The sequence below is a fragment of the Phalacrocorax aristotelis genome, chromosome 5, assembly GCF_949628215.1.
Source record: "Phalacrocorax aristotelis chromosome 5, bGulAri2.1, whole genome shotgun sequence".
NCBI classification, from domain to species: Eukaryota; Metazoa; Chordata; class Aves; order Suliformes; family Phalacrocoracidae; genus Phalacrocorax; species Phalacrocorax aristotelis.
Window position 1 is genome coordinate 67,574,886 of NC_134280.1, and position 144,179 is coordinate 67,719,064.

The 144,179-nt window shown below is 42.5% G+C and overlaps 3 protein-coding genes and 1 long non-coding RNA gene across 10 annotated transcripts; 1 reads left to right on the forward strand and 3 right to left on the reverse strand.

Moving 5' to 3' along the window:
* Window positions 1-21,724: 21,724 nt before the first annotated feature.
* LOC142057983 (uncharacterized) lies at window positions 21,725-46,162 on the reverse strand. 4 transcript variants are annotated; one of them, XR_012660827.1, is made up of 7 exons: window positions 45,995-46,162; window positions 43,084-43,355; window positions 41,437-41,577; window positions 34,992-40,255; window positions 30,852-31,008; window positions 24,398-24,576; window positions 21,725-22,861 (listed from the first exon to the last, which is right to left on the reverse strand). It is a non-coding gene; the product is annotated as an uncharacterized LOC142057983 (long non-coding RNA). The 4 variants fall into 4 exon arrangements; XR_012660825.1 differs by lacking the exon at window positions 21,725-22,861 and having other exon boundaries at window positions 22,881-24,576; window positions 34,992-35,141; window positions 39,622-40,255; XR_012660826.1 differs by lacking the exon at window positions 21,725-22,861 and having other exon boundaries at window positions 22,881-24,576; window positions 34,992-35,141.
* A 29,348-nt stretch (window positions 46,163-75,510) lies between these two features.
* CCND1 (cyclin D1) lies at window positions 75,511-92,090 on the forward strand. Of its 4 annotated transcripts, none has more exons than XM_075094986.1 (5): window positions 75,511-76,124; window positions 77,890-78,105; window positions 78,721-78,880; window positions 84,344-84,492; window positions 90,031-92,090. In XM_075094986.1, exons 1-5 carry the CDS (start codon window positions 75,927-75,929, stop codon window positions 90,184-90,186), a joined length of 879 nt encoding a protein of 292 aa, XP_074951087.1. In that variant the 5' UTR covers window positions 75,511-75,926; the 3' UTR covers window positions 90,187-92,090. The 4 variants fall into 4 exon arrangements, with proteins under 4 accessions (XP_074951087.1, XP_074951088.1, XP_074951090.1 ...); XM_075094987.1 differs by lacking the exon at window positions 90,031-92,090 and adding an exon at window positions 85,099-85,726 and having other exon boundaries at window positions 75,804-76,124; XM_075094989.1 differs by lacking the exon at window positions 75,511-76,124 and adding an exon at window positions 76,763-76,785.
* An 11,641-nt stretch (window positions 92,091-103,731) lies between these two features.
* LTO1 (LTO1 maturation factor of ABCE1) lies at window positions 103,732-111,411 on the reverse strand. Its single transcript, XM_075094990.1, has 5 exons — window positions 111,277-111,411; window positions 110,588-110,693; window positions 107,937-108,007; window positions 106,853-106,970; window positions 103,732-106,498 (listed from the first exon to the last, which is right to left on the reverse strand). The coding sequence occupies exons 1-5, from the start codon at window positions 111,339-111,341 to the stop codon at window positions 106,430-106,432; spliced, it is 429 nt and encodes a 142-aa protein (XP_074951091.1). The 5' UTR covers window positions 111,342-111,411; the 3' UTR covers window positions 103,732-106,429.
* Window positions 111,412-115,287: 3,876 nt separating this feature from the next.
* FGF19 (fibroblast growth factor 19) lies at window positions 115,288-121,032 on the reverse strand. Its single transcript, XM_075094991.1, has 3 exons — window positions 120,693-121,032; window positions 120,499-120,602; window positions 115,288-117,170 (listed from the first exon to the last, which is right to left on the reverse strand). Exons 1-3 carry the CDS (start codon window positions 120,919-120,921, stop codon window positions 116,838-116,840), a joined length of 666 nt encoding a protein of 221 aa, XP_074951092.1. The 5' UTR covers window positions 120,922-121,032; the 3' UTR covers window positions 115,288-116,837.
* Window positions 121,033-144,179: the final 23,147 nt, after the last annotated feature.

A 144,179-nucleotide genomic window follows, 5' to 3' on the forward strand; every position in this document is an offset into this window, starting at 1 on the left:
AGCCAAGATGGAAAAGTTAATAGGAAGAGGGAAAAGTGTGAGAGTGGTACAGTGCCTGGGAACACGAAGAGAAGGGAAATGACTGATGAGGGAGAATGTGAGTCTTCTCTGGTTCACAGTGTTACGATATCACTGTCTGCATTTGTCACATCATTTAACGGTCACCTGCAAATGATTATTTTTATTGCATTTATGCTTTTCATCGCTTCTTGATGATTTACAATGAAAGCTTGAAAGAGTTCACAGCTTGATTTTTTTTAATATACTCGTTGTTGTTCTTCTGTATCTCAAGCTTTTTGTATACACAAAATTCTTGCCAGCACAAGTAAATTAGTTTGGATTGATTTTGATACATCAATGTACAATCCTTCTCCTACAGACACCCCGAACGCTCATCAGCATCTGGGGCACACACTTTGGTTGGTGCAGTCATTTTCAGTAGCTCTAGTTTCTGTCCATAAGGAATGCTCAAACTGGCACAGCTTTTGCTGGCAGACAGGCTTTCAAAATGTCAGGAAGACAGAGATGAGGGAAGGAGGAGAGAGTGGAATTTTACAGGCGGTACTTGCATGTGCTAAATAAAAAATGGGGAGAGGCTTTATTTCCCTGCCTCAATTCCCTTTGCAGTTCACCTTTAAAGGAAAATATTTTTTTAATGCACATGCATTAAATGTGCTCATGTTCAGTTATGATTGTTATTTAATGAATAGGATATTCGTTACACTGAAGCATATTGAACTTACAGAAACAGCTGGAAAAACATTGTACGCATTCATTACACACAAGTGAAGAAACAAGCATGTATGTGTACGTGTTTATGTGTATGTATGTGCACACGTATATTAAACACCACAGAGCACGTTATCTGAGAGAGGGCCCTTACAAGGACATGGATGACATAAAATAACAGAGCAAGAGGTGAAAATAAATCCAAAGATCAAACAAAAACAGAATAGAAGAGAAAAACAGAGAACGAACTGAGAGGCAGCTATGCTAAAACCTGGCTGTGTCCCACATTAGTTAATTCAGATTTCCAGATTAAGACAAACCAATTTTTTTATTGCTTTCTTTCTGCTCTTTCATTGAAAACAGATACACCCCAACTCAAGGAGATATTTAAACATGTGCTTAACTTTAAGCATATAAGTAATCCCAGTGAAGTTGTTTTACTCAGTATTCAGAAAAGCCGGGATTAATAGAGACATTCACTGTAGCTAAAAACGTCAACAAGTTCCAGGTTAGTGAAGAGGGGGAAAACCTGTTACATTTGTATATATTTAATTGTATATGTGAAGAAGAGGAAGCTTGTAGCAATACATATGAGTGAGAAGCCTAAAACTGCGGAAGAATAAGGAGAGAAACATGAGGAGAGCAGGCAGATCTGTATCCACCAGGCTCATTTTTTTGATATATTAAGAAGAAAACCTGAACAATGCTAATCTTTTTCACTAGCTTAAGACAGTAGAACAATAAGGTAAAAGGGATAGAACTGGCTTTATTGTGGGAAAAAATCCATACCGTGTAACGAGTATAGGGATCATTAAATGTTTTCCTTTCCAACAGTAACTTTAATAATTTACAGCAGGAGCTTATTAAACACAAACTACTGAAATCAGAGTTAAGATCAAAATGTCCATATATCTGTACCCAGGCATTTTAAAGGAGCTCCGTGGGTTTCTGGAGTGCCAGTGCGTGCGATCCATACCGGCTGGGTACAAGCTTCCAGAATCACTAAGCAGAAAATACCATCTATGAAAGGAAGCTGTCAAATAGGGATGTGAAAGGCGTATTGCGTCTGCATTTCTCTAGAATAACATAGCGAAGATTAAGGTGGGTTCTATATTGCTGCAAATTTTGAAATCAGAGTATAGATGTCCTGAAATATGTGCTCTAGTATGAGTAAGAGTCCATTTAGGAAACCCTACAGAATACATTATATTGGGAGTAGAATTATGGGACAAATGCACACGCACTTACATCTAACTTTCTATTCACCAAACCTGACTATGTGAAGTGGCTTCATACTCAATACACTGAACTTCGTATTTTTAAACACATATATTAGACGTATCTTTCTTTATGCCTTGCATTGCAAAGCCGAGGTCCTAACCCAGGGCTTTCGCTGCACCTCCAGCAGCACACCTCAGAGTGACCGGCTGTAACTTGAGCTGAAGTCTCCTTTGCAAATTTTGTCTTGGATCAGCCAAATGCAGGCTCCTGTATGAATCTATAAAAATAAACATATCGCCTCTGATCTAAACCAATACAAGCTCAGGAAAGAGCAACAGCGTGACAAGCTGTGTCACGGTGGAATAGATGCTGGATGCTCATTTCTTTTGTTCCCTGTTTTGATGCAACACTAATGCATCTATTATTTTATTAAAAAATCATGTGCCACAAAAGCTGGTTGTCTGTGAAGCACTTGCTGATGTCCCCTGGAGAACCGATTAGCAAAAAATATTTTTTACATGTATACACCGTATTACTTTATTACCTCAATGCCTTCTAATTTTTAAGTAACTGCCCTTATTCTGGCAACAGCATGGTGAGAGGAGGTTTTGTTACAGTTCTCTTAGATCCTGATAGCAGGATTCTTACTGGAGATAATTACCAAAACCTCCTTCAGCCCCAGAGGTCACCATTTGTAATGAATAATCAAAAGGATGTTGCATCCAGAGGACACCATGCTTGAGCTTATGTGGAGTATCAAAGCTGAGACTGATACCGGACTGGTCCTTACATACCAGTGCAGGCAGCTACCAAGAGACATGCATTTAATTGCTCTTTTGTTTTCTCTCAGCTGCACCATCACTTGTTCAAGCTAACAATCATGATATGTAGAACAACACTGATACTCCTTCACTTGCAAGCTTCAGTGAGGCTGAAGGCATTAACACTTGGTCAGACCTTCAGGAGCTAAAATATTTTTCTCCTTCATGCTAAAAAGGAGATGAATGAGCCAAAAGCTAATGGTATCTTTATTCGTTGGTCCTTCCCAAAGTCTGATAATCTGAACAGGGAATAATTAATGTTTCTCAACTCCTTGCTCCTGTCCTTGAATGAAACAGTATTGATTTATAAGCTGCTGAAATATAAATGTATTATATGGAGACATCAGAGAAATGGGGATCAGACTGGGTAGGTAGAGAGCTATGTAACATGGATGTTATTGGTTTAATTGCATGAATGAAGGTTTCTAAGGAGGTTTCTGTTATCTTCTGGAGAAAGGGGAAAGAAAAGCAAAAGTACTGCTACAAGGACATAAATTTAAAAGAGCAACAGCAAAGAAAATAAATATTGTCATTTTTAGTGGCCTCTTCATTGATTATATGAATTTGGGTTCAACAGAGAATGTTTATAAAATTAGAGCTTTTCCTTTTTAGCTGCGCAGTCAGAGATTGGCTCTAGGTTGCCAGATAAACTAAATGGCTGTTGAAAAAGCTTTCTGTGGATGTAGACAGCTCACATCAGGTCCATCCTTAATTTTTTTCAGAACCTACTGTCTGTCAAAAACTGAGGAATTACAAAAACCCACAACAAACCCAAAGGTTCAGTGTAAGAATTACAGTTGGCTGTTTGGGCCTCTAATTGCCTGGTGTCCTTGGCAAGAACAAACAGAGTGCCGTATCATTTGATGTCTTGAACCATAGCCTGCAATAATCCATACTCTTTAATCCTTCATATAGCTGTTGCTATGTCATCACAATTTATTTTAAAATGGTATTCTTTAGTACTAATCTCATTCCTAATCATTCATATTAATGTTAGCATTAGAGTGAATTAGGGCATTATTTGCCTAATATGTGCCATATGTGACACTTAAGTACTTGTAAGTAATTGCATATCAGAGAAGACAGCATTAAAGTGAATGGCACAGACAGTATGAAAAATGAAAAAGACTAATATTAAACTTTTAATAGAAATAACTTCAGCAAAACTTTCCCACAGGCAACAGTACTCTGATATTTTTAGCTGGTTGGGGCCAATGTATGTTAAGAATAGCATTCACTGCAGTGGGAAAATACACAATTTCTATTACGGGGCAGTCAGAATAACAACATACTGATGAAACACTGGTATAAAATATGTAATTATCTAGCATGCAAAAGAATAAATCACATAAACTGTTTACAGTAGGAATTGTGAAAGGACAATGACACATTGTTGTCTTCTTTGTGTAGCAAGGATAAAGTTTGGCTTCTAAAATTGCAAGATCTAATTCATGGTGTTTATGTGATGCTTCCTGCAAGAAGAGTCTGATAAGATTTTTTTTAATTTCTAATAAATTAGGTTAGATATTAGCTTGGTTAAAATGGAAGATAGAACTGGATAAAATTAGAAAGATGTTAGCTCGGATAACATCTTGCGTTTCTTCACATTGTACCATTAGACTAAAATTACACAGAATGGTCCTCCTTTCCCATGCCGCTGCAGCTAACTGCAATTTTGCTTCTAGAACCATTACAGTGTTGTAATTCATAGGGTGCAAAATTCATAATCATACCACAAGTGAAGTCACACTCTTTGAGCACTCTGCGTGGATTGATTATTCTTATTACAGAACGGCTAGTCCATCATATTAATAGTTATTAGTAATGCAGAGAACAAAGCCATTGTGTGTCCTCACCTATCATCATATACAAAAATAGCCCCGTCTGTTCTGTGTGCCATTGTTGTATCACTGTAAGTTGTAAAAATAGGGTGAAATCAATATTTTTTGTCTGTCCTCCTTGGTAGCAAAGAAAGACCTAAGCTTCAGGATTAGTGGGCAGATATGAGGAGGATTTCTTTCTTTGTGATACAAATCTGTATTAATTGATTTTTCTTGATGTGGATTAATTGCAGCTCTTTATTAGGAATAATATCACAAATAAACTATAGACAAGTATAGATTGCTAAGCCTAGATTTCAACCGAATGAGGCTAATCAATATCTAAGTCTGTAACTTAAAGCAATTTATTAAGGCCTCAGGAAAAGCTAAATAATATACGTGAGAAATGTCTCATCTGGAGCCTTCAAGGAGTTTCTCCCTAAACAGAATAAATACATTTGTAATATATAATTATTGCAGATTAAGCTTGCTCAAATGCTTTTCATTTGCCAGCTATTAGGCTGAGGGTGCGGAGGAACACCTCAGCAGCTCAGCTGTGGTAGCAACACCCTGATGGGCCAGACCCCCCTCTCTGCGTTTATCATCAGGATTTCAGTTCAGGAGAGGAGGACAGCTGTCACGCTTTGCAATACCTCAAGTTTCTTTTTACCTTTTTGGTAATGAAAGTGTTCGTATTCTCATTTTAAGGAAGTGTAATGTGTTGTATACTCGCTATTGTTTCTGATGGCCTACACTAGACAAGAGACATATACTTCAGTTGTGGCCAAGGCATTTAAGCGCAAATGATAGCCACCAAGCACAGCCCACAAACTGCTGCTGTGCCAACACGTAGGGAGGAGCGTTTCCCATGGGGATGCCAGTCTCTGGTCCCACCCTGAAGGATGGCTCAGCCAGGGCCAGCTGGCCATGCCTTCTGCCGGGGGCTTGCTCACTGCCTTCAGGTACCGGTTCTTTGCCATCACCCCGTACCTGTGTGCTGTGCGTTGGAGGTGCCCAGAACGCAGCTGGGACTCTCAGAATCACTGGTACCTAAAAAGTAGACCCACACAGGGTTAATTTTCATCAGTATTGTATGGTAGATACATTTTGTGTCTTACAGGTCATCAAGAACTTTCCTTGGCTATCTTATATGTTGCGTGATTTCAGATAGATGGTAATTAGACAATAGATTGTGTACGATTTGAGGTTGAAGTTAGCCAACAGTTACAAAAAAACCCAGGAGAGCTTAGTGCTTCTGTTAATTTTCATTCTTCATGTACAGCCACAAAACACATATAGCAACGCTTGTATTACGATTGTTTTAGACAACATTTTGGGTGTCTGTAGCAACTTTGGCGCCATTCAGTCTCTGATTGGATTGGTGCATCATTCTTGCTCTTGGTTCAGTCAAATGTACTGTTCAGGTTCTGATCTCAAGCATCCATTTAAAGTTAAATACACGAGCAAACGTAATTAAAATTGCTACTAATATGTAGCCTTCAGGAAATTATTTTAGCGACTTGCAGTGAGTGTATAATGCAAAGTGAATTTCAGGGTTCTGTGACTTAACAGCTTTCAGAATATAAACTTATCATAAAAGAAGGGGAGTGGCTGTAGCCATGATTAATGATATAGCCACGATTAATACGATTGCTATAATACTTGAGGCAGATCCTAGGTTTAGAAGCACTAAATGTAAAACCTAGCATAAAACGCCTAAGTCAGCGCAACAGCAATGAACAAAAAAGATATATTTCAAAATAATGTTGTAATAAGTATATTTTGAAAATGCTTCGACATATTGGCATATGATCTTCCTGGACATGTGGGTGGATAAGACAGAAACAGACTTAAAGCATAAACTAGTCGTTTGACCAGTTCAAATTTTAGCACTTACCAAATTCACAAACTTCTCTGAGGTTGCAAAGGAGATGCCTTTGCCTTAGTAGTTCCACGAGTGCTGCACTTAACTAAAAGTTTCATTTGTGTTGCTTAAGAAACATGGGCTTAGAGCTGGAAATCTCAGATTTGTAGTGCAAGTCCCAGGTGTCAGAGGGGCTACAGCAGGCGTAAGTGCAAACAATTTCTGTCTGGAAGACCATGAACAGTGGGATAAGCCAGGCAAAACATTCTGTCAACTCTCCGATGGGCGCATACTGTTAACCAATGCTGTTACTGCTCCAAGCTTTGACCTCTTTTTTCTTGACCTAGGCTAGTACTGGCCATCTGGTTACCACCTTAACTTCCAGTGCTGGAGCCTGTATTTTCCTCCAGTGGATATGATAGAGCTTGACTCTCCCTATGAAGTTACCATACAGTATTAATTCACGCAGAGTGAAGATAAGCTAACCAGGTATTTAACTTGGTTAAATGACTTGACTTTGACTTCTGGCTCCCATATACACTAGTTTGTCCTTGTCCTTTTATTAAGTATTGTTTTGGCAGCTGAATTATCTAATTCAAAGTAGCTAGTACCTGACCTAGCTAGCCACTTCTTGCAGGAAAGGCTTAGCATGATGTGGGGCTCATTTTTCTGCATGCTATGGTTCCTTTACACTACCATATGGGAAATATTTATACTAAGTATATTTAAGTGCTATAGAAATAATGCCCTACATAATTACATCATGAAAGATGGCAGAGGACAGAAATTTCTTGCTTTTTCTCATTCGTTTATATTTCTTAGACCCTTTCTCAATTCCCTATTGCTTCTAGGGCAGCACCACAGACCAAAGCCTAAATCTGAAGATGTGTGGAAATGGTAGGGCATAAGTGCATCCAGGATAGACTGCTCCTGCGTTTGATAGCTAACAAAGCCAAGAGAATAAACATCATAGTAAGTCGGTGTGCCCTCTATCTGGCTTAGATTATCTGGAGGCCATCTGAATAAACTCTCAGCTGAAACAGGAAGCCCTGGGACTAGATCTTTCACCTTCCTTTGATTGTCATTTTCCAATTGTTTTCATTTTTCAGTGACGCCAGCACACTTGTTCATTGATGTTCCATTTTGGCCTTGACTGTGCCAGATCCACCCAGAGAAGTCAGAAGCCAAGAACAAATTGGGCCTAAATTAAGGGTGGGCTTTTCTTGAGGCATCTTTACATGTAAGCTCCTGAAGTAAGATGCAGACAATGCTGAAGTTTTGTATAAGTGGTGTTAAGGCAGGGTACTTCCAGATCATCAGGCTTCTTAAATAAGGGGAAATATCAAAATCACGGATACCAATGGCAGAAATATTACTGTGAAAATACAATAAAATGTGTCCATGGTTTTTTTCCAAACTAGAAAACTATCACAACTAGATAGGGAGAGATTTTGCTCATTTTCTCATCTCTGATGTTAGCCTGGTAATGCAAAGGAAACAGTACCACAAAAAGGTGGCACAGCAAGTTCAGGTATCCTCTCCTCCTCCTCTCCCTCTTCCTCTCCTCCTTCTCTCCTCCTTCTCCCCCCCTCCTCTCCTCCTCTCCTCTCCTCTTATGGTTTATAAGCACTTATGGTTTATGGGATATATTGCCCAGGTATGGAAGTCTACCACCGATTAAAGACAGACACAACATGCTAGCAAGTTCAGCACAGTGATTTCCCATCTCTTCTGTTTTGTTTTGGATCACTGCCAGCCCCAAGACGAAGCGCTACGCTGTCTTGGTGAGAGTGGTTTGCTCGTGTGTGACAACGGAGAGAGAGATCTGGGTCTTTTATGCACATCACTCGTATTTATGAAGTCCTTGTCATCTGACCAAAACTCATAATTCTTTGGGAACAAGAGAGGGAGTGGGGATGAGTGTTGAGAAGGCTGGGTTTTCTTAATCTTATGTGTGGCCTGTCCATTTTAAGCCTGGGACTGGTTGGCAAGGAAAGCAAACCAATGTCCACGCACGCATCTGTTTTTCTTGCGCAAAACATTTCAGTTGTACAGGGGTTGTCAGTTTGGCACTCATTCTTAACACTAAAGTTTAGAGGGGAAAGGCTGCTCTGGAATGGTCAAACAGAGAAAGTCATCCATGTATTTGCATTTTAGTGCTATTAGCGGTGCCTCATTCAGAGCAGCTCTCTGGTCTGAGGACAGATTTGCGGGGTAACTGCATTTTTGTAGGTTTCCTTTGAAACAGAAACAAAACAGAAAAAGAAGCACCGAAACACAATTTTAAAAATAGGATGCTTTAAGATGCCTCCTGAAAGTCACAGGCTGTCCTTATATCGTTCAATTTTTTGAATTCTTCAGGAGTGAGAACAGACTCGGTTGTCAACAGAGTGCTGTTCACAGAAACTAGGCAGGAAAATGAAAGAAGGCTCGCTATTGTTCAGCGATGTGGTGTAGGCTGCAAGAATGCGTTGGGAATGCAGCGCCTGCATGTCAGGCAGAGAGAGAGGTCTTTGTGTGAAAACACTGAAGCAGGATGTCAATCATATAAATAGCTACTATCTCATTTTTTTATCTTGATCATTGCTATCGTGCTTCTTCAATTGGAGGCCATAAGGATAGTTATCAATTTCCTGGAACATACTGGTGTCTAATCGAAGCAGTCCAGATGCCGCATGCAGGGGAGCTGACCTACCATGAAGTGGGGAACAGTGTTGGAAGCGTCAAACCTCTCATGTGCCCTCTGCTTTATACCACTTTCTGACATAGTCTTGATCATAATTTACGGATAGGTAACCTAAAACCACCCTGCCCTGGTGTCACTTAGAAGCAACATAGTTTTTCCTAAAATACAGGTATCTTTATCATTCCCCAGAAGAATGAACGTGATTTGAAATATTCATAATTGAAAAGGAAAGTGTTGGCTTATAGAAAGGAAAGCTGCATACTTATGCAAATGTAAAAAAACCATGTTTTATCTCACAACGGTTGACATTGTGTCCGGGTGCAATGATGTAAGAGCACTGTACAAAATTCCTCAAAATTCTGAACAAAATAGAGACAGCGTGCCTGAAAAGGGTGCATTTGTGATCAAAATAATTCTACTCTTCAAGGGAATTAATGCTTGAAACAGAAGCTTGCAGAGCTGGGAATAACATACCTGTTATGACCTGAATTAAACTGACCTCCTCTGAAGTCCCGCCTCTCCTGGGTTGGTGTTACTTTGTGATGCTTAAGGCAGATCCACCTTCGAGGTAACATCACTGTTTTGCTTGCCAGTAATGGGAAGAGATCACATGCTGAAAAGATCCACCCCACTGGGAGAAGCTGAGTCAGTATTTTATTAGCCTACACTGTGTGCTCTGTAGCAATCATAAGGGATCTGCTTCGGCGGAGTCATTTAGGGCCAGGAGGAGAAAATCCTGCAAGCTGCATTGAACACGCGTGCAGATTTGATGTGGTCCTCAGAGGTAAGAGCTGCCGGGTGTATAAGTGGGAGGTAAGCAGTCCTGAGCGGTGCAGGGGACCCACTTCTGCACCATCAAAACCAGGGAGAACATTGCCAAGAAGTTACCTTTAATCACTGTGTCGCTGGGCACTGGCCACATTATTATTCCCGTGTACCAAGGCCCACATGGGATGGCCTTATCTCAGAAACACTTTTTCCTGACGTGGTAGGTGACTAATCTAGGGAGCAAGGAGTAGAGCAGGAAAGCTAATAATAAATACCTCTTAAGTCATGCTTCCTTAGGCTCCTAGCATACTCCTTTCCATTTTATCCTGAGTATTGACAAGCAAGAGAACATGGGATTTCGTCTTCCTCAGGTATAACTCTTGGAAACCCTTGAAGTCAGTAGTACTGGTGTTCCCACCACGGGAACCTGTCCTAGGTGCCACCACACCACCCCTAACCATTTGCCGGCAGAGGTGAGAACTGAATCAGGAAGCTGACCCGTGTTAAAACCACCTGTTCTCCCACCAAGTTAGTTTTAACCCTACACAGGTTTTTTGGGGCTGGGTGACCATCTAGCTGCACAAACAGATATATTAACAAGAGAGGAGGCAGCATGGACAGGAGGAGGCAATGAGCAGCCAGGAGCTAGGGGAGGGCAGGACAGCTTGTGCTTCAGCTCCCTCCCAAGCTAGCACTCGGTACCTGCTCCAGCACACGGTGGCTTACACTTCTAGTGATTCACATCTGCCTCCTCTGATGCACCCTTTAGCCACCATACCTTCTACGCCGTACCTCATGCTCGAGAAGGCCTTCTTGAAGAGAGCCTTAAGAGCGTGGATCTCAGGGCAAACCATGTTACTCCACCACCCAGTACTATTATTCAGTATAGTGAATATTATTATTCAGTATAGTGAATAAACTATAGGCTATATCAAAATCTCAGTTCATTTCAATCAATGTAGCCCTCTTCAGTAGGGCTGTGCTGATTTGTACCAGCTGAAGATCCATTTCACTGCCACCTTCTTCGTTTTTACAGCAACTGTAGCTGTACAGCACTTAATAACAGCACATTATTATGTTAGAGTTTTCCATGATTCATTTCAGGAATTCAAAGTACACATAACCATTTGTACTTGCTGCTTAAATGCTTTGCAGAAAATAATCTTGATTGTAGAAGCAAATCTTATTTGTGTGCAAAAATACTGTTTATTTGGCCAAAAACTGGCAATTGCCAAAGTGACCAGAACACAGAAATGTACAGGAGGGATGTACCGTTGTGAATGGCCAATAACTGAAGAAAGCCATGTATTGTTTCACTAAAATTTTAAAATGTTTTTCAGACTAACCCATGAAAAATATTCAGTTTCATTCTAGAGGGTAAAAACCTCCTGAGAAAGATTTTACATCTGTTCTATTTTGGTTGCAAAAATCTAATTTATTTTTTTCCCCATTAAAACACAATTCGGAATATATTTTAATATCAAATCCTGCAAAGTGTTACTGAAAAAATGTTACAGTTCCTTAGGGAAGAGGGAAGGGTTATTTCTTTTGCATTTGTCTTGTGTTGTGAGGGCGTAAAAAGGAAAATTTCTTCTAATAGCGATAGTTTAGTCAAAAGCTGTTTAAAAAGAAATATGATTTGACCGAGATAGTGGCCAATTCTTGATTTAGATTCTTTTTTTTTCAGCTTTTATTAGCACTGTACAAAGCAAACACTCCAGTTGGGGTTCCAAACTACAACTACCAAAAATCTCTGATGACTAATACTTCCTGGCTGTACTTCATGCTGGCTTGAAAAGAACAAGACTACTTTTTGTCTAAGCCTGTACTAATGTTATATAAAAGGATGTGAAAAAGGTTGTGTAGGTCCATCCACAAACATCCGTCTTTTGCATATGCTTGTGGTGTTTTTGCTAGTGCTTTTGGGGAGAGTTAATCTAATGTTTAATTAAATCATTTAGCTTTATTCAAAGCATACTTTTTTCCCTAGCTGACAGTATTTTTCGTGCAGGGATTTGCTGCAGTCCCCAAAGAAGAATGAATAATGTTTCCTATTTTGACCACAGAGTGATCTGATCATGCATGCTGTCAGTGGACATTGCTACTGACTGGCTTCCAGGGAGAAATAACATCCGTCGTCCGCTCTGTCCCAGCCACAAGGTCATGTGGCAGCGGGGTGCCCTGCTGGTGGGGAGAGCATGTGATGGCGAGTTGGGATTCTGGATTCTTTCCTTGCCCTGATACTGAGTCAGGCTGTGACTCTGGACGAGTTAGGCAGGCGGTAATTAAAAAGGAGATAATACCCACATCTCCCAACCATTATGAAGGTCATTTCTGTGTATTTAGGAGGCTCTTTGACCCTCGAATGAAACTGTGGGATGACCATAAATCAAAAATAACAGCTCAAAGTAGGTGCAGGACTGAGCACATGTCTGATTTTCTGTAGGAATCTGGGACCACCAACCCATAGATTCAGAAGCATCGTATAAACTCCTCAAGAAATAAAGGCTGAGGAAGATCTGCATGAGAATCCTCTTTTTGCTCAGAAGATACCCTGCCTTCCCATTCCTGATCCCTCCCTTCCATCAAGTAAGGACCTTTCATCTAGCTGCTTAATCCCTGCTAGCACCCACCCTCATGCCTTGTTCCTCCCTCACTCTTCATTAAGCCCGACAAAACGTATTTCCAGTTGAGACTGACTGGAAATTTAATAATCCCAAGTGCGCTGCCAGCAATACTCCCAGTCCTTTCCTCTGCTGGCCTCAGCTGCTGTTGCAGTCCAGCTCCCCCAGTTACCCTTCCATGCTGGGGAAAGGCTAGAACTGGTGGGAGGCTCCAGCAAGACCGGGAACACCCAGAGCTCAGGAGAAGGCTGGAAGCGGAGGCTGGAGGGGGTGGGCTGGGTCAGAGTTTCTCCCACCTCTAAAGTGGTCTCAACGTCCTGTGACTAAACTCTCCCCCTCCCCCTTCCACAGCACCCTCCCGTGGATGCTCTCAGATACAAAATTATTACCCGCTGTCCTACGGGGAATTGCAGTTTGTAGGAAACGCACTGGCCAGAAGAGCTGAACTTCTGCTTGGGCACCTTATAATCGCCAGATTTTTAGTCATGTTCAGCACTTTACATTTGTTTGCCAGATACACTCTTGAGAAGTTCACTTATAGTAGCCAGAAAGACAAAGCTTTATGAAAGGAATAAATAACTGTAGAAAGAACTTGTTCAAAAAATCAACATCGTATCCAAAGGTCCAGTTCCTACGCGCACTTCAAGATCCTGTGAAAAAGTCACTGATGCTTAGTGAAACACTTTTTTTAACATTCATATCATTTTTGTGTAGTTATATTTCTGTATTGTAGTCTGTCCTTTGGTTGCTGTTTGTACATTAAAACATGGGATCTGCATTTGAAGAGGCTCTTTGATCCTTGCACTGTTTTCAGCTAGCAGTTTTGTGGTTATCTTCATTCTTATGCTTCAGATAACTGACAGTTTCTGCAGGCTCCCTTCTTGTTTCTCCCTCAATTTTCATTCTCTCTCAGGTCGGACTTTTGTTTAGACAGGTTATTCTCAAAGCAGAAACTTAACGGAGTCGTATTAGCCTAACGCACGTTAAATTTTCACTTCCCCAGCCTGTACGGCTTGGGCAGGGCTGTACTGAGGCTCACCAGGAGGAACACTCCTACGGAGAGCTGTGGCTGCTGGGAACCGAGACAGCGATTCAGCCTCACAGGACCTGACAGCACTGCCTCTAAACCACAGATCCCCTAGGTCAGGGAAACCTTTGGACGTACATCCTGGGACTAGCTTAACCCTTTGGCACCCCAGAACACACTCAGGATGCTCAAGTGGGGGGTTATGCTACATCTTAGTTACAGCTGTGTAGTGCGTACACATTTCTTGACACAAAGAGGTTGCTATAAAATGACTGCTCTGTTCTAAACTGTTGCTAGCAAATTGTTGCGAACATGGGAAAGAAATGAGTGTTGAGAGCTGGGCATCATTGAAATATTTCAATATTATGTACGGTGACGCCTGTAATTCAACATTTGCTGTGGTAAACACAGCAGAAATGACTGTAGCATAATGTTATTCCATATTCTAAGCCAGATTCTTGAGGTTTGTTTTATTTATATCACATGTGGCTGGGAGAAATAATTCTAGGAAGGCTCATACCATATATTTTCTTTTCAAGTTGCCAAAATATCTCAGAGAAATCAATGGCTGGGGTCTCTGCTGTGTGGCTAAAGATTTATTTTCAACCTCTCCGTGCGCCAAAATCAGGAACAATTATTCATCTGTCCTGAAACTGCCGATACAACCTGCTAGCAACAGATGGTGTGAATGAAAAGCCAGAAGTGACCATTTTTAATATTCAATAGATTAAAAAAACTTAGTTCTTTAATCTTATCTCACCTCTTGTGACCGAGGGTCTAAGGTATTGACTTAAAGACAATATCAATAGCCTTGATTTGAACCTGAATCAACCAGGGAACTGGATCTTCTGAGATACTTTGTACCTCTACATGATGCTGCGTGTTCCTAGTCTCTGTTGACCTTGGTGTGAGATGAGCACTACGGGCTGCTCTTCGGCAGCTTAAAAGCTCAGGCCCCGTCGGAGCAGCGAGTGCTGCAGGTACGGTGTGGCTGCTCTCCGGGGGTTCTCGTTTAGGTCTGAACTTGTACGGTAGTTAAGAACCAACTCCTGTCAATGCCTAGGGATGGAAAAATATTACATTACTAGATATTATCTCAGTCTTGCTGTATTTATACATCTCAATTACAAAATCGGGAAGTGTTGCCAGCCATCGTTTGGATACATCTGGCATAAACACACGCGCACACACACAGAGAACAAAACAAAAAGATCCCAAACTGCAAGCCTGCTTTATTTTTCAATTAGCTAAGGAGTATGGAAATCCGAGTCTTGCAGCCTTGCGGGGTGCCTGGTGCCTAGTTCAGGTACCGTGCAATGGCTGGGTGCAAGTTTAACTGGCTAGCCTTTCCAAAAAAACCTAATCCCAGGTACCGAGCGGGGTGGTGCTATGCTTCCAGTGAGACTGGGTTTTGCCCGTGTGCCACTGCTGGGGGTCCAGACCATCAGCAGCACGGACACATAATTCCACAGCTTCCCATGAGAGGTGGATCCCAACCATAGATTCACACTCACCTCACCTATGGGAAAGGCTGTATCTGAATTTCAGGGTTGGGATTGCTCGTTATTTTCCCTAATACCTCTGCAGCCCAGATTTATTTGTGAGAAACGGGCAGGGGGGACACGAAACCACAACAGCAGCTCGTATATAAAGGCAGTGCTATTAACACGGTGCAGGTGAGAAATAGCCTAAAGTTTTTACACTAATACTTTGCCAGGTCCTGTATCCTGTCACTATGTACTTGCCAAGTAACTGCAGCAGATGTGGACAGATGACAAACTTTGCATGCGTGACTCTGGGACAGACACAACCTCTTTCTGCAAACCAAGGGCTGCAATTTGAGAAGCTGTTACTTTCTCTATTTTTAATGCCTTTATTGATACTTGTCTGCGTAGACCCCGTAGCCTGGCAGGCCGGCAGCTCCTCACCCGCAAATCCCAGTTCTGGTCCAGGCCTCCCTCCTGCAGTTGTTCTGCTCTACTCGAGTGTGGACCCTCTGCCCCTTTCCGCCTACGTGTCCGCACACAGAAACCACTGACCACGGTCAGGCGGTCCCCTGACAATACAGCATGTGGGAAAGCTCTTCCAGGGTGAACAGCAGCCTTTCAAGAGCTCAGGCCAGAGAGTAAAGGCCGATGCACCATGGGAGAGTACTGGAAGGACGTGAAGTTTTCTGATGAAGGGAAAAGGAGCTCTCCCCTGTGGGTTTTTCTCTGGAGGCTACAAGAGGGAGATTTCTGAGTTGGAGGAGTGCAAGAAAAAGGAAGAAAAACATTAAAAAATAGCCAGCTAGAAAGATGTAACTTTAATTTAGCACATTATCATAGTGATGCTAGGTGCTGCTATGAAACAGAAGATGCTGGGAGGGAAAGATACACTTAAATATGAAATTATCTTGGACAGCAAAATTTAGTGTGCCCAACAGTGAGACAAAGACCTAATGAACGAGGGCACGGCTAATCTCACATAAAATCACCTCAGTGTTATGTCAGCCTAAGCTGTTGCTGACAGCGGCAACCCCAGCACACCCTGCCCCAGGGAGTCCATTCCTGCCGCTCGATCGGGCAGTCCCGTGGGGTGATGGGGCGCTGACCCAGCGATGGGCATGAATCGCTCCGCTGTCGGTGTCACGGCAGGGAGAGCAGGCGACGTGGTAATTAACTCACGAACAAGCAACTAGACGTGTAGCGGGAGTTTGTGGGGAAGCAGGGGGCAGTGACAGGCCTATGCGTTTTGTTGGCATTGTGGATTTCTGCTGGAGTGAAACGTCTGTGTAACTGTGGCCTGGGAGGTCTCACCTAATGGTCTGAGTAGAAATCAGCAAAGCATTCTTCATGTCTACTTATAGATGAGAGATGGATTCTCTTCTCAACTTTGGATAGGTCTTGCACCTAGAATGTATTCACTCACCTGAAAATGGGGTTGTAAAGTGATTATTTGGGTTTGTAACATTTTTTTATCTTTCTGGTAACTCCATTTATGACAGAAAAATATTAAAATGTCTGCCTGTGAAAACTACTTTCTGCCAGGCTCTGAGATGCGGTCCTAAATGTTCTGCACTGCAGTAATTCCAGATGCCCAGTGATATCTTGCCATGCAGGACATAGGGAGTTGAAGGACGTTGAACACTGAGAATTCTTCCACTGCACGATGATAACAGAAGCATTTGTTCTCAGTAACCCTCGGCTGATCACCTGTAAAAATGAAATGATTAATAGTCCCCAATATTTCCCATTTTTAGCAGGCATGAATCTGAACAGTCTGAACTTCAGATGAGCCTCCCTTACAAACCGCTTTCCTTACATAGGCCTGAAATGCTCGTACAGCCCCTGCCTTTGTATCAGCGCATTACAAACGCTCATGGTGTTTTGCAGCGTTCGACTCTGCACGGTCAGACTCCTTATCCGAACTTGGAGTGTTTCATCTTTCATGCTCTGGATTTTATGATTTGAGTTTATCTCCAATTTCTAACCTGTAGTGAGAAGACCAGACTGCTGCCTGAAAGTGGTGCTGAATGCAAAGAGCATCATTGCACTGTCAAAGTCTCTTTCATGAAGCTGTTTCATTTTGAAGTTGCATAACAAAGTCAGGAGAAACCACTCCTCATGAGCACGTGCAATGACATCTTCAGCATTTCTTACTATCAAGACATACTTTTTGTCATGATTGTGTTGCAAGTCTCTTTGTCTCCCTGGCTTCCAGCAGAACTTCTGCACTATCACCGATGAATGAAGTCTGGCTATCAGAGTACGTATCTCTGCATGTGCCCACAAAACATAGGGTTCCTTAATACAAAAATGGTCTGTGTCCATGCAGAAAATAGCTTCAGCGCTTCTGCGAATGATACAGTCTCCAAAGTACAACCAGCTCTTGTAATCGCGACAAGGCGATGCAGAAAAATAAGTGAGGGGTCAGAGACTTGCTATGAGATCGCTCAGATCTTTGTAGAAGTGGAACTAGGATTGCTTTGTTTGTTTTGTTCTCAGAGAAGAGAGCTTTCCAGCCGATATTAGCATTCTAAAAGAGAAAAGTCTCCAACCAAATACGCCCTTAGAGCTCAAGGGGGACATCTCCAGTACTATCTGCAGAAGAAACAGGAATCTCACAGGGTTCCACGTGCTGCCCCACCTTTCCCATGCCTAGTTCTGCTGCAAACACGAGAAGCCAGTGCCAGTAAATATCTCTCGCTGCAACGCAGTATGGGACCCAACACTGGGAATGAGCTTGCGCCAGCCGTGGCACAAGTAACTCTGATATGAGTTTAGCAGAGATGAAAGGCCCTTGAACCAATGGGTGACGACTTATGAGCACCAAGGGAGGAAGTCAGCCCGCCATGAGCAAATTTTTCTGCTGTCTAAATGTACTAAAGAAACACTGCAAAAACAAAGAAAAAGCCAGAGAATTGGAAATTATTTTTTGGGGCTTTTTTTTTTTAAGATCATGTTTCAGTCCACTCTTTTTTGGTTTTATTATTTAAAGAAAAAAACCCAAAACAGTTTCCTTTTTCTTTTAGTCTATATATTGAACAATGCCAGGTATGCATTATACAGAATAGCCCAGCCCCAGTTTGGAGTAAAAGGAGAGAAAGGTCAGCACTTTACAAGACTGAATCCCAAGTACTGCCAGAGTGCCTGACATCACGTAAACTGAAGAAAAGTCTGCAATAACTTAACTTCTTTTTTTGAACGAGTGCCTGGTGCTGGAAGGTATCTAGAGCCATTGACAAGAAAGGCATCTGAGGACACTTAGCATTATCCAGGCAATATTCAACGTCTTCCAAGATTCAGTGCCTCGGCAGGCAGGAGCAGAGATGCGGATTTTTTAGCATCCAAAAAAAGAAAGGTGAAGGGTTCATCCTAGTTCTAGGTGGTATTTTAAAGCTAGCATGGTTAAGGCATGCCCAGTGCTGTTGCCAGCAGCTTGCAAACCATTTACTTTTGACTTTTCATGTGTGAAGGACCAGATCAGAGTTGGAGTTGGCATCTAGCACGAGTGCAGAGCAAGCGTTGAGTCTACGCCTCATTTGTTTCCTCATGAGACCATTCGTATTTTCTACGTATCTTGAAAACAAAGTCTTCCATACCTCAGTTCATGCAGACGGCTCTGTAGTGCTCTCGATACAGGTGACGACTGACATCAGCTGACGATCTGTTCTTCCATTTGTAATTCGAGATTTAACCTTTTTGCAACAAAATCACAGAGAATTAAGCCATTTGTGGCAATGACTGTAGTCAAAGACTAGGAAATAAAACTAGGAGCATATATAAAATAAAAGTATCCACGATATGATCATGTATACATGTATATATTTATAAAAATTTCAGCAGCCCACTTGCCAGAATTCTAAAACTGGTGATGAGGTGACAGACAGGTGAGCTATATGAAACTTTCCAGTCAGAGATATTTTTCTGGTTATCGTTCATGTGATTTTATTTGAAAAGCGATTTCTATGGAAATGGGGAAAGTTGAGTCACTCTTGATTCATCCCCCCCAAAAAAGAGGCATATGTATATATGCATAAATATAAATAGGAGTGGGGGACGTGTGCATATATATATATAAAAATATAGATATTAATATCTATAAATAGGAGTGGGGGGTGTGTGTGTATATATATAAAAATATATATATATAAGACAGCAAGACAGACCATTATGGAAGAAAAACAATATGTATGACTGATGATCCTAATGACCATTAGCACTAAATCCCTTAATGCCTCAGAGAATTCAGACAGAGCTAGTCCTAAATAACAATAAATCTGCTTTTTGTTGGAACTTCAACTTTGTTATTTTCTCTACTATGTTGCTTTGAAAATCACAGTGTTTTCACTGCTCTGCCTTAAACAAAGTTTAGTTGCAATTTAAGTGATGTGATTTACACTCCATTAGTTTGAACTTTCCTGGTAGAATAACAGAAAAATAGAGTGTGATATCCTGGCATTATTTGATTCTGTCTGTACTGAAGCAACGGAGTCATTTCAATTCCAAGCACTGAGCTGGTAGAAATCATTTTAGTAGGAGATGAAACTAAAGATAGCGTTAAGCCTGCATTTATAAAACAGAAGTTTTCAGCACACACAAACCCACATTTGCATGCATAATATAAGTTGATTCTTGCTCAGGTAACATTTTGCCAGTGTAAGCATGCAAGAGTACTGGGTCGGGTGTTAAAATGGTGCCTACGCATAACTTGCAAATTTTATTTGATCTGTTGTGTGCACGTGTGTGAATCTGAACAGCGGCAAACGGCTGCAGGTCACGAGAGGGAGGTAGAGAAGCAAACTACAATAATAAAATATCTCCATCATTCTTAAATTCTGAAAGGTCTGAGGCAGTTTTGGACCTCTTGCACACCTTTCTATAGTAACCATGCATTTTAACGGGACTTCTTGTATATGGAATGACATTCCTATTTCCCCTTATTTGGAAGATGTTTGCCCATTCTTTTTTATACGTTGTTAATACACTAAAATTGTAGAGACTTACAGAATAGTTATTGAGAATCTAGACTAAGCATGCCCTCACAGCAGAATACAAACCGGCTTATTTCTATTTTGCAGTTTATGAGAAAACATTCATGTGCAATGCCTGCCCCATTGGCAGGCGCAATACTGCGATGAATGCTACTGATGCCATGGTCAGTAAATGTACTCTGTTGCCAAGAAAACAGACGATTGTTTCTCGGTGCTGTATAATACTCAGGAAATGCACTCGGCAACTGAGAGAATTCAGTTGGTTCTGCCATAGTAAAAGACTGGTGTAGACTCGTCCTTTCCATTAGACAGAAAAGCATCGTACTGAAGTTGAAACGCTTCATTTGTAATGACTAGTGAAAGAGTACAGTGGCTGCGCAGTAAGCCTTATCACACAGGCACTCGTCTGGAAGAATTCACTGTAATCCTACTAGGAGACCCTCTGCTATTGAGCTGCTGGGGGTACCTGAGTTTCCCCTGTATGTAGAGTGAGAATAGTGATATTTACTGTCCTTTGCGGGGTGCTTGCTTATGTATTACAGCAATAGGTATTACTGGATGTATTAATAAGCCTATTTCCAACTGACTAAAAAATTACTTCTTTATTTTTTATCAGTGAATACGGTCAGTCATCCAACAATTTGCTTCTTTGGCACACCCTCTGCTCGCTCTAATGAGGAATAGCCAAGAGTATATCTCAAGAAATATATGGTTAGAAACAATGCTTTTATGTTTTCCATATTTTGTTATTTTTGCCTCAAATCACAGTTCAGTTCAGTGTGATCTGACATGGCTGAAATACTGAAACCCCCACTCCTCCAAAGCAGTGTTTATTATAGAAACCCACAAACTTAACCTAACCTAGAGCAGCTTTTCCAGCAGTGATATAATTACAGTAGTTATTGTTGCAATAAACCAGATGTTCCTGGGCTGGAATGAAAGCTCTTGCCCCCGCATTACATTTGTTACGTTGCCTCTTTTCAAGTTTCACATCAGCTGTTCAGAAAGCTCTGTCTTGGTTGAGTGTCACTTACAGATTCTTGCTGCATGAGTCTTTTAGCATAAAAGAATGAAATACTGGCAGGCTTCGAATTTTCATTGCTTTCCTTAAAACCTCAAACATGACAGTTCTCAATGTCACTAATTCTTGCCCTGGTTTAAAGACATTTTTGTCCTTTAAGACACTTTTACTTGGCTAAAAAAGCCACTTTGAAAAAACCTACTTATCTTTCAGATTGAATGAGTACATTGTTCTGTAGGAAAAGAAATGTTCTGCTCCTAGAAAATCGATGAAGTTTGCCACAGACTTCAGCAAAGCCGTCGTCCTACCCCGCCATTTTGAGCAACTTAGTTGTTGGGCAATATCCGTAGCTTTGGACAACAGCATCTTTTTTTAAGCGCTGCGTCAGCTGTGGTTGCAACTGTGACCCATGAACAACCATTCAACCTGCGCCATGAATATCTATCATTATTTAAACATAACACATCTTATATTTTTAACAGTGTGTTAGTCAACATATTTCTAATATTTCCCAGCGCAATCGAGTTCTAACTGTAAGAATATGTTGCCAATAAAGAAATGGAGTCTGTTTGAACTACTAGGACCTTAGACATGAAAGCTGTCGTATATATTTTACGTGTGCAAGAAAACCCGTCTAGGAACAATGAATATGAAAAGCCAAGGAGAATTCAACAGATTGCTTCATTGCACTTACTGTGCCATATAATAATACAATAAAGAAGCATAAACTAGACTTTGGGTTTTGTTTACTGGTAGGTAAGTTCTCATGAAAATACGGGAACAGTAAGAATTATTATCTTATCAACTATCTGAACACGTCATGGCAATCCCCGAAGAAACCTTTGTAATGTTCAGTTACACGTGCTGCTCGTTTTTCTGTTCGCTAATGGTAAACTATTAGTCAACCCATCCCCGTGGTAACTGCAGCGTAATGAGGGAGGCGAACCAGGGACGCATTTACCCCGTGAAGTGGTCTGCTAAATTTACACTTTGTAAAGTGTAAATATTTCTTATAGAAGGCATTTACATGGCTCTGAAATGGGGTCCAATTTTTCACTGATGTGGTAGGGGATGCAGACATTGTTGGCCTGATTTTACAGAAATCTTTGAAAATGGGCCATAAAATAGCTGAGGAAACCCAAGAGGCACCCACACGTTTGGAAGCAGATTACAAGACAGCTCTGTTGCTCAGCCACAATCAGCTCCCTGCTTTCAAAAGGAATGGTATCGATTTCAATTTTTTTTCCCTGCTTTCCTAATGAGAATGTGTCGGAGCTGAAATAAATAAACAAATAGGACCCATGTCCAGGGACCCTTGACGTCTTTCCATCACGGAGGCTGGGAGGCCCCTGCGCTTCCTCCCCTGGCCGTGACATGCCCAGTGAATATTTCCACCACCCACACTTCATTCATTCTTAACTCTCCTCACCCACTCATCATTACAGCTGTGCAAAGCATCCATTACAAACCCTGAAGCCATCTGAAACCTACCTTTATAACTTTGTTAGGTGCTTCACACACAGCTGGGATTGGTTGGACTTTTGGTAAATTAGCTTTTGAGACCATCGACCCCCAGCTCCGTGCAAATTTGGGCTCAGGTTAAGGTGAATGATTTATGGGTTGCATATTTTGAAAATCTCTGAGAGAGTTTCATATCACTGCATCATGCCTCACTGCGTAGATCTCTGTCATGTTCATGGAAATCAAAAAAGGTATATATAGAGTACACTGCAAAAGGGAATAACAATAGCAGGCAGATCCCAAATGTGCGCCGTGCATTGCAAACAGTTCCTGGCCTGAAGGACCTGGGGGGAAAAAAAAGAGTTCTTTTTAACTCTTTAACACTTTATTGCTTCAAAGTGTAACTAACTCATAAATTTTTATTACATTCCTTCATTTAGCACATATGCATGCCACTAGCGTTTCAATTAGATAGGAACTCGTGCAAGTAGTTGCTATAACGATGCTCTCAGACAGGAAGCAGAGGGAAAGCCAGACTACAAAATTCAGATTCAAAGCTAGATTTTCCATAGTCACAATGAGAGATTTAGTTCATTGGTGATAAAAGTTTCAATTTGCAAAATTTGGATTTGGATCCTCACTGAGCTGAGGTTTGGGTCAGCCCGGTTAGCAAAATTAAGTGGCGTCTTGCTAAACAGAGACCCGATAATGCCAGCCCCACTGAGCGCCGTCTTGCTCAGCCAGTTTTCAGAACCGTGAGGCAATTTGCTCTAAAAACACTGACTGAAATGGCAGATAAATGAGTTTTTTTAAAAAAAGCAATTCAAAGGACAGGATTCAATATAAGAGGCTCTGTGGCTTCTTAGTCAGACAGTATTGAAGAAAATACTTTCACATTTTAATTTTTAAAGGAAGCCCAGACTACTTAAGGCAGGAGGACCAACTATGTCACTGAACCTCTTAACTCGTAACAAAACAACTTGGTTCCAGCTCGTAGCGTGACGACATTTTATCTCCAAAACAGTCTCTTTTGTCATGAACGAGTCCATGCAGAAGATTGTAAACGCCTCACCAGATCCCGACTGTGGACAACCGCTTCCTCCTGACACCGAAATATTACTGTAAGTGAAAGCTAGAGTGACAGTTTAGTGTGTGCCGAACGTTGCTTTGTCAGGTGACTTCAGTTATTTTTTTGAAATCCTGTAATGTGCCCATTTATCAAAGCGCCTTCAAGACAAGCGGGAAAAGGCTTGAAAAGTTTGTATAAGTCCCAAAAACGCCTTGAAGTGGAGTTACCTTGGACTGAAGGTCATATTAAGAAGAGTGTCAAGGCACGGGCTTCAGCTGAGCAAAGGTAGATACGCACAGGGTGAACAACAGTATCTGAACTAGTCGCTGTGGCGTGAGGCACCGTTGGGTCTCAATTCACATTTCGCTAAATGTCCGAGATGGGTAAGATGAACCACAGCCTACAGGTGTCTGTTTCGTCCCATCAGCTACGAGGAGAACGTGAGTGACCAGCTGATGCGTAGCTAAATGTCTGTCTCCGTCCACGTCAGGTGAGGTGAGCACCGTTGCGGGTGTCTGCTGAGTGCCCGCCGCAAGGCAAAATTTGGTGGGGGAGGAAGGGAGGCGGGGCAACCACTCACCGCTGCACCGGTCAGTGCTTAATCCTCTGCCACTAAAAGCAGAATTCTTCCCTTGGCCAAGGATTGTTAAATAAAAATAATACATAAAGGATCGGCATGGAAACATTAACAATAAACGACGGGACTATCAGAGGTACTTTGTGAAGAAATGAGTCACAAAAATAACAGAGAAGCAGCCTAGGATTGCAACATCAGAACCCCAAAGCGTATTTGTAACAGTTTAATCACCACCTTCACCGTGTGCAGTTGTAACTCGTGCCTGTTGGAACATTACATTCGCCTTTTGCTGAGGGCCTGGTTTCGTGAACTGCCGAGCATCCTCATCCCACAACTGCCACACGTTGCAGACTTACACCCAGGGAGGGATAAAAGATGGCACGTAAGGTTTCGTATCGCGTATGTGTGGATGGCTGTGAATCAAGGAAACAATTGCTTTTAAATGAATGACATGAAATTAGAAAAGTGGTAACGAAACGCATGATTTGAGAGCAAAAACCCAGCCCCTTGTAACTCATTTCAATAACAGGGAAGAGTGGTGCCACTAACAGTGCTGTTCTGAGCAGTCAGCTGGCATTTCCACTGTATAATCTTGATGCGGGGGGTTGGTATCTCTGTCATGTCGGGCCATGCTGAGCTGTAACTTAGTGTGGAAAAAAAAATTAAATTGCTAAATGATGGGATTTCTCTCTCCCCCTCTCTCTGCATCACAAAAAATTAAAACAGAATTTACATTTTATGAACTATTTGCCAAACCTCACATCATAAACACTTTCTTTTTAAATGCATAGATAATAAAAAGGAAGACAGAGGCAATAAACAAGTTCAGTATTTAAAAGATTTGCTCAACAGAGACAGTCCTTCCTTGCCACGAGTTTTTTTGTTAAAAAGTGAGAAATACGAGTCTTATTTAACAATAACATGAACAAAAAAAAATGCAAGCAATTAGTAATGACTGCTCAAGTAAATGTATCTGTTCCAAAAAGAGGTGTCATAAAAAATGTTAGAACTGATATTTACTACCACTGAAGTCAGCAATCGCATTTCCATTGCCTCCAGCTGGAGGAGGGCTTGGTTCCCAGGAAGTTCACTTCAAAGATGATTATCTTTATATCAGCCAGTCTAGGAGCGAGGGCTCCATGGCCTTCTACATGAATGCTAAAGGGCAGAAAGTGCTATAAATCCCTGTTTCTGCAACGATAAGGCCTCTGGCCCCAGTTGAAATATATAGAAATAAAGTACAGTTATATGGGTTTAAAAATCTTACCAAAACCGCTGCGTAACCACACCTGCAGTCCTACCACAGGTAAATCTTCCAAGGCTCTTGTTACAACTGCGGCTTAAATAAGCAGTCCGGGGCCTGTTTCAGTGTTTGTTGTGATTGTTCAAATATTTCAGTCATGTTTAGTAACTAAAGAAGGTCTCGGACTCTTTGTTTCGGCTGTATACAGAATTTACCAAACTCACTGTTCATAATCAACAAGTAGAGACTGAATTATCTGGGAATTTTCAAAGAATTTTGTTCAGTCTGTGACTGTCAGTTAATATAAAACTAGACCTGTAAGGCCTCCCGTAGGTTGACTCCGGTTTGGTATAATAAATAACCAGTCTTTCAAAATTCTCTAATGGTTAAAGGTAGTGGCGAGGTATTTTGATTGTGCATTTCAAGAACATAGGTAAGACAATTTCTTCATTCTTCTTCCTCTCTTGTGTGTTTTATTCACAATTTTTTGTTACTTGGGATGACTACAGTTGTGTGCAGCTCTGAATGGGACTGAATATATGGTTGCCCGCTTTTGAACCTCTACTAAATCATATATCCTGACTCATATAATGGGAGAAGGATTCCTTGTTCGTGTTCCCAAGCTCTTTCCAGCAAACCTCAGGACTGAAATCCCTCTCTCCAGGCTCCTCCCAAACCTGTGCCCCATAGCTCCTGCAGACAGCCCCCCTCTCCTCTCAGTCTGCTTCTGCCCTACATCTCTGCTGCTCAATCTGCTCTCTTTTCCACACACATCCCTGCCCAAAACAAACTCAACACGGCTCCCCACCCAGATCTTTTAAATTCCTGGGCAACCTTACATTTGCCTTTGTTTTGGGCAGAAACGTGTGCAGAACTGTCTCCTATGGCTCAGAAGAGAAGGGCGGTGGTTAAACCTACCATTTTCAACAAGGCTTAACCCAACCTATAACAAAACCCTCGGTAAAGATGTAACCACTTCACAACCCTGTGTGTTGTGCAGTATGCGGAAAGGAATTTGCAGATGAAATGGCCATCTTTCCCCAAATTTCCAGCTGGACAGGAGCCACAATCAGGACCAGGACTCAGGCAGTTCAGTTCATCTGAGAGCTGCCTGTAGGGAAAAATGTTTAATTCCGAGCATTTTGCTCCTGCTGGGACCAGAGATGCTGGCGCCCTTATGGTTTCTGCTTCAGACATGAGAGGACGAGACAGATGTACAGGCAACCCCACCTTTTTTATTCTGAGCTGCCTTGATCTGATCACCAGTTTGGGAGCCAGGGGGGGCCACACTCGGCATGAAGTTTGGGCACTCACAGGCCTTCTGGGCTGGGACCAGCCTCTGCCAGACCAGCTCGGAGGATGCAGAAGAGCCTCACATGGTCTGCCCTTGTCCAAGCTCACAAGCCAACCTGTGTTAGTGAGCCCCTGCCTTCCTGAGACCACGGGATTCAGAACGGCTGAACCACCCGCGAGGGGTGGGTCTCTACCGCTGCTTTGCCACAAAAACTCAGTAGTGCTTACTGAACTTGTGTGTTCCCTGAATTTCCAGCTGTCAAGCCCAAATAACACTGATGATGACGGTCTTAATACGACAGCGCTTTATAGCCTGGGAAGGCTCGTCCGTAGGATGTTCAGGCGTCACTTGGCGGCAGGAGGAGTTCTCTGAAGCAGCGCAGTGGCCATTGGTGATGAAAGGGAACGGGAAGGAGGCGTTCCATAACTTGGCATCTTCTTACAGAGTTTATGTTAAGGTGGGTTATCACACATAACCAACCCTAATCCCTTTTAAATTAAGGTTCTGTTTATAGCATATCAAGGTCAGGATTACAAATCACCAGGTATAATTAAAAGAAATAACGCCAATTATGTTTTCCAGTCATTTTCAGTACTTGAAACGTGGTCTCTGTACTCCTTGGACTTCTCACAGGTAAGTACAGATGGTACCTTTGCGAGCTCATAGTAACCTGTTTGTTATAGTTCCTTTGTTTTTACCGCTAGCTTGAAATACATACCAGTATTAAACATTGTATATGGCACAACAAACCAGTTAATGCTTTCAGTTTCTCAGCGGTATGTTCAGCAGGGCTTTAGAAGTATTTCCAAAGAAACTTCCAACCTTTATGTACCCTTTGTAGATAAATTCACTTTGCCCTTTTTGTGGTCAATTTCTAGCAGTCATCCCCAGTTCACCAATGAGGATTTCACAGGAATAGAGGGTTTTCTCTACATGTCACAGAATATTTCAAAAACCAGAACGTCTTTAATCTTTTATCACATAACTTTGCAACACAAAGGCAATTCCGAGAGATGAAGTACTTCCATCAAGTAAAGACAACAAAACAAAACGTGATACAAAAGTAGCACATGACCTAATCTACCTCTTAAAGAGGTAATGTCTTCATATTAAATTGAATACTTGAATTAAATGTATTTTTTTTTAAAAAATATCTGAGTTAAATAAAAAATCCAAAAGTTTAATTACAAGAAAAAGAGAAAAAAAAGTTGGGGTTTTAGTATTGTTACCTAGAATGTATGCATTCTATTCGTACAGGTAATTATTGTAGTTAGTGCAGCCAGCGGTAGGTAACCAGCAAAAATTCTGCACAGCTAAAGCCTTGGCTTTGTGACAGAACATGCATAAAGCACAGTAGATAGTAGTACTATGTACAGAAATCTTTCATTCTTTCAATTACAGAGGTTTATCAAGCCCAGTATATAACCTTGGGTCGGGAAAATTATAAAGATGCTCTGCAGGTAGAGAGCAGCTTCTGGCCAGGATCCCAAGTCATACTAATATAACTGGGGTACTTTTTTTCCCCTATTTTCCACTGAAGGTGTAGGGGAAAAAATAACAGAGTTGGTTTTTTCCTCATTGTTTGGTGGTCCTTCCTTGAAACTTTCCAAACCAAAGCCATTTCTCACATCTGGTTGGAACACAGATCTTTAAGACATTCAAGTAATTCAAATCAGATGTAAGCTACGCTATATGAAATTCAATCACAGTATAGTTACAGGGCTAGAAAAGTCTGCAATATGGCACCTCTTTTAATCAATAACAGCCTCAGTTTCAGTTTGTCTGTAAATACAAGACTATAATTAAGCATGATCTACTGCATTAATTATTCCAATAGCCAGTATAGCAAGTTGCCAGATTAGTGGCACTTTACATCTATAATATTATTAACAACTTCTTGTCCCTGTACACTCAATGAAGGCCACAGCAATATGGTCTCTATTAGATTATGGTTCCAATGGAAAATATTGAAGATCACTAATATCAATACGTACTTCCTTATCTCAACCATTTGTAACTGCTTGTATTGACTTTCGTTACATTCCAGCAGTTCTGCTTATACCCAAATGGTAGTCGTTAATTTCCATTAACTAAATCACAACTATACATAATTTAAATTATTTCCAATACATGTTCAGTTAATGCCTGTTATCCGCATTTAATTCCCATTGATTCCAAAAAGCTACCGTTGAGCTTAATTGCCGCCGTAATAGAAACGGTTTACCACGGGCATCAGTGGGTCTCCATTAACACCAACGGACAGCTACAGGGAGGGATTTTTCTCTTACCATCAAGCAGTAGGGAGCAGTGCTACACAGAGACTGCGATGCAAATCAATGGCTCAAAATGCAAACAGCTGCAGCTGGACTTGACCAGAGAACGGTATTTATCTCATCAACAAATGTGTGCTCGTCTAGGATACCATTTCAGTTGGCCAGAAAATATTTTAGAGGTTTCCTTAGACTTAGCATGTGAAAATAAAAGTGAACTACAACAGACTGTTGATAGTAACACAGTGTTCTGGCTTGTTCTGTTTGCATTAAGAAACGACATCTGATAAAGAGAAGTTCTAGACCAAGACAAAAATCAGTGTAACTTGTCTGATTCTTTTGTTTTCCTTATAATAATTTTGTCCATACATATACTCTGGCTGCCCAAGGAAAAAATCCCAAACCCTTATCGGTGGGCTGTTTCATATCTATTTGGATATAGGTTGTTAACAATGCTTTAAACTCACCGAGATTCGAGCACCATTTTAACGTATTGTTAGGTCCTTTACATAGAAGTCAGTTACATTTAGATGCTTAGAAACTGCCAATTCATGAAAACAAAACACCTGCATCAGAGTGATGATCTTGACTAATGTTGAAGAGAAAAGCAAGAGAATCAGCTCGCAGAAAATTAAATGTTACTGTATTTTCAAAATAACTTTTTCAATTTTGCATTGCAATTTTTTTTCCTATTTTCCATACTATTTTGAGTTGAGATCTAAACGAAATATTTTGCATTTAATCAAACAAATCACTTGATTGACCAACAATTGGCCGACTGGTGACAAAGTCTTGGGAAATAGTTACAAGCTTTGCACTTGAAAGAAAAGTGACACCTCTAAGAACCAAACCCAGATGTTGAGGGTTATGGGCTACAGGGTAAGAGGCAGCTGAGCCTCTCAGGCAACCCGGATGTGCAAACCTGCATAACAAGGAGCTGATGCACACGCCCTGTAGAGGACTGATGCTCTCCAAGAGCTCATGTAAATAACTGAACAAAGGAATCCATTTGCAGTGCACAAAAAAGAAGGAATTTTATTGGTCTTAGAGAACTTACCTCCTGGAACCTTATCTATTAACTATTTACACAGCCACAGACATCAGCGGTGATAGATATTATCTGCACTTCCTTTTGGTTGCTTCCCTTTCATGCCAACACTGTCTCTGCCTGGCCAGGTCTGAGCCTCTCCAGCCAGCCCTCACTCAAGAGCCGGTCTCAGCAAGGCTCCTGTAAAGCACCCTCCGGCAATTTAGCACAGAAGACTGGGGCAGGGTGGTTCCTGGGACATCAGCGTTTACACCTACTCTCTAATCATCCAGGTATTCCTGAGCACATTTAGTAGGAGGTCTCACAGCTGACAGTACTTAGAGATGCTCACCATTTCACCCTAGGATCTCTCACAAAGGAACAGAGGCACCTCTTAGCAGTGGCATTTATCCCAAGTACAGGTTGAAAATGTGCCACCCATATTTCACGGAAATCCGATTTAATAATCAGAGAAGATATAAAGCAAGTAAGGCTTAATTTATTTCTAGTTCTTCTAGGGCCTTTGTTTTGTGTTGTGGTTTTTGGGGTTTTTTTTTTGGTGGAACAGAGGTTTATCTCACCCTGCAGCCATTTTTCAACCCAAGCTTCTCAATGGAAACCTCTCTTCATATTCTTGAATCCCAACCATCTTCTTTTAGGAATAAGATTCACAGAGTCCCTCATCCTCCACATGTAACAAAGATGAGATTTCTGTCTCTTTTTAACCTGACAGTACAGCTGAGTCTAACCTTATCCACAAAAGCATGGGGAAGAGCATATTACCGACAAGCAGCACAAAATTAAAGCAAAATATGACAGATATTAAAGGAAAGTCAGCTTGATGTCACACTTACCACTTGCTCCAGTTGGTGAAACCCATCCTGTGCTCTGACACAGCGCAAAAGCACTTCTTGTAAGAGCCACTTCTTTATTCAAGGACCCACAGTCAGAAAAATGCACACCATTCAGTACGCCGCTTACCAACTGTGGTAGCCACATGGAGAGCTGTCGCTGTGAAGAGACAGAATTGTATTCACGTTCAGGTATTTTTTTGCCTACTTCAAACAAAAGCAAAGTTCTACCGGGCTGGAGGTAGGTCATATAAGGAATGAACTGGTAGTCTCCAAAGAGAGCTGCACAGCAGCTCATCCATCCTCAGCATAACGCTGGTGAATAGCGACGTGTAGACACACACAGTGAGTGTGAATAGCTGTTCCTGACTCCCAGTTTATGACGATATAACATACATAGCATCTCCTACTAGTACTTGCACGTCTCAAGCCCATTTTCCCAAATAATTGAACTCTGAAATCACAGACTATGACCAATGTTTTGTTACACAGCACTAGATAAGGACATAAATCTTTTTTCTCTTAATTCCCTTTTCCGAGTTTCTCAGCTCCTCTGGATAGTCAGATTGCCCCTATAAAAGAAAAATAATTTTGCTCTGTGACCTCCAGAGGTTTTAACCTCAACAACCTGGCCCTCAGCTATAAAGTCTGCAGGTTTTCCAGGCTCTGCAACCTGGAAGCAAAGCATGAGGATTAGTTAAGTACTGTGACTGACTCATGAATAGTTGCTGGTTCTTGCAATGCCACAGCTTATGCTGTTTCCCTTTCACACTCAAATTACCCTGGAAGCCCTGCCCAGTGGGGCAGGTGCTCTCAGGAGATAAGCAGCAGCGTAAAAAATTTGGGAACTTAGCCCATTGTACAATAAACCTGACATATAATCTACTACTTAGGTTTGTGACACACCCAGTAGAGTTAAACTAATCAGCCACTGTGGTCCCTGCATCCCTCCCAACACCTTCCCGTGGTATTGTAGACAGCCCCAATTTGCTGTAACTAAGGATGCTTCATCTACATGCTTTTCAGTTTCGCACTTGCAGACATTCCCTCAGCCCTGGACAATAAACTCAGATGACAGCAGTGTGGAGAATTCCTTTCGCAGCTGGATTCCCCAGCACGGGAACTCCTGGCGTACAGCTCTTGCAGGGTTTTGGTCATACATGTCCTGTCTCGCCACTGAGCTTTATCAAGCCTCAGGTGCTTTTGAGCATATGCAGGACTCCAAAATTTGGACACTTTAAAGCTGGGAAAAAAGGTCATATGATGTTTAAGTACCTTTGGAGCTAGGCATTAGTTAAGCAAGGGTTTTCCAGATTTAGTTTTAGTTTGAAGAAATAGTACTTGAATTTGACTTCTGTACCAATTTAGATTCATAAATCTATTTTCTAACCTAGCCCTTACTGACTAAGGCATCTGAATGAGTAGAAGAGATTAAAATAACCACCTTTGATAATTCTCTAAATTTCTAAATTAAAAGCGCTCCTCTGAGATAAATAAAGGGTTTGCCTGTTTCACATAGACCAGAAAATCAGGACCAAAGTCCACGAAGAAATTACATATCAAAACATCAGCTGAAACAGAAGGTTCCAGCTGTTTCAAATGCCACTAAACCACAATGATTATTGCTAACATAAATAAAGCAAAATCTTAATCCAGCTTTATCAAGGAGTTACTAACCATATTTCTCTCTTCTTTCAGTAGTTTTATGAGAGACCGCATTTTCATAAGCAAAGAGAAGGATGGGATATTAGCGACCACTTTCTCTTGCACTGTAAAAACCCCCAATGCCTAACAAAAGCATCTAACGAACAACTGAACTTGGTCAATTCATACGGAGTAGAAAAAACCTTCAACCCAATGTCTAAATTATGCCCTTGCTAAGCGGCTTGACTTGTGGGGGGTTTTTTAATTGGACAGTGTCACTTCCTTGTGACCACTACAAATGATAACAGTTGCAAGAGCTTTATGGTTGCTAAACCAAAGGAATGGCTGGAATTTCTTGAAAATCTTTACAGCTTCAATACTGAGTTCAGGCTGACATGTTGTACTTTAAAAGCTATCTTTAAGCAACTAAATAGGTGACAAAGCACTCCAGACTCTGGCAAGACAAAAGAAAAAAAAATCAAAGCCTGGAAAAGCCAACCCGTTGCACTTTTGGTACACTCCATGATTGTGGTGAAGGGTTTGGGTTGTTTCATTTGCAGACTCGTGGCTCCCTTCATTCCAGTAACAAAAATGCCAACAGCATTTCTAAATTAAACCCAGCATCTTGTCCCTTCTATTTAGGGCAGCTTTTTCTCTGCCCCACCACATCTCCAAGCACAATGCCAGTTCTCTCATACCATCTGTGTAAACTTCCCTCCACTATTTCCAAAAGTGCCTTTTTCCACTGCTGGGATCCGCCACTCAAGAACAACGTTTTCAAGATGTGTTCAGTGAGCAATTTTTTTTGCTAGTCAAGTTAAACTGATCACACAAAGTTCCCCTTCCCTTTTTCCTTGTTTCCCCACCATTATGTTAATGTCCAAAATGTTCTCTGAGAACCCTAATTCCAGCTCTTTAGAATACGGGCTGGGGGAGGGGGGCAGGGAGAGGACTGAAGTTTGATGCTGATTGAAGTGTTAACTGCAATTCCTTAGCATTCCAAAAGACTCATTGCTAATAAAGGAAAATATTTTTAGGAACACCAAAGCAATGTCTGCAGCAGAACATGGCACATGGCTCAGGGAAACCTGAGCTTTCTGGAAATGAGTTCACTCTTATCGGAGCAGCGGAGCCACAGACCAGGACTGCTCAGGTCCAGTAGCGTGCTGCCTGGGTAAAGGTGTTCTGCCTTTGGGGTCCAGCGTAGTGTCCCTCCATGGCAGTTAATGAACGGTGTTTTGAATCACAATCATTTTCACAAGGACTTGTGCTTCTGCACCTTTTAGGAGATGCTCATCTCTTGCCTCTAGTTGTTTATCCCGTCATTCCTCTGAAGAGTCTGTGTTGCTCCAGTAGCTACCAGGGACTCCTTGGAACTTGCACAGGGATAAGTTAACAGGGTGCAAAGATTTGAAAAAAACAAAAATATTTTTTTTTCCAGACCTGCAGAGGGATTTAGGATTACATGTTTCTACTTGAGAAGTGAGGATGACAGAGCACCAGCACAGCTCACCCAGAGATGCTGTGGAGTCTCCATCCTTGGATGACAGCCTGGGCAAGCTGCTCTGCGTGACCCTGCCTGAGCAGGGAGGTTGGACAAAATGACCTCCAGGGGTCCCTTCTAGCCTCATCCCTTCTGTGAGTCTGTAAGAAATACCAAAGTTGGACTGTTTATTTTAAAAGGCCAGCTAGATTTGTGGGATAGGATAAGAGACGTTGACTAGGTTCTCTGGAATGAAAGGACATGCCACTGATCTAAAAATCAAGTCCCATTGTGCTCAGGTAGTGACAGACGAGGTACTCGGGTACCAGAGTGAAGAGCATGACCGGACTGAATGGAAGTGAAGCAAAAAGGAAAGGTTCCAGTAGCTCCGTCACCACTTGTCCAATATAGACTCGCTCCTTTGGGCTCCCATGCTAATTCACCTTTCCCCTAGTATAAGCTACCTGGAGGAGTCACTGTTAAAGTGCATGGAAGGTGGGGCAAACAGTTGGAACACACTATCTCTATTTCCACTCAGTAAAATACAATCTCTTGCCCTTAACTAATAAGTGTATTTCACTGTTTTCCTACTGCAACCAGCCTACATGTTTACGTTTGAATGATAAGGTAGCTTACAGAGAAAAATATCTCCTCTAATTCTTCTGCAAATGATAATGCTCTTTAATACGAGCACAACAATGAAGTTGTGTTCATAAACTTACTGTTACCAATATAAATAATTACAAAACCATAAAAAAAATAAATGCATGCAATAACCAAAAGTATAAACCCACCACTACGAAATAGCACTTCATAACTGTGGCTCTAAATTATTACCAACGGAGCCACAATATCCGACTTCATAAAATTCTCCACTCTACAAATTAAATGAATTGGATAATTAAGAAAGCCGATGTTAGTCCGCAAAGTGAAACCACCATCGCTGCAGCATGTGAATGAACCCACATTTTTTAAAATGTTGAGAACTGCCATTCCCTGGCATGCATGATCCATACCTACTCGCTCCCTGTCCATTTGAAGCTGGGTGCGTTGAGAATGAAGCCGGGCGGCTGGTTTGCTCTCCGTAATGGCCTCAGATGCTCTGCCAACAACTTCAGGTCTCAATTAGAAAATCTTCAGGGCTGGGACTTTGGCTTCCTACCTATCTGCAAGACACTTCGTTGTTAACAATAAATAGAAAATTACAGATTAACTGTAGAAGTCTTGGTGAAAAAAATCCCCAAGACATGGCCCATAGGCGTGCAGGTCTTGCACTAGGACCTGTCTGCCAGGGCTTGTTACAGAGGGGGACTAAGATGGCAGCGGCTGTTCACAACAGTGCTGTACTACAGCATCTCCTGCCGCCGCAGGGAGAGGAGCTGGCCTCGATGGAGTGGCAGCTATGCTTGTCCCTGCAGGCCTGGCAGAGGGGGAGATAACCAGAATTACAGGCGTGACCCCACAGAGAACGCCCGTACCCCACATCCCTCTCGGTTAGCCTAGAGAAGGGCGGCAAAGAGCAGGAATACAATTAAAATACTGGGGGGGTGTGATATATTTCATGGCGCATGCTGTGCCTGCTCCCCGTTTGTGCAGGGCATTGCATGTGAGCGTTCATACGTCTGCGCGCTTTAAGCTGCGCTCACGCATCCCTGCCGCTGGGCAGACACAGCCCACGTGTGCGCCTGAAATACTCTCCTGAAAGAAAGCGGGGACGAGGCAGGGGGAGAGCGGACATGCCTTGTCCTTTTCACCCTTCCAGGCCTTCCCTCACCTTTCTGTTGTCAGCCTCCCCTCCTTTTCTGCCCAGAGTGTCACAGGTTTTAGCTCATGATCACACCCTGCCAGCCAGCAGTGGGCTGCGTGGCTGAGGACTGCCATTAACTGCCCTTTCCTCTGAGCGGCATCATCGCTCCCACTGCTGCAGCTGAAGACAGAGCCTTGCCTCTGTGTTTCCTTACCTTGTGCCAAGAGATATCTATTATAACTCCTAAAATATGTTGGCTGTACAGCATTGCCTGATTACCTTCACATTGCGCTAGCTCTACAAATAGGACAAAAATACACCTACATAGATGATGTAAGAGAATTACACATGGATATTTTATTCTGAACAGCATCCCCAGAACAGCTGCTGATACTTTGCCAGTTGCATTTTACTTGTAACATTTCAGCAGTTGCCAACAAGATTTTTTTGCACGGTATGCAGATGGCCAGGTGTTATTATCACTCCACCCACATGCCTGAATCTAGTAACAGTCCTGCTCCTGGCAAAATTCAATCTTTTCTCATCTCTCGACCCATGTTAATCTTTGTATTGTTTTTTAATTAATCTACGGTTAGCTGAAGCTCCTGCTATAAATCAATGATTCCCTTTCAATTCTTGTTAAAGATTTTTCATTTTCCTAAATTTGCAGCGCATTGCTCAGAAGCTGCCAACAGCACACTTTTCTCTCATTATCAAATCAGCGAGGAATGGACTCAATGAAGCAAAAACCATAAAGCCAGCACCAAGGACCTTCAGGCTTACGGGTCTTTCTATCTGCTCTAGACACGCTGCAAATGAAAACCTAGCCTTTCGCCACCCTGAAGGCTACAGGCCAGGTCCTCTCTTGGTGTAAAGTGCCATAGCTGTTTCAGGACACAAGCAAAATGTCCTCACTTACACCAGATAAATATTGGACACTGTCTGCTGCCTACTTTCTAGCTGAGGGAACAGCTGTCTGTCTGTGAAACTGCCCCTCAAAGAGGAATTGCTGGAGTTTTCTGTGACTATGTATTTCTAAATGCAAGTTTTCCATCTCTTTTCATTTTCCCAAGCGGTATATTGAGGTCTGTACTGAGGTTTTGGGGGGACGCTCACACTGAGGATGTCTCTTTGTGCCTCCCTTTGCAAACGTGCCCAGTGTGTCTTAGCACTGTTACTTAATAAAGTTTTGTCATGGGGTTCAATTTCCAAGAAAACAGTCTCAAAAATCCCAAGACTTTCTAATCATGTTTGTTTTAAAAAAAGAAGATGAACAAAATACGTGAAAGAGAGTGATGAACATACCTACTTATTCTCTTAAGTGGCATGAGAGGAAGATCACTGTTTAGTCAATGACGGCAAATGCAAGCTATAACACAGCTTAAGGTAGTTTATCAGGGTGACGGCGTGCGCAGCAAGATCTGCGCACTGCAAACACCAGAACTAGGCCCAGTTACAGCATCCTTTGTGGCTTAAGCCTATGCTCACTATGCACGTGCATTACATTAAACTTCCTCCTTCTCCTTCTCTCCAGTTACCCTTCTGCGCGTTTTGGTCTAAATTTTCAGAAAACGGCACGCACAGTTCCTACGATTATGCATGTAATCAATTAGTTATTTGTGTAGACAACTACTGTGACCAGGTATGCAAATCTCCAAGCAGCTTTTGCCATTTTTCAGTAATTTAGCCCTTTGTCATTTATATGTCCACTTTTGTTTGAAACAGCAAGTTCATGGAAATTTAACTCATTTGAACCATATGCGTAGATCCATATGAACTGCCCAAAAGCATCACAAAGAGAAAGGATAACCTTGTTGTTACGGCAGGAGAGCGCGAAATCTGGTTTCCATTCTGAGTTCTGCCACACATTTCCTGCGTAACCTTGGGCAAGTCATGAACTGTAACCTATTGCCGTGCAGCTGACCTACATGTAAAGCGGAGAGAGCCATCCTTACTTCAGGAGGTTATTGAAACATTTCGTTTGTTAGTGCACATAAAAAACATCAAAATGAGTAAATGGAAGGTGCTAGAGAATATAAGCTTTCAGTAAGGGCATTGTATACAATCACAGTAACAAACATGGTAGATGATCCGTTACTCAATCGTGAAACAGTAGGTAAAGGGGCAAACATGGCCATTGAGAACTGAGCAAAGAAAATGGCATATAAATTTGATCAGGGAGCTGAATGAGAACCAAACAGTAACGGTGAGCAGGAGCAGGCATGTGACTAATTAACCTTTACACTGCAATTTTTACTGTCCTACTTGGTCTTGTCCTCTTATAAAGGGCCAGTGTGAGAAGACATTTGAGAACTGTGCTGATTAATACGGCACCGACCACCTCGCGGTCTGTCTGATCAGCATGCATCATTCTTCATTAATCGGGATAATTCTGACAGTGATATTCAAGCCATTTGGCCAAAAGCTGGTGGACAACATTGTGATATTGAACCAATTAATATAGCTGTGTTCAGTTATAGGAAAACATGCCCTCTTTGTTCCCTTATACACCAGAACAGAACTGGAGAGTCAGTTCTGTTGCTGTGGTTGCTTCCTTCTTCTCGGGTAAAATGCAGTTAGACTTGCGTGGTGCTTCACCGAATGTTTGCGGTATGGCCTTGTGGGAGCGCTGTAAATCATGACATATTCTGAGAGAATACACCTCCTTTTAAAAATTACTTAATTTTGTAGCTGACCTGTATATGGCACTCACACTGACATCATTAAGAGTCTAGAGTACACTGATTGCGGTATCTGGCCCAAATTTATGACTTAATACAGCAAAATGTTCAGTAACCTCAGATCCAACTGGGATAAAATGTTATATCTTGGGCCCCATGTAGGAAATTTCTATTTTGATTAAGAAAATCTTTCCTCGTGAGAAATGAAGCAAAGCTTTTGAAAATATATTAAAGATTGTACCTCTTTACCTTCACAAAATAATTTGATGAGTCTTTATTTCACGTGTGATATTTCTTGGGAGGATTTGGAAATCAGAATTAAAAACTAAATAGAACAAAGAAAAACCTGGTACATTTACATTTAAGGTTTTCTGAGCTACAGGCACATGTTTGAAAATATGCCTTGATACATAGCTCTAGAGGTGGTTGTCTTCCTGCAAGTCTCTATTCAAACTGCAGCTGAGGAAGCAAGCCTACCCACAGTACATTTGATTTTGCTACAGAGAGCTTTGTACTTCCAAAGCAAAATGTTCAGGTGTCCACAGACTGAAAAGCCGTGAGCTGCTGCAGCATGTCGGCCTCCAGAGTTCCCTGGAATTCATCCCCGTTTGAACTGGAGCATATCTTTTGGAAAAAGATATCATCTTGATTTAAAATGTTCCAGTGAGGGAAAATACACTGTAAACTTTGGGAAATTATTTCAATGGCTCATTAAACTCAATTAAAAATCTATGATGATCAGAAGGGAGCTTCACAGGGGTCCTTATCAGCTACAGAGAAGGAGCCCAGATTTACTATCTTTATATGTGACTTGCACCTATGTGGTCTTTTTTTTTTTTTTTTAATCACCAACTGCAAAACAAAAATACACTAACTGTAAAAATCTGGCCAGCAAATGATTAGAAGAGTAACTACATTCCCTTCCAGGTCTTGTGAAGTGTTTATTAAACCTATTAGACATAACCTGAAAAAATGTAGATAATAGGCATGTGCCGTGGGAGTCATTCCACCACACTTTAACTGGTCGTCATTACAGCTGGGCTACAGTCAATGGAAAAACACAGGCACTTCTACAACATGATTCATTTGATCTTAGGCATACACCTATCTCAGTTTTGATGGATGAATCACATTTGTAGTATGTGTGGCAGTTAAGAAAATTTGGGCCATGGCCCTAATTCTGTGCAACCGAGAAAAAGCCTGATGAAACAGTTCTACCTGATGGAAAATGATCTGCAAGGCAACAGGGTGGAGGGAGTCAGTCTTCAGCTCAGCTCCATGGTGCTCCCCTGCAATCGCTGGTCTGGTCTGGTCGCTGCAGTGCTGTGGAGAAATGCCCTAGAGCCGTGCCGCCACTAGTAAGTGCTGACTCCTGAAAGGAGCAGATTTGTCCAGCAAAACTGTTGGAGCCGAGGTTCCAAGGTCCGTGCCTCCAGTGCTTTAGGGATTTTACTCTGGGCCAGATGTATTCGAGTCCCACTGGCTGCATGTAAGTTAGGTTCACTCCTGGAGCTGGAACAGACCTCACTGTTTGCATGAATCTAAAAGGAATGGAGTCCATGTGCTCCACGATGTGAACCAGAGCACAGGAAGGGGAACCACAGGGAGACTCACTTCAGAAACAAACTCCAAGTCTGTGCTAGTGTTAGTGTAGAGACATCCCAAGTGTTTGCTCTCTGTGACAATAAAGTATGTGGCTCTGTGCTCAACACCTGAGGCTAGGTCTCTGTTAGTGGTCATGATCTTCTCCATCCTAGTCCATAGGCTGCTAGAGGCATTCAGTTATGTGATCCCAGCGCCAAAGCCAGTGGTCTGCTGCTTCTTCTGTCCTGGGATGCGTGGTTGCTGACTCCTGTCAAATACAGCTAGTAAGTTCAGAGCTACAAAGCTCACTGACTTTGGCTAAAAGTGCCGAGGGAGCTAGTCTAACACCCGGTGCCTGCTAGTGAGGCATCTGCCTGGGTTTCAAACTATGTTTTAGATGCTGCATTCTGAGCAAGTGTTTAGTTGGCTATGTTTCACTCCAACCTGAATCCCTGATGAAGCTTACAGATCAGATTGGCTTGGTCAAAACCAGATGTTCAGCAAATCTAGGCACTGCAGTCTTTTCTTCATACAAATCCTCCACTTCAGCACAGCAGAAATACCTACTTCCCTCTCTGCTTGGGCTTTTGTAATGCTATGGGCTTAGAAAGCAGTTGTCACTTTACAGTTTGATCTCAAGTAGAATTTCTTCCAGCACTAATGGAGATAACTCTGGGAATAAAGTTCCTTAAACTGCAAGTTCCATCAAGGAGAGGTCCACCTTTCATTTTTTTCTCTGTGTTGTGCTCATCTACAGGCTCTAGAGAGTTAATACTAACAATGCAGAGTTACACAGGTGGAAACTTAAAACAAGAGGTCAGATGAGAAACACCGCATTCATCAATGTCTGGGGTCATCACTGGAATGCAGAGAGATCATTTCATTTGTAGAAGACCTGGTAATTGTAGGAGGAATATTGTCTACCCCCTTCTCCATTCTCCAAAGAAATTACCTAATAGTTTCCAATTGAGGCGGCTTTCAAAAGAATTTGGTTTTAATTCCATCATCATCTCAGAAGAAGGAAAAGTATTTTACTCTTAAATTGTAATTTTCATAGCTGTGTAATGCCAGCCGAAATTCACACTGTTCCTCAACTAACATATGCTTCTTAAATTTTCTCTCCCTTTGATATACATCTACTGAAGTAAATAGGTGAAAATAATAATCTGCCGTACTTCTAACTCAAAATCCAAAAAGGTCCTTGAGAAGCTGGGTTTAATTTCCAGACAGGGAAGCTGAGGCAGAGGGAGCTCTAGGGCTTTGCCTGGGATCACGCAGCAAGCCAGCAATTGACCTGGTAACAAAATCCAGGTGTGCTGTTTAATTTCTACATGCAGTCCTCTAACCACTGCTACCATCCCAATTCCTTCTCTCTGCAGCTAGTTCTGATTTCTAACAGGGTTGGGAAAGTGTTATTTTCGTGCAAGGTTCCAAAGCAAGTTGTCTTACCTGAACATACTGAATTTTAAAATGCTGTATTATTTTGCTTTTATGGATGAGATGTTTATTCCACCTGTCAGTTCCTATCACAGAAATGATACTCTGACAAATCTCAGTGCTCACGAGGCCTGCTGTCAGAAGATCGGGTCACTGAAAAGAAGAAAAATGTCATTTAAAATGGCAAAAACCTTCAGCTATTTATATGAGAAATACAATAGGGGAAATTTTCTTCCTGAGTCCTCTGATGAGGCTTTTTAAATGTTAGTTGTTAACTAGAGAGTGGCCTGTTGATGTACACATGCAAAAGTCGTATTCAGAGTACTTGTCTGACCTAAGAAGGAAGGGGCTCTTCCGTTTAACGAGGGCAAGGCCCAGCTACAAAGAAGTGATAATGGAGATGCCATTGACGACAGGGATGCATGCAGTAGCCACAGAGATTCCTCCTTTTGTCTCCAGCCGGATCACAAGGACCAGGATTCTTTCACATACAGAAAGAAACAACTGCTGGGCCCTTGAAGGAAATTCAGTTGAGTCCCAGATAGTTTAAACTAAAAATCTGTTCATTCATACAGAAGAAAAATATGCCCGTTGCAAAACTTCACATACATCAAGTTGTTGGGTATTTTTAAACCAAATTACGGAAAAGTTTTCTGTGCTCCCTCCCACAAAATGCCTTGGGAACTTGCTGCAGATCCCAACTGTCAAGTTGTTGCCTTTTTCATTCGGTCTAAAATACATCTATATTTTTCTCCTCCCCAATTAGATAATCTTTATTTTTCATTCACCTCAGGTCTAGCTGCATCACTTTGACCTCTCTGTGAGGCCTGGGTAAATCCTGAAGATGCTGGGCCACAATTCTTAAGAAGGAAACTTCAAGTTCTTTCCGCTTCACTTCCCCTTCACATGTCTGAGGCAGTTAACGTTTCTGCCCCATAGTCTGCGTGGCAGGAGCTGTGTGCTAGCTGTGGCACCTATTGTCTGCATTTTTCCTCTCGTTAGTCTCCTTGACCTTTTATTGTCTTACTCCTGCAGTGTCAGGTCAGACTTAGTGTAGGTCTCCCTTCACTAAGGACCCCTTTCCTTTCGTGGATCACTAAGCAGGACAATTGCTCTATCCATCTTTTCAGGGTCTATTGTCGAGCCCCCCCTGAGCTGAGAAAGGTTTGATTCACTGGGAAACCATTTTGGTCAAAGGGAAGCCTGACTATGTGTCCTTTTAGGAACTCTGTCTTAATCACTGACTTTTTTATCTGGGATATGAAGAGGATTCAGGAGATCAAAAGGTTTGGGAGTACATGGGTTTGACCACATTTTTCCTGGAAATAATGGGAAACCTCCACTGAAAAATGAGCTCCGTTACAATGGGCAACAAGAAGGAAAGCCACATAGTGTTCCCAGCGCATTCTGAATCATCAGACCTTCAATAGCTTCCATAGAGAAGGGAAAAAGTAAACAGAAAATGTAAATGGAATGTAATAATTAATGGACCTAAAGAAACAGACTCATTTGATTTGCGCATAATTGGTGCCTTTAAAAAAAAGATAAGTCAAAAGAAATGGACAGAGCAGGTGGAGAAGGCTGAAGACTGGAAGTTCAGTCTGGCTGAGTACGCGATGGACATGTGAGTGGTTACTCAGAATTAGTAGCTCACCTCACCTTCACAAGTCATTCGACATCCAATGGCCCCCTGTATTTCCCAGGACCATGAAGTGTTACAGACATCTTGCTGGAGCACCACAGTGGAGCTCTGTTGGTTTTGAAGACCCTGTGTCACTAGGTATTCAGCCACACTCTTGCTAATGCCTTGAAGATTTCTTCCTGCATGGAAGAATTAGAAGGCCTTATGTAAGATGACAGTCGTGAAACTTCAGTTGACTGTATTTCCAATGAAGTTAACCAGCAGCAACGATTCCCATTCAGGCAATTTCCTGTAGTAGAGATGTAGGTACCTCTTTAGGTGCACGAATTTGAAAGCACTTGGTTCAGAGACTTAACAAAAACCAGTAAGAATAAAAACGCCTTTTTCCTGCAATCTAGCTAGAACCCTTTCACCTACTGGTCTGCCAAAATGCTTTTAAAATGAACATTTCACTCTTTCTTCAACTAGCCATTACCTCTGCACAGAGTCAGCTCAAGCCTTTTCAAAACGCAAAGCTGAATATTGCTGTGTAAGGATAAAAGAGAGGAAAGGGACTGGTCTCGGGAAGGGAGGCAAGCAAAGGGAGGAGCCTGGAAAGAAAATCTTGGAGAGCTGGACTCATATTCCTGCTATCAATAAGATGAAAGAAAAAAATGTAAGAAGCCTGTACCTCAACTTTTCCCTTTGACCTAGGCAAAGTCAGGAGGGAGCCAGGCTGTTTTATCTTTCTCCAGCAAAGTACCCTTCCTCGGTATTATCTGTGCATTTCCTTACTTCTTTTCATACTTTTAGCATGAATAATTAAGGATTCTGCTTTGGAAAGCACCCCAATTTAGGCAAAAGTTTGTATTTAAACTTCAGCACATGCCGAGATCTTTACCTGAGTCAAAGAAAAAGAGTCAACTGGATGTAGTACCTAAGCACTGGTTTTTGGATGAGGAGCTACAGCTGGCTTCAAACAAGGCCAAACCTTCAGATTAAACATTTCTTCTCCAATAAGAAAGTGAGAAAACAAAGGCTTAAAAAAAGAACTAGAAAACTCAGATTAAAAGAAAAAGTCATTCCAGCCATAAAGAGTAAAAAGGGACACCATCCACGTCTCTGATGTTTCAGGGAGGGCTTAGTGTGGAACTGAATGAAATGTTAACCATTCCTGTTTACTACAGTGAAATTGCTGAACCTGACATTTCTTGGTTGGTAAATAGACATAATCCCTGTGATATTTACATTAAGTATGTCCAGGATGATTCTTTTTTTTGTTCACCTGTCTATATATGTTATATATAACAGACATGTTATAGTTGCATATACTGTCGCTAAAGGCACAAAAATATCTACAGTAACTTTTGTGCCACCTTAATTTGCTCCTGCCATTTGAGTTCCCAGTGCCAACCGATCACTTAATGTCAGCATTGTCACCTTCTGTCAACATTACCAAGTAGAAGTGTCCAGGATATTAAATATGCTTGCATTTACGTATAAGAGGAAAGGAAAAAGTGATCCAAGCATTTCCTGTACTGTAGAAACAACTGAATATTGTTTCAGTTGAATTGTGACTGACTCATCAACGAGAGTTCTGCTCCAGAAGAGCCTTTAGCCCTGATCCTTAATGACACTAAATATTGATTTGTCTATTAAGGAGTCCCAAACATATGAGGAAAAAAAAAAGTGATCAGTGAATGAGAACACAAGTATATCTGCAGACCTGGTGGAATCAGTATAGCTGCACTTTCACGTTCCCAAAGGCAGAGAGCAAGTACTGTGGGATACATTTCAGCCACATCAGGGAAGCCCTTTGCATAACAGAGGTATAGTCTCACACGGTTAAGCTTCATGTGGAAAGCGGTTGAGTTTTATGTACTCTTTAAGCTTGATAGAGAGAGCTTTGCTGACTATGTCTAAGGACCTAACCACCCCAGATTCTGAGTATGTGGCAATGCCACCAGCTTTCACCTGGCATTCTGCTATGTAAATTGTTTTCTCTCTACCCCTTTTTGATGGTTGTAAGGGAGGAATCGGGTCCAGAGCTTGCAACTGTGGTGTGTCTTGTGTGCTTAAAAACGTTAGGTCAAAACACATGCCAGTGGAAATACCTTTGAGGATGAGGAATTATTTTCCATTTCTCTGGTGACTAACAGTAAGGCTATTGATAGAGGTTTCCTTCTGGATCCCTCTAGGTTGTTTGACACCCATTGAGTATAGCTCGAGTGACCTGCCACTCTCTTACCTGCGAAAGCAGCAAGTTGTCCTAGGTATCCTCTCAGTTCGGTCTTTCTTCATGAGCTAACTTTGGTAAAATTTATTATAGGCCTCAGGAGAAATGAATTTCCCTGATAGAGGAGTAGATTGAGAATTTAAATTAGCATAGCTAATTTGTCCCACGTAATTTGGAAGTTCTCATACTGCCTTCTCTGTCAGCAGATTGGCAGAGGCGGGACCTCCAACAAAGTGATGGTAAAAGGAGGAGGGTCACCTCTCCCATTAGCACATCTGGATCAGGAACAGGATGATTTACTGTCCCCACCCCAAACTCCTATTGAAATGAACAATCCGTTCCTCACAAAGGGCTAGTGGCTCTGCTGCATATTTAACTGGAATGGTAATATGGTCAGTTGCATAGCTGAAGATGTAAGAATTATAATATGATTGAGCTAATTGCTTCCAGAGGGAAAGAAACAGAAAGAAGCTATAAAAAGGTATGCAATATTTGAAAATCAGATATTTTTCCCCAAATAATACTGTTTGCACCACTTTAAATGCCAGGTGGAACATAAATTATTAACTATTCTTTCTCGTAAGCATGTACATTTTCTGCCTTTTGTTAAATCTTTTCTCCAACTATTGGTTCATGCTAATAGCTTCCATAGTAAAGTGCAGGACATACAGGTGGGCAAAATTCTGCGTAATTAGTTGCAGTTAGTAACTAACCTTTGATGTGTTCAACCTTGTAATTTTCTAATCTTGAGACACTGAGTAAGCGCAAAGCTGTATTAACTCTTCTTTTGTAATAGCTGGACCAGTAGCTGGTTAAAGTCAAAGGAAAGATTCCCATTAACTTTAGTGGTCTGTGAATCAAGCTCTTGATATATATAGAAGGCCCCTGAAAACAAAGTTTTATTTTTTAATGTATTGTCTCATTTGTTGAATAGCATGGCTTACTGCCCAGTGTTATGGCAGTTCACAATGACTATTCTTCCCACCCATTCTCCTTCTCCTCCTTCCATTAATCAGTGATGGGTCGAATTCAAACGTTTTGGAAGTTCTGTCTGGTTTTGATGTGACGTTACATAAAAATATCTACAAAGTAGTTATTAGGGTACTTGGTGTGGCTGCATTTGTCCTGGGGAAACCTCCCCCTCCTCTCTGAGAGCAGCAGCACATTTTGTGGGAAGGTTGGCAGCTCTACAAGGTCTTCTTTGAGGCGGGCTCCACTCCCTCTGCCCCAGTGGTACATCCATCATTTTTGGTTTTCCTTTCCAAAATGCTTTTCACAAAAGTCACTTCCTTGTTTCACATTACTCCATGCTTTGTGAATTCAGACTGAAACATGCTGTGAACCAGATCCATATCTGGTGTAAATCAGCATCATCCTGCTGCTCTCAGTGGAGCTACAAAATTTTGTGTCCATGGAGGATCTTGCCCATGAACTTTCCACACAAAGAGGCAGTTTTGGTGGAGTGAAAAAGGGTTCATGTGTTTTGCGCAGAGATATTAGCAGGAACAGCACATGGAAAATCCCACCTAAACAATGAGGTGCTTAACTTCACAGATACTAACATCTCAGTTTTGCCTAATGAGATAATTCTGGATGATTATTTTTGCTCTGACAACTCTCATATGGTCCATTTCTGGGTATGCGAAATGGGTGCAGAGCAAAAAAGGACTGGGCTGCTGACTGTATAAGAGAGCTCAGCTAGTATCATAAACTAAGCCTATATAAATATATCCTTTGCACTCCCATTTCCGTATATAACTGACCACCCCGAGCACCTTTTTAAAAAGTGGCTCAAAGTTTATTCAAGGATGCATTTGGTTAGATTTACAGTATTTGTCACTTGTTGGCCAAAAGCGACATGAGGGATTTCAATGTGCTACTTTTAACGTGGTGACACTGCCTTTAATTTAGGATAAGTGATTATATATGTTTGACTGTCAAATCACTGTATGTAGCTTTTGTGGTTGGGGGCTTGTTTTATCAAAGAATTCTGCTGAATGTCTTCCAAACCAGAACTCCCATGTGTATAATTATATTGTATTTTCATTATATAAACTTTATTTTTAAGACTGAAAACATATGAAATTATTATGGGAATGTGTATTCTATACAACACCACCACGTACTTGTGGGAAGAGAAGTTTATAACATAAACCAAATGTTGTCATTAATATACAGGTACAAGACGCATCCATGTGACCCATAAAACTCATGATGGAACAGAGGGATCTGAAAATACATGCAATTGCACTTCAGATTGAAAGAAATTTATAGCAACCTTTATTCTGCACTGAATAGCACCTACTTGATACTCTGTGGAAGTAGATGTCAAAGATTCATAGCCTGTGACTGAAAGGCACTGGTATAGCCAAGTTAGGTGCTTTCACAGTATCTTTCAAAGCGTTACTTCAAAAAGATTGTATTACTCCATTAATATGTTTGATTGGTGCAAATATAGTTCTGTTAGAGATCTATTTCAGAGACCTATTTTGTCCTGGGACAACTGTTTTGGTGTTTTGCCCTAAAATTTTACACTGGGATTATGTGCTTAGTTTAATTTCATTGTCTTCTGCCACAACCCAGTGAAAACCTAATTCCAGTTTGAATAGGTGCCACAGAGACCAGCATTTTAAGAGATCTGCAACAAAATGTTGTTTAAGGCAGGACTAAAAATTATGGCCAACAGCAAGGTCTGGCCAGGAGGGGTAAACTCTGTAAGTTCCGAGTAAGGTGTCATCACCATCGTGTCCACAATCCGTACTCATCCATAGACTTTTTTTTTTTATTAACAAGGCTGTCAAGCGTTCTCCCTATGTTATAAACAGGCGACTGAATCACCATGTAGATTAAGCAACTTACGAAGAACATACTAAGCATGTCCACATAATTCAGCACTTGAATTCAATTCTCCTTCTGCACCCGTACTCCATCGCCCTAAATAATAAGCTGTCCTTTATTTCCAATATCTTTGGTAGCTCCTTATGTAATCCAAGTTTTTTTCTCTCTGCCTCAGTAACTTGCTTACTAATAGTGATTCTTTAAAAAGCAATACTCAGAAGAAATAAAGACTCTATAGGGTATGTCATGAAAGCAAACCATTTTTTATATCTATCTCTCTCTGTATATATGCACATACAAACGTACTCACATAGAGAGCGAGAGAGATCCATGCATTCACACACAGAGCAAACATCCATCATCAGAACACTCTATGAGTCATCCCAGATAAATGCTAACTCTTTCAAGGCAATCCTATACAATAGATCAATAAACAATATCTTCAGTTTGTGGCTGGGAATTCGGACCCAGTCATTAACAAGCTAAAAAACAGGTCAAGGAATAAGGGTGATAGCTTGCCTTATCATCAAGCAGTGTGACCGACCGTTGTCATCTGTAAACTACTGACAAGCGTGCTCACGTGGGCGCTGATTCTTCTGTCAGGGTGACAGCACAGAAGTCATTGACGCCACAGTGTTGTAAACCTGAGAGGAAAATCAGGGCCAGGGTCTAAATAAAACTCTTATGCATAAACTTGTAAGTTAAGATGTAACAAACTTTTAAAGGGACAACAAATGGAGAAAAATACCTGAGTCAAGTGAACACAGGGCTTCCTAATCACCAGGGAAGTCAGCTGAAGGCAGTTTTGCAGGCTCGATGTAGCAAATTCCTGCACAGCATTCTCAAAGTCCCCAGCCTGAGTCACTTTGAGCTCAGCTGCTCTTGAGCAGAGGGAGCTTGGAAGCTGATGAATCACTGTTGAGCAGTATGTATGTTTTCATAATCTTCACTTTAAGGAATGTCCATTCAACATCTAAGCTAATGACCATTGGATAAGGGTGCAGATGGAATGCGGTTTCCACATTTGGAAACACACTGTGATGAATCTGTTCTTTAAGTGTGTTTATGTTTGAGGGACTTTGCGTGCAGGCTATCTCCTCGATGGCATGTTAAACCCTGCTCTCCAAAGAGAAGAGTACAAGACGCGAGGTAGCGGAGGGGGAGGAGAAGAATCGAAAAGGATGGAAAAGCTGCAAAATACATTTCTTTAGAAGCACTGGAATTGAATTTGCAAGGTTTGAAGAATCTTTCTCATTTAAAGGAATAATAATAAACTCTGATAATTCTTCCAGACTCACAACAAATTATTAAATGTTGAGGGGTCTGGAGCTGCAAAACAAGACACTGTGTTTTCCAGTATCTCTACAACAGATCTAATTTGCCAGTACATCATATGTTCAAACACTGAAACCTCTCAAAGTGTTTGCAGATGATTTTTGCACATTTTCAAAGCTCTACTAATTTTACACCATCTCCTTCCCTCTTTTCATATCTCCCTGTGTATGCTGTCGCTGTTGTTAGTTAAAATTTGACTTTCACAGTCTCAGCAATGATTTTTGTTATAAGGGACGAGTTTGCGAGCGTACTGTATTTCAGCACGGCATTTAGGCCTAGCTAGAATTAGAGATAGAATTATTCTCAGCTTTTCCCCCAAACTCATGTAAACAACTTCCCCACTCCCAAAATAACTCACGGACTACCTTTCCCCCTCCTCATACTTATGTATCCCTCTGCATTTCCTGATCTTGGCAGGGATATTTCAGAAATAGCTATTACAATGGTGTTTCCACTCTGAAAGAGGAAACACTGGGTGGGAGGAGTTATGAAAGGAACAGAGGAAGCAAAGCTGTTTTCATACCATCTCAAGCTGCACTTTTACAGCAAAAAGGTGGAAATGCATCTGGATGAAGTATGCTGTCGAGCCATCAGAGCCCCATTGCTGCAGAGCACAAGGCCAAAAGTGAATATGCATAAACCAGAGCGTGTGTGGCTCCTTGCATCATTCAGCACAGCTGACGCTGACAGGCAGCTCTAAACTGTTGAACAAACTGAATGAATCAAGGTCAGGCCAGAGTCAGCAGCAAGCTTCCCTCCCTCCACGACTCACTGATACATGAAAGGTACTGACTGGATGGCTCTTTAGTGTGGCTTTGTGCAGAGCAGTCGTACAGTAGAGGCTGCTCCGTCACATGTTTGTCAGCAATCCAAGATTTTAATTCTGAACTTTTCCATGAAACCAATAGCTATATTTTCTGGCTCTGGCCCGCTCGAGTGCTTGGCCAGGGCTATGGGAATGAAATGTCAAAGCAGCCTGTCTATGAATTGAGATTGCTTTCATGCGTCTCCACCTGCTGGCTGGCATTTCACTAATTGCAATAGCCTGTAGAGATGACGGCGTACTTTTTGAAGTAAAGAGCTTATGTGGAAAACGTAACTCAGTTTCACAAGAAGATGAGCAAATAAGCACGACAGGAGAGATTATTTTCTAACTTGATAACGAGCAACATCCGACATCACAGGTGACAGGGAGAAGGCCACTGAGATTTTTCAAGTCAAGCTTTTGAACTTCGGAAGCTTCAGTTGAGAAGATAAGCAATAAGATTTTTGGAAGGAACTCATGAAGTGTGGAAACGTTAGCATTTTATTTCACTACCAAAACCAGATGCTAAGAATGTTAACGTGCTCTCATTGACACAGTGAAAGAGGGAAATTGTTTATTAATATCTGGAAGCATGAGCATTCTGGGGCCCACAGCTTAGTTTCTGTGTGGTTAGGAAAGCAGTTACTTAGCAAATGCAGGCAGGCAGCTGTTTCAAATGGAAAGGAATAGAAATGATTAATGGCTTCTATGCTTTAAAGAAATGAACCCACAGGATTTCTTTCTTCTACTGTGCTGTCCCACTTGGCCATTTCTGTCATGTGCCCTGGGACTTTCTTTGGAAGTTTTCAATGGTCTGTCGTGAACTACTCTTTAGAAACTTACTGGACCAGATCTGGAGCCAGACAGATGCCAGCTGTGGATCTGATCCATTTGTACATACATTTACAGACTCCAAGCACAGATTATCAACACTTGATATTCCATGAACTTTGCACTGCAACAGCAATAGTGTGTCTCGCTCTCAGGCACTGCAGTGATGAGCACAGTAGGAAATCCTCTTTAGAGTGGGATCAGTGTTACCTTTTTGCTTTTGTAGCCACATTTTATTCAGGTTATATTATACAATGTAGAAGGCAAGGGACGCTCTCAGGAACTGAAACAATACAAGGAATGAACCCTTCCTCTGTTAGTCATGTCAGATATCAGTGCAGATTATTGGTATTTTACCATCTTCTGCACTTCCAGCAACAGTTTGCTTTTATCCTGCCCAAACTGCTAACTCTATCATCTCATTCTTATGTATGCTTTCATTTATGTTCTTAGGTCTTCTATGCATAGCACCGGAAGGTGGAGAAGGTTAAAAAGAGGATGAGGAAGAGAAAGAGGAATATGGAGAAAAGAAAAAGGAAGGTTATATGAAACACAGATAACATCTTCACTGAATTGTTCACAGCGAATCATCCAGCCCATTTTGTTAAAGTAATATTTACCAGGGAGAGTAAGTTCTCCTCTGATTTGACTTCGTGGAATTATTTTGAATTCACTTCTATTCCAAAGGGCACATAATTTGATCCACTAAAAATTCTTTTGCCATAGTTTTGACTACGTGTTCAGAACTGCCAAAGCATGAAGCATGACTGTTGCTATTCCAAAGGATTCTCCCATTTTGAAAGCAGGTTCCATATTACTAAGCCCTGGGAACAGGAAACTAACTACAGAAAGCGGTAAAGGTGTCAGTTGCATATCTGTATAATTAAACACAGCTAAGCACACTTATTACATAGTTATACAAGTAACATTCCTGGCAGTTCAGCATATTCAGCTATTATTAGCACTAGAAATCTGACTAAAAAACCATCAAGTAGTTTGGAAGGTGTATGAGTTGAATACATCCTGAATGCGTCTAATACCTTGGCTAAACACAGCCATTCAGCTGAAGAGAGTGCCCATAGATTACTTTAAGACACAGCAGGACTGGAAGATGATATTTCCTTGCCTACAAGTATATCACTCTCAAGTCAGCATTTCAACACAGGAAGTTATCTGCTACCTGGAGCAACAACATGCTCTTGAACACAATCAGCCTGCTGTCTGATGATATTTAAGAATTAGCCACATAAGGCTTTCTTACAAAGTTGTCAAAAAGGCTCAACTGATTATTTTAACTAAACCTATTTAAACCACCTGAATAAACTGATGCAAAATAAAAGCAACTTCTGCACGTTTGAACTGCATGCTTCTTTTACATCACTTATTTCCAGAGTAGGAATAAAGACCAGCTCAAATGGATTTTGTTTATCTTTCTATATCCCTCTGCAGATCTCTGTCAGGTACTCAGGTGAATTAGTACTGATGCCATTCAAAGCTCACAGTATAAGGACGAGCTTTATACATGTTGGTACACAAAATCATACATGGAGGTATAAATTCAGCTCTATGTTCAGTCCACTTTACTGAAAGCAGAAGTTGGTCCAATTGCCTGAATCTTCTTTCACAGACTACTTTTGAAACTGATATAACTCAGGCAGGAAGCGTGAGTGTGCATGTGTGTGTGTGCGTATCTGTGCTGCTGAACACCATATGAGGGCCAGATCTATTTTCTGAAGTTGATTCTTACTCCTGGTTTTGGTTGTGTTTTTTTTTTATTGCAAGACACTTCCTGAAAACTTCTCCCTGGTAATCCTAGAGGATATAGTAACAAGTACTGAGGTTTCATTCCTACCTGGATCATCTAGCTGATATGCATATGAATGAATTCCTCTCTTGTTTTCCTGACCCCTTTTATCTTTCAGGCCAGTGCATCACATCATTATTTAGTATGTGTTCTCATTTGACCCTGTCTCAGTTAACATAATATTTTACTGTCATATTATAAATTCTTTTAAAATAGTGCTCAGTTGAAGGTCCCTCTGTACTGTAGTACAGTATTTCTGCTCTGCCGTCCGTCCATGAAAAAGCATATTAAAAAAAAGGCTGTGAATTTCATATTCTTTTCTCCAAAGTGCGTTGATGCTCAGCAGAACGTCAGGCAGGTGAATAGTCATGTGCATCATTTGCAAAGAGATCATACGTCAGTTGGTGTTCTCAGGCCTTAGAGCCGCACTACCAGTGAAGAAATACTGATTTTGAACATTTCGCTGTGAATACCCTTATTACTGTTTCTGTTTTGGCAAGAGAATTATTGCCTGCAAATCCTTTGCTAGTCTCTGAGTATAATAACAAACTATTACTGCGGAAAATAAAAGTCAGTGAGAAACTGATTGTCTGAGAAGCAATTCAGAAGTGTCTGGTGAGCTCTACATTAGCCTGATAGTGACTACACCTTATCGAATGAAGGACTAGGAAAATTAAGCAAGAAAATCAGCATGATGTAACAATCTGAGTAGAAAAACAAGCACAAAGCTCTCCGATAGTTTGTGCATTGCTCTTGGTATTAACGTAAAAGATGCCTGACAAGACAGGCAGTCATGTATATCTCTGCAAAATGACTGGCAAGCCAATATAAACGGGTGGCTATGAGGCGACTGTTTACAGCGAAATGCCACGGGGGCTACAGTGGTTCCCATCTCACTTGGGCAACCGAGGTGTCAAAGGCAGCAAAACGCCCTTTCCCAGGTTAGTGACACCTTGCTCCTGGCACAGACCCTTATTCGTCTTCTTTCTGTTCTGCAAGCTGAGGCTTGTAAGCACAAGGGGAGAAGTAAGCTTTAGTCTAGCAGCACAAATACCAAAGTAACTTACTTCCCTGGCTGGAACAAGGAGGAACCGTGGAAGGAATTGCAGCTCTCTGAGTCATACTTCCTCCTTGGAGTTTCTCTTGGAGTAGTGCAGCTGTGCACCATGCCTTAGGCTGACATTAGAGTTAAGCTCGTCCATCCTCTTATCCACAAAGTGATAGAGAGAAAGACAGAAAGAAGGGAAGACAGTAAAGCAGTGGATTATCATACCCTCAAATCTCCTGATTGCAGCTCTAAATATAGCCAAACAAGTAAAAATCTGTTTCTGGAAACAGTACAACTATTTAGCTCCCAACGCTTCAAACAACATACATGAAAAAAAAAACAAAAAAACCCCAATCAGTTCTCTCCCAACCAAGATCCTGTATGTAGAGCCATGTTAAGCACATTCTGATCTCCAGCCAGAAAGTGAAAAATTCCCAACTGCCGCACCTATCCAGGGTGTGACTAGAGACTATCAACTAGTTTATATTTGCACTTTGATACACAGCACATGCTTAACATCATACGGTGTATCCTTGGAAAAAAATAGCAACAAGTTTCAACATTGAAATTGTGTTAGATTAGGAAGCCAGAATAAATAAGAGCCAATGAGTTGTAGAATGACTTGAGGTAGCGTATAAGATCTCATCTCAAAAAATAACATGAAGGTAGTACATTGCAGATGAAACACATAATGAAAAAACATTCCAAACTTCTCATTTGAGAAAAGATTACAAATAAAATAGGCTCGGGCATGCCAAGTGTAAAATCTTTGATATGGAAATGCAGTAATGGTTAAATGAAATGGGCTGAAAATCTATTTATCAACATTCTGTAAAGCCTAGTTGGATCGTCCCATGAGAAAAGCAAATAAGGAGTAGTAGGAGAATATACACTGTTAAAAAGTTTACATACCTCCTGCTTTCATACCTCAAGATATAGTCCTTCACCTTAACTAGAGATTTTGAGATTTGTGGTATGAAAACACACCTCAAATGATTCAGGAAACATGCCCTGAGACCCAGGTTTTCAGGCGTCATCTAGTATGTTCAGCCTGAGCTACATTAAAGGGACCTGGTTGCTAGACAGTGGAAAGGAGCCCTCTGGCATCAGGCCCCCATGAGCATCTTGGATCGATATCCCAAACAGCGGCACCGCTGCTCACTTTTGAAAACCTCAGCCCAGGCTACCAGCAACTGAGAGGGTGCTCCATAAGGTATGTATTCATAAAAATGCTCCTGTGAGAAAGACCGCCAGATCGTGCTCTATGTGACACTGCCCAACTTCAATGAGCTCCACGCATCCAACCGACTACAGAATTTGGCCCATTACTGTTACCTCCGATTCATTTTTCTTTTTATTCACACTAGCCTTCTATTACATTATTGCCAATGGGCATGTAAGTCATTACTGCGCCCTACATGTGAATCACAAATGCAAGTGCCATGGAAATTAAACTCCTTGACCTGCTCGCATTTTCCTCTTTGATGTCAGTCTGAATAGGCATTTTTGACTGGAACATAGTTTTAATTTTGAGAGCTGGCAAGACAACCACAACCTTTTCTGCAAGGAAGTTTGCTGAAGAATTCTTTGTTGTTCTTCCCGAATTACTTTCCTAAAGACAGAGTGTCAGCAAATAGCATTACAGAAGGCCCAGATCATATTTTCACCATGTTCAAATGCAGGAAACAGAAAAAAGCTACCATGTTCCTGTTCACACCAGCAAAGACGCAGCCCTAACTATATCAGTCTGAGCAAGTTGCAAAATTTCCATTCAACTAACACGGAGCTGAAAATGGAAAATATTTTTCATTCACTGCTGAGGACTTCTCTCCACAGTGACAATCTGGATTCAGGGGCATCGCGGCCACGTGCAACCCATGGAGGCAGCTGCACGCTCCAGGTCCGAGCCCCAAATGCCCAGAGAGGAGCTGGGACAGGTGGAGGTGTTGGGACCCAAGAGTCCTCTTCCTGCGGGAGCTGGGTAAAAGGCAGGAGAGGAGCCGCAAAGCAAATGCCTGTAACTCCAATCCTTAACTCAGGACGCAGGCCTGTGAGACAAGATCCCCTGGGAACCAGAGCTCTGGTCTCCTGCGTGCTGCGTGCTTACCGCTGTAAGCTGGGAGGTGCTCCTGTTTTGGAGACTTGGGGTGCCCACTGGCAAAAGGCTAGGTAATTTGCAAGGGATCCAGGACTGATATTAAATTTCCATTTGAAATCATGCAGTGTTCTGCTGAAACGCTGTAGAGACGTCTGTTTTGAAATCTACAGTTTCCCATCTCACTGTTGCTGACCTGTTTAAAATAATAAAAACAGAAAGCTTTCCAAGATGGATGACACTGGGGCCAGGGATCAAAACCTCACTTGTGTTTCTAAAGGCTCTTTCCATGCTTGGAAACCTGGTTCTTGCATTCATCAAACACAGAGACTCTTTTTTTTCACTTTCTCAGCCAGGAGACTTCAAAAAGGGAGAAGTCTAGGCCATCGATTATTTTGCTGCTACTCTTTTTCTTCAGTCCACAATATGTTTCTTAAAGCTGCAGGGTTTCAGGTAAATAAATATTCCAGAACTAGAAAATAAGCACGTATTCAAATTATACATCCATGCTCTTTAAAGGAAGATTTTGTTTCAGACATGTGGCTATCTGCAAAAAATTGTTTGATACACTGTTCTGTAATTTGTCAATTAGGCCTTTCCTAGAACCTTCAGTCTGGCAAAGAGGATGAAAATAATTTTACAGCCAGGAAGATGGCACAGACGTTGACTTGTTGGAGTTCCAGACGGACTCAAGGTCTCACATAAAGTCATATTTTATAGCTAAACCGCTGCAAAAGGAAATTTTCATTACTGAATCATTACAAGTAACTCCCTAGTTAAGATTATAAGAAGAACAGACTATTTATTTTGAGCAAATTTGTCAAACCTCCTCAAATCCACCAGTACAGTTGATTGACTACAAAATGAATCTATCAAAGCCTGGATCACAAATTTGAGGTTGTTTGGTGAAGAGGTAAGACTAGTACTTTTGAAACCTCATGATTTTCAGCTTTCTTCTGAGATACGTTTTCTGCAGAGGAGGGGGAAAGAAGCTTTGAGAACTATCCACTAGTTACATAACTGCACTTCTTGTCTGGAGATAGAAGAATAAATTCTAGATTAAGTTAATGCCAGCAACATTTTGTCATTGATTTTGAAAGAACCAGGGTTGACAGAGAGTAGACAAAGAGACAGGCCAAAGCAAGGATCTTGGGTTTAGGTCTGTAACACCTGAAGATGCCACTGCAGGCTGCCTCTTTAGAAACAGAGTAGAGTAACCATGCACTGGACACTCTGTATTTCTATTTCTGTATTTTTGTCAGCAAGCAGCACAATTTCTGCTTTGATGAGTTTATATTCTATAGGTGCAAGTACATAATGCAGAAGAAACTAATCAGGAAAGGCTAATGGTTACAAAAGTAACTTAGTTATTGCAGCCAAAGTATTTGCTACGGAAGCTTTCGAGACGTATTTCCAAGAGATGAGGCTATAACTGTTGGTTGATCTGACCTAAAAGAATGGGCTATTTCTGGATTTAGAAGACACGTTTTCTCCTCTTGCAATGAGATTTTAAAGGTTTTATCTACATAGCCGATTTCCAAATGTACACAAAGGAGGCACAGCTTGGCTCTGGATTTGAGGAAGAATGTATATGAGCTATTAAACCACGTGAAAGCAGTCAATGGAAATGTGGATGCTCATGGATTTGTGTGTTTGAGGCCCTGAGTTTCTGCTCGTGAAACACTATTCGTTCCTATAGACTAGCGGTGTGTTACACACTGGTGAGATTGATGGGACACAAGCTCAACGGCCACAGGAAACCAAAACCTCTAGCTATTATGTACTGTGCTGCATTTGAAAAAGAAGGAATGTAATGTAAAGAAACAAGAGTACAGAGCTGTCCTGTGCATGAGAGTCTTCTGGTAAAAAAGGAGTTTGTGCTAGAGAAAGGGCGGGCAGACTCGCAAAGAGGAAACTGATGGTCTCTATTTGCTTCTCAGTCCTGCCAAATAATTCTTACAGAGTGTTGGGAAAGACAATTCAATTTCTCTGTTTCTGTGACACGGAGATAATCGATTTCTGTCTCCAGTCCTTTGTTTCTTTTGTCCATATGAACAGCAAGCTGTTCAAGACTGGGGTTGTGTCTTAACTGGATGTATTTGCAGTGCTTCGTATGGATGGCTCTGAGTCACAGATGTGGCCTCTAGGCACAATGGTATTACAAAAATAATTAACTGAGAATGTGTATTTATTTAGTTAATTGTAGGAACTTTAATCAGGATATTGGGCCTAATTTTAGCTTAGTGTAAGTCAGTTCATATTCATTGATTGGTCCGTTCTTTCTGAGCCTATTGCTTGTGACAATATTGGTTCACAAGCAGGATGTCAACATGCACATGGCTATTTCTATTGTTTGGGGTTTTTTTTCCCTGTGAAATGAGCAGGTGAGGATGCCTTACTGCCTGGAAGTTAACTGACTTAGAACATATTTTAAACATAACCAATGCCTCCCAATTTGTGAAGATGTAGAAGGACATAACACAACTACTTCAGGAAGAATGCATTAATTACTAAGAGGTATGTTGAGCACATGCTGGATCACCTTCACAGAGGCATCCGCCTATGCCTTATCTCACTGTCACAATGTCTTTATCTTACTGGCACATAAACATATTTTATTTTCCTGGAGAAAATCATGTCAAAGTGCAAAGCAACAATTCAGCACCCAATGAAGCCAAGCAGAATTATTTCTCTGATGACAATAAGCATGAGGATTTTGAAGACCCTTCCTGTGCCTGCTGAGCGCTTTCTCTCAAGTCCTGCACATCCTCAGACTCAGTTGTGTTTTCATAAGATGTACTTAGAACCTCACAGTTTTCACTCCTGACATATATAGATCTGTTCTGTTTAGTTGAGAAGGGTGACTGAAATGTTTAATTAGAGAGTGCTAAACGTTACCACTGTTTTCCAGAATGCTGTCTGGTATGCTGAAAGAATACCGAAGCTCATCTTTGAGAGTAAATTTCCATAATGTTTAGCAGAAGATTTATCACATGGGTCCTAGTAGCATCCCAGTTTGGTGTTGCATCAAACTTACTTTTTCTTTTATTAAAAGAATTCAATGAATTTTCCTCTCCAACAGTGTTCGGCAACCTACAAGTTACCCAGAGACATGAGAAGTCTTTAATGCAGGTTTTCAGAGTAAATGAAACCTTTTTTCGGTGTGGTTGCCTTTGTAATAACAGTCTTCTTATTTGTTGGATACTTATGTAACGTAAGATGAAAAGACATTTTATAGCCTTCTGGCAAGAGGACTTAAAATTAACAGCATACCTGTGGCTGCCCTAAGCCAGGGAGGGAGTCATTTTCAGGCCATGGGAAAACTGCAGTTTTGCATCCTTTGCTTCTTCTGACTTACTAGTATTCAGTATTTCCATAGACTTGTTTTTCATGAAAGCATCATCATCACGCACAAAAAGAAAAATTAAGTAATTGATTCTGATGAAAGAACAAGAGACCAAGGTGGGAAGTGATAACTGGCACCATTAGCATTTCCCCAAAGAACGTGGTGGTTTAACTTATTCTTCCATTTTGTATTTTCATGCCTGGCTAGGCTCTGACATCGCACACAGTCAATTGGCTCTCTATGCAAAAGCTATTAACTGTCTGATTACCTCTGGCAGCAAAACCAAACAGATGCAGTGCACATCGAGAGGTACAGAATCTTCAGCCTCCCGGTAACTTTATAGGCCATACCCTGCGAAGAGTCGGGGCAGGCAGACTCCTTAAGGCTGACCCTTTAAGGGTATTTTACAAAACAATCAATGGCCCTTCACACTGACTCCCTCTCAATCTGCAAAAAGGAAAACCACAAAAAGATAACGATCTGGGTTTTGATCTCACCCATACTGGGCTGACAGTAGGGTAATCCCTTTGACTTAAACTGATGTATTCTGTCACTCAAATTACTTTCACAGGCTTTGGGCTGGGCCTTTAAACAAATGTAAACTTGATCAGAATCAAGCCCAATCACATTCATGCCCATTCTTGCTTTGAATATTTGTCTTCCACAGCACATTTCCACCTGGAACACGATTGACCTCAGCACAAAGTTTTATTATTTACAATTAAGTTGACAACCATTACTCTCCATTATAAATGCAGAATGCTTTTAATTCTTGAAGAAGCGTGCTTGGAGATAAGTTTCCTACTCATCCACATTGATTACCAACAAATTGATAGGCCAGTGCTACAGTCCCCAAAGTAATGCAGCTCATGAAGACATGCCTGAGCTCGTCAGCTCGGATATTGCAGTGTGGAGCATACCATGGCCAGCAGAACCACCCAGGCCCCTGGGTAAATACTTGGGCTACTACTAGCCTGTCCTGAGCATTGGGCTGCTCTACTTACACTGCTATCGATACTTGTGCTAGCTAGCTGGGAGGCAGGTCTGGGGAGCCGGCTACGTGAGCTGCTGTCACCGCAGGGTAGATAAAGACAGGGTTCGTAAAGGTGGCTGAGTCGAAACTTTGGCTACATCTCAGGGTTTTCCGCTCCTGTAGAATAGCCCAACAGGATCAGCAGAGCAAGGTTTTCGCTCTTCTTGCCCCAGCCACTGGAGGTGAGGGGATGCAGCAGCCAGCAGAGCGTGGGCAGCACAGCTTACATGAAGGATATATCAGACTCTCAGCTACAATCCTGCCTGGAAAAATAACTCTGCTTTCACAAGAGCCCCATGAGATTCGTAATGACCCCAGGTGGCCGAGACCCCAGTTTCACAGCTCAAGGAAGTATGCAACTAATTGGTATATTGCACCTATTGGGGATCAGACGGACTAATGCTAATACTCCAGCATTAGACATGCTAATACTCCTTTGCCTCCTTCAGCCTTTGGGTTGTTTGAACTTTTTCTCTCAGCAGTAACAATTACCCACAATACTTGAGATGGCAGCGATATTAGATCAAAAAATGACTCATTATTGAACTAGCCCTGTCAAGCAAGATAAATACAATTTAGTTGTTAGCTAATCTATTTTTGTTTGTGTTCTCAATTCATCCAAGACACTGATTACATTGCAGTCTATCATGCTAGCATTAAGTATATTTTGTTACTATGCTCTTTGCTTTGTAAAGCGAACATTTATGAATACAATAGCTGTATTTGTCTGTCAATATTACATCACTGTGATGTACCATGCATCAGCTCTCTGTGTCATAACTTGTAGAACAATATTTTGGGGTTTCAGGACAATATTTAATTCAACAGCATTTAAGTAACTAGAAGTCTCATCTAAGATCACACTTTTGCTATCTGTCATCTTCATGTGCCAGCTGTTCCTTCCTCTATCTCTATAACTAAAGTTTTGTGGCTTGATACTGCCTTGAATCAGCTTTGGACTTTGGCCTAAGAAGGAAGGCTGACAGGGGCTCTTTTAAGAGGCCTTGTAGGATGCTTTTGCACCTCCTTGCTGAACTTTATCAATGCAAGCAGCTCTCAGGGGTGCTCAGAACCTCCCAAGTTCTCCTCCTGAAAGAATTCAGGCTTTGCATTTCAGCAATTTATTTTCATTGTACTTCCTCTCACTTTGTTTTTTAGTTTTGTTTAGCACTTCCTTAGCCTTTGGGAAGGCTATTTATGGAAATTTAAAATTTTCATGATAAAGAAAGTGTTTTGCAATTAAAAAGAGAGGAAACTATTGATCTTGATAACAGAGAGAGGCACTTTCTAAACTTGCATGGTTGGCAAATCCATTACCAACTGCTGAACTTTGCAAAACAGTTAATAGGCAAAGGTGTATGGTAAAAAGGAGGTGAGAGGCATCATAAAACATGCTCTTTTTCTCTATTTGAATTTAATACCAAGTAAGTTGGCATACCAGATAAGGCATTTATCAACTGTCATATTTTATGAAAGTATTTGCAGACTCAAGTAAAAGATCTCACTATAATCACTTCATGATCAAGTCTTTTTCTGAGAATCAGAGATAACGGATTATTTTGTGCAGGCTGGGAAAAAAATTGTGGCTTTGCAAAGTTCCATCATACGTATAACAGGACTTCAGTAATCAAGATTGCTGCAGCTTTTCCTAAAACTGTCTACAATATCATGATGAAAGGGTTGAAACAAAAATATTAGCAATGAATTTATAATATTTTGGAAGCTAACCAGCTGTGGACATTTTTCAGGAGAGGCATGAACACACTTACTGTCCATCACTATGTTTGCCTTCTACTGTGGTCCTTCAGGTCTCTTGTATTTCTACTGATTGTGAGAAATTCTTGCAGAGCCTGCTGGTTAATCATGATGCGTTAAACAAGCTGCTAAGTGATGTGGGAAACTACTGCAAAGATACTTAACTGAGACTGATACACTACGCTATGTATATAACCTCTTTCCATCTGATAGGACTATCGTTTGGTATGGGCTGTGTGGGAGCCTGTAGTTCCTATCAGCCTGAGCCGATGGTTCATACCACATTTCTCATGCAGATGATTCTGTCTCCCAGATTTAACCCGTAGGCTAGACAAGACTCAGAGGATGGGATGAAAATGAGTGAAGTAACTCCTATTCTCCCCTCTTGAGTACATAACACTGCATTATACTGCTTGTCAGATACATTTTGAGACAATAGTTTTTCTCATCTATAGCATATTATCATCATTATCATTACCATTACTATTATTACGTTATATCATGTAAACTAGTCCAAAATTGCATACCTGTGTGCAATTCCATCTCTCTCTTGATAAGCTGAGCCAGACAGATGAGATAACTATGCCCCAAGTGAAGCCAGGGCCCCGAGCTGGTTGGGCTCCATCAGCTTGGAAGCGAAGGCGGCAGAGAGGGCTTCTAAAGAAGAGGTAGGTTTGTGAACAAGAGCATGTTAACTATGTTAACTTCCCTCATCAGAAGAGCGGGAAGAAGATCCAGCCTGAGTTGAGGAACTGGCTTTCCTAGTATGAAGCAGCACAGAAGCACAAGAAACCTGTGTCTGACCAGTGTTTCCAGCCAGCTCCACTGGACTGCGGACTGGAAATGTGACCACACTGCCTGAAACAGCCCAGCAGCCACTGACAAAATGCCGAACTCGACAGCTCGAAGTGGTGTAACAGACCTGCGGCCTGATCCTTACCCTCTTCCAACTCCTGCCTGCACTTTCTAGTAGGTAAATCTTAAGAGTGACTTTTCCTGAGGGTGACTTGTGAAAGGATGGATGCCTTATGGGCTGCCTGCTAGGCATGCAAGGCAACCAACATCTGGCTTGGCAAGTCTCCTCCTTATCTTCAGACTGATACCATCAAAGGTCTCACTCTATTCTGGTTTGGGGCTGACTCTTGCAAGACAACGAATGACTTGTGAACGTGGCTAAAGCTTGGATTTTTAGGTGGGCTTAGACACTGACACACTCACTAATGTAGCATCTAAGTTACTAAGAACTGGATTCAGCGTTAGACTCAGATATTTAAAGAATAGGTGGCGTAACATCTAGTCCTACAGCGTGTGGTCCCTGGAGCGGGATGACAATTTGGAGTAAATTGGCTTCGCTGCGTGGGGAGAGTCCAGCACTGATGATGGCACCCAGAGCAGCCAGCCACTCTCCCGAGGGGGTCTGATCCCTCTTCATCACCCAGTTGGGTGGCTGTTCCCAAATGACCCCAGCTGCTGAATCCTCCCCTCAGGACAAAAGGAGCTGAGGTTTCTTGCAGATCTGTGAGACAGCCCTCCCAAAGCAATGCACTCTGGCCTTTTGCTTGGTTGTTGATATTTCAAGTCATACTTTGTTGCTGTTACATTTCTGCTGTAAGGATAACAACCACTAGTCAAAAAAATATTTTTATAGCACAGAGGGTGGGCTAGAAACAAGGGAAGCTGCACTTGCAAATTCCACACATTGCACTTGAATTTTCACTTCTCGGTGCAGGAACTGTGCACGCAGAGTCCCACTGGGATTTTTGTCAAGGCTGTTTCTCCTTGTGCTGATGGTACTATGGGAGTGGGGGAGTTCTTCAGGGACTACAGCACTGCACCCCTGTTATCAGAAGGGCTGCTTGGTACCAAAGCATCAGGTATGATCTAGTGAAAAGCAGCAGAAATGCTAGAAAAATGCAAAGGGCTTAAAATGGCTCAATGTCAGAAGGAGATCCAAGACCTCAGTGAGCCCGTCAACAAAAGTCCTTGAGCCTGCCAGGCACCATCAGCACCCTTTATTTCCCTGGGGAAGCCATGCTGAGATTTGTAACATTTTCTTCTCCCAGCTACTATGTTCATTAGGAACTAAAATTCTCCTTTTTCGTTCTGGCCCTTGATCACCCCAGGACTCTTCTCACCAGAGATGGAATTGGCTACTCTGGCTTTGGCTGAAACTATCCTGATGCACATACTCTGCACTGAATAGCTGCCACGCTCTGCTCTGGCACCCGTTGCACATCAGTGGTGCTGTGTTTGATTAGTTTGTAAAGTGCAGTGGGATCCTGTGTGAGGAAGGTTACTATAAACTGCTGGTAACAGCTGCCTGTGCTGGAGATCCATCCGTGGTTAGCATCAGCAGTTTTCTGTGGAAGAAAATCCCATGGATGCTTGTGTGGGTTCCCGAGAGCTCCAGGGAAAGCTGGGAAATGAACCCAACGTAAAGGATGGTAACTCTACAATATAAGTGAAACCAGCACATATTTTCACCTACTTTTTTGCTTTCCACTGAAATGGTTCCAACTGTGGAAGCATCAGCAAGGAAGAATATGACCTTAATTCCCCTTCAGGGGTATGAACAGTTGTAGTAAGGAGAAATCGATGCAAGGCGTTTTATAAAAATCACACCAGCAGAGCCATAGTCAGGAGATAACAAAGAAAAAACACACCAAAGTCCCTGTTCTTTGGCACTTACAAACTTAATTAAAGGGCAATGTAATCAAGCCGGTGATTAATCATAAACTTTTTTATCAATGGAGAATGATAGATTTTTCCGCCAATGACTCCAGCTCACATTTTGCTACCACTCTAACTTCATCAAGTACATGCACTCAGTCTTTCCCCACTAGCCCAACGTGAGTCTGAACTAGCTTCATGGGAGCACGTGGAGTTATACCAGGCTAAAATCAGCCCGAGGAGATAACAGCAAGGTAATAGGATCCTTCCTTAAACTCTGATACCTACACAGAATCAAATAAATGGATCTGAATCCATATTCATACTGGGTGATAGGAAATCTTTATGGCACAAGTAGTGCATTGCTTTGTAGATAAACTACATGTTCCTTAAAGGCATTAAATTATAATCCCTGAGGCGAGGGCGTGAATTATCCTTGTTCCCAACAGTACACAGAGTAGCATGAAACACACCAGCGAGGGAAAGTCATACCTCATCCTGCCGGAATATGCTGTTACTATAATAGGAGGGAAACGGGGGTGATAGTTTGCCACAGCCAGCAAGGACAAAATGCCCAAGAGTTTCCATATTCAGATTCCCATGAAAGGAAAAGAACAGCCTCCTCGACCCCTTCCTATAGGATTCCCTGAGTTATTGCAAGAACCCCACTGCAAAGCTAAGTTAGTCTGTATATGAACACAAAGTTAGAACATCACACTTTGCAGTAAATAAAGCCTGAGCGGGGAAATACCTCTAATTTAAAGTATATGCCGATGTAAGAGTGTACAAGATTTCAGGGTCCCTTTGTAATAAACTCCCACGCTGTAGCCTTAAACCTTAATGGTCTGTGAAAGTTATTATGCGATGTTTTTAGCATTCAATTGCATTCTGCCAGGACTTTATGATGTGTATTACAGAAGAATACTGTTAAGCTAATCATATTAATACCAAATCTTTGTAATATAATCGCTTCAAACATTTTGAGCAAGGCAGAACTTGACTTTTCATAAATACAAAAAGACAACACTTCTAATGATATTGTCCTACTGCTTCCCCAAGTCCATCTGTTAGAGTTGCAAAAGATCAAGGGCCATCATTTCTTTTTTCTACAGACTGAGCGGTGGAAAAGATACTTGGCTTCCCAGGGCCTAATTCTGCACTTTTTTATTCCCAGGGACAGTCTCTTCAGGCATTATCAATCTGTCTTCCTCTTATTCTTTTTAAGACATGCCTGGTATAAGTCATGCCTGAAATGTAATTCCTTATTTCTGCTGCTGCTGACAGCTTAAATTATTAAAAGGAATTTTAAAGTTCATTTTAGGTTTCTCATTTTCACATTATTATTATTTTCCTTTCTGCATTTTGTTCAGTTTTGGTAGCAGAAGGAACCGTATTGCAGTCACTTTTTCCTTCTATCAAAACTAATTCTACTCTGTTTGCCTTTGATGTGCAGTTAAGTGCAAAGAAAAGAAAAAAAATACAGGTAGCAAATACTCTGAAACACTCACCTATGCAGAACTGCATATACCTCAGCAAAAATTATTTTTCATCCTAAAATTATCAAGAAGGGCCCTTTAAGCTTGAAACAGGAGCAGATTCTTTTAAAACTTTCCCAGAGAATAGCAGTGACCTTGCAGATCAGATAACCCACGGTCTACAAGAGTTCAAATATGTCATCAAGACTTTATTTTACTGCTTGATGTTCCTTGGCCTAGTTGCTCCAATCAGGCTAACTGCAACAGCCCCCCACCCCTCCAAAAAAATAGCCCACAACAGGACTGTACAACCAGAACCAACGTCAGCAAAGCAAAGCTGGGTGCATGGTAGGAACAAGGATAAATGAGGCTGTGTGTCGAAGGCTGGATTTTTGTTGAGTGACTGTAATCTGATGGGTACAATATATTAAAACTAATGGAAACATTTGATTAAAAATATGCTAGATCTTTGCAGTCTTATCACAAAGCCGTCAGAGGCAGGCAGCCAAGTGCTTAGCTGCAGCACAAATGACCATGATAGAAATCCACAGGCCCCAGTCTTCCTCCCTGCACGGAAAGCTTGCCAGCAGGATACCTGGGGTCCTCAGACCTCCGCTGCTTTTAAATGTTTGCACTGAGAGACTATCTGCTTTCACCACCCTTAAAAATGCAGACAACTCTGCAAGCATCATCTCCCCGAGCCCATGACTTCCTGATGTATGGCCAGGAAGCCTTAACCTTCCCAAGGGGTCACCTGCCTTTGTGCCAGATCCTCTGAACGGCCTTCAGTCTCTATGGTTTTATTCCAGAAAAATATCAGTCAGTTTGCCAGGAGACAGTGTGATCCTCCTGCCTGTAGCAAAACCTTCCCAGAGGGCCAAACAGAAGCGGTGAAGCCCTAACCCCTCTGTGGCTGGTTTCAGCAAGGCTGAGAGGCCACCAGTGATGCTGGCGTGCCTACAATATCTTCTACATCCCACAGAGAAGGAAGAGCATCTCAAAACACCCTGTTTCTTCTCGCCTGCTTTGCAGACAGCTTGATTTCAGTGACATATTTGCACTGCTGTTCCCATACCCTCAGTTATCACTAGGAGGATGTAGGAGCCCATAAAGAAAAGAAATAAATGCATCCTCGTCCGTGTGAGAACTGCTCCCCTTAATTCTTTCTCTAACAGACTGTAGCTTGTGAAATCAAATAGGGATTACATGTTAGTACAAAAATTGGCGTCAGCGTATCTCCATTGATTTTTAGTACTAAGACTTTTACTTGCATTTTTATGAGAGATTAATACTTTTCAAACTTCTTGAGGAAATAGCAGTTATCATCTCAAACTGCATTTGTTTTACTCCAGCATGGGCCATTTCAGTGAAGCAAACCAGAAGACTAATCACTTTCAGCAACAGCTACTCTCTAGATTAGTTTAGCTTTAACTTCAAACTGTACCCTTAGGCTCCAGTTCAGCAATGTATTTAAACATATATCTAATTTTTAAGCTTATGAGTAATTCCCGTGTACGTACTTATTTAAATTTAGGCACATGTTTAAGTCTTTTACTGAATTAGCTTCCAAATCATTCACAATCTGGCCTCATTGCCATCAATGCAAATCGTTGTGCTACATCATTTGATTACTCCAGAAGTAGGAAAAAATATTCTCAGTGTTTCTTGAGAAAGTTATCCTGCTCTTATACTAACATTTTGCCGAGATTCAGCTTCTTTAACCAGTTCCACCCCCAGCTTGAATCCAAAGGCAAAGCTGGGATTTGATGGAGTACTTTGGTTGTAGACAAAATATGCTCAAACTATACACAGATTTTAAAGAGGAGAGATAAGGTGGGGCATAGCTTTATCATGTGTTTCAAGCAAAAATGTAGCCATTCCCCTTTTCCAGATCCTCCCTTTCCCAGCACAATACTCTGGGAAATTACCTGCACGTTTCAGGATACACCACAATTAGCATTCACGCCATGATACCCGTGCGTGCGACACAAGTTTGTGCCTGGCAGAGACTTCTGTGTGTGTTTGGGGCTGGAAATAAATATTAAAGTTTATTTTGTTCTTTCTTGAGGTGTTTGAAGCGTTGGATCTGCGTGCCGTATCATTTTCCAGTTGAGAATCTTTGTCAGATGATCTCATCTAACATCACTGCGTTCATCCAGACGTCTTCTCAGCCTGATGCAATCATGACTAGGCAATCCCATGAGAGCATCCTCTGAATTTTTTAGCTGCATTAAAAAGACCTCCTTCCAATGAGCAAGCGAATGGAGGTTTTTACACATGCTGACAGAGCCTTAGCATCTTCTGAATGACTGGGGATCCTATCAACAGGCAACAGCAGACTAAGCACATGGATAAAGCCACTCAAGTCCCAAGCTGGGAATCAAGAAAACGTAAAGGATAAAGGGAATTTAGAATGGAATGACATCAAATTTTAAATTTTGATTGTTCTTTACTTTAAAAGTGGGCACCAACGCTGCTACAAACTCTAGGCTCTTTCTGGGCCAAGGTAATGTTAGGACCATAGAAAATGTCATACTTTGAAACAAAGCATTTCTGATGTAGCTGCTAATCAAAACTGACATTCATGTTTTGACTTTTTTGCTTTAATCCCTCCGAAATATAATACACATTCACAAAGATGATTCCTCTTTTTTTCTCGAGAAGCATCCACAGTTTAAGGTTGCAAAGCTGTGCAATTTAGAAAACAATGTGAACACAAATGAAAATTAGCCAACAAAAGAAATTCAACTGAGTTAAATAGGAGTCTGTTGTCATACCTTACACTCTTCTGTCACTAGCTGCAGCTCTGTGGAGAGCGAGCCAGGTATGAACTAACTAGAGGGGACAAAACAGCTACTGCTGACAGCTGTGCACTATTCCAAACCCAGCAACAACAATCGATCAATGTAAAATAAATAGCACACAAAGATGTAACTGTAGGATTATGCGCTTCCATAGCGATATGCTATTCCATACTTTCTAACCAAATTGAGCTTCACCACAAGTAAGTAAAAGTTACCAGTTACCACAAGCAGATCAAACTAAGTGTAAATGCTTCTGAAGACTTCATTAAGACTATAATCTCATCTTTCAAGGTGTTCATTTCTTCACTTCCTTTACTGATTTATGGAAACAAATCGACTAGATTCCCCAAAACTTGTCAACCTGCATCATTATTTATATTTTTACCCATCTAGTATAACTGCCCCAGATTCAAAATGGTAGCACTCTGGATCCACTCATTTGGCACACACATAAAAGTGCACACACGCACACAAGGCAAAAGGTGGTAGAAAACCCAAGCAATGTAAGTTTATTTGATTGTAGTCATTAGTGCTATACATTACAGGTTCAATCCTGCTCCCTTTGATGTTGATGGTAATACTCCCATTGAATTCATGTGCTCTGAAAAATGCCTGAGTTTTGCAAATTTATCATTTTGTCATCTATGCTTCAGGTCAAAATTATAATCCAGTGTTTAGACTTGGTTTTGAGCCAAATTATTTTCACTAAAGGTTCAAAGAATGCATACTTGTCCTTCAGAGAGGTGCCAATCCACTTTACAACCAAGGAGTAAAACGGTTGAGGTTTTCAAAATGGTCTGCAGGATGCAAACATCTTGTAGGTGACTACAGCAATCTCAGCTTCCAGGGTCTCGCTGCAGCGAACAGCAGGGCCCTCCTCTTGCTGGGGGCATAACAGTGCCCACCTGCTTAGAAAGGCTCGGGGAAGTCATTTGCAGAACACCAGAAGCCAAGGAGACTTTCCAGGATTGTTTGTGCTACTGACTGCAGCTCTTTCAGTGAAATATCCTAAGTCCTAATCATTTACATTATCCAGTCCACCGCTTTCAAGTGAAGCAGGTTTCTTCCTCTCCTCATCCTCACCTTCTCTCAGACCCTGGTAGAAAACACCGCATGGTGTTGGGTAGTAAGAGGTAAATTCTTCTGGTCATTGCAGTCGTTCAACCAAATGTATTCAAGAGCAATATTCAAGAAGTTCTGAAACAAGGCAGATGACCTTTCCCCAAAATGGGACTTTAAATCAAAAGAAAGGGTGAGAGAATACAGAACTAATTAGGCAGGTGTCAGATGTTGACAGGACTTCGATTTTGAAAGCCTCTTCCTCCACACCATGTTGAAGTGCCAAGAACTGGGACCTTACCAAAGGACTTGTGAACTGCCACCGGCAGTAATTAAAGAAGATTACAGGGGAGCCAAGCACCTGATGCACAGAAGAACTGATCCCATGAACTGCCGCTGGCTTAAATTGGAGATAAGAAGTGCTGAGCACCCTAAAAAGTCTGGCCCCAGAGGTTATTTGTACCACTTCTACTCAGAGAGTCTGTTGCAAGGATGTGGCAAGCAGATTTACCACTATCAGGCAAGTGGAGAGAGAGCAGACAGGGCAGGTGACTGAAACAAGAAGTGCAGTGTGTAGCTGGATAGACTCGGTTCTGGACTCTGGAAGAGCTGGGGAACGGGTGGTGGAGACAGTGACAAAAACCGTGCCGGATCTCATTTGTATTTAGACCAGATTCCCAAGATAAGCTTCTATCATCACACCTTTTTACTGCAAAGACGAGTGCACAGGGACAAGTGTTGATCTCTGCAGCTACCTCTCTCTGGAGCCAATGCTTTTAGCCGGGAAGCAAATCTGCCTCCATGGTGCTACCCCACCAGCCCAGCCTATCTGACAGTCTAGATCATGACTACAAATGCATCTTTTCTGGCACAGGGAGACAAACAAAATGTAAGACAACAACACCTAAGACATTCCTGAAATAGCTTTTCTACAGCGTATGCGATACATACTGATTTACTGGCAGTTATCGGGAATTATGCAAGGTACTCTGCAAAATTTCATTACAGCTTTGCCACTAATGAATAACACAGTGTAGGAATCATTCCAGTAAACTCTCTGTCCCTCCGCCCCAAGCAAGTCATCACATCAGCAATCTGCCCCGTTATGGCAACCCAACAGCTGCTGACTGCAGTGGGAGCAGAACTGAACCTATAATCACCACGAAACATGTCCCTGTGTCTTTTGTTTTGCAATACTGGTGAAAAGAGAGACAAAAAATAGTAACACTATGTTTCAAAAACCACTACCAATACCCAGTTCAACAATAAGATTCTAACAGTGTTTATGACATGTCTTTAAATTGCCTTGCAAAACTACGTGGAAGTGTCAGTTTGGGGAATGGAGAAAATGTTCCTTTTCGACTTTGTAAATGGAGTTTAAATGCTCTACGTGGCTAAGACATGCTTTTTCATAGTTCACTAATCCATATCAAACACTGGCATCTACGTTGGTCATTTTCATGCTAACGTATTACCAAAACGTACTGTCAGCTGAGGACTCTGGCTTAACAGTGCACAGTAAAAGAGAAACAGTAGCTGGTTTTAAACTCAAAATATTTTCCACTGAAACATTTTCACTTTGAGGATGTTGGTGCATAAAGACATTGTCTATTCACCTTGATGCTGTTTGCCAGGCTTCCTTCGGTGCCTCTCCTTCCACCGGCTCATTTCTGGCATGGCTGAACATGAGGTTTCCCTTGATGAAGAAACAAACAAAACCAGCCCTTGTTTCCTTCCTTTTTCATCCCTGTCCTCAGCCCTTTTGCCTCCTTCCTCCACTTTCTTACCTCCACTATCCAGGCTAAACTTGGGCTAATTTCCATCAGCTCTGGAAGGCAGCCACGGACAGTCCCCACCTGTCCGGTCCCACCAGTGTCGCCTCCTCGCCTTGGGACACCTTGGCCGGCCGCCCTGGCTCTGCACTGGGCTCACCCACCCAGGCTCGTGCCTCTCTCCAGCTTGGTCACAGGTCCCCCACAGAAATCCTCCGTGAGCCTTCCTCCTTCAAACCTCTCCTCAGGCCCCCTATGGCGGCCCTGCATTTTGGCCACTGGCGTGGTCAGCACTAAGCAGAAATGAGGGCAAGCTGCCCCACGGCCAGAGCTCAGGATCCACTTCTTCAGCGACACCTCAGGGGAGATCTCATCCATAATCACTGTGTCTGCCCAAGGGAGATGGTTTGGGGACCTCTTGGATCCATCTGGAAGGCGTGTGGCTTTGCACCAGGCCCTGTGGGTGTGCGCCCTGAGGGGAAAACATGGCAGGGCCCGGGCTGCCCTCCTCACCAGAGCCCCCACACGCAGGGACCCCATCACCTCTCCCTCACTGGGCACCAGGGCACCTCCTGCTTCGTTAGCAGGGTGTAATTAGAGGCAGCTGGAGAAGGAAAGCAGGTCAGGGGCAGGAGAGCCAAGGGGGAGGCACCCGGGGTTTGAAGCCTCAGCCACGCGGATGCCGCTCCCCCGGGGCAGCCGCGGGCGCTGCCCCCTGTCCGTTTGTGCCGGTTTAAGCCGCTCTGGCCCGTTTCGGACCCCAACCAGAGCGGGGGTGGGGGGGTGGGTGAAAGGGGGTTGTCGCTTCCCAGTGCCCGCCCCGCGGCAGCTCCTCTGCGCGCCTCTTCGCAAGATTACGGCGGCGCGGCGGCAGCGGCGGCACGCGAGGAATGCGCGCTCCCGCGGCGGGGCCGCGCGCCGGCGGGGGCGGCGGGGCGGGACGGACCGACCGACCGCCCTTTGTCAGCGGGGCCGGCGCGGCGGCGCGGGGCGGGATGACATCATGAGAAAGTGCCGGCCGGGAGCGGCGTCCCCGGCGGCAGCGGGCGCCGCGGGGAGGGGAGAGGAGGAGGAGGGCGGGGAGGAAGGAAGCTCCGTCGGAAGCCCCCGGGGCGATGAGCGGTGGCGGCTGCAGCGCGCGGCCCGACCCCGGGAGCTTCGCCGCGGGCCGGGCGCGTTATGCGGCGGGGCACGCCCGTTAAGCACCGCACCGCACCCCGGGGCGGGCGGGGAACGCGGGCATGCCCGGCCAGCGGGACCGGGGAGGGGGGTGTGCCGAGCCCCGTCCCGCTGCCAGGCGGGCAGGGAGCGGCGGGAGCGGACCCCGACGGCGGGCAGCACCACCCCCCTTCCCGGGCAGGTGCAGGGCTTTCACCGGGGCGAGCGGGGGAGGGTCCCGCGCCCAGGGATCTCCCGTAACTGCTAACCAGCGCCCCTTTCTTGTCTCGGCGGTACCGGGCGAGCCCCGCGCCGAGATCTGCCCGACCCGCCTGGTAACAGCCCGCCGCCCCCATTGGCTCCCGCTAATGGCCGCTTCCTGCGGCCGCGCCGCCCCGCCCCGCCCGCCGGGAGCTCCCCGGGCCCGCCCCGCCGCCGGCCCCGCCCGCCGCGCAGCCCCGCGCCCCGCCGCCGGGCGTTTATGAATGAAACACCGGCCTCGTGCCGAAAGGGGGGGGGGGGACACACGGACCCCCTTCACGGCCCCAGCCGGGAGGCACCGGGAGGGCGAGGGTGGCGGAGGCACGGACGCTGCGCGTGGGCGACGCGGCCAGGCACAAATATTGGTGCCAACGCTTCGCCCCCCCAAAACCGGGGAGGAGAAGAGAGAGGGGAGCGGCTCCCCCAAACCCTTCCCCTGCACCCCCAAAGCAGCTGCTGCCTAGAAAGGTGCTGGGGGTGCGGGGTAGTCAATTTAACAGGATCCCCGAGTTGTGCATCGCGGGCAGGCCCGACTCCGGTCCGGGAGTGCGGGGTCGTGGCGCGTTCATTAAAAATTAAAGCCTCCCCGGCCAACTGAAGCTGCGAACACCGAAGTGCGTGTCCTGTGTACGAAGCACGATAGGCGGGCGGGGGGACGGCTTCCCCGCTGAGAAACCCTCCGGATTCGCCCCGCGGGCTGCGGCACGCAAGGGGAACTGAGGTCCCTGGGGCCTCCGACATCCTCCCAACAGGCAAAGACAAAATGGAGACAAAACGGTCAAGCAAACGGGTAAACTAGGAAAGATGGGCAGAAATTTCATGCAAAGAGATTACGTAAACGCGCAACTGTGCAACAACGTGCCCTGTGATCTTTGGCACTGCTTCCCCCGCGGCTCATGCAGGAGGGATGCTCTGTGACCACGGCACGTCCTCCGCGGCCATGAGAGGCCACGAGACCCTTCGGCTGCCCCGACGCCTGCTGGCGATGGTGCCGCGAGTGCCGTACCGCCGGTAGGTTCCTGCTATCGGTGCTGCACCCAGGTGATGCTAAAGCACCGAGGCTGAGGTTAATCCGAGGTTTTGAGGGACGTGAACCCCAGCGTGCAGCCTTCCCGCTTCGCCCCGCTCCGCTTTGGTGCGGGACAAGTCGTTCCTCCCATGCGGTGGTGCGTTGGCTTCACCTCCCGTATTCTCCAGCGGGCCCCAAGCTCCCCTCTCAGCCTCTTGGAAAAATGAGTTTAAAAGAGACTCTTTTTTTTTTTTATTTTATTAGAAACAATGCAAAAGCAAAGTGTTTTCAGGTACAGGCAGTCCAGCCGGGGAACGGGAGTTATTTACGGTGGGGCCCCGCCGTTGCACGTCACGCGTGGACAGGCTGTCCTTGCGGCACAGCGCGTCGGATGAGGCCCTGGCAGGCTCCGGCGGCTGCCGGCACCTCCCTCCCCGCCTCCCCCCCCGGATTCATCTCCCTTTAGGTGCTAGAGGAAGCTCTGGCCACCATTTTGCTGCTCTGCTGGGATATTTTTTTCTGGGTGGCTGTGAGCGGTGGGGGTGGGGTGCCGAGCGCGGCCTGCCCGGCGTGTGCTGCCGCCCACTGCGGCTCGGCTTAGCCGTCGCCCTGTCCCCTGCCACCTCTGTGCCCCTCTTGGGGGGTAAAACCTTTAAAGTGAAAGGAAAGACATAAAAAATAAAAAGGAAATTAAAAAAAAGAAGGAAAAGCACCATCTTGGCAGAGTGGAGGAGACCCCAATGCCTTCAAAATCGCGGTGTGCAGCAAAACCATCTAGGCTGGGGAAAAAAAATAGGACTGAGGAGACGGGAGAAAGCTTTTCCCTTGGGATCAGCTACAAAGACTGGGAGTTCACGTTGGGAGCGCGCCTTTTTAAACAACAGATATTGCAGGTACGCGTCGGTGATGGCAATAATAATAATAATAATAATAATAATTATTATTATTATTATTATTATAATTGATAAAGAAGAGCGACGTGCCGGTGCTGCCCTGCACCCCCTCCCCGGCGCCCCCAGTAAAATAATACCAACCAAGTCTCCTTGTATTTATATCCCTGCGTGTCTGTGTGTGGCCTAGCCCCATTCATCATTTGGCTCCCACTGCAGAACTCGCTCCATTTTTAAAATTATGCATGATACACTGAAGAGACAATTTGGGTTTCCCCCACCTCTCCCTTGCCCTTGAAGAAAGCAAGCCCTTGTCTCATTTGCATTTGCATTAAAACCCTGCTCTCTATAAGCTAAGCAAAGGGGAAGGACTTGAAGCCTATGGGATGGCTTTAGGGCTCTGCCCCTTGCTTTTGGCTCTCTCTCTCTCTCTTTCTCATTCTCTCTCGTGCTTTGATCTCTGCTTAACAACAGTAACGTCACAGGGACTATACAGGAGAGTTTTGTTGGAAGTTAGAAAGTTTTGCAGCCTCCAGAGGGCTGTAGCGGCAGTAGCAGAAGCAGCATCCAAGGGACTCCTGGAAGGGGAAGAGAGAGCGAGCGAGCGACTGACTCAGTCCCGCTGCAGAAAACTGACTCGAGACGACGGAGGCAGACATGGAACATCAGCTGCTGTGCTGCGAGGTGGAGACCATCCGACGAGCCTACCTAGATGCCAACCTCCTCAATGACAGGGTGCTGCAGACAATGCTGAAGGCGGAGGAGACCTGCTCGCCCTCCGTCTCCTACTTCAAGTGCGTGCAGAAAGAAATCTTGCCATATATGAGGAAAATAGTTGCCACTTGGATGTTAGAGGTTTGTATCTTGTCGGGGATTTTTTCTTTGCAAGCTTCGGCACCGAAATGAATTGAGCCGGAGAGCAGCTCCCGGCCCCCCCCCCCCCCCCACCCCCGAAATAAGCTCCCCGGCGCGGCACACGTTGCTCTGGCTTCGGAGACGCCCGCGTGTAACGACGGGACGCGGCCCGGGGTTGCGATCGCCGCCGCCGTTATTGCCGCTTCTTTATCCCCGCTGCAGCAGCACTCAGCTCCCGCCGCCGAGGGGCGGCGGGCGACCCCCGCACCCCCCCCCCCCACCCCCCCCAATTCCGCCACCCCTTCCCCTCCCTCCCCGCCCCGGCACACCGCGGCGGGGGTCGGGGGGTGCCCCGGCACCTTTTCCGGCCGTCGGGGCGAGGCGGTAGCGGCGGAGGGGAGCGCGGAGAGCGGCCCCGCACAGCCGTACCCCCCGTCCGGGGAGCGGCCGCCGAGCCCCCGGCCGCCCGGTGCGGGGCCGCCGGGAAACCCTGCCAGTTAATTTTTCCTGAGGATTTTATTTTAAATTAATATCCTTGTACACGTATGCAAGTGGCTGCCCGTGCCAGTATTATGCGCCATCTTTGTTCTTTTATTTGCAAAGCAAAAGTGTTTATTAATCGGGAGAAAAAATTAAGAAAGTCCCGGGGAGCAAGCCAAGGGTGTGTGTTGCGGGGGGGAGCGGGGGAAGGGGGCCGGGGGAAGAAGGTCGGGGGCCGGGGGACCCCGCTGGGGCTGCGGGCAGGGGGACCGGCCGGAGGGGCTCCGGCGTTTCTTGGGGGAGTTGCAGGGTGAAAGTTTCTTTGTTCAGCGCGAAGAGAGGCTCGAGCTGTGGTCACCCCTCAAAGGCATGCTTGTGCTGCGGCGGCGATCTGCAAGGTCGCCTGGGAAAAGCGAGTTGGAAAGGGCCTCGTCCCCTGGCGGGACACGTCTGGGGGGGCTCCCAGCGGGAGCCCCAGGAGCTGGGCTACATTTTCATGCCTTTTCGGAAGCCCTGGGCGTCCGCGATCTATTTTTAATTAATTTTTGAAAGCGCAGCGCCCTGCCTTGCTCTGGGAAATGTCGCGCCCGGCTGTGCTGCAGGGCGAGAGAGGGAGGCGGTGAATTTCACTTCGGGGGGCCTCCCCGGAGCCCCCCAGCAGGACCATCGGCACAGGGCTCGGTAAAGGACCCCCGCCGCTTCATTTTCAACCTTTTTTGAAAGCTGGAAGAAATTTTTAAATATTTTTAAATATTTTTTGAAAAGATGACGTCTGGGGAAATGAGGCTGGACGCCACCTTTGTGTCTCGACCAGAGAGGGGAATCGGCAGCACAACGGCAAATTAGATGAAAAAAATAAAAGCGAAATAAATAAAGCCGGGGGCAAGGCCGGCTCTGCACCCCATTCCCAGGCACGGGGGCTCGCTTTTTCCTCCGCTTTCCTTTTTCTTTCCTTTTCTAAAATTTGTTGTAGAGGCTATAAAGATGGGGACAGACCTCCTCTTCGTTTCTCCCCCCCCCTTCTTTTTTTTTTACCATGAATCGCCTGCGGATTTCTAACGCCACATTTCTCCCCACTTTGTCACTCGTGACTTTCATTTTCTTTGATGCCTCTGTTTTTTCCCATATTTATCCGTTTTCCCCAACTGCATTTTCCTTCTCGTCTCCTTCAACCTTGCCCTGCAAAGCCTGGGGGGGCCGGGGGGAGGGAAGGCGAGGGCAGCGGGACAAGCCTAGCTTGCGCCTATATTAAATTATTCTTCAACGATCTCTCTCCTTCTTGCAGGTTTGCGAGGAGCAGAAGTGCGAAGAGGAGGTTTTCCCCTTGGCTATGAATTATTTGGACAGATTTTTGTCGTTTGAACCCCTCAAGAAAAGCCGATTGCAACTGCTCGGAGCTACCTGCATGTTTGTGGCTTCAAAAATGAAGGAAACTATTCCTCTGACCGCAGAAAAACTGTGTATTTATACAGATAACTCCATTAGACCCGACGAATTACTGGTAATTTCACGTTTAATCACCTGGGGGGGGTGGGGGGAGAAAAGAAAAGCAAAACCAAACGTACAACCGAGAGCAGAAACGCCGATTAGCGAGCGCCCCCCCCGCCGACCGCCGGCCAGGCGGGGAGGGGGCTGCCTCCCGCTCGCGGGGGTGCCGGCGGCGGGTGGGGGCCCCCCCCGCGGCCGCGGGAGCCTCAGCCTCGGGAGGGGAGGGGAGGGGAGGGGAGCGGGGCCGTGTCGGGGTCCCCGTCGCCGGTGGCCGGCGCCCCCCCTCCCCGGCCCCCGCCCGCGGGGGCTGCCCCGGCCGGAGCCGCCGGCGCTGCTGGGCGCGGCGCGGGCGCCCCCTGGCGGCCCCGCGGGGGCGCTGCGGCGGGCGCTTCCCGGCGGGGGGCGGCCCGGCGCCCTCCGGCCCCCGCCTGGGCCGGGGCTCCGCCGCGGGAGGACCCCCTCCCCCTCCGCCTCCCCGCCACCGCCGGGGGAGCGGGCTGGGCCGAGAGCTGACTCGCCCCAGCTGCGGCTACTGCTCGCCCGACCGTGTGCGAGCGGAGCTAACCACATTTTCCCTCTTCCCCTTCCTCTTCTCTTCTTCCCCCTTCCCTCCCTCTTGTCTTTGCAGCAAATGGAGCTGCTTCTGGTGAATAAGCTGAAATGGAATCTGGCTGCAATGACCCCCCACGATTTCATTGAACATTTCCTTACTAAAATGCCTCTGGCAGAGGACACCAAGCAGATCATCCGTAAACATGCTCAGACTTTTGTGGCTCTGTGCGCTACAGGTATGAGCCCTGCACGTTAAGCAAAGTGTGTTGCTCCCCTACACGCACCTACCCCCTGGCTTGTAAAGCTTCCCGTAGCCGTGGTCTAAAGCGAGCTCACAGAGCTGCGGGGAGGTAGTTTAAGGCCCGATTATTGCCTCTTGTTGTTTGCAGAAGGTGGATTACTTTGCAGAGGTAAGTGTGTTTTCAGAAGATATTTTGCTTCTGAGGCGAGTGTGTGGTGGTGGCAGGGACGGAGAAATACACCCCCCTCTCTTTGTAGCTTAGCTGTGGAGTCGCAGCACAGCGCGGCACTGTTTCTTCACCTCGGTACACTGCTTTTTGTGCGGGGGCTGCAAAAGGCTTGCTGCCCGTACGGGGAATCCCTCCCCGTGTGGATTCATTCTTAAAGACAGTTTTTTAAAGGCGGAGGGAGATTTTGCTTGTGAATAGCTCTGCGTGGGGGTTTTAAAACTTCCCTCTTCAAGTTGCCTCTTCCCCCCTCCTTGGTGGCTGGTGGATTGGAGGAGGGCCACGCGGCACAGAGGCTTTCCTGGCACAGGACCGAGCCGCTGCCATCTGCCCTCTTCTACCACGTGCTGTGCTGAAGCCATGTGCAGGGCCGGCCTCCAAAGACACCGACTGCTTGCTAGGCTGGGTTTGCAGAGGCCTGATCTTTGGTTTCAAGGGCACCGTGCGTGCGCGCGCTGGTTCTTTGAAGTTCCATGTTTGCGTGTGGACTGCGTGTGTATGCATTTGTCCGTGTACCGGCTTTACCCACTGAACCCTAGCAAGTGGGGAGGAAAGAAAGTTTTAGAAGAGCCTTTCTGTTCGCCAGATCTCGCTGTTCCCGCAGGACAGCGTGGAGGAGCAGGGACAAAAGAAGTTCTAGAGGGAAGATACTCCTTTTAAACAAAATGTGTTCGGCGCGTTTGCTGTTAGTATGGCGAGACCGATCCAGGAATGGCAAAAGGAAGAAAAAGCAGCTAAAGCAAATGTTCTTTCGCAGTAGCACGTAAAGAGGAATGCCAGACACTCTGTTGACACTGATAAAAACTTAAGTGTAAAGGAGATACAGTGCTTTAGTAAATGTTAATATTCAGTAGCGGTTGTGCTAAAAAAAGAGATCAAGCCTGCATTTGACTTGAGAAGAGGTATCCAACGCTTGAAATCTTTGGTGGGATGCGTGCGGTCAATGGCACAAATTAATATTGTGTAGTTTATTTTCCAGAGATGGATTTGGTATAAAACGATTGAAGAAAGATTGCAGGCACTCAGAAGAAAAAATTTATTTCACAGAACCGGCCCTACTGCAAGGCCTAAAGATAGAACGACCAAGCCGTAAAAGAGAAATTTATAAACACCGGCGTTGCTCTTCATCTTGGGCCTAACATCAGCATAACGGGCAGCTCGTAAGTTAGATTGCCTGGAGTAATGCCCGGTGTTGGGAGCGCTACAACCTTCAGACAGCCTTCAGACTACCTGCAGCAGCATTTTGGGAAAATCAGACGTAACTCTCCATGCCCGATTCTACCAGATAAGGCTGCTGCGACTCCGAAAGTGTGATTTGCTAAGTGTGAAGCTTCCTCGGCTGTTAGCTAAAAAGAACAGCTACTCGGCCTCCCCTTTGGATATGGGGATGTTTAACCTAGGTTGTTGTGTTGGCAATGACAGGGATGAAAACAAGAGTAGTTCAAAGGTTGGAGACTTGCTAAGAGTCCAGTACTTTGATCTACTGTCGGTGTTGTTATGTTTCTTTTAGGAAGCACATCCAGAGCCTTTATTTAACACTACTACACACCACAGCTGGAGAATGGATCAGTAAATGAGAACCATGTTCTGGGAGTTCTACTTAGCTTTCTAAAAGAACAGTGCTGAGCTCACCAGAATTGGGGCCCTCTTCAGCTCCCTACTGAAGTTGGGAATATTGCCTGGGGAAAGAGTGCTCAGGAAGGCTGCCACTAAGGCTCTCTTATTTTTATTGTTATTTTTGGATGTCAGGATTTTCTCTACCTCTTGCTTTCCTCACGACTTTTGTTGGCTAGTGAAGATCACATGTGGCTTAAGTAGCATCTGGACTTTGCTTTGCTGTTGCTGGGTTGTGTTGTATTTCCCGTTGCCAAAACGAACCTAGATGGACTGCAAATGCGTTGTGCTGCCTGGATGCTGTGGGGCCCAATCCAAAGTCCACTGGAAACACTGACACTCGCTTAAGTGGCCTCAGGGGCAAGTGCAGTATATCCCTTGCTTGAAGTACAGCCTGTGTCCTCTACTGTAAAGAAGGGTCTTCTAAGAAGAGGCAGCAAAATAATGCTTCATTAGAAAATAAAATCTCCGCCAGTTGGCTGAACAAGGTGAAGGCTGTGGAAGCGCGTGTAGATGAGTGTGTATGTGCTTGCTCCAGAAAGAGGTTACGCTGCAAGGTGAAGTTGAGGGGAATTCCTTCAAACCTCCCTCTTCAGTTGTCTGGCTAGTAGAAGTAGATTTGTTTGATTTGGTTTAGTTTTGAAAAATCCATTTTCACCAAAGGATGTCTTTGTGCTGTGGTAGGTTCGGGAGAAAAAGAAAAAAAAAAAATTACCAGGGGTTGTTTGAAGTTAACACATAATTGAGCTTAATGAATGGGGCTTTGGCATGGCCGAGCAAGGCAGGGAGAGCTCAAAAGGAAGCAGGCCTCTTTTGGCCCAAGTTAAGACCAGTGTTGAGGGAGAACTGCAGCTCTATACAAGCATAACAATGAATAGCAACAAATATTGGAGCTTCAGCATTTCATTATGTTCCTCTGGTTATCAAAACATACCAGGCTCCTTTTATATTATTATTATTGCTATTATTGTTGTTGCTTTCCTCCTCTCGGATGGAGAAAGAAAGATCCCCCTTTGAAAGAAGCGTGTTACAATTCTCCTATTCTCTGGCCTTTATAAAATTGGGAGTCTCAAGGTATGTGACCAGTTGGAACCTGTTGCATCTTGCAGCAAGTGATTTATGTTCGCAGTTTTGATTTGCCTCAATGAAAAGATTTTCATTCATAGCCCCCAGCTCTCCAGACGGATGGAATTGCTGCTCCATTTAAAAAGGAAAAGGGGTGACTCGCCTTGTTAGGAATTTTTTTTAAAGCGCTGCAGCGCCTATATGCCTGCTTTGTCCTCCCTTCAGGGTGGCTGGCATTCTTCTCTCTCCTCCCCCTCCTCTCTCTCTCTCTCTCCCCCTCTCCCTCTCTCTCTCTTTTTAACAACGCTGAAGTTGTTTATTCTTTTTGGATGAAGTCTCAGATAGGCTACTGGGGATGTGTGCTTCAATTGATGGGGCCCCCTACCCCATTGTGGCTGTGTCAGGTCTAATTCATCTCACCGAAGCCCCCTTGTTCCTGAGCGCTCAATAGCGCAAGATGAGGCGATGGAGGCTGACAATGATGCCACACTCTTCACTTGGGGGCATCCAATTACAGGCGAGAGGGGCCCCCTGATTAATATGCTGAAATTAGTGGCCTCTGCCACAAATAATTCCTTGTTGAGTTGCAACAAAAAGGCAGTCCATGCTGCTTGTCTGGAGTGGTTATAGGGACAGACACAAACTGGTCATTTAAACTTCATTATCACTTTTCCACCTTGGAAAGAATGAGGGTGTGACGATGAATTCATGTTCTTGTTTACTGCTCCATTTAAAAGAAGAACGCAAATATTAATCCCAAACGTGGTCCTGTCAGGACAGACTCATTAAACAGACACATTTTGGTCATGTTCTGGTTGGGGAACTCAGTAAGTAGTGTTGCGAACGCACTGCCACCATACCCCTCTGAGCAACCCGGTCTTGGTGGAAATCATGCTTGCCTACTGAAATCCCTCATTTCTGAAGCCTACCTGCAACTGCGTATCAGTCTTTTAGTCAGGGGACTGGCTTTGGAATGGGTATGGTGTCAATAAGCAGCCTGGACTACTTTGATTTTTGGGAATGACAGAAGCTTCCTAGAAGGTGGGTGTTTTTATATCGCCCGGAAATAGGCAGGCTAGGAAAAGGGGATAAACTAACTTTATTTTAAGCACGGTAACATAAATGAGATGACTTTAGATCAAGCTTGCCTTTTCACTGGCAGCACATCACAAAAGTTTGGCTGTAATTCATCGTATCAGTTCAATTTTGAAGGTTCGTAGAACACTGGGTGAAATGCGCCTTTGAAGGTGGGTATTGGTCAGGGCTACAATGGAGCGTCAGAGGTATATGAATAGATTCAGGGTGAGGACTTTCATGGAGTCCCGAAGTCTTTAGTTTCACTGGTAAAACATTTACACAAAAGTTATTTTATCATAATAAAGGAGATGCATGATTTAATACTTAACTGTTCCACTGAGCCCTCTAAGCTGTCCATTCCTTTGATTTCATTCAAGGGTTTGACAGATGGTTTATATTTTTTCAACCCAGAGGAAGTTGTATTCTGATAAAAGCTGAAGGAATGTATCTCAGGTTCTTGTGTATTATGTGGCATTTCCCTTTCTTCCTCACAAAATTAGACGCTTACTTGTGCCATTTCCTTTGTTTCTGATTCTCCTCCAAGGTGTACACTGCCACGGATCAAAAGCATTCCTGTTCAGCAGAAAGAGTCTTAGCATTAAAACGTGGATTATTCCGATTTAAAAAAATAACAAAACACACCAAAAAACAAACCAAAAACATGCGAAATGGCAGAGATAGCCCCTTAAGGAATCATGGGAGTGGCTTTGTGGAGAGACCTACAGCAATGCAGTCTGGAAGGGGGCCCAGCCTCTTGTCAGCATGGTGTCACATCAGAATGTAACTGATTGTCCGCCAATTCTTGGGACCCCCGTCACTTAGTTATGCCACATTTACATTAAATCCCTGTTGCCAGGATGGATGGCAGCCACTGACAAGAGACTAGGTTGAGACAAAGCATTTTTAAGATGAAACCGTAATTTAAATATGGATTATCTGCCTCCTGACAGCGTTAAGCAGTCTGTCTTTTTCTTTCTTTTTGTTGATGTTGTTGTTCATTAAAGCTATATTCCTTTGAATGTCAGTGCAAAGGTTTAAAGGCCCCGAGGACTCCTTGTTAGAGTGCACCTAGGATCTGATCGTGCGAAACACGAACGCGAACAGGTTTTCTCAGATGTATAGTGCCATTGACCCCAGTGGCATTATTCAAGTGCGCAATGTATTTTAACATTTGAAGAATGGGGGGCCCTGCTTACGATAAAAATACCTCGAAGTGATGAACGGCCTCCCAGGCTTAGTGCTAGGAAGGGCAACTCACTGAAGTACAGTTGCTCGTGAGGATAAGTGTTCGCAGGTTTGGACCTGTAACAGTTTAGAGCAGGAGGCACCTTTCTGCTCACAATTTTCCCTACCTTTTTGGATGCAATAGTTGGCAGCTGAAGCCACACTGGTAGAAGAGTGTATGTGTATGGGCAGGCTTCTCCTAAAGCAATCGTTTCAGTCTTTTTTGTTTCTCTCTCTTCTTTCTTCATACAGATATTAAATTTATTTCAAACCCACCTTCCATGATCGCAGCTGGCAGTGTGGTAGCAGCTGTGCAAGGCCTGCATCTGGGGAACACTAACACTTTCCTCTCCTATCAATGCCTCACACATTTCCTATCACAAGTTATCAAATGTGATCCGGTAAGTGACTCTTTCTCTCAGTTGACCTCCTGCCTTAGAGTTTAAGAATGAATGCCTGCTTACTGCATAGTAGCTAATCTGACAGTAAATCTTGATAAAAGTCAAGCCTCAGAGTGGGGTTTTGAACGTGTTCTCTTGTGTCCATCCTTGTTATTTCGCTGTCATTATATCCATCAATCTGTGATTACGCTGCTGCAGTTCGCTGATAGGAATGCCACATCCAGCTCTAATGTTTGTAACAGAGAGGCGTATCTGACAAAGCAAAGGAAACCCTGCATCGATTTAGGATGTTGCAGAGGCTGTGTTTGGTTGTAGGTAATTAAGGCGGGAGTCTATGTAAAACAAAACTTTGAAAATAAGAGGAGGAAATGGTTACTGAGACCCCGTGGTATCTCTGACCTTATCTTTGACCATTCTTGAGGCCTTTTATTGTGCCAAGTGGTGTGAAAAAGCCCTTCTTAAAAGAGTTCTAATGATCTAATTTGGTTTATTACGTGCTAGACCCGCACAGTAGCTGGTATTGAATTCCTTTTCGGAACAAATGCTTGTCCCACGACTTTCTGACAAGGTAGATGGTCCTCACAGGACTCTCATTTTGCCCCGCAGCTTCCAGGAGATGCACATCAGTAACTAGCGAGCAATAAACCTTTCATGAGTGAATGGGCCAGGAAGGGAGCCTACAAGGAAGACCTAAAGTCAATGATCCATGTCATAATGGTGTGTGAAGTTGGGGCAGAGTTGAGCATTGTTTTGTAACAATAAGGAAGACCAATAAATAGATGCTTTAAAAAGGTTCTTGTGAGGTCTCCAAGTGCTGGACAATGAGTCAAATAAAGACAACTCTGTGGTTAGAGGCAGAATCTTTGAGATGCTGTTAGATTATTTTACATGTTAATAATTTAAATATGTAGAGAACTGTACTAGTCCAGACACTGCAAAACTAGGTTTGTATAATTGGACTTTGCTGACAGGATCGAGTCATTTCTGGAAAGCTGAATGCATTATAATTAATTATTCACAAAAGAATATTTTACTTTTGATAGACCATGTGAAACACTTGCTGACAAATACGATATTTCAGGTTATTATTTTGATCACCTTAACAATGCCTCAGTATTCTGCATGTTATTTTTGCCACTTATATTACTGCAGCTAGAGTGATATGGATCCAGCACTGAAATGTTAAATGCTATAAGAACTTCAAATGCTGAAATAAAATGCTGCTCAATTCAGTATGTAGGAGTAATGCTTTTAGTCAGTTTGTGAACAATGTAGATATTTCAGCGTATGGTTGGCCACTATCCAGTGAAATATATTTGAAGCAGGTACTGAGGAAAAATACTAGGCTCGCTATCTGTTCTGACAGTATCTGATTCAAACAATAACATTATTTAATCATTCCTGATACAAAGCATTGAAGTAGATTCTCTCACATCTTGGAGAACAGCGGCATGTCCTTATGTGACTTGACTTAGTTGATGATAGAGCTCTTTTAAAAGAAAAGAAAGTAGTTTTAGCAAGAAGGAGAATCTATGCTTATTTCTTCTTTTATTGTCAAGAGTCATTGCAAGGCTACAAACTGTATGACTCAAAAGTTAAGAGCTTTAAAAGGAAGTAACTCTCCTCCAGCTTTCATTGCTAAATATATTCATGTGTTAGAGCAGCTAAAGTTAAAAGAAAGGGGTTTGTATAGATTGCTACAGGAAATAAGCATCATAAAATTGTACCTGTGTATACGTTTGTGTTTGTAATGGAATAAGGGAACAGCGTTTTTCACTACTATTGCTTTGAGTAGAGAAAACTGCTTGGTTTCATACCATGATCCCCCTGCACAGAGAATTTCCTGTAAGAAATGCCTATGTAATCCATGGTATCAAATGCTATTCCTATTATCTTATTTCACTAGCATGTATACGAAGTTTGTTACTCCACAGCGACCGTTCCCCTTGTCAGACTGCACAAATGAATACGCTTTGTAATGGATTGTCTTGAAATCTATTAAGAGCATGCATTATAACATGGCTAACGCTCTCCCCGATTATCTATTAGCTAGAGCAGCCGGTCTGTTGGATTTCAGGTTATATAATTACACTTTTTTACCTTTAGTCTCAAAGAAAGCTGAATCTAAAGTAAAATGAATATCACCTGATTGGAATTCCTTTATGGTTCATGTTTACGTTGGTAGGAGTCCAATTTCCCATTTTGCCTTTGATCGGGGGTAATTAGAAGTCAGATAATCACAATTAGAAGTCTTGGGCTGTCTTCCATCATTCTATTCTTGACCCCATCATCCAAACAGATTGAATTTTACCTGACATTCATTTCCAGGCCAGAAATTTGCTAAACTAGATTAGATTGGGTTTCCGTGCTGTCTGTTAGTACATTGGAATTCGTCTCCTGCCTGCCTCTACTCAGAGGCACCTTCAGACATGTGCTTGTTATCCAGAACGGGTCAGGCAGTAACAAAGGATTTCCAAGCAGCTTCTTCTTTGTTGTTGTTTGTTTCCTTTAGTATCTGACCCTGGAGTCTGATCATGTCTACTGTGTCTGTTTGTGTGTGTGTGTGTGTGTGTGTGTTAAAGGTATTTGACCACATCAGTTAAGCTAGCAAGTCTTCCCCCCCCCCCCCTTTTTTTTTTCACTGAGGAGCTTAATTAATCCAGGAAGGGTTTATGACCTTGAACAAACTATGGGCATTGAAAATTTGGGTAGTGAAGCAGAAAAGTTGTTGGGAGAACTTATCAGAGTAATGCATAAGTTTTGTATTTGTTGTTCAGTGTTGAGAAGTACAGAGAACGAAAAAAGCTTTGGTGAGGTTGTTCACAGTGAATGTTATATTTTGCAGTTATTTTTGCTAGCTCTAATACATTCCTGCAGACAAACTATTCATGTAATAGTTGTCTGGATAAGAAATGATTTGAACAAAAATGCCTAAAACATGAAAAAATATTGTTCATTCAACTGTAGCTTAAGACACAGTCTGTTCATAATAAATTTTAAAGATTATGTTTTAAAAGAATACAGTTCCAAGCTGTACTCTGAGAATCTGAGAGGAAAAAATTATGTGGTCAAAAATGACCTTTAAATTACATAGTCCTATGTAATTATTCATGACTAGACACCAGAGGGAGAAGAATAGGTATTTATAGAAATTCTTTTGAATGGTCTTAGTTTTCGGAGCTGAAACATGCTATATGCAAATGGTAGAACTAAAAAAAAAACCCAACAAAACCAAAAAACCACCAAACAATCCCCTCCCACCCCCTCAAAAAAAAAAAAAAAGGTAAGCAGGGTTTGTTTTGCTCTGAAAATAAACTGGCTTTCAGTTTGGAACACTGAACGTGCTACCTTATTAAAACCAAGTCAACCTCAAAAGTGCCTGGATTTGTAAAACTGAAAATACCTGAACATCTAACTTCAAGTGTGACTGAGGTACACGGTACAGGACACGCAAGTAGAAGCCTTACAGTCAGGATTGATCCGTCATATCTTGGGAAGGGGTGAAAGGACTTCATAGAGATCTTATTGTGAAGGCCAGAGGTATGTAGGAGCCAAAGGCGTGATGACTTCAGGATATGAGGCGTTTCTTTTTGTCATTTAAAACGCTGTGTGTCTCTGTCAAGAGGAAATATTACACTAGGGTTTAAACCAGAAAAGGTCATAGGTTATGTGTTTTCAGTGAGCTGTAACTGATGGTCTGATCTGCTTAGAGGTAGGATTAACCTCCCTCTCTCTCAGAAAGGACTTGCAGAGAATTGTTTGCTTGGGTTTCTAATCTTATTTTACCCCAAATGCCATGTGCCCTTATTGGTGGCAGAGGAGATTCTTGTGGTAGTGGAATCAGTGAAAAGCTGGTAGATCACACAAGAAGCCTCTGAATGAAGGCAGAATTGAAACTGGGAAATAAAGAAAACAGCAGGCAGGTCACCCTCTCAGGAAAACAACATTCATTCTCAGTCATGCACATCCTAACACTTTTGACGGCAATTTATCATGGAAGACTGGGTTCACTGCAAGGGCTAACACATGTCATAGGTTAAATCAGAAAAGGCAATACTGAAAGGAAACTTCAAAGTCCTTAATACACAGAGTTAAATATGTTGGGAAAAAGCTTACGGTGTTTGTTATAAAGATGAGAGTAAACAGCACGCTGGAGGAATTTTGGCAAAATGTAGTGTGATTGATTTGTTTTGCCTATTTATGGCACCATTTCTGTGTCCTTGCAATGGATGTACGTGGCTCTGAAGAACACAACTTGCAGAAAGTTGGACAGGTTGAGCTAACGGGCCTTCCCCAATTCTAATTGCTGTGGATCAATAAATAGAATTGGATAGATCTACTTGTGGTATGGTTAATGCCTGGGGGAAGTTACCTCTTCCCACCATAGACGTGATCCTGCTTGGTGCTTTGTGCTTTTAATTCACACCCAAGTCTGTGTGAGCGGTGAGGCCCTTGCACCCTCCTGAACACTCAGCAGGACTGTGTACGCATTCAGCTCTTGAGAAAATGCTTTTGAAGCAAGGGAAAGAGATCTCACCCTGACTGAGATTTTAAGGTGAATGTGGTAGCAAACTGAAAGCTTGGCAGCACTTGGTGATGCATGGTTACAAAGGTGTTTAGCAGTCCTCCTGAAAGATCTCTCCATTTTGGGGTCATACAGTCTGGTCCATTTTTCTGTTGAGATGCTTTCTGAGTTAGAAATCAGTTAGCTGACTTGAGCTGCCCACTGCTGGATGTAGCAGCAGTTGGCAGGCAACTTTGGGCATGAATATCTAAAGATATATGTGGCACTTCTATCTAAGAACTGTATATTATTGTAACTCAGCCTGGGAAAATAATTCTTCATGACCATCACTTCTAGCAGACTGTACTGCTGACGTGTTTCTATGGTAAAAGTAGAAGTCATTACAGCATCAGCAATACTTGGACCAGCTCTGACTCCAGCCCAGTTTCATGTCTTTGCAGCTCCACTCATTTAATTTTGATTGATTCATGCTGCTGTCCAGTCAGACTGTTCCTATTTTTCAAAGGGCATAAAGGACAGTGAGGTAAAAGATATGATGAGCGGATTTTTACAGAACTGCTGAAGCGTTAACAGCGCAGGCGGAAAAGTAGCAGTGTGAGCTACAACATCTTAACTGTGCAACGGTGCTGCCCGGGTTAATTACTGCCTGTGTCATTGCAGCGGAGTGTTCATCATATTCAGTCGTAGACCTGTGGGCCAGACTAACAACAAAACGGCAGTCATGGTTTGTCCAGAGGACTGTGTATGGAGATACTCACCTAGGCCGTTAAGTAGAAGTTGCCGAAGTCTGGATCCAGGCAGGCTAGCATCCTGCAGAAAACGGGGCGGCTCGTCCAATCCATTCATAGTTCAGGGTTTCTTGTGCTCTTCCCACACTCCTTTCATGCTGCTGCCCTCCCAAGTAACTTGATTATATTTCTCTTGCTTTTTCAAGCAATGGTATTTGGTCTCTGATCTTGCTGTTTTTCTAAAGAACCCTGGGTCTTTTTCTCCTTCCATTTAATCTTCTCTAGGATTGTTTACGAGCCTGCCAAGAACAGATTGAATCCCTCCTTGAATCCAGTCTACGTCAGGCACAGCAGCACAACGTATCTTCAGAAACAAAGACTGTAGAGGATGAAGCAGACCTTTCCTGCACACCTACTGATGTGCGAGATGTGAACATTTAAGAGGACTTCTTCTAATGGGTTTGCTTGGCGAGAAAAGCAGACAAAGAAAGGGCATCTGAGAAGGAATCAGCATCAGGATCTCCCCCCCAGAAACCCTTTTCTCCAGGACATTTTTATACCAGAAGGGAAAACCAGTCTTGTTATATTTTTTTCTTGCTCTGTCTCCCTTCCATCTGTGACTTCAAACAAACAAATAAACAAAAAATACCCCAAAAACTGTCTTAAAAAAAGAAAAAAATAGTATTTGCATTACCCCCAGGGGTTTGTGCTACAAAAATAGAGGATTTTATACAATAATAATCAACTAGTTTTTATATTAAAGTGTTCTTGTCTGTATGTTGTAAAAATAGGCATTAACACACAAAATGTCTCCAGGGGAGGTATTAGATTTGATTTCTTACATATAAAACCAACCACCCAACCATTTTTAAAGTAGAAGAGGTTTTTTTTTTAGATAGTAAATGAAATATTCTTTTTTTTCTTTAAAAAGCATAGCTTTAACGCAGTTCTAGGCTTTTCTGTATCTTGCTTGCTTATGCATTTAGTCACTTTATAATTCATCTGTAAATGTTTATTTTATTTCCTTAGGTTTTTTTTTATCCTCTTCACCTTATAAATGGTTAACGTAACCCATAAGTTAGTGTATGTTAGTATGCAGCATTATTATATGTTAATCTTTTTTTTGTGCCTGTGGATTGCCTGTGCATAAGGCATTTGTAGGGTTCCAGCTTAGCATTGTTGGGAAAGGCCAATGTACTACTCGTACGATACTCTATTATAAAGAGAAACCGAAATAGTGACATAATATATTATATTTTTGTAATCTTCATATTTTTGTAGTTACCTGTGTAAAATGCTGGTCTGACCCCACAGATATTCAGCCTAATTATGGTCAGGTTCAATCCACAGTTTAGTCTTTTTTTTTTTTGTTTGTTTGTAATATTCTAAAACCATTCCATTCAAAGCACTTTCAGTCCATTAGATATAGGAAATACATTCTTTATTGTGTGGGAATTTTTTTTTAATGGAATGGTTTGGAAATATATACGTGCTTGTTCGCAAACTTGGAATTGCAAAGCAAGTGCATTTAACTATGGTGTTAGAGGAGAGGTGATTTTTTTTTTTTCCGAAGGTTGTGTTCCAGTGAGAGAAATTGCATTCACAAATTGCCAGGCTATCTTCCTATCCTTTTCTATAGAAAAGTTGAAGTTTAGAAATCCTTTGGTGCCAACTCATCTTTATAAATTAGGGGCCTTAAAGGTTCACATATAGGACACATAGTTTAAGGATTGTCGCTAGATGTTTTACAACTGAAGGTTTTTAAACACTAAAATATATAATTTATAGTTAAGGCTAAAAAGAATATTTATTGCAGAGGATGTTCGTGAGGCCAGTATGATTTGTAAAATAATGCAATCGCCCCCCTTTTTTTTAAAGAAAAATCTTTCTACCCTTGATGTTGCAGTTTTAAACCAGCTTATTAAAGAAAAGAGGACACGCTTCAAAGAACAAACCCCAAACAAAGCAGTCTATTTGGCCCCTTCCTATACATTTTTCAAAAGCAGTCTAACCATGAAAACGCCATAGTTAATAGATATGAAAATTGGAGTACTTGAAAGAAGTTCTTATTCCAGTATATGGCCCTTTTTTTTTTTTTAATTTAGCTACAAATAGAAAATTTGCACATCTTGGCTATGTATCTTTTTATTATTATTTTAGAAAGTAGCTGAAGGGACGTGGACATAGCTGTTGAAGTTGATGCTCGAGGAGAATGTGATGGTGAAATGTATGTGAGAAAACTGCCGCTAAGGTGTTGATTGTAAAAACACAAAACAACAACAACAACAAAAAAAAAAAAGGAAAAAAAGAAAAAGTTTTAAAATTAAAAAAAAAAAAAAGAAAAAGAGAAAAGAAAAGGAGCGGATGCTCCATCTTTATTGAGCTGCTATGGATAAATTCCCAGCATGGTTTGAAAAAAAAAATTAACATTGCTTTTCTGTATCTTTGTCATTGTGTTTTGCTGCTATTTTGTGGATCAGTTTTTTTTTTGTTATACAATGTCATATACTGCCATGTTATAGGTTTTAATTTTCTCATAGAAAATTATATTATTGACATCATTTTTTTTTGTAGATTTTTTATGTGATCAATTTTTACTTAATGTGATTACTGCTCTATTCCAAAAAGGTTCCTGTTTCACAATACCTCATACTTCAGTTAACCGTGTCTAGACCAGGTTTTAATGTTCGTACACAGTGCCTCATAGTTCTACTGCAAACTGAAATGCATCGAACGTTTATTCTGAATGGGTCTCGCGATTTGCAACTAGGTTGCGTTAATTTAAAAACAGCAGACATTTCAGAAGATCAAGTAATGTCAGTTTTTTTGTTATGCATTTTATAAAGCTGGATTCTTTGTCTGATCTGGGGTTTATTATCATAGTAGTTTAAGCTGTGTTATTAGCCACATTGATATATGAAAGGTGCATTATAATATAACTCTTGTATGCCACCTGATGTGGTTTTCCACCAGCTGGGACACATCATTTGGTATGATAGGTTATCTTCTGGAACTCTAAGTATTTTGTGTGTTTAATCTGTTATGATATACTAGTTTTTTTGTTTTTTTTTTTTTTTTTAATTATAGCATAATGCTAATTTAAAAAGCCTGTAAATCTCATAAATAAGCCAGCTAACAGAGTTGTATGCTGAAGAATAATCTAGCTGTTGCCTGTATGCTGCTAAACCAAAACAGAATTAGAACTCATTTTGAGGCAAATGCAGTTAAGATCCTACATAGTGCATAAATAAAGCATTGCAATGCTACTAGCAGTCGCAGGACCCAGGAGGACTGGATACATTCTGTCCAAATTTCAGGAACATTTCTTACTGCTTACCTCATAAAACACTTCTGTTTGTGGCATCTCTGTGTCTCTGAACCAAACATGATTATTGAGTTAGTGCTTGTTGGTTATATTATGTGTTACACTGAGTGGCAGTGTGTACTGCAAATTTCTTTAAAATATTGTATGTACTAAAAGGCCAAATCCAGATTAAGTGGGTTCATGTGCCAACAGAGATGCTTTATTTGTCACATTATTATAACAATCTGTAGTAAGCAAGCAATTCAGATTTGTACATTTTTATATTGTACTTATTGGCATCACTGGTCTGAAATGCACATTTTCACCAACAGACCTGTAACAGACAAGTTTCCAGCAAAAAAAACTAAAGTCTAGAAATAAAATTGGTAAAACCCAATGTCTGCTTGTCGTCGTCGTCTTATTTTTTTTATTGCCTTCATGAATGCTGAATGGTATTAACTACCTGATGCAATGAGTAAAACCGCATGACATTTTCTGGTTTTGACTCTCTGCCTTAATAGTTGCAATGCTAAAAACCTTTTGTCGTTATCTTGGGAAACCGTAGGCGGTTTTTAGCAATGGGTAGGTGACTGCCTGTCACAGTAATGTGTATTTTTAAAAAAGCAAAATTTTTTTTTTTGCTGAAGACTTTCTTTTAAACATCTAAGCTAATTTCTCAGAGTAAACCACCATTTGGTGGTTCTTTTCAATAAAAGGTAAAATAAAGTAGGTGTTCGATGGTACAGAATGCTTGTTTGTATTTATTTATCAGGGTAAGATTTTGTGTCCTAGAATACCTTTACAGAAGATGGTTTGTTTTGAAAGCAGTAAGATTAACCTGCCTTCTTTCCCTTCCCTTCCCCTTGTACATTACTATTGTATCACTAAGATAATAAGGAATAAACCAGAAAAATGTAAAAGCCTACTAACAATACATAAAAGAGAACCAGACCTAGAAGGACAGAAATGATATATGACTATAAAGTAAAATGAGAAAAAGTTATAACCGATTCACATTCCAAAGTACCTCTGAAAACTGAGGATGCATATTCATTACTATCAGGGCTGAACACAGCAGTAGCCTACTCTTAGTGGAGGTGGTAAGGCTTCTAACCTCTGTATTTGACTATTTACCCTATGAAAATATTTCTGCCGTAAAAAAAATCTACATAAAAAGTCAAGTGCTTGTCTCTCCTGTCGCAAATTAGAAATCTAGTATCTGCCTCCTGAGTTTCTCATTGACTAAACTTCACGTTACAACTGATTCTATGCAGTAAGTACAGCAAAGGAAATGAAAAATGAAACTCCCAAGTTAACACCTAACACGTTAATTATAGTCTAGTGCAAAAAAAGTTTTCTTAGTGCAGTTACCAATAGATGGGAAACCATCTGCATCAGAAGAATCCCCGCTGAGCCTTTATTAACTTGTCAGTTTCCCAGTCATTTCAGACAGAAACCTGACTTACGTGGCCTACCCTAAAATCATAGATCAGGTAGGTGAAGTAAGATCAGTACATAGCGTGATATGTAATATTTCCATTCAAAATGGGGAGCTCCTCAATATGGTCAAGTTACACTGGTAAGCCACTGAGGAAGATTCATATAGCAGTGAAAGAAGATCTAAACTACCTTAACAGCAACTTTAAATTCAGATTAAGCCTTAAACTGGACTCAGTCAAAGAGAGTCTGATTTTTTTCTACACAGATCTTTTACCAGTTTTCTGCAAAGTTTCAGCATGTTTTAAAGAAAAAACAGGAAAAAAGACGACTCACTTCTGTGTCACTGATGGCTAAGTCCTCTGATTTTAAATGTTTGAAAGTTGAGTAAAGATTTACTTGTGAAATCTTGATTTGGGACGAAAACCTTTTTGCTGATAAAAGTCAAAATGATTCAGTGAGACATTCTGCATTTTGTTGAGCATGTTAAGTGGGTTTTGCCTTTCCTATCTGTTTTATAAACTCTATTAAACTTACTGAAGTGTTCTGTGACTTAAGTAGGTTTAAGCCCACATAGTCAGCTCTGTTATTTACATTTTCCTTCTCTAAATGCAGACTACTAAATTCGAACGTTGGGTGAACTATGCCAGTATTACTCACATTGCGAAGGGCAGAAAGACAAGAATGTAGCAAGAAAAACAACTTACTATAGGCTGTAAAAAATATGCATGTTCAGCTAGGCTATGCTGTAGCTTATTAAAGGGAAAAATACTGTATTTTCTTACATCAGATTGGGACGCATAAACAGAAAAACCTCCAAGAGACCTCCAAAAACCATTGCTGAATTCAGACTGATTGACAAGCTTGGACCGTTTATGAACACTTAAATTCACATACTCTTTATAAATAAGATCTGTTAACTGTAAAAACTCAGAATCCGCTTACATTCAAGCGTATCTGGCATTTTAAGTGATAGAAAATTCCAGAAGACAGAGGAGAAAGTGAAGCTTGGAGCTATTATTTCAAAGGAGTCATAGGAATGACCCAGGCATGTGGGCTAGATACTCTGATAAAGATTCCTGGCAACATCATTGAAAAGCTACAATGGGACAAAGGCAGTAAAGCTATAAATGATGGCATTTTAATGAATTCCTGCCAGCATCATGTTATGGGAAATGTATCTCTTCAGACAAGCATGGTATTTTTACCATCCCACAAATATAATTGATAGTAGTAATTGCATTGGCATGGCAAACATAGATTCCCATCCGGCTTTTGACTGAGTTCCACACAATATTCCGATTAAATTATGAGAAAGGACTGCAAATCAGTCAGCTGGATTGCACTGAATGTGAGACTTGCCAGACTCGTGATTTTGTTCTTTAGGATTAAGGAGTGCAAATTTAGGAGTAAGGCAGAAGTTATCCTTTTGTTTCTTTAATGTGATAGACATTGAAGATGGAAAACAGAAATAGTTTCTTGGTGATCCTATTAGCGTTTGCAGAGCGCTACTTAGATCTCCTTTTTGCCTGTGTCAAGACTATGTATTAAAATGTCTCATATTTCAGGGAAGTCGCTAAGTATTCACAGCCATCATTTTCCTGAGCGCGCTTACCTGAAGAGGGAACTACTGCCAGAAAGACACTATGCTCACAGCACATCAGCCGTGAGGCACACAGGCAGCATTTTCACTCTGCGCAGGCCCTGCTGATGCAGGGGCACCACCCGCAGTGTGTGGGCAATAGATTTGCTCCTGGGGTGTACACCACCACTTCTCCTGAACTCCTGAAGCTGTTTTTAATGTGGTCTTTGGAATGCCAATTCCTTCACAGAACAGTCCCAAGATTTTAGGGAGCAGTCACTACCATATACAGACCAATGCAACAGCAGTTTTACCTTTCTCAAGTTGCCTCTCTGGACACAGGAGGCTGTGTTCAGTGGCTGCTAGAGGCATTCCCTCTTATACACTAGGAAAAAAAAAATCCATCTGTGTGGATTTCATCTCTCTTCTCATTTTAATTATGGCTTACGTGATTTTTCTCATTTATGATAATATCCTTGAGGAAACAAAAATTAGTGCTTATTTCAGATAAAAAAACCACACAGCGATTCATCTCAAAACCAGAATACCAGTCTGTCCACTCACTTGAAGACTGCAGTAGAAAATTATATTCCCATCATATTTTATATATGCTAATGGAGAGTCACAGTACAATCTTCCCTCCCTGATGACATGTCTGTTGAGGAGCAAAGCCCACCTGAAAGCCAAAGACTGCCCAGTCAAATGAGACCTTGACTACATCTGCTCAGCTCTGACTAATGTGGCATGAACTGGAAAACAAAGAAGCAAACTAAGAACTTCATTAGGCAACTGTTGCTAAAGTCACACTTGGCAACGCATTTGGGGTGGGTGACACGAACCTCCTCCGCACCAGCAACTCGCCTTAGATATGGAAAAAGTCAAAGAGAATAGCCTGCGACTGCTTGCGCTGGCAAACACATAAAGCAGTAAGTGGTTAAGAGAGTTAACTCCTCAGGGCTGGAGAGAGCTCCAGGTACCGCTATCCAATACCATCAAGAAAGCTGAACCAAAGGAGGAGTCGCTACATGCACAGGCCAAGCTCCAAGCCAGAAGCCCTCTTCTCCTGGGTGTTGAAGGTCTAGGGCTTTGACTTCTGCATGTAACGTGTGCATTACAGAATGGAAATTGCTCTCCACTCACCGATCCCAACCTGCTAAGTAAATAAATTTTAGATTATATGTTGCTGAGTGGTATGGTTTTCATCCCACCTGATTGCCCTGTGACACTTGTCTTAACCCATTCACAAGCTATACTCCATTAAATGGTCTCCTACGACAGCTAACATGTTACCCACTGTAAGGATGTTATTTGTAACATCAGCACCAGTCTTCAAGGAGCCGGGCTGAGATGGGCAAATCATTTAACAAAGACCACTAAACCACCACTAGAGCATTACGACAACTCACGTGAGCCAGCACCAAACGAGTGACCTAGCGTCCTAAGTCACTACTCTGATGGCAAACTGTCTGAAACGGACAATTGAGCTTTTTGATGTTTTATTTCTCCTTTTATTAGATTTTATCACTACAGATTGTTTGAATACAGGGTATTATTTTTTGAACAGCTTTTTTGCTCCTTGAACACCCGCAGGCCATAGTTCTTTACATTTGGTTGTTGGCTACTTTAAAGACCAGATCTTTAGCAAATGTATACTGTTAAATATAGCTATGTTCTTTTTACATGCACAGATATAATATCTTCCCAAGATTTCCAGAAGGCATCAGCAATTATTTACTCAAAAGTAAACGTTATTTCTGATGAACAATACATTTATTTCATGTTTTTGACTCAATATTTCTGTAGCTGTTTCAGCCATTTACTATGACCACTTTGTTCCTTTTAGACAATGTATCAGCCACATATTAATTCAGGTTTCTCTTTTCACAGAGACCCTTGGACTACAAAGGATCAGAAAGGTTCCTCCGTTACGCACAATGTCTTTCTAATCTAAGTGAAAGAGTTCATCTGCCTCCACTCCTGCATGACAGTGCTCAACAGTGCTGCAGGGTCAAACAAGTATATGCAAAGCCTGACATGTCTGTGGAAACTAAGTGTTGTCTCATCCTCAGATAACTTTCCAATCACCTAAATATAGTCCTCCATGGTTTTTAATCCCTCTGTAAACCTGCTTAAGGTGTCTTCAAGGATCTCTTTGTACTTCTCTCATGCTCCTGCTGAAGGATAATTTCAGGCAAATCACAAGTCCAAGCTCCTTGAAAAACTCTCTTATTTTTCTCTAACATGATTTCTTTCTCACTAGTTTGAGAAATAATAATGCTAGTGGATTTTTGTGAAGTCTGTCCTCATCTTATTGCATAAGAGAACTTAAAAGAAGAACAAACCATACAACTGTAATGAGCCAGATTCTCAACATGCGGTTCTAACAATGTACCTATGGTGAAGCAAGGTTATGAATTCCCCAATTGTGCTCAAATCATTCTCCATCTTACTCAGGTGCTCTGCATATGACACATAACATGATGCCATAAGTCCATGTGGTTTTAGGTTTACAGCGCACTTGACTAACTGCACCATGACCCAAGGTCTCCTTAGGAAGGAAACACACTGCAGACCTAACCTCTAACTCCACTTAAAAGTGACATACTGTTACACTGATTTTTAGTTTCAAATAGTAATTTGTTTTTCACTCATATTTCAGAAGCTGTCTAGTGCTTATTAACAATAACTTCTATATGTGTGTTTTTTGAACGAGGTAAATGGGGTCTCAAAAATTCAATGTCTGCACATACATTGCAAAAAAAAAGCCAGTTTAGAGAACAATGTAGGCATGTGTTTTTAAACTACTGTTCGTGCAGTCTGGTCAGGACTGTGTGACACAGTATACAGTGTTTTGTCATCCAAGGAATGTCTTTGATCAAGAGTTTATGCAAGAAGGAAAAAAAAAAGCCATGAAACCCTAATCCGTTCCCACAGTCCAGTAAACGTGAGCTGGACAAACAGTGGACAATAGCAGTAAAGCTCGCTGCTGGAACAATAGCTGCAACTAAAAAAATTAAAGGGTTGCTGACTCACAGTTCCTACAATGAAGAAAGATTCCATGCAGTGTTGATTATTCCCCAGAATCCTGAAGATGCTGAAGGTTAAAAATTGTAATTACTATTGCATTGAGATAAAGCGGCAAATACGTTGCTGAACAATCAAAAATGAGAGACAGTGACAAAAACTGATGCTGATTCTGTCTAGAATCAGAGTCAGGATACAGAGGGTGAATATCGATGTGCTCTCTAAACAGTCTGCTAAAAGTAAACCCTGTAATTTTATTATAAACAACTATCAGTTTAATTCTTTCAGTCAGTACACCACTATTTCAGATGCCATCCATCCAGATGCCGCACAACTACAATCAAGCTTTCTCACCTTTCAAGACAAAAGCTATATGCTATTTCTTATACCTGTTCAGAAATCTTCTGTAGGCAATTTTGCTGTGCCAAAACCAGATACCCAGAATGCCATATTATGGGTCAATTACATATGTATATGAAATATGACAGAACAATTACAAACATTGTATAGCAAGCAACTTCAGAATCAACTGGCTCTTACTATGCCTGATTTTTTTTTAACCTTTCATATATTTCATATGAGAGTGAACGGGTACTACTTTACGCTAACAAGGATTTCCAAAGGCTCCTATGTTGTCTACGTTTCAGATAAGTGTACTGACCATCTTTCCTTCTGCATAGTATTGCATCATTCGGTAGAGCTATATATATATTCAGGAGTTGCAAAGTACTTAAAGAATCTTAGGATGAGAAATGCCACAAGAATGTAATTACACTTCAAGAACAAACACTCTTGTGATTAAGGTAGGAATATTCAGTGTGATGCCAAAGAGATACCTGAGTTAGCTACAAATGAACTAAATGTAAGAAGTGTTGGAACGGAGCTTATGCAGGTATTTAACAGCATTGTACATCAACTAGATCAATGCTTTGTTCTAACATAGGGAGGCTCTTTCTGCTGCATTAAGCTGGCTTTAATTTTACCCCAGATATCACCCCATTGCACAGTGTAGTCTAGACAATCCCAAAGAATCCAAGACCTCCAAGTTCTCTTCTTGACCCTGCTAAGGAAACCAATATTTTCAAGTCTGAGTGCACAGAGTTTAATACTTGGAAGACTGCTTTCAAAATAGCATACAAGGCTTTTTTATTATTATTTTTAATGTCACTAGAGGCTGAGCTGGTTCTGCAATTCCAAATGCTGGGACACACTGAAGCATTTCAGTACTAGATTGCTCTAGGTGACCTTTATACATCAATCCTAGATACCAAAACTTGCTGCAGAACTCATTTCACACCCACCAATCTCCGTTTTCTCTGGTGATATACAGATTTCTGTGGTAATGTGTATTGTCATCACTTTATCTATTAAAAAAAAAAAAACTCTGGCAGACTGTAAAATGAGAATCTTCATGGTTACTTGCCAAACTATGAAAGTTTTGGGCTGTAATTAGACCGGAACCCATTTCCATAAGAAGTTGCAAAGGGCAGTATTCAAAAGGCACTAACATTCATATTGAGTAGCACCAAGAATATGAAGAATTATAACATTAGTAGAAATATTAAACCTTTTGTTTCAAACCAAGGCCCTGCTCTTTCAGAAGATCAGGATGAGATACAGGATCACACACACGTTGCTCCATCTGCCTGACCCAGCTTTGTTACAACCTTCTTTGGAGTGCCCCAAACAAACTCCCATCAAAAATAGAGACTCTAATCCAGAGGGACTTCAGAAAATTCCGGCAGATTTCAAACTATACCCTTAAGATCATTAGGCACACCCACACCAGCACTGTGTAAAAATACTTAGTGCTTCATGCTGCTATCATTGCAGAAATCGTTTAAGACAGTAATTACCCTGACAAGGAGTCTTACCCTCACCCTGCTTGCCCACATCTTTATCTCCAGAAAATGGCATTAATATCATCAGCATTCCCTTTCAAGCATGCAACACTGCCGAGTAATTACAGGACGTTATAAAAACAAACAAACCAACCAACCAACCCACCCACAAATGTTCAAACAAGCCACCCAGGGAAAGGCACCCGCTTTCATTTAATAGCAACGAGAAAAGAATCTAAGATTATTAAATCAGATCTTGAAACAGAAGGCTGTATTTAGTAAAATATACAACTTTGGCAGCTTGTGAGTAAATGAATAAATATTAGATCCAGGGCTGTAGTTTCATGATTTTTATAAATAAAAGATTCCATTTTTAATGCCTTTTTCTTGTAATACTTTAATGCGGAGATGGGTATTAAAAGTTTATATTCAAAAAGGACTCAAGGATTCAAAGGGATGTAGACGCATACCAAACAAAAAAATATGTACACAGAACAGGATTTCCATGGGGTAAGTCATATATCTTAAAGGGTATCAGTTCTTACTCTAAAGCACTGCGGAGTATTAGGGTGCAGACAGACTTTTGACAGATGATCTCCCTTTGTTCCAATAAAGGAAGTTGTATTTACAGCCAAAGTTAATTAAGCATTCATAAATACATCATAGAGTTCGAACTCTCTCTTGCATCTCTTCAGAAAACAAAGTCTACAGATTTATAAACTTCGGAACTCATGTACTGGAAAATTAAAACTCATAATTTTATCTCAATGTAATCTATCTATTTAAAAATAATCAACAAAAATGTCCTACTTTTCCAGAAATCCTAAAGACACAGACCAACATGGCTCCTTTACTCATCAAAAATAATACAACAAAGGCAGCGTTTAAACCAGTCTTTACTTTTCTTCCTCTAAACAGTGTATATCCAGAAAGCTAGCAACATGCATTTGCACAGGTTTTATGTGCACACTAGAACACACTGTTGCGTATAGATTTCATACCTCACTAGCAACCAGATCACAAAGTCACGTAACCAAACAAGGCATGCCAAGCTGGGACGCCAGACTTCCCCTACGCATCCACATGTAAATGATCGTAACCTTGTTTCAGAGAAACATAACAGGATTGAATGAGCCACGCTACTCCTACAGGGTTGATTTTTAAGCAAACAGTTGCACACCCAGATTTTTTTCTGATTTATTTCACCCATTTCTGTTGACTACAGATGTTCTTTCAAAGCTGAAGTTGATGCCCTTCACATTACAGTTTACAGCAAATGGAAAGACAGTATTCTGCTTAATGAAGATGGAACAGGTGTTTTATTCATGGATTTTTACTAGGAGGCTTTAACAAACCTCAGCCTATTTTTTTACTGTACTGATGTAGTACCATGACACAGATAACCTACAAAGTCAGATTTACATGTTCTAGTGATGGCTGACTTGGTATTCGCAGTTAATAATCCCATGGCTGTAAGACAGCATTGCATCAGTATGCAATTCTGCAGGGATTTAATTTGCTGTAGTCAGAGTTTACCTGCTTCTGCTGATGCCTCAAAACTCAAAATTTCTTGTACTCATCACATACTGTCGAAAGAAAAATTACAAGTCTTCTGGACTGCAGTGACCTCAGTACATTAGCAGCAATTAGCTTTATATCCACCTTTTAATAAGAATTCTGTATTCTACAGCTTCAGCTAAGAGACAATCACGAAGAAACAAAACAAGCTACAACACAGTCCAGGCAAGTCATAAATTTCTAAGTTAAACGTTTCAAACACTCCTCCCTAACTACTGAGCAATAACTAGAGGTGGTGAATACAATGATACATTTTTAAGTCTTAACAACTTCAATAATTTTAGCAGAAATTTTCTGTCTTAACTGTTCTTAACAGTTCAAGTACTTCTGCAAAATTTTAAACCTGTTGACAATACAGCACAGAGCCACCTCTATGTCCCACTTTATTAACAGCCAATATTATAACCCACAAGATCGCGTTTTTTTCCTGAATCTTTTCCACCCGGTCTTTAAAGCAATATTTAAGTTGCGCAGTCAAGCATTCAAACTGGGAAATGTCCTAATGACCGTGGTCCACAGAAGCTTTATTCAGCCTCTCTGTGCCCAGATCTTCCAATAGAATCTTTACCTACAGTGTAACACTTGCTCTACCACCAGAGCCCTGACCATTCAAGGCACAGGATGAGTAAGCAGGGTGTGAAATTAATGAGGCCATTTATCAGAATTTGTTTTAATTTGTTACAGATTTTAGCAAGATGTTAACCTAATGGGAAAGGTGTTGAAAGAAACCGTATGCTTATATCTCACAAAATTGAATTCTGGTTTTCAAAATTTTGATGGATTTTTCTCCCCCAGTAGCATTCTAGTTGGCTTAAGCACACACCTTTCACAGGTGTTTGCTAACTGTAATGGCCCTCATTTTCTAGGTGACTGATCTGAGAAACACAGGCAAAAATACAAACCTAGAAAAAAGCTAGGTACTCAGCCACTCTTGATGTTGGCAAGAAGCACATTCTGAAGTATTTAAGTCCTCAAAATGTAAAATCATTTGGAATGAGTCACATTAGACATCTCACATTGGTTAAGGAAGATCAATATTCTTGATGCAACTTGGGCTTTAACTCCTTAGCTTTAAATAAGGTACTGAAATACCCCTCCAGTATGCTGTGAAGACTCCACTGTTACAGCCCTGAACACCCCAGAAAACCCCACAACTCTGTAGCAGAAACAGTTTTAAAAAAATTTTGCCCCGAAGAAAGTATGCAACTACATAGCCAACAGAATTTTTAACCATACCTCATTTAATAAACACCATCAGGCCAGTACAAGACACGAAACAGAAGATATTCAGCAAAATACAGACTCATGGAATAAGAGACTCAATCAGTAGGTACACATCTACGGAGCTAAATTAAGGACCTAATAGGCAATGCTAAACCTGGCATATCCCAGTTTGAAATCCTGGTTGCTACAATTTTTATAGTTAAATGTGTAAATACATATATTTATATAGTATTTTATTCTAATATTAACTTGTTATAAATAAAATTAAAGCAATACAAGAAAATTAGCCACCAAACCAATTTCCAAAACAACCGTCATTAACCGCTTTATCTGCAAAGACCCTTTCACTCCAGAGTCAAACAAAAATAATTTTGCTTTGATACAATCTCTAGAGTAGCACTTTGCATACAACTCACACATCGTACACTCCTATTAATCAAATTCTTCACAGATACCTTGAGCTTTCACATCCCTTCCCTTGCTTTTACACACCTTTTTGTAAACCATGTACAAAGATTTCCAAAAAGGCTACATTTAAAAACATGCATACTTAGACCTCCAGTGTTTACCTCTCTTTGTACTATCATTCAGAAGAACAACAAAACAGCCTTTTTTTAGATCAGGATCCAGGGGGACTTTATTTAAAGCATAATTAATGGATTTCAACAAAAAATATTTTGAGTCAAAGTTGATCACAGATTAATATCTAGTACTTTCCATTAATTTGAAGGAAACAGTAAAATACTTTGATTTGCAAAAATAAACTGGTTTGTGGATGCAGAGACAACTTTTACAAATTTGGATTTCTCTGAAGTGATTGATTATAAGGTCAAATTAGCTTTGTTTTCTCTAATATGCCAGCTTTTTGTTTTGTGCCTACCTATTTACTGAGATTGCAGGCTATGCTATTTTATTTTGCTTCTATTTTCAGGCACTTGCAGTTTGGTGCTTGTTCTGGTTCCCAGTGGTTTAGCTGCGTAACAATTAAAAGCCAACTGTACTCAAACTGTCATAAACAAAGAGGCCATCAATGCAGCCATGCCCCTTCCAAGGTCTCAAATGAGGATCAAGTCTCAAATGAATCCTACCTCAATATTACTTTATTTCAAAGAAGTTCACCACGTAATTAGAAGAGCTGTATCATGTATACACATGTTCTGTACTCTCTATGTTAATAACTTTATCTACATAAATATTTGTGAACTCTTATAATCTATTTCTTATAAAACAACCTCCTCCACTAGATGGCCCTGACACTCATTACATGCATCAGAGCTGTTTGAACACTTAACACATGTAAGACAATTAAACAAACAAAAAAAGCACACCAGCAACCAGTTATTGAGAAAATCCTCTGACATTGGCATATTTGCATACTCAGAAAACAGACAAAAAGTAAAAGATTATTTTAAAATAAATTGATACATATGCAAATCAGCCCCTCCATGCAGTCAGCAAAACTTTATCTTCAGAGTCCAAAATCCAAAAATTTTAGCAGAACGCACGTCCTTCATATCCCAGATACGAACATACAGTGAACAATTTAAAAATTCAAGTTGCTTATTGTCTTGTATAATAAAAAAGCTGTACAAGTAAAACAGAATTGGGGTCTAGGTGGCACAAAGTAGTGCTGTTCGAGGATATGGCCGCATTAAAATGTTTCCTTCACCTGAGATAGTTTACCCTGCGCACAGCTTCCCATACCCACGGTGGTCAAATCTGTCTGTATCAAGCTACACTATGCCACATAGACTTAGGCAGACATGCATACGTTACAACTGATTGAAGTATATATTCATTATATAACTGTATTGCAAACGGTATGCAAAGACATCTAGAGCAGCCCAAATGAAAACATTTTTCAGGTAAAAAAATTGACTGTATTTCTCTTAAACTAATGTAGCTGAATACATTTAGCCGACAGCATCTGTTGTTTTTGAGACTAAAGAGTATATTTTCAAGACCAGAAAATAAAAAGCTATTCCTGAGTAAAGGGTACTAGTAAATACTAGTATCAGTATCACAACTCTTCTGGTAGTCATGTTTCTCTCATTGATCACAAACTGACTACTTTTTGGGGGGTTTGGTGGGGTTTCCTCACCCTCCCAACCTGCATCGGTCTGCAGAACTCGGGGAAAGTGCAAATTTCATATTCTGAGCTGCAGCTACTTTATGAGCAGGTATCTTAACCTTTCTCCTTTGCATTCTGACTTCATTTGTCATTCTACCCTTCACACACAAAAATGTTTCCTACTGCAAAGTCTGCAGGCAGTTGGATATATTTAGTTCACCTACAATATCTACACATTGTGTAAACTGATGATCTGCATACACAGATTTTTTTAAGTGACATAAGCCCTTTAAATAAGGAAACTTTGCAAATGCCTATGTTTTCCTTTTGGGGAACTGATCTGTCAGTGCAAGGCCAGCGAGGAATTAAAGCAAATATTTCTATTTAACTGGTATACACACCGGTGTTTCAGCGATTCTTAATAAAACCTAGAGATAACAAATGTTAAATGACAAATGAGAAGCCCTATTGCAAGTTCAATGGTTTTCCCTTTCCCCTTTAATATTTAGCACCTCTTCACTATTTTGATTTTGTTTAAAATCAGAGTAGATAAACACTATTCAGTTATCTGTTCTCTTAACGTTTCTTCTTTGGTCATCCATTTTTATCTTCATCTGTTATACTCAAAATGTTAGTGAAGATCTTTCAGTACTGATTCTAAAATCAGACTGAATATTTAGCATTGAACAAACCTAAAAAAGAATACACGAAAGTGTTTCAAAGCATCTATTTTCCACAAAGAATGTTCAACAAAACTCCCAATTCCTCCATTTTTCTTCTTCTGGACCCACTTACAATTAATTGTCAAAAAAATTAAATTTTCATTTACAGAATATTTTTATTTTCTTTTGAATTTGCTATCAGTTGGGGAATTTTCAACTATCAAGTATTTTCACTTAATTCACTTCAAGTATTTTTACTATGATTGCAAAAGAAGAACAATAATTGCTCTGCACAAATACTGTGGTTTTCAGCAGGTGTAGAGACTAAATATTTTCAGAAATTAATACCATTTCATGCTAAAGTAACAACTTAATCCTACAAACCTGTTTAAATTTTCCTCTGATTTTTTCCAGATCTTCTTGCAGCTTATCGTAAGTGGGGTCTTCATACGGGAATTTCTGAATCATCCCTATTAATGAATCCAGAGCCCTTATCTTTTTGCTACCAAAAAAAAAAAATCAAATCAAAACAGAAAAAACAATGAGCCTACTACAGAAGTTTTCTCAATCAATATAAAAATTATATATAATAATTCAGAGCGTAGAACCCAGCCCTCCATCCTTCTTTAATTCAACTTCTCCCATTTAGCTCAGTGAAAGTGTGCATTTGACACATATTTAAGACATAATCAGAAATTACACGGTAGCACAACTGACAAAGTTACAGTTTCCCTTTTAACTTACCTGCCAGAAGTTGAGAAATATTCAAGAATCTTCAGATATATTGACTAGATGACTGAGCAAAGAAATGCAATAAAAAAAGCTCACCAGAACACTATCAAAATGGCTGACAGTATGGTGGCAATTCTGTCAGATAAATTAATCAAAACTGGAGAGAAAAAAAAATACGGAGGAAAGAAGGAAAGTCAGAAAAACATAGGTTGAAAGGGGCAGCTGGAGGTCACATAGCCCACCTTCTGCAGAAGCTGGACTAACTTCAAAGCTAGATAAGGTTGCTCGGGGCCATCTCCAACCAGATTTTCAAAACCTATGAAGATGGAGCTGCTGGAGTCTCTCTGGACAACCTGTCCCAGTGCTTAGCTGCTTACACTGCAAAGGACCTTCTCCTCACGCTTCGTTAGAACTTAACTTGTTTCAAATTGTGAAAGTTGCCTATTGTCCTTTCACTGTCCACTTTTGCAAGGAATGTGCCTCTACCTTATCTAGAACTTGCCCTTATGTGGTACAAATAGTTATTTCCCTTGTTCTCTCTTCTGCAGGCTGAAGAAGCCAAGTTCCCTTATACTCCTTTCAGTATCACATGGTCCAGCTTATGATACCACCCTGGCGGCCCTGTGCTCACCTTTCCTCTGTTTTTTAGTATTTCTTTTATGCTGGGGAAGAAGCAAAACTGGACACCGTAATTTGAAACAGTATTAAAAGAACAGTAATTTTTCTTCAACCTTACCTGTTCTTCTCATCTGCACATTTCTGGAGCAGACAGTGCCACGTCAGTGCAAACCCAAGGTAGCAGCCAATCTGCAAATTTATCAGAATGTCATTGGGGCAGCGGGAAAAAACATGTAGTGTATATAATCAAAGATAAAACACTACATTGTATCCCATTCTTCAGGAAACAAAACATGGGATATACAAACATGTTTCTATTCTGCGCTGAAAAGTTCAGTAAATTAGGGTAGAATAAACGAGGGCTATGTGTGTCACACAGTACAAGAGTCAGAAAACTTGTAAGAATCTGTGTAGCATCAGAGGACAAAATATTTAAAATAGAGCATAAAAAGCAATTCTGCAAAACACTAGCCATACTTTACATTCTTTGAACCCCCAAATTTATTAGTGTGGTAGAAGGAAAACAGAAAACCACCTAGTTAAGATGTTTGGTAAGTATTTATTTTTGCAGCACTTAAGTTTAAGCAGCCCACATACAGCTCTACAAAAAGGTATTCCAGCCAGTCTGAGGAAGCTACCAAATCAACCAAGGAGGACACCACACTTTTTTCTGAGCTGATACGCAAACAATTTTACCAGCCTAACTCAAGAGGCTGGAAAAATGCATCATGGCATCAGAAGGAAGAACGAGGAGCTGAGTAAGCTAGTCTTGCTGCCAGAACTTTTCATTACAACTTTGGACACCAAATGAAATAGGAACATAGGTTAAGTTCTTCAGTGCACCAACCAGGTAAGTCAGCTGGAGTCGCTTTCAAAAGTGACTTAGGATTCACAGAAAAACAGTGCAGACACCTGAAACAAAAGTTAGCTGACTTTGAGAAATTAAGTCCAAAACTACAGCCTAATCCTTCTTTGGTCCACACACGTGCATGTGCATACACCTGCCATTTAAACTTAAAAAACATTGTTGGACTTGAAAGCTCCCGTGGCCTGCAAACCACTTCAGAGCAGAGTGGGAGCGTTTGGTAGTTCCAGTCTTCCATTCATTATTATTTGTTAAAGTACACTGTGGAGGTACTTTTTAAGGCCCAGACATGGGTTTGGGACTTGACATCCCGTTAAGTGCTCAAGATTAATTGAGGTGAGGCTTCCAGTTAATATTTCATTGACAGCAATTTAATTTGCATGCCCCAAAACTGTATAGATACCCATGGTAAACTGAGACAACTGACAGAGCAGTTACTGCTGCTGGAAACGCAAGCTATTATGGTAAAACACACCTGGCCCCCAGACACTTAGCCACAGACTTCTCAGCTTAATAAGCACTGATCTACCACAGGGGCAAAGTGCCAATCTTCTGCTTGAGCCCAAGCAGATGCTGTGTCTAAGCCTGCCTGAGGGATGTGCCTGAAAACAAACACACTTTAATTATACCATCTTACTTTCATTCTCTATCAAGCAAGGCCAGTATCAGATCAGCATCATAATTTTGCCCAAGACAGGTCTAAGATTACCCAAGACACTCTTCCTCTTATTTAACATGACTAGCTGCCTACAACCTCCCTGTCCTCTGCAGCTTCCCCAATATAATTAGATGAGAGCACTTGCCTACTATGGTCTGTCTAGAACCATTTTGTATAAAACTGTCCAGCTTTGGAGGCCGCTGTTTGACATTCTCATCTTGGAATTACATAGCTGTAGTGTAAGTAGGAAAATATTTCATCACTGTACATCTCTGTATCACACCCAAATGCAAACCAAAATTTTACAATTACCACTCCTTCAGAATTTGACAGTTTACCTTTTTCACTTCAGAATGGATTAATACCATTGCTACTGTTCTTTCCATAGTAATTAACCCTCTGAAACCTGAAAACAACAAAAGGGCAAACTGCCAAGTTACCCAAAGGGTTTCAATAGTTAGAATAGATTTAGATTTGTGGTGCTGCACTTGAAATAAGGCCTGCCATGAATCCTGTAGTACAGCTTCCCATCAAAGCTGAAAAAATCCAGTTCAGGTCCAAAGCCACCATAACTACATTGTACAGCACTGAACACACTCCATGTTATGATAAACTTGAGCTGGACATATGAGACTAGTTAAGGTCCTTCACCATCACTCTCTAGTCATTTCTAGGATGGCTTATCGATTCAGCTATGCTACTGTGTGAGCATGCTAACACACAGAACTGACTCCATGTACTAAAGAACAACAGTGCCTCAACCAACAAACTCTCCCAGTATTAGAAATAACAAAGAATGCAGCAGAGACACCCAGAATTGCCCCTTTGAGGCTCTCCATCCAAGATGCCTCAATGTTCCGTGTTTTTCCCTAATGCTGATCCACAGGAGCTGGTATAGGGGGGCTTTTAGCCACAATTTGGAGCTAAAAACATGAATGTACAGTCCATCATTGTTTTTCTGACCAAGCTTGTTTGATTTTGTCCCTTCTCATCTTCTCTTTCAAAAAAAATTAATCAAAATCTCATAGAGCAAATAAGCTCAGAAAACACCAAACCATCTATTTAACTCTTCAAATCAAAATACCACCTTTAAACTAGTTTTATGGGCCCTCTTGGACACATATAAAGCAGTATAAGAGAGCAGGCCTCAAGCCACCAATGTACCAGGCTTTGCCCAACAGCTTCTGTATTACAATAATTTTCTAATGACAAAAAGCTTGCGATTCTGAAATATTTTCCCATTTACCTCAGACCCAATCTTGGCACCATGGAGCGATCCATACCTCCTTCCCTCAACAACTCCAGCGTGACTGCCTTCCACGTACCCCTCCTGATACCCCTCGCCATGAAACCTGTAAACGCAGAAGAAAAATTTTTTTACCACCTATTTTCATTCTATAGCAAACTCACGCTGCACGCTAGCAGCTCACAGAAACAAAGCCATGCGGGATCATCTCAGAAATACAACTGACCATATTTAGAAATCTCATATAAGGTTAATTTAAGATGCAATTACGAACGCTATGAGTTCTTCAAAGTTTATAGCAATTTGCCCAGAACAACACACTCTGCAACCCAGCTGAGTACTTTCAGCAGACTAACACAGCTAACTACAAGCTCACAGCCCCGGGACAAGCTTCCTCACGGTGGAAGCGCCGAGATCTATCAGGTCGGTCTCTCAGCAAGAGCAAAGAGAACGATTTTCCCGCCCTTCTCCTTTCTCGCCCCTTCCCCGGGATCATTATCCGCCCTTTGCCCCTCACTTTTTCCTTCTCAGCCCCTACTGCCGCCTGTGGAAACCCAGGCCTAGGCCCAAGCCCAGGCCCAGGCCTCCCCTCCCTCCCCCCAGGCCGCCCGTTACCCGCGGCAAGCAAGGAGCCCCGCTCGCCTCCGCGGTCCCCGGGTCCCGGTCCAGGCCTCCCCCCCCAGCCCCACCTTTCCTCAGCCATCACGATCTCATCGAACATATCCGGGCTCGCAGGCGCGGCCGCCGCCGCCATCGCGCCGCCAAGGCCCGACGGCGGCCACGCTGCGGCCACGCCCCCCCGCCGGGTATGCCGGGAAAGGACGGCGAGCCGGAGGGGCCGCGCCCGCGGTGGTGCCAGTACGCAGGCGCGCCATCTCCCCCGCCCCTTCGGCAAGGCCTGGAGCAGGGCGGGACCAATGGTGACAGTGACCACGCCTCCTCCCGCATTGCCCCGCCCCTCGCCGGGGCGGGAGCAGCGGCGCGCGGTGTGGACACGAGGGGGCGCTCGAGCGCCTCCGGGGGCGGGGAGGGAGGGTGCGTGTCATCGGGGGAGCACGGGGGGGGGGGGCGCACCGGGGCGGGCACCCACAGCCGGGGTGCGGCCAGTGGGGTGCGGGAGGCTCGTTTCCAGCCCCGCAAGCCCTGGGCTCCGACACAAGCCAGTTTCGCGTCGGCCTGAGGCGTTTCTCATCCCCAAGTAGCGTATTTTTGATGTATTTAGCCAAAATGTAAATATTTTTAATGTAAATACCCAGACCAAACTTTAGTGTGCCATTCTAGACTGCTTTGTTACAGCATTTCTTGGTTGTTACAGATCAACACTGCTAAAATGAAGCATTTATACTTTTTTATAACCATATACTTTAATGTTAGCTTATGCTGTTGTTTTCCGGATACTCAATGAAAATGCAGCTCTGGGCACACCAAAGCAGTCTGCCAATCCAAACGGGGGTACGGGGGGGTCTGTCATCCTCCGAATCACACACAGGAGGGCAGAGGGCTCGAAAAGACAGCTTTAAAATCCAGAGATGGGTCTAAAGAAAAAGTAAAACTAGATTAAAGTGAAAATAAAGAGACGCTACTGAAGGCTTAGCTAACCAGATGTGGCAATCACAGTTCATTAAAAATGCTCTGTGGCAGCGGGGTATAGTCATTTAAATAGAGCGACTGTAGTCAGTCGGCCAGCTCGTTTTTCCACATTAATTTAAAGCGTAGCTATCACCAGATCACCCATGAAATCGCTGAAGGTTTGCCAGGTGTGAAAACCTACCTGCTCTACAACCACACAGTCACAAGCAAACACATATTGTTCACCGATATCTGTGGAAATATAAGGTGTCTTTGAAGGTTTCTTCTATGCTAATAGCTACAATTTAAACCTTGCTTTGGAATTTAATGAAAAACAAGTTCTTTGATCTCAGTAGGTACCGGGATTGATGAAAAATGCTGAAAACATAATACCGTCCTAGCAAGATGACTACCAAACACTAGTCTCATTTTGGGTCATTCTTACTTACCTTCAACTATCAGTCTCATCCAACGGGGTTCCTGATGAACTTGCTGTGTGCCTAGACTGTTGCAAATTCACCCCGAATTCAGAGTCCTGGTGATGTCTTTTTTGCACTCCCATTCACTTCCAAGGGAAATGCATCTCTGCTTTCATCACATCTGAAGCTGCCTGAAAGGAAGGTTGGCTTCCACACATTTCTGAGGGAAGAAAGTACATTTATGTGATTTATTGTGTTGCGCTCTGTTCATATACAAAGTACAATGGCAGAGTAGAGTGGTCCCGAATTTTCCACAAGCAAAGTTTCAGTGCTTTGAGCAGAGGTAAAGTTGATATTATGGCTCTTGAATAAAAGATTTATAGCTTTTTACACTTCCCCAAAGTGGAAATGGAGATGCCCAGTAACTCCTTTCCTACAGCCTTCCCACTACTCTAACAACAGGTATTTGCACATCATAGCTTCTAACTGAGACTTCACAAGGAAACATTTGACACCTGACCTTTAAAAACCTTTTAGGGCTGTAAAATGTACTATTGCAAATGAAAGCACTGCAATTGTCCTACTGTCTTTGAGAAACTATGATCAACCGGGAGGTATATCGGCAATGGTGGTGGTGGTGGTGGTGTTTACATTCCCACAGGACCAAAGGCGATGGTCTTTCGAGGTTTTGCACACCAAGTTCCTGACCGAGTCAGGTGTCTGATGGTAGGGAAAGCATTTTCCAGTAATCCTTCCACCTCAAGCTGTGATCTTGTCAGATTTTACAAGCAAAACACCCAGGTCTGGTCAGAGCTTGGATGGGAAACCTCCAAGGAAAACTAAAGTGCTCCAGGAAGCGGTGTGGGTAATTTAGCTCCTGGCATTCTTCCCTCTGCCTGAATAAATATTGAACCAACCTCTAACCATACTGTTGCAGTAAGAAACATTGAGCTGCTGGTGGAAGATGCAAATCCAAAGGTGTCAGCAAATAGGGTCACAAGAGAGCTCAAGACGCAGTTCACAAACGTGAGCTTGCTCGTATTTCTGCTCTTGAGCAATATTCACGAACAACGATGTTACATCTACTTAAAAAAATCTCTCATTAGTTAAATTAAAGAGTATACCCTCTGAACTCTGTTATTTGCTGTGTTTCCTGTCAAAACTGTGCTCTTTTCTTTAATAGAAAAGTGGATTTATTGACCAAACTTTAAAAGTTCATATTTATTTTATTTTGTTTTCTCTGTTTTTAGTTTTGAACAAAAAGGTCTTGAAAAGTATCTAATGTTCAAAGACAATATAGTGTCTAATGAAAACTGGAAATGAAAAGCAGACAACCAGAATGTCCCAAGCCTAAAAACTTTTCGAATAAAACAACTTGAAAATCAGGACTACATCTCCCAGTACATGAGGGGCGAGAAACCTCCGGATGTGTGGCAGTGGCTCAGCACAAAGGAGAATGGGAAACACCATGGGAGATGTTTGCCAGCCAAGAAATCTGCAATTCCTGTGACTCACAGCATTTCCAAACGGAAACGTTCAGTCTCTTTTCCTGCCAGAAATCTACATCTTTTTCAAGCAAAAAGAACTAGTTGCCCCCCCCCCAGCTGCACTGTTGAGTATGGTTCCCATTTTTAAAAGGAATCAGGCTTCCACCCACAGGATATTTTGCATTTTTCAGGTGTATTTTGCGCAGCCAAAGAAGAATCAGAAAAAACATGCCTGATCGGGAGTTCTTCCATCTCCCCAAGGAATTATCTCCTCTGAACAACTGGAGTTTAACACTCCTTTCAGTGTCCAGCACCTTGAAGGCTGTGTGCGAGCAGTGTGAACGACAGGGTTTAATGATGTAAATGGAATATGAAAGGGATGTTTTCTATAATATATACAAATCCACTACTGCTTTATTGCAGATGAAGTATAACTGATGATGTCTCCAGGCAGCACTCCCCAGCCTAGATGTACAACTGCCTAAAAGGGGGCTGTAGTGAGGTGGGTGTTGGCCTCTTCTCCAAGCGGCAAGCGACAGGACGAGAGGAAATGGCCTCAGGTGGCACCAGGGGTGGTTTAGATTGGGTATTAGGGAAAATTTCTTCACCGAAAGGGTTGTCAAGCACTGGAAGAGGCTGCTCAGGGAAGTGGTTGAGTCACCATCCCTGGGGGTGTTTAAAAGATTTAGGGACATGGTGTAGTGGTGGCCATGGCAGTGCTGGGTTAATGGTTGGGCTCAATGATCTTAAAGGTCTTTTCCAACCTGAATAATTCTCTGATTCTGTCCTATGATTGAATGATGAGGAATGAGGGGAAAACATCAAGACACGCTCACGCAGCTTAAAACTGAGCTTCACCCATTTATTGTATGAAGAGAATAATAATTTAGGACTAGGTGGAGTGACCCACACACAATCCAAGGTCATAATTTAATGAGCTGTTTCCAAAACCCTTCCGTAACAGAGGTACTTTTCTTAGACTTGCTGTTTCACATGGAGCTCACCAGTAACTGGCAGCAGACAAACTCGAATTCCAGCCATGAGTTCATTGCCTAGCTTTGGGAAAACCCCTTTGTCTCTCCGTGTCCTTGTCTGTTGTACCTCAACTACGCCGCCTTCACAAGGGACTCCACCTTCACACGGCTGCTGCAGAGCCAGATGCCACGGTTTGCTAAAGCTCCTTGAAACCTCTAGACTAAAGGAGTGACAAAAGAGTCAGCTAGAATTCTGTGTTGAAGATGATTTTTTTTTTATTGCAAATGTACACAATACACTATTGATAATGCACAGAAATTTAAAAAGCTATCCTTTGCTAAAATTTCATGATTACAAAACTTCACAAAATTTCTTACAACTAAAAAACCCACCTTCAAGAGTATATAAATAGAATTTTGAGCATAAATAACAGTAACAAAATAAACAGATGTATGTATTCAATAAATTAATTATAAATATTGCATTGGCAATGAAGTGCTAGGTCAGAAGAACACCAGTATTTCCAGTAGAGCTTTTTTTTTTTGTATAGAAATCTCTATTATAAATGAACCTTTGGAAATGAGTAGAATCCCTGAACCCTTTTCTGACTTGCTAGGTTTTTTTCCCCCTTTTTTCTTTGGTTTCACCTTGCTTATTCCTTCATCAAATTGTTACAATGGGAGGACAGAACTGAAGACATGAGACATCCATGTTTTGGCCACGAGGTGCTCATAATCCCTTCCTGCAAGAAGAACAGCATGGCTGACCCAGTTCTGTGGCATTTAAGTCACTAAATTGTCTCTCCACTGATTCCCACGGATTCAGAATCAATCCTGGAAAGGACTTGAAAGAATTGGCGGTGGTTAAAGGTTAAACACGAAAACCTGTTTTGCAATTGATTTGACCTATACATCATCCATTTTCAGTCTTTCTCGCTGTTTGCTAATGACATGCATGCTTATATACAACAGAACTTTAATTTAAACACTAATTTGGACAGCTCATTCCCTACCTGATGAACATAAACGCTAGTTCTGTGCACTCTTCCAACCACACACACTGAATTCTCACTAGTGTTAATGAGAACTCTCTGCTCGATGATGCTGATCCCACAGTGAATATAAATTAGCCTTTAAAAGAAATCAAAGATCCAGTTTTCCAAAGTACCCTTTAGCAATAAGGGAAGGAAGAAATTATTCCCTTTCTTCCCTTATTTCCTGAGGGAAGAAAAAGCACAATGTACAAGCGGAATTGTTTTTTCAGTGGTATGCTTTCAATAGAAAGTTTTCCCAGAACATTGTCAGCAGCTTTTCAAGAAACAGCATTAACGCTAGTTCACGTAACCACGTTTGCTAGGCTTTCCTTAACCATGTTGTGTTCCAAATGTTTGTCTTTAAGGCCTCTGAGGCTAAGAGTTCATTAACCTCCCTGTGACTGGAAAAAAAGGTGTTCTGTGTTTGCTCCTATGAGCAGAGATAACAGGTGAACATATGTGGTAATGAAGTTGATGTAGAAAAATTATAATTATTTTATCATCACCATGGTAATGGAGGAACTCTGATGAAGCTATTCAGCTTTTCTTATTTAATCCTGTTCCAAATAAAACTATGGATAGACTATTCTTTAGACTACAGAATAGCCTCTGGGCACTCATCTCTTACAGGTACAACACACGGCAAGGAAAAGGCTGGCTCCGTACTGAAATATACAAAAAAAAGGTCAAAATATCACTACATGAAAAGCTAAAACCCCTGCAGTATTCTGCTATATTTCTTTAAAAACATGTGTGTGTGATCAGAGTCATTTCTGAAAGCTGGGGCTCTTCACCGGTGACAGTTTGGAGGTGATGCCAAAGGGGTCCATGCTGTCCGTTTCGAGAGGCGAGGAGTACACCTCGGGTTCAAACGCCTGGCTGTAATCACCATATTCACCAAAGTCTGTTGACTCCACGGGCACAGTGTTGATCATCGGTAAGAAGTGAGACAGTGGAAGAAAATCTTTTCCTTTGAACTGTTGTCTTTGCTTGGCGCTACTCAAAGACACTGATATTCCATATTTTTTTGATCTATATACATTGTAGCCGTCTGGACGAATCTCCTCTTCAAAGGAACAATCCTCAGTGGAATACCTGAGCTGAACAGCAAGGAGTAACGAGAATTACAAACAGACCCACCAGACTCATTGTATTCAACCACAACGCAAACCTTTGATGTGACCAGCCCTTCTCCCTCTGCTGTCAGTGGGGGCATCCCTCTGGCTTGTCATGGGTGCCCCAGTTTGGTGCACCTTGCAGACCCCACTGCCAGATCCATGCTGGTGAGCTGCCCACTGCCTCTCTCCCTGGCTGCTGCAGGGATGCAGGGGGGACCCACTGCTCTGGTGACTGCTCTTTCAGTGATGGACCACAGCCACGGAGGTGAAGTATCCTGAAGCATCCTGAAGTGATCAGGCAGTCGGACTGGATGATTGTTGTGGGTCCCTTCCAAATGAAATATCCTATTCTATTCTATTCTATTCTATTCTATTCTATTCTATTCTATTCTATTCTATTCTACTAGAGCTCCCCACGTTGCATGTAGAATGCATTTTGGGTTATGAGGCTGTTAAAAGACCTAATCCAGAACTCCTGAAGTTAATGCATGCCCATCACATTAAATAAGCTTTGATTCCTGGATGTGTACTTCTCCACAGCTACCACGCTCATCCTGTCCTGAGCACAGGGAAAAAGAATCTCAGATGACAGTGCTCATTTAGATAAACTGTCCTTAATTGCTAACAGTACTTAACCGCAGTCAGGAGCCCTAACCCAACAATCCTTGGGCAAAAAACTCCGGCTCTATTAAAGATTTGCTTGTGTAAGGGCTTCAGGGTCAGGTCTGCCGAAAGGCAGTGCTGTCAAAGACAGCACTTACGCACACATGGCCAAACAGTAAAACGATACTAAAAAGGTAACTCCTGGGTTTTTTTACTCAGCATTTACTGGAGTTACAAAAGGCCAGTAACACAGTGTCGTTTTCTCATTACACATTAGTTAGAACTGTCAAATTAATAACAGTGCAAGTTGAAATTTTGTATAGAAGAATGTATTTTCTTAGGTATGAATCTGTAGAATTACACTTGTGATATACTGCACAGATAGTGTATCAGGATTTTGTATCACCAGGTCAGACCTTTCCAGTCCTTATACAATCACTGTATTTCTTAGAACTCTGGTGCTATTTCAGGCTCAGCCACTACAGGTGATTGAACTCACTGTCAATAAAAGACAGTTGCTGATTATGTCTCACTCTGCAGCAATATAAGTGTCCTTACATGAATGCTCTGCCTGTCTGAGAACATACATGGTACTCTTCAGTCCTTCCTCAAACACCCTCAGAAATATGGAATACAGTTAGATGCATGCATGTGGTTGTCTTTTAAAAGCACTTTTTAAACTAATCAAGTAATTTTAAAAAAAGGCATTCTTCTCCAAACAAAATTCTGCAATATTTATCCTTCTACACATATTATATCTCGGGAAAACATGTGTCTATGATACAAGTTTATGGCTGAATTGTTAGCTGTCTTTATTTCTCTGACTCCTCAGCCTCACTAGCAAGGATGATGAAATAAAAAAGCTTCTTGAGTAAGTGCACATCACAAATAACTGTTATTGATTGCACCCCCACCCCCACCCCCCATGCCCCAACTGCATAATTCACTCTTCATTTCATTGGGATTGCCTCTAGTGTATTTCTTAAACAAGTACCAAACACACTTTAAGTATTTCCAGATCATTTTTTTCACAGGAGGGATTTGTAGTATGTCAGTATATTCAGCAGTTACATGATTTCCCCCTAAACCACAGACCATGGCACACTGCACGTTCAAAAATCAACCCTAGCCATCAATTTCATAGTGTTAAAAAAGGGGATGTTTCGGGAGTGCAAGCGGTTGCTGGGTTCAGTCCCCGGACACCGTATTTGCCCTTTCATTCTTCCACTCCTGAGCGTAGCGCTGATAAGGCAAAGAATCGCCTGCGGAGCTGCCTGCCCGGGCTGTTAGCAGAGAGGTGACGGCAGGTGTCCACAACATAGAGATGCAACAGCACGGCTACATGCCATTGTATTTTCAGGAGAAAAAACCCTGCAATTAATACTATACGCTAACAAACCCAGTCTCAGTCTAGGCATATGCATATGCCTTCAAAATGGTGTTATATGAAAGGTATTTTAAAATTCTGCGATTGCTAAAGTCCGGCCGGCAGCTCCAATGGGAGCAGGACCCGGGCTGTGCTTTGTTTTCATTGATCATTTTGCTTTGGATATACATTAAAACATTAAGCTAATAATTGACCTACCATATCGTCTGAACCTATGCACCTTATCGTGGCATCGATTGGTTCTAGCCCAGAAAAGCAAGGAAATTCAGAAAGAAAGGCTTAATCTGATGTTATATACGCATTCAGAAAACATCACCGCATCAGTATTGCTCTTATTAAAGATACTGGGAGTTTTGACGACGGGCCAAGTCCTTGCCTGATTGAAATCAGCAGAAATTTTGCCAGAGTAATCAAAGCAGAATCAAGCTTTATCTTTACTATGGCATAATAAAAAGCCATCGCTTGTGAAACTCAGGCTCCCGTAAAGCACTTACACACAGGCTGAACCTCAGTCTTACCCTTCGAATTCTAGAGTTGGCAACTCATTCGTGTGCCTTAAAAAGTTTATACCACTGATAACGACTAGCCGATACGCTGACATGACCTAACCAAGTGGTGTCAGCGGGTCACTCAACTCCTCAACCTCTCCAAGCCCCACAGGTAAGCTGTTATTCCCGGGCAGAAGCGAGGCAGCAGAGAAGAGTCCTTTTTCCCCTCGAAATCCTGTTTCAGTTTGGTCCTACCTACGAGATGGCAACCCCGTGTCTCTGGGACGGGCACGCCTGGCAGCCACCTGGCCACATCTCATTTCCAAAGGAGTAATCTCCGTTTTGGTTTTGTTTTTTTTTTTTCATCATACCTGACCTGAACAGTGAGAAATTATTCAGATTCTATGGCGTGACTTAATCTATTTCTGCAGCATAACCGCAGCCACCCACCGATGAGGCTTTTTAAACATAAATGCAATTTCACCCTGGACTGTATTTTCAGTATATTTTGGCAGGGGACGGGCAATACATATTTCGCTTTCTAGACGATGCTTCCTTGCTGCCTTCTAAGAATCCCCACGGCCTTTCAGGCAGTAACAGCGGCAAGAATCCCCGGCCCTATGGAGGAACAGGGGTGGTGGTGGTGCGGTGGGGACCCGAAAGCTTTGTTAACCCGTTACCAACCGCAGCGATAAGACAAGATGTCAGCCCTTTGGTCTCGCCTGCCGTTTCAGCGCGGCGGCGGGGATGGAAATGCTCCCTCGGGAAAGGCGAGCCCGGGGCAGAGCCGTCGGGAGCGGGGTTGGGGGGTGCCGGGGGGGTCGCGGCTCACCTGCCCGTGCAGCCGCCCCGCCTCGTCCATGCAGAGGTACCGGGAGCTCCGCACGCCCTTGATGGCCACGGTGCGCACCGCCACGGCGCGGATCTCCAGCAGACCTGCGGGGGCAGAGGGGAGAACGGCGTTAGCTCCGCCGCCCCGTCCCGTCCCGTCCCGTCCCGTCCCGCCCCGGTACCGCCGGTACTCACTTTGCGGGCTCTGGCTACCGGCAGCGTCCACCCGGCCGTCGCCGCCGATCCTCAGGAAGCAGCTGAAGAGCCCGTGCTTGCTGGCGGTGTAGAGGTGCCGCAGCCGGATCGGTTCACCCCAGCCGTAGTTAACGTGAGGACCGGCGTCGGGCAACGGCAGCGAGGCGGCGGCGGCGGCGAGAGCCAGCAGCGCCAGGGCGGCGGGGCGGGCGGCGGGGCGCGGCCCCATGCCGCGGGAGCGGCGCGGAGGGGCGCGGAGGGGCGCGGAGGGGCGCGGAGGGGCGCGGAGCGGCGGCCGGGCGCTGGCTGCGCTGGCTGCGGCTCGGGGATGTAGCGCGGACGAAGCCAGCCCCCCGGCCTTTTATAGCTCTCCGTTATCAGCCCGATCGATTCGGCTGCATCCAGCTCCAATATAGAGCCCATTTCATAGCGGGAATTGGTCGGATCGGTCCCTCCCCCCGAAAATATTGATCGGATGACATCATTTCGCAGGGGGCACCCTGAAGTCGCTCCCTCCCCAGCCGCATCTCCGAGTTTTCCCCCCTTCTCTTCGAGTCTCCGGCCGCGCCTCTCGCCGTCGGGCCGGGCGGGACCCCCGCGGCCGCGGCTGCCCCGAGGGGACGGGACGGGACGGGACGGGAGGGGCGGCACTGGCGGCCCCGTAGCCCCTGCCCCGGTGTGAGGGCCGGGAAGGGCACCGGGGGGGGTGGGGTGGGCGTGTGTAAATCCAACCCCATCCCGCGGCTCGGCGGAGGCGAGGGAGCCGAGCCGAGCCGGGACGGGGGGCTGCTCTCTCCCGCCGCCGCCGCTCCGCTCCCGCCTCGGCGCTCGCCCATCCTTTATTGCCCTTTTCGGAAAGAAATTTCACCTTCGGGGAATGCTTTGTAAACCTCGCTAAGGGAAATCGGCTGCCGAAGCGGCTGCAGCTCCCCCGGCCGCGTCCTGGGAGCGCGGGGTGAGCGGTGCCGCCGGTCCCCCGTTACCCGACGGGGCGGCCCGGTACGGCCCGGTACGGCCCTACACGGCCCTTGCACGACCCGGTACGGCGCCTTTGGGCGGGACAGCGCTGCTCCCGGGCTTTATTGCCGCCCGGCCATCCCCGGCTGTGTCACTAGATGGAGCCTGGCACCTGGGATGCGGGCTGGCCTCGCCTTTGGGGAGCTGCTGCCCGGGGAGGGGGGTGCTCTCCAGCTCCCCTGCTTCCCCATTTGTACAGAGATCTGGAGGGGAAAAAAAAGTGTGTGTAGTAAAAGGGCATTGCCCGCAGCCAGCGGCCCCATCTAAGCATCAATCAGATTTTTGTCCTGGTCTGTGCATGGACTTTTTCCACACAGGGTCCTCCCTGGGAGCTCACTCAGTGCACCAAGAGAGATGGAAAGAAGCAGACACACATATTTAGGTTTGTTCCATGCTTTTTAGATCTCAGGGGCACTTTAGGGGATTGCTGCTGTCTTTTTTGCTATCCATCCAAACTGAGCATTAAAGGAATTTTCTCAAATCTCAAAGAAGAAAATGGGTACTGAAGGGATTTCATAAAGGAAAAAATTCCTTCCCCCATAGGACACATTAAATAACAATTGAGCAAAACATAATCCCCTGCCCTCAGCAACTTCTCCGAAACAACAAAGTTTCGGTCAGCTTCCACATACTGTTTTTAAATTTTGCTGCCTGTTTACTTTCATCCTCCTGTCTGTGCACTTGCAGCTCCTTCCTGTAAACCCTCACACAAATAACTTTTCTTTATGAGCAATCTTAGCCCAGTGAGGCTGCACACATGGATAAGATCATACAAAAATACAGACTCTTGTAGGATGGTGGCCTGCACTTGTATAAACGCTTACTCTTATTACCATGTGTAGCTTACGGTACTGAAGTTAATCACATCGGTCAATCTGTTTGAATGATCGGGGTCTTGTATCACAAGCTCCCTGGAGCAAGGGATTTTATGTCACCAACCGTTTCAAAAGCAACTGCTGATTTTGGCTGCCTTTGGATTTTTTTTGATGGTCAGCTTGAGACACTCAAAAAGGAGCCCAGTTTTCTCTGCATGGCTGATGAATAATTGATAAAAATCAGGACCACTTCCTTTTTGGGTGTCTTCTGCTTCATCCTCCAAATCATGGCCCGATTTGAGAAATTCTGGCCTTTCCAACTTCACACAAGTTCACAATATTATAAACCCAGTAAATAATACTAAGGCATCCGAGACCCTCATTTTTTTCCTCTATAGAGTTCTGCAATGTTACTACATGACTGCTACAAAGGCGGTTCACTGCCCTGCAACCCTGGGCCCCACAGCAGTTGTGCATGTAACTCATCCAGCCTACATATGCGTTCTTCAAGGTATCAAGCACCCACCACACACACAGAGGTTATGGTCTCAAATGAATCTGAAAGGCCTTTTTAGTTCATTTTGTTGTGCATCTCAGTAAATAGAAGCTATTTTGCGATTAGTATTTCTGCTGTACTATAGTGTGAATAATATTAATGATCATAAATATTCATTTTCTTCAAGAAGTCAAACTTCTTTCAAGAGGTAAGGAGTTCATGCTTGCAGCTTGCTTGTTCACTTTCATGGTATTAGTATTCCCTTGTGAAGATCCAAAATTGAGGCTGAAAGGGCATATCATTTGCACTACATGATATTTCAAATCAGTGACAAAGCTGGCTATAAGTGAAAATTTCCTAACATTTGATGGAGACCTTTTAAAAATTATTTTCATTGTTACAGTTGCTGACATTATGTGGACTGACATTTAAAGGTTCATATCAAATCCGATTAAAATGAAAACAAAGCTTTCAATCTAAATAATTTTCCCAAGTTCCTCTGTAGTCAGTGACAGAGGTAAGTGCCTCCAAGTACTTATCTGGACTTGATAGTACCAACCCTATCTCAAAACAGCTGTCTAAGAGATATGGTTTAAACGATCTCAGGAAGTGCCCATTTCTTTACTGGCTCTGGAAAAAAAGCCTAGGTGATTAACCCAGATTAAGAACCTTATTTTTAGCTAGAGCTAAATGAGGTAATGAATCTCAGTCTTTTAAAAATACAAGTTGCAACATATGATTTTCATTTCAGTTCCTATCTGTGTCACTAAGCTTTATCATTTATTGGCATCTGTTTACCAAAGTTCAATAGAAAGACACACATCTTTACACGTTTCTACAAATGCATTGCAGAAAAAAAATATTTGCAGAACAAATGTATTATAGGGTAAATCACACCATCACTTCCAGTACTGGACCCGCTCCCTATATAAACAGAGCCTAGAACAACGAAACCTGGTAGTGTAGGGCTTTTTGCTTTTATGGGAATAGGGAAAAAAACCCATGAGGAAAGTCTTATAGAATAAAAATACCTCCTGACCCAATAGTACACAACTGCAAAAGCATTTTCACCTGTTGGAATGAATCATTTATTTCCACTGCACTTTTCAGTGTCCCTGTGTAATCTCTGCCAAACAAGAACTTCAGCTTTCTGTAACACTGAAGTTGAATTGAATGTGTTTTGGAAGAACATAACTACCTATGTTTAAAAATCAGACATCCAGAGATCCTGGAGCGTGCCAAAAAGGTAGCAGAGGGCTTGTGCCTAACTAGTGAATAACATCATTGGAACCAGCTGAAAGGAAAACAAGGAAGATTGCCACAAACAATGATCAGAAATGGGGCACGAAGCCACCCATGAGTAGAAGGTGGTCATAGGAGTCTACCTTATGGTGGAGATCAAAAACTGCACAGGTGAGTCACTGAAGGCTGATTGAGGGTCAAAACGTGATAACTTTATGCGTCTAGGATGAAGAGACATCTGCTCAAAAGCAGAATAACTTCAGAGTATCTACAGAACATCACAGAGAAAACTTTGGATACGTCAATTGTTGCAGAAAAAGGAAAAAAGTACAGGAACTTTAAAGACTTTTTACTTCCTCTGGGGTATCTTTGAGATCTCCCGCAGATTTAGGCATAGGCACTACGTGAATGGGATTCAATATTACTTTTGAGAAGAGATCTTTAAGTCTTTCCCCCTTTTCTCTGAAGTCAGAAGTGGAAGAATTAGACAGGCTGTCAATACTCTGGTGGAAGTAAGGTCCCAAGCAGACCTAGAGATGTTAATGTTAACTCCTTTGGTTTCTGATTTCTGCCGTAGTTCCTGCGTGTCATCCCCGAAGTGACAGCAAAGAGAAAGCCTTTATTTCCCCTGTGGCAGAGGGCCAGCGGAACAGTCCACTCCTTTCTCTTGCTTCAGGGAGAGATGAGTATGTCAGGCAAATGAGGGAAGGCAGAAGTGAAGACATAGTACACTGCGATATGCGGTTATTTGAGCACAGGCTTGTTCTATAAAGAGCCTTATCAGCACAGCACAAGTTAAAAAACCTGCCTAAGAAGGAGAGGTTACTCCACCATATGTCAAGGACTGCTCTGCTTCCCAGCTGCTTCTGCAATCCAAGAGGCAGAAAGGTGACAATATTTCTCCCTGGGCTGTGAATGAGCGCAGAATTGAGATTCCACAGCTCCCGCTGCGTGTGCCCACTGACAGGATGTCATACGATGGGATGAGCATTCATGGAGGCTCTCCCCAGATAATAATATAGTATAATAGTCCCCAGTGAACCAGGAGGATCCAAATGCAGATAGTTGAAGATTTTTCAAATGATCAGCTTCCGGAGGGGTTCCTCTTCTAAAACTGCTCTGCTAAAGGAGGTCAACAGGCTGGAGAGATCACTGCTACTGTAATTCATAGTTGCATGTGTTATTGCTGGTTCTTTTCAATGAACACAGCCAGACAACTAATTTCAAATATCTCTCACCATTCTGTTATCTAATGCTTTCTTAACTATTGCTATCAGTCGATGCATTCCTGAGAGCAATACTTAGCCTGGAATTGACTTAAAGCTCTCACGGTCAAATGATATCTTCTGATTAAGTCTACTCTCAAGTTCACAAAAGTCTCATCAGCTTCAGATGGCCTAAATGCTTTTTTTCCTCACTGTAAGTCATTATTTCATGCTTTGGAAATACTTGATCCACCCCATCTTTTCTGTGTGATACGAAATCCTTTGTAATTCTGGTATAGAAGGAGCCTTATTGATTTTCTGGGAATATATTTGGTACAGTGGCTCTCCAGCACCTTATTTACACCAAATTAACAAGAGTTTGAAAATGTAGGCACATAATCTAAACATTTAATTTAATTAAAATATTTCAGTACCCCAGGCAATTGTAATCTGGCCTCTTTATGAAGATCTGGCCTCCTGAGATCCTCATTTTTTCTTAATTTTGTTGTGGACTTAACACAGAAATGCACAGTGTTGCTGGATTATTATGGATGGTGACATCGTCTTTAAAATAATCTTCCACCACGATTATTTTTTGAGCAAACCTGCATCTCACAGCAGAAATTAATAATTGCAAATTTCTTTGCCAGTAGGTTGTATTTTCATTTCTAGCTTGACCTAGGGAGTAATGCCCCTGGGCTTTGTTTATGCAATGTGTTGGTGAAAACCATGAAGAAAGCATCTAGCTTTTTCAGAAAAGAGTAATTCTAGATCACCATCTTCTCAGTCAAAAGTGGTGTCCATAGAGCATTTACCTGTACTCTTTTCTTGTCAGTGGCTAAATAATGTTGCCTTTATCACAAGTTCCAACTCCACTGGAAATATTTTTCCCTTAATAGACACAGAATGAGCCAGTAGAAGATATGCTAGAAGAAGAAGGAAACAGATTTGCTACCAAAGTTATGCTTTAGTCTCACAAGAGTGCATACCTAGAGCTGTGGTCCTGTTCAAACAGATCCAAAGCCCTGGAGAAACAGAATTTACCAGATGATCCTATTTAGTCTGATACAGTGACAGTTCCCACAAAATCGGTCCTACAGAGCACAGTAGGGAGCTGGGACATGCAAGGACTTCAGTAATGAGACCGATACAGGCACATTAAACGAAAGCTGGCCCTGAAGCAATTTCACTCAGTTATATCTGGGACGAATTTGTTCCATAAAGGTCTAACTTCCTTTCACTGGAGGTGCAAATGTGTTTTCTTTGTTAACAAGGACACTGAGCCAGGGGCTCCCAGGTGGTGATTTTTTGGAAATCAGAAGGAAGAAGGGGCAGGGAGTGAAAGGGGTTTAGCTATGTCTGTCGGTTTGGTGAGGCACTGAATCCCCTCCTCCTCTTGAAGTCAGACCTCCTGTATATCAGGGAATGTGATTATAATTCCACTTAAAGACAGACATTTTCTCCATGCCTCAAAAGCACCTCTGATAATAATCTTGATTTGTTGTAGAATTGATACCACAAAGTCTTTTAGTTGTGAAGATGATAATAAATTATGTCACTAATAGGATTTGGTAGGTTTATGGCCATCTAAGTGGTATTTTAGCTAGAATCTGTTAGGCTTGACTGAGAACCAACAGGAGAATTGTTACAGCTTATGTGATGCTGAGGGTCAGACTACCCTATAGTTGTCCCTGACAGCCCACAAAGGTAAGATGCCTTTGAGATGTTCATCTAAGGCTGTACAGCATGTCAAATTTACACACTGCAGCTGTCTCAGGAGGATGATCCCACGCAACCGTGTACAGAGTCCGTGGAACAAACATATATGCAAGCAGTTGTGCTAACAAAGAGCTAGGTTTCCTCATAGCTGCTGTTGGCCCAATCTACTTGCTAGGCTTGACTTTGTGCTTTCTTAGGGAAGGTTTGAAGGGTCTGAACTGCTGCAGGGCAAGAGACCTACATTCTCTATTTGCTAGACTGAGGGTAAATCACTGTTGCATTCCGCTAAAAGTTGTGGAAGGTTTCTAGTCCAGCCATGGTTTGATGAAGCTGGCACTGCTTTTTTTCTATGAGAATCCTGCACTTGCCAATATATACATAAGATCTGCAGATACTTGGCACAATGAGTCTCTTGGAGAACAGAGGTGGAGAAGTGCCTGGCTTCAGATTGCCCCTATACGGGTTAGTTCCAGGTTGCTCAGTCCTGTAAAGAATCATATGTGTCTGGGGAACTTCTTATATTCCACTGTAGACAGTTTTAAGGGTTTTAGATCTGGGCTTCAATCACTTGGCCAAGGTCAGACAAAAGGACTCTGAGGTCTGTGCTGAACAGTTTACCATGTTGTGGCATAAAAGAGGTAAAAAGGGAGTTAAGGAAGCCAGCTGAGACTTACAGTTTTCTTGCTGCCTATTATTTCATGCTAGACTCTGCTGCTTACCATTACTAGGAATTGCAGGTCACCAACAGAACTGGATAAACTGTTAGATAGAAATGATTAGTTAATGCAGGTGAACATTGTGTCAAAGTGTCACTTCACTCCACAAATGCTTATTCACCTACTGTCATCACTTCTGATTATGATGATATTGCAGGAAGGACTCTTACTGAAATGATGAAGCCCTTTATGAAAGAGTTCCGGACAAATGTAAATTCAAAAATGTACAAAGTTTCCTAATGGCATCATTTAAGGCTGTTAAGAATATTTTGCACACAGCCGTTTCCTCAGCTTCTGGAAAGCAAAGTGACTCAGCTGAATCAATAGAAGGCTCCCGTTCACCCCAGCCTATTTCCTGGGCCTAAAACCATGGAGAAATACCTGAGAAGAAATAAAATTTCTGTGCAACTCCTCAAAAATCTGTTTAGTTGATGGAGCTACTTTACCTGGATTTTAAAAAGTGTGATGCTAACTTCCCCCCCTCTTCACAAGACACGCAGACTCAATCCTTGATATAGGTGACAGTCACGTAGAAAGTTTATACAGTGGCTTTGCTCAAGAGGCAAGAAATGAAGATTATTAGTAACCATTCTTCCACTTGGAGGTCAGAGGAAATAATTTTTCTGCTGAAAGGAAGCCTATACCATAGCCATGGAGTAGCTGCACGATTTACCATGGATCAGGAAACTGAGTAACTTTCTCTGATGTTCCTTATTGCAGCTTCTTAACTAGTCACATTTGCTACCATGAAACACGGCTGTGGGACATTTGGGGTCAAGAACTGAAGGGCAAAGGTTACTGAAGCATCCTGCCAATGCAGCTAAAATTGACCTTTACTTGACAAAGCAGAAGTAACGTGGGATCTAAAAGAATGGTGTTCAAATAGCCAGTCCATCCAAAACATTGCATTTGGATTGATCCTAATCAGCCATAATTTCCTAGTTTAATGGCCAATTAAAAGGCCATTTGAAAGTAAGAGAAGCAGAACAAATCATCATGGAAAAAGCCTGGATGGTCTTTAGAGAGTAATTCAAGTTTACTTAGGTTTTACACATCTGACTAGTGGGAAAATGAGTAGGCAATGGACGTCTTACTCCAAAAGTAATCCAGATTCATTAAATAACTTTTTTTAGTATGAGATAAGATCTGAAGCATCCCTGAAAAGTGAAGAAAACCACCTGCATTAAAACAAGGGATTTATCTATCTAAACATCACAGCAAATATTAAACAGAATGTAAAATCCACCCCCCCATCTGGCTATTGTGTATGTTATGTATCTTGACTTGATGTAAGAAGCAGAATTAAATTCAGTATTTCTTTTATGTGTTTTTACAACTGTGATCAGACATATAATGGTCAGAAGGATACTAATTTACCACCTTTAAACCCCAAATAATTTTATTTTAAATGCATCTTCAAGTTTTTTCATTTTCCTGGAAAAAAGGTTCCTTAAATACTACAGGCCAAAGATGAGAGCCGAATTACCTCTGGTTCTTTCATGGCTGGAGGTACAAGGAAGATCCTTGTATGACAAGAGGCAGGGACACCTCAGTTCTTGAAGTGAACAAAGCAGACGAAAGTTTTGAAGATGAAAAAGTGGAGCCATGGTGTCTCATATGGATCTGTCTCAAGTTCGTATACTCTTGAATATGTATCTATTGATTTAGACACTCATTTTGCAAAGGGAATTGTAAAGATAGGCTCCCCGCAACTAATTCCCCATTTAACCTGGTTCAGAATATTTCCAGAGTGGGGCAGGAGTCCCTCTCATAGCCTTATGTGGGGCACCAAGGTTTCATTCAGTAGTGAAGGCTCCCTGAGACCTGTATATTACTCTTTATCAGAGGTCTCTAGCAGATAAAGCCTGCAACAAAACAGCTACCGCTCTCTGTCACTGTAGCCTCACTCTGCAGAAGAGCTGCTATTGCTGGGCCACGGACGTCCGTTTTGCCATTCTCTTGCCTAATAGGTCACACATTGCATTCAGTGTGATTTGGGTTCAGTTAGGCAGATGTGCCATTGATCGTATAATATTGTAGAAGGAACTAACTAATACTAATGAAATAAAGAGCAACCGAACTATAAATAGACCCTACACAAACCCTTCCTATTTATGGCTCCAGTGGCAATACCAGTATCTCATTCTCTAAAGGCAGCAATCCCCAAATTTACTTTTTCCTCCAACACATGCACAAATAGCAATGACAACTCTTTGCATCCTCACAGCAAATAGCAGTGATATAAAAAATAATTGATTAATCATTCACCCCTCACAGTAACTGCCTGACTTACATTTCATTTAAAGCCACATTTTAACTCTCGATTTCCTGAGAAAGGTAGTGACAGACATATCAACTACAGCTTTTGCTGGTAATTTATAACCCTTGCTACCTAAGTTCCTTCTGCACTGTCATTAGGTAAGATTTTCCAGTTATGATGTCTAGTCACCACTTTGCCATGAAACAAATCTTACAATTTGGTTAATGTGGTGGTTCGTCATGGGTAGTTTGTATTTCAGCCTGACTTCACCATATGGAACTGAATAATAATAATAATAACAACAACAACAATAATAATCATCATCAGTTAATGTTCAGAGCAATATTGTTAATACTCTGTTAAGAAAAGGAGGTAAGGCCCAATTCTGCCTTCCATGGAATAAATTCATTTACTTCAGTGGGAACAGTCAGATATTTTGCAAAAATTCTTGATAGTATTATTATTAGAGTATCAATTAATATTTATAGTTTAGGCCTGTCAAGGCTTCATAAGAATGAAGGCTCCATTTTGCCTCATACTTTATGTGCACGCACAAATAAGCAACGATGTAATGTTTTCCTTCTGCTCCCTAGCTCAATGATGCTCGTACAATGAGGAGATTTTATAGCCTCCCAGCCTGTACATTCATTCATAGCGAGTTTTGTTCATGTTACAGATGTGAACATGCATGGCTACAGCTTTTCCTGTTTTAGATCAATGAGCCACACAGCAAAGAGCATCAAGTTGGCAGGTCCTCCGCATTCATCTGAATGAAATGAAAGGGAGCTCAGTTTTTGGCTCCACGTTTCTGTCACTGCATTGTCATTCAACACAACGGACCAAAGAGAAAAGCGATCAATCATAAACTCGTGAAGCCTCAGTCTCCAGCTGTCATCAGCTTTGAGCTCCCTCCACTGATCTTATCTGTTGCAGAGTAATTGAAAGTAATTTGTTTTGGTTGAAAGTAATTTGTTTTGGAGAGTAATTAGATTATCTCTTGGGGGGCTTCCTACCTGGTGACCCAGTGTTTCTCCTTGGCTTGCTGCTCATTAACATCAATTACCATAGAGACACTCTTCAAAGGAAGGCTTGCACTGCCCAGGGTGGGGAACCTATTAAGAAATATGCTTCTCATTCCTGCTAGGAGATAATAAACCTTCTGATGTCAAACAATTATTTGTGGGTCAGACGCATATGGTTCCACTGGGGTTTAAGCCTTTCATTTGCCATCCAGTGTGAAATACTTAGCAATTAGGAAACGAGCTAGATCTTTCTATAACGGTGTATACTTATGTGAATGTAACAGGCTCAAGCAAACTGCTGCGTAACATTTGTGAGCATTTTCTAACACTGCCAAAGCAGTAAGGTAGGCAGGCTACTCTGGAAAAATACAAGGACATATATTCCACACCTGCAGAGGTACTGGGGTGGCAAACAAAATACATCTCTGTAGGGGAAAGTGCAGAGAGGCTCAAAAGTTCATGCTTTGACTCTTGGCCCCAGAATCAACTCTTTTTAACTGAGACAATTCACATGGTTATGTATATGACACAGCACTGATACGCATCGTAATAACACCAGTATCTATTTTTTCCTGTAATCATGTGAGCTCCAGATGAGTCATTGCCTGACTGTGACATTTACTGGTAGTGATTACATCATTACTACTATGCCATCCTACAGAACATCACAAAATAAACAAGAACCATAATGATCCACTTTTTGAGCCACGTCGCTTTTTCAGACACAGCAAATCTGAACAAGGAATTGCCCCAGATCTGCATTAATTCACAAACATTCCGTCTAAATTTTTCCCTTGTTACATCTGATCTTCGCACCACTCGAGCAGTAGAAAAAGGTTATAGAGGGAGTAGAAATGGCCTTCAAAGGTAAGGGCTGGTTGTTGGGGCTTCCCTGCCTGTGTAGAGGCCCTAGTGTCACCGAAAGCCTTCCCGGCCAGCCCTGGGCCTGCAGGATGAGCTGGGCTTGACCACAGGGAAGCTGGGGGAAAAACATAGTGAAAAGGTCCTCGTTCTGCAGCTGTTGCTGGCTACCTGCAGCTGTCCTGGTCCCTAGGGAGAGGCGTATATGTTGGGGCAGCCCAAGAGTCACACTGAAAGGGAATCGTCACCAGTGCTTGTAGCTGTCGAAATCCACCCTGTTAGGGGGTACTGGCTCTCATGTTTTAAATGCCTGCTACAAGTCCTTTAAAACTCTTCTCTGACGAGCTGCTGAATGCTAACATCTGAAGTAAATAACTGCCAATTTTTTTTTTCATTTGCCTTGTTTGAGTAATTAGGTCATTATATCTGAAAGTGATTGTTTTATGTGTGCCAAGAGCGAATAATGAAGACCTTTGATGAATCCAGCAAGCAGCATGTAAATGTGGGGAAGGAATGCAGAGGCAAATGAATGACCTTTCTAAAACCGAATTTCTCCCTGCGCCACCAGTTTTATCCACACTGAAGTTGGTTAATGCGTTTACTTTTCCCTGCTGTGTATTCTGGTTGATTCCTCAATGCTTCCTTTTCCTAATAAAATACACATTGTCCAAACTGTTTGCAACGCTCTTTAAATAGGCTACTGTGGGCCTGTTTATGAGCCAGCCAGCGGCTGCTTGCATAGAGCGTTTCCTCTTCCCATAGTTTTCAAGGAGTGCTTAGAACTTAAATGTGTTTTTAGACTGTGCTTATATAATTTTGATACTGATGCTTAGCCACCTCCCCAGCCCCTAAAAATTAAGTTAAATAGAAGTAGACTAGTTTTAATACCTATGATGGCGTTAGTTAAAAAATAAAAGACAAGGACTGAACAAGCAATGGAAAATAAATAACCTTTTTTTTCTCAGGACTGATCTGCACAGGAAAGGGTGGACCGACTGCTTCCACTTAGCTGCTCCTGTGAGCAAGTACAGGACCTTACCCTACAGCCCCGTGAAACCAGATCGACCCCACGGCACTCACATTATAAATCAAACTGAGTAAGCAAAGAAACTGGAAATACAATGAAAAGACTGGTGATGATTTTGTTTTGCAGGCCTTTCCTTCAAGCCCAGGGTGGGAGGAGAGCTGCCTGAGCCTGTGAGCATCTTTGGTGTGCCCTGATGCCAGTGCAAGGGTGCTCGGCGGAAGGAGGGTGCCCTCACCCTGGCGATGCAGCTGGTGGCCTCGTAGTCCTGTCTCACGTCTGCTGGCTGCCAGTGGGAAATAAAATTCAGTCCTTCAGCAGCACGGCTGGTTGTGAGAGAGAGGATGGCACAGGAAAATGAAGGTATCCTGAAGACGGGAGAAAATGCGGCTGCCTTGGTCTGGAAGGCTTTGTGGTAGGGAAGAGGAGCAGGTGGCTAAATGCATTTTATCTGATGTGTATTTTGTAGCTGTACTTTCTGCTTGTGGGCGTACATATCTGTATACACTGCCTTCCACTAACCGGCTATGGTGAGTTAGAAGAAAATGAGTTCAAATCACTAGATTTTTTTTCAGTGTGCAGCGTGTCAGTGGAAAACGGGTCTGTTTATGGCAGCGTTTTAGTTTAAGTCAGGGTGAATGGTTCAAAAGAAAACTGATTTCCTTCCTTGCTGAGCTTCAGTTTGCTTTTTGGAGTAAGAGCATGTGGACCGAGTTCACTTTGGATTAAACTAAACCTGAGTATGTGCTCAGTGAAGTCCCCTGGCATGCTGTTAACTGCTAATGGCCATTCAGCCCACGGGATCAGATTAGACCTGGCCTGGAGCAACCCCCTTGAACTGTATCCAGTGTGGATGCTAGTTCCTCGGCATCCAGGGACAATTTTGTGACACGTCGTGATATTCGTAACATCTTTTGTTTTCTTAAATAAGTATTTTTTTCCTGTGTGTGACAGACAGCAGGTCTAGTGATTCCAAATCTTGACATGGCATCTGATAAACTCTGCTGTGGATTTAATTTATTTACTCAGTGGAAAACACGGCAATGTTTTATTATGCATTTTAGATGCTTTGACACTGTCCTTCATATCGCAAGTCACTGCCCTGCCAGCTTAGGCTAATGAAGTGAAGAGTGTGAACCAAACTGTGGTGAATTCTTGCACCTGAGCTTTTATATCAGTCTGCCTGCTCGTGGTGTGGGCTGATGTCTGTTTACAAGGTGATTTCTAGCTCTTTGTTCTCGGGTTTCTGAAGTGTAGGTCTAAGGAATTATGGAGGGGATTATCATTGACTTCTTATTTACTTGTGGGAAAGCTACCAAGGTAGCTGTGCAAAGCAGGCTGCTACATAAAAAACCTAAATGTGGATCAAAAGGGATGAAGTCTGTGGCAAACCCGCTGAATTTCCTCTTGGGAAAATGCCAGTTTTCCCTGATAGAAAATTGCAAATTGTACAAAGTCATAATAGGGAAATGAGGCAGGTCACGTATGTCAGAAATCTTGTGGGCAGGTGCTCCTGTTTACAGCTGGCTTACAGTTTTGAGATTTTTCCTGGACTGTAGAAGATAGAATCAGAGTTTAAAGAATGAACCTCCTATTTGGAACGGAATACAGCAAGTAGGAGCTTCAATAAATTCAGTTAAATAAAATTAATTCCTCAACCATGGGATCACAGGACAAGATACTTCCTTAATGGCTTTGTTAAACAATGTGACTCATGTGGGTTTTAAATTTCCTATCTACAGAAAACCTGTCTCCTGTCTTCATTCTCTGCCCCAGTAGTGTAAGAGAGGAAGAGATGGATAAAGTAACAAACAGGTATCCATTTGTATTTTTTAATCCACTGAATATGTTACAAATGTAATTGTCAAATCATTTTCTGTGAATATTATAGAGGAAAAATATTGTTCATTTGGATGGTTGATCAGGAACACTTTAGAAGCAAGCTCTGAGTCATTTTTCAATCCATAGGTTACTCACTCGAGGCACAGAAATGCCAGTGTATGAATTAGGGAGCCACTTGCCCAGAAGGGTGGGAAATACCATGCATGTGCACATCCTAAATACAGAAAGTTCAACGGTTTTTCTTTTTAAAACAGGTACCAGTCACAATCTTAGATTCCTATTAGAAAGTGTCCACTGGTGACTGTTTGTATGGGCAATCAGCTGAACAGCTGATCAGAGGTTAATTAATTAATAAAAGGGGTCATGTCCTTGTGGGCAATTTACAAAGTCTTATTTGTCACTGTCATGGAACGTTCAACCATCCTCAGCTAAGAGGTGACTTCTTAAGCTCCAGAAAGCAAAGTAACCAAATTACAAAATACCAAACTCAGTTGTGAGGGATTTAGCAGCTCGCGTTTCCCCTTGTCCTGCGATTTGAGCATTGACCTTCCAACATTTCCAGCATATGACCAAAGATTTTGCCTGCCATATCCCTTGACGGCTTTGCTGAGCTTGCCTTTTCCCACTTCATGCTGCTGCACAATCCCATTCGATCCACTCTATGAACAGCAGGGCTGCGAGGGATCCTAGGGACATCAACAACTCCTAGTAGAAGAAAATAAAATGCCAGCACCCTCTTTATTTGGCTGACACAACGATCCTGTACTAGCTGGTTCATTAAAGGGATGTTGCAAGATAGTGATTACAGGGAAAGTTCAGCTGGTTTCCCTTTGAAATACATAAAGGTGGTGTTCAGGTGATGGTTTTGAATGCTAGGCCTTTTGATGTCTGCAGGCTTTACACTTACACATCTGGAAGCCTGCACACCTAGCTATAAACAGACATTGCAGCTATGTTTCGCAGCTGGCTTTACAAAAGGTCAGCAGGACGCACATCACTTACAAATGCCACTCTTCTTCTTCTTTAGCTTGCTTGAAATTGTATGTTGTTAACTTGTTACTTGCTTTGGTGATTGTTTTATTCATTTTCTTTTTACTCACCTTCAAAGAATAAGCAAACCGGCCCCACAGACTTTGCCGTTTTGCCATAGGAATAGCCGGGGCTGGGGACCAGCATTTGTTCTCGGAAGCCGATTCAAGACCCATGAGGAGCGCATGAAGGCTTTGCTATGGTGCCAAGTGCCCCCACCCTGCTGTGAAAGAGCTGAGGATATCCTGCCAATCAAAAGAGACATGGTTGGGTCAGTTAGGACACAAATCTTATTAATTTCAGTCTCTCTAGCCTCGTATTTAATTACCTTTTACTTCTATATTCAACTTCAGTCTGTATAAGGAGTGACAACATGTCATTATAATTTAAAAACTGCTTTATGGAAGCAATGTCTATGGAAAACTTCCTAATGTCACAGCTCAAAAGCTGCATGCATTTTCTTACCCAGAAACGGGAGTAACCATCATTACTTTTTGAAAGACTTGCCCAAAAAAAAAGCCATTGCATTTGAGATACTGTTTGATTTAGAGAGTTGGCTGTGTCTTCCCAGGTAAGAGCTGTATTGGTCACGCTGCCTGGTGCCAGCTCATGAATAAGCAGGTTTGGCGCTTTAAGGTTGCTGTGTTAAGCACAAGAGTTTGTTACTAAGGACATAAGACCAAGGATTTTCCAAATTCACAGTTTCCCTGCTTTCCAATTGGGTCTCATGTTAAGATATTGGAGTTAGGGATTGGATAAATCCAGAACCATGGTGTTAACGTCCTTCAAATATTTTATTATAACTGGAAGAATATGTCCTGTCAGGCTTGCAAGGACATAAACATGGCTGGAATGAGTCAGATCGAAGATGAGTTTAGTCCAGAATCCTGCCAATTTGGCAGTGGCTGGCTACAGGTATCTACAGAACAACAAGATAAAAAGAACCATGTAGAGTCATTCTCCCACCTCTGGCAGTATTAGTTAGAGGGACTTTATGAAATGAAGGTTACAACCTGGATCTGTGTACTCAACACCTTATAATTAAGTAATTAATATAAATAATATTTTATTTGATGACCACAGATTACAGCTCTGGAGTTTTCAGGGGATAGGAGTTCCAAGACGTCCCTCTTACCCCACGGCAGCCTCGGCAAGGGGACTTGTCCAAAACTACAGAGTTGAAGTGCAACTTTCTTCTCTATAATCTTTGTGGTATCCTGCCCACTCTCTTGTCTTTATCCTTGTGGCTGCTAATAAATTTTCATTATGGTTTCAAACAAGGTGCCCAGTGCTAATTATTTACTGATTTCTAGTTTTATTGGTCTTCCCTTGAGCCCTTTTGAAGCAGGCGTCGCATTTGCAATCTTTCCTTCCTCTGATACTAAGGCTGGTGCAAGCAGGAAGTTTCGTATCCCAGTTAGCAGTTCAATGAGGCCATATCTGAGCTCATTCAAACTCTGATACCCTTTGGGGCATAACACAGGTAAGTATCCTGTGGTTAATTACCCTGTCATATTTATCCCAGGATAGAAACAGAAAATACAGTGAATGGACACTTACACAATTAAAACATTCACATAGAGCTTTTAGACCAAACTGTGCAGCAGCAATTCATTAGCTCATCTCTCTGTGATATTCAGTTTGGTTTAAAACCTCCATGTAAATAACACACTCACTACATCAGTGCCCACCCATTGCATCTTTTTTTAGATATACACAGAAATGAAGGAATCTCCCATTTTATTCTCTAATTTCTAAGAAGTGGAGAACAAGAAAGTGCTGTATCTTAGACAAGACAGGTTTTCAAACAGCCAGCTCCCATCCAAGCCCATCAGTCCCCCCTCCCCTTCTCCTCCTCAGGAACACATTCCTGCAAAACTTTAATTGAAATCGCTTTGTTATTTTCAGCGTGCTCTGCCAGTTTGCAGCCCATGCCATGACACAGCATTCCTCCCGCTTTGTTTGGGCTGCTACGATTTTGAGCTGACATTTAGCAAAATGGCATTAATGCCTCCCTAAGACAAGAGTCCTTGTTGAATGCAGTTGGCTGAAGTTGCAAGTTTTAGGCGCAGACATGAGTGGGGCGTGCAGCCATGAATCCCAAAAAGGAGTTCCCCCTTTTCTTGGGGGTGTGTGGCTTGTTTTGCCACGGAGCTTGCCTTGGGCATGGGCTGCACCGCTGAGGCGGCCGGACAGAGCAAACCCTTTCCTCCTTGGAGATCAGGCACTGCCCTTTACCTTGGCATTTCAGGGGGCAGGCAGTGTGGGGAAGACTTTTCCAAACCCTGTAAAGACACTCATCATGCACCCATGAGAGGTTGAGGGCAGAGTTTTTGGACTGAAACGGATATACGTATGCAGGGGGACACGCTGAGTATATTTCCTTTCCAGCATCTGATTTAGGGCTTGACTTCACTGAAGTCAATAGAAGCTTCCCTACTCACTTCAGTAGACCTGAATCAGGGCTGCAATATAAAGTACATTGCAACTAGAAAGTATATAACTCTATGTTTGTTGTTTAGTCAGTGCTGGTACATCTTTAAATTAGCAGCAAATGTTCTTTTAAAGTCATCAGAGTAAAAGTTTTTCACAGCAAACCGTCCACTCTGCCAAAGGAGGCAGCTTTTGCTAATAGAGGCTTGTAGGTGTTAGCTGGATAGGTGAGCTAAATAGGAAATGTTTGCGTTCTACTTAGTGAATGTCTGTCATAGCCCTGCTAAGTAGCCAGAAACAAATTATGTGTGAAACTCAGCATCCCTCTCCCTCTCTCTCTTTCTCTCCTGTGATTGGTATTTGCTTATGCAGCCTGAGTCCTTAATTTAATTAACAGGAATATGCTTATTTTACAAATGATAACCTTGTAATCTCCTTAGCAGGAAAAAAAGGAACATTTTAACCACAAGCTATTCTTCATTGTGCATCATTTTATTACCAACATTGATGTGGCCCTCCATTTATGAAAAGCTAAATTAGTCTTTCTGATTATTTCCGTTAACCTACAAGTGGATTTTATATACATAAAATAGATGGGAAAGCCACAAAAATATCCTGAAGCTCTGTGTCATTATACAGACTTCTACAGTAGCTCATTTTTTTAAGTGCTTGTGTCAAATATAAACTGAATTAACATTCGCTCTTTTAAATATTTTCTTTAACAGAATAATTGAGTGGATTCTCCCCTAGCGTTGCCGTTTTGAACAACATTGTGAACTGTACCCGTCAGTGAAATTTCATAGATCCCCACAAAAGGTGGGGATAGAATATGAATATAGAAAATGATAGAAAATGGATAGATGTTGATAGCTAGCAGAGGTGGTTTTAAGTATGTGTATCTATGTTTACAGACACATTCATGGAGCTGTGTCTGTTGTATTTTTTTGTGATCCTTCAGCACGGCGTATAAAGAACCTGTGCTGGTTTCTGCCTTAAATGTGGATTTATGATTGTCAGTTCATGTTTGCTTCCCTTTTATCAGGCACATAACCTCTAGTGCACTCCCACCACCAACATAAAATATTGATGGTCACATGTAAAGGCAATCCTGTTAACACAGCAGCTTGTACAGGTGAGTGCCCGACTGTGTCCCTACGAAATCAGTGGGCTTCTGTAAAGCTAGCGGCGCTTTCTGCAGAATCAAAAGGACAAGGCGTTTTATGCTTCTATGAAAAGAATCAGAATAAATTGGCAACTAAATGCGTATTTGCTTCCATATTTTTCTTTATTATCTTTTGGAGAGTGCAAACAATGAACAAATGCAAATTTATACTGTATCATCTTCCAAAAATCTAATGGAAAAAAGCCTCAGATTTATGTCACCATGAGAAGTTAATATGATCATTTTCAACCTGCAACTGTGGTATCCAAGTGAACACATACAACTTTTTATTAAATGCCTATATATTCCTTGTTTCTCCACGTGTTCACCTTTCTGTAAGAGTCAAAACAAGGTGACTACAGCAGAATATTTTGTGACTATTAATCTATCATTCAGTGTGGGTCATTCGATGACTGCACTGGTAGCCGTATTTACTTTCTGTGATTTGTATTTAAACACTGCGTTTTAATAATGTAGAATATGCTTCCAAGTACATGCGTTCCCTCATTCTGTGAGCTCACTAACTCACACTCACCTGACTTGCAAGCAGAAAGTATCAGGAGAGCCTTTTTCCACCAGTTAAAACCTGAAAAGGTATTTGTTGATTTTTCAGCCTTTATTCACAAAATATTTTAACTAATCTATTTTTCTGTTCTTCCTTTTGCTGGGTACCTGTGACTACCAGTAAGCTGAAGCTTAAAGGGTCCAAATAAGTCCTAATAATATGCCCTAATTCTAATTCTACTAAGGCCACCCAGCTATGTGTAGGAGGACTTTATTTAGAAACATGGTAATTATAGTCAGATTTCTAGTGTGAACATTGCCATTGTGATATTTATTTGATAACAAAAAGTGTAAAAGGCCCAGACTGAAATGAAAGATCTCAGTTTTTAACCTCAGGAAGTATTTTGGTAGACTTGCAACACATTAACCATTGTGGCTGTGTTTACTCTTTTATTCCATATTTTGGACTAAGATGTATGCCAAAATTGTAACATTGAACAAGTTCTAGTCTAGTACAGCCTAAGGAGCAATCCTACGAAGTACCTCATTCCATGAAGTCATATTCTTTGCTATTTGCTAATCATTAATCCATAATATTATCTCTAGGAGTTATTTGCCAATGCAAATTAAATGGTATTTTATGACTAGAATACCCATTCTATAATTTAAATTTTGTATGTACGTATATATTTTTTTTTGAATGAGCAAAATAAATAACAAGAATTAATTTAAAACAAGTGACTACCTTGGATGTGACATATTACTAGAATAAAGATTTGTGGAAGACACTAAACTTCTGAACTTCAAGGTCAAAGACTTTCAGTTTATCTTACTGTGTAATTTCTTAGGTTTCCATTTATAGATCAGACTTCAGCAGTGTTTCTGCATTCAAATTCTTTAAAATACAATCAGTATTTAACACAAAGCTATGTGTAGAGATGGCCATCTACACAGAGATCTTTCTGCCTAAAATACACTTTGCTTTGATTATTCCATCAAGGTATACCTTCTTTGCATGGCACAAGACTATCATAGCTGTATTTATAACCTACATACTTCTATAAATAAATCAGGGTTTTTCCTTGACCATGCTAAGCATGCTGAAAAACCCTGTGCTGAATTGCCCACTCTATGATTGCCAGGACAGATATGATCCAGTGAATCACATCTGATAACGTATCAGGGAACACAAAGGACCTGTTCTTTATGCTTTTCTGGCTGGTAAACAGACACTTGATGGTCTAATTCTGCTTCCATTACAGTTTGTGGCTCGTACACCTTGTTCTTCAGACACGCGTGTGTTGAACTCTTCACTGCTGTAGCTAGGCCATCGCTCTCTGAAAGCTGGTTTGATTGCCTCAGACACTCTCAGACACTGGGGAGAGAAACTGAAAAGGATGAGGGGAAGGAGATATGTGGATAAAAATAAAAAATAGGCAAGTGAGATGTTCTGTGCTATCCTGAAAAGGAGCTTGAACTTAGTGCAGAAGAAGAAACCAAAGGCGGATACCAACCAGAGCAGTAAGAATGAGTTTTAAACTAAATAAGGGTAGATTCAGGCTAGACATAAGGAAGAAATGTTTTATGATGAGGGTGGTGAAACACTGGCCCAGGTTGCCCAGAGAGGCGGTCGATGCCCCAATTCCTGGGAGCATCCAAGGCCAGGCTGGCCGGGGCTCTGAGTGACCCGATCTAGCTGGGGATGTCCCTGCTCACTGCGGGGGGTTGGACTGTAAGGGCTCTAAAGGTCCCTCCAACCCAAACCATTCTGTGATTATATGAAAATAAATCCACCCTGACAAGAGTGTAGCAGACAGTCGCTGCATATTAACATCTGCAGGAACGAACCTGAGTCACGGGGTCAGATACAGACACGAGTCGCTCCCATGTTGGCAGAGTTTGCATCTTTGCTGCCAACCGCAGCAGGCAGGTCCAGGTACGTGTTTGGTTAAAGCTCTTTGGCCTTAATGTGATTAATAAGGTCTCAGGAATAAAATCGAACAAAAGATCTCAGGGAAAGAGAAAGAGTAGAAAAGGCAGGAGAGAAAGGGAGGGTGGTTGGAGGTAACACAATTAAGAAACATAAGAAAAGGTGAGTAGAAAATGAAAGCAGGAGCATGAGGGAACAAGAGAAATGGCAAAACAAGAGGAAATTGTGTCAAAATGGGACGGTGTGGAAGAAGGAAGGGTGCTGGGTGGAATTGGTGATGATTCTGGGCAGAAGCAACCCACTGCATGTGAGGAGGAAGCCTGGCAGGGGCAGGGCTGCTGGGGAAAGGTAGTGCCAGTCACCCAGCGCCCGTGGAGGAAGGTCAAAAACAAGGGAAAAAGCAACCAAGGTAATTTTCCTTAGGGGCTGTGGAAAAGCCGTAATAAAGTGCAGCCAAAGTTACAGCTGTTGTCAGGTTGGACCTGCCTAGCCGTGCGGGCACGGCCGCTCCCAGAGCAAGCACCGCAGGAGACCTGAGGTCGTCGTACGGCAGTAACCTCCCGGCTGCGACGCTTGTGCCCAGGGAAATCAGCCCGCTTATCTTAGACCTCATTTGAAGGAAAGGCACCGACGAAAAGACACTCTGGCTCCAGAGCGAGACCACACGGGTGAGATAGCATCCTAACTCCCTGGGTTAATGTGTAACTCCTCATGGACAAGTTCCTGCTCACAGCAGCATCAGGGTTTCTCGGAGCAGGATTCGGCATGGGAGGCGAGCGCCAGGGAATTGCAACGCGCCCTTTCCCCACCAGGTAATACGGAGCCACCCTGCTGGTTAGCGTTAGCTGGGAGGGAGAGGAGGGGGGCGCCAAGGCCTGGCAAAGCGGTGGTCCTCACCCTGGACAAAGCCCGGTGGAGGAGCCGAGGCTCTCCCTGGTCTTTCCTGGCTGGAGGGCTGCCCCACCCCAAGGCTGGGAAGGGGCTTGCAGGTGGGAAGCGGCTGTGACGGTGCTGGGTCTCAGTGTGGGTGGCGGGCATGGGGAGGCACTGGAGCAGCCAGTGAGCAGCTTGATGATGAAGGGGCCCTGTGGACAACATCCATCCTGCTCCACTGTTCAGCCATGAGCCGCTGTGAGCCAGCCTGGGGCAATCCCCACCCCAGACATGGATCAGAGTAGGGACCCAGTTACCATCTGGCCAAGTGAAAGAGTTTATAAAAGAGGTTTGTCCAACAAAAGCTTAAAAATCTTCCTCATGGATGAGCCCTCAAGCTTGCTGGGTGGCCATCAGTCAGAGGCTGGACATTTCTTCTAAACTTCTTTAACAAGATCCCCACAAGGTTGGGGTCTCTCCTGTCTCTAATGGATGCTTGTCCCGCAGGTGGTACTCCCTTTCTTCTCACAAGCAGCCTTAACCTCTGTGACATTAAACAGCTGTATTGGCCCCAGCTAGCATTACAAACACTTTTCTTGAAGTCCCTGGAAGCAAACAGATGTAGCTGTGGAGATAATGAAAAAGTATGTAAATAGTAGCTCCCCAGAAACCACGGAGTTTTACCAAGTGGCTTTGACACTTGCCAAATACCTTTAAGCTGATAAAGATCTGATTTGTACTTCAGAGGTAACCTGATTAGCAACCAATTTGAACCTGGAATATGTTAATTGGTACAAACATCACTAAATCACTTTCTTTATCCTATATGAAGTAGTGCAAATGAACGATAGCGAAGGTCAACACAGCCTGGGGAGTCATAGAGAATGAGCACTCCTCTATCTACCCACAATAAAATAGTACGATTTGTAATAAAATGTAATTGCATGTGCACACACAGAATGACACTAGAAGGTACCCAAGGTCAATCCAGCACTCAGAATTTAAGAAAAACTTCATTAAACCTGACCATGCAACTAAAATCTGGTCATGCACCACCTTTTTTGTCAGGAGTGCTGCCACATTCAGTGCCCAGCAAAGGTGGTGTTCACTGAAGGAGCACCCATTCTTAGTTTTACTTTGCTCAGCCGCAAGCGGTACAGCTTACTGATGCTGTGCTCTCACAAACTCAGTATCTGCGTGTCTCACGAATTGTAATATATTAATGGATACGTTTTGAACACTGTGTAATGACAGCTTGTAAATGGGGAGCTAAAGCACAGAGATGTTCATGTCAAAAAAGAGCAGTAATGTAAACTGCCCAGGTCGAAACCTTCTCA

Bases quoted from the DNA above. Each gene is read 5' to 3' on its own strand.
- CCND1 (XM_075094986.1), top strand. From the start codon at position 75,927: ATGGAACATCAGCTGCTGTGCTGCGAGGTGGAGACCATCCGACGAGCC. The intron at 78,106-78,720 runs GTAATTTCACGT...TTGTCTTTGCAG, and splicing joins TTAGACCCGACGAATTACTG to CAAATGGAGCTGCTTCTGGT. The intron at 78,881-84,343 runs GTATGAGCCCTG...TTCTTCATACAG, and splicing joins TGTGGCTCTGTGCGCTACAG to ATATTAAATTTATTTCAAAC.
- LTO1 (XM_075094990.1), bottom strand. From the start codon at position 111,341: ATGGCGGCGGCGGCCGCGCCTGCGAGCCCGGATATGTTCGATGAGATC. The intron at 110,694-111,276 runs GTGGGGCTGGGG...CTGCGTTTACAG, and splicing joins ATCGTGATGGCTGAGGAAAG to GTTTCATGGCGAGGGGTATC. The intron at 108,008-110,587 runs GTAAATGGGAAA...ATAAATTTGCAG, and splicing joins GTGCCAAGATTGGGTCTGAG to ATTGGCTGCTACCTTGGGTT.
- FGF19 (XM_075094991.1), bottom strand. From the start codon at position 120,921: ATGGGGCCGCGCCCCGCCGCCCGCCCCGCCGCCCTGGCGCTGCTGGCT. The intron at 120,603-120,692 runs GTGAGTACCGGC...CTGCCCCCGCAG, and splicing joins CGGTAGCCAGAGCCCGCAAA to GTCTGCTGGAGATCCGCGCC. The intron at 117,171-120,498 runs GTGAGCCGCGAC...CTTGCTGTTCAG, and splicing joins CGGGGCGGCTGCACGGGCAG to CTCAGGTATTCCACTGAGGA.